General features: G+C 36.8%; 3 protein-coding genes across 3 annotated transcripts; all 3 read left to right on the forward strand.

The window, feature by feature from the left end:
- Nucleotides 1–13,908: 13,908 nt before the first annotated feature.
- On the forward strand, nucleotides 13,909–52,768 carry LOC138709934 (fatty acid synthase-like). The gene is made up of 13 exons (XM_069840624.1): nucleotides 13,909–14,197; nucleotides 18,953–19,084; nucleotides 23,021–23,251; nucleotides 26,627–26,816; nucleotides 29,409–29,603; nucleotides 32,241–32,598; nucleotides 33,507–33,648; nucleotides 36,935–37,051; nucleotides 39,893–40,001; nucleotides 42,382–42,627; nucleotides 48,937–49,104; nucleotides 50,044–50,361; nucleotides 52,743–52,768. Exons 1-13 carry the CDS (start codon nucleotides 13,991–13,993, stop codon nucleotides 52,766–52,768), a joined length of 2,439 nt encoding a protein of 812 aa, XP_069696725.1. The 5' UTR covers nucleotides 13,909–13,990.
- A 57-nt stretch (nucleotides 52,769–52,825) lies between these two features.
- Nucleotides 52,826–60,793, forward strand: LOC138710014 (fatty acid synthase-like). Its single transcript, XM_069840681.1, has 4 exons — nucleotides 52,826–53,030; nucleotides 56,947–57,116; nucleotides 58,356–58,595; nucleotides 60,668–60,793. Exons 1-4 carry the CDS (start codon nucleotides 52,848–52,850, stop codon nucleotides 60,756–60,758), a joined length of 684 nt encoding a protein of 227 aa, XP_069696782.1. The 5' UTR covers nucleotides 52,826–52,847; the 3' UTR covers nucleotides 60,759–60,793.
- A 2,112-nt stretch (nucleotides 60,794–62,905) lies between these two features.
- On the forward strand, nucleotides 62,906–100,075 carry LOC138709936 (fatty acid synthase-like). Its single transcript, XM_069840625.1, has 9 exons — nucleotides 62,906–63,007; nucleotides 66,030–66,206; nucleotides 70,783–70,962; nucleotides 83,001–83,199; nucleotides 86,448–86,625; nucleotides 87,991–88,136; nucleotides 89,609–89,853; nucleotides 96,782–96,928; nucleotides 99,937–100,075. The coding sequence occupies exons 1-9, from the start codon at nucleotides 62,906–62,908 to the stop codon at nucleotides 99,949–99,951; spliced, it is 1,389 nt and encodes a 462-aa protein (XP_069696726.1). The 3' UTR covers nucleotides 99,952–100,075.
- Nucleotides 100,076–144,179: the final 44,104 nt, after the last annotated feature.

A 144,179-nucleotide genomic window follows, 5' to 3' on the forward strand; every position in this document is an offset into this window, starting at 1 on the left:
ATATTAATAATAATAATAATAATAATAATAATAGTAATGATTATAATAATATTTTCTGAGAACGGTCTGTGAAAGTGTTGAATATTGTCAGAGAAAGTTGGGTGTAGAATGTGTTAATTCTGTGGATACTCTGTATTATTGTAAATCGTAATATTCTTCACAGTCCGTCATAAGTAGTTGCTGTTATCGGAAATTATTCATACTAATTCCCTAATACTCGTCATTCGTAATTACCCGTCACCCATTGGAATTACGAATTATTCGTATTCTTTTACTTATCGTTGTCATTCTCTATTACTCGTCATCATAGGTGATCATTAGAAATCAGAATTACTCGTCACCATAGGTTTTATGGCTTATCATATGCGGTGTATGGCTTATTATATATGCTTTGTGTGCCTTATTATATATGTTGTGTGTGGCTTATTATTTATGCTGTGTATGGCTTATTATATACGCGATGTATGGCTTATTATTTACGCGATGTGTGGCTTATTATATATGCGGTGTGTGGCTTATTATATGCGTTGTATGGTTTATTATATGCTATGTATGGCTTATTACATATGCCGTGTATGGCTTATTATGTGCTGTGTATGGCTTATTACATATGCTGTGTATGGCTTATTATATACGCTGTTTATGGCTTATTATATATGCTGTGTATGGCTTATTATATATGCGGTGTATGGCTTATTATATGCGGTGTATGGCTTATAATATATGCGGTATATGGCTTATTACATATGCTGTGTATGGCTTATTTTATATGCGGTGTGTGGCTTATTATTTATACTGTGTATGGCTTTTTATATATGCGGTGTGTGTCTTATTATATCTGCGGTGTATGTCTTATTATTTATGCTGTGTATGGCTTATTGTATATGCTCCGTATGGCTTATTATATATGCGGTGTATGGCTTATTATTTCTGCGGTGTGTAGCTTAATATATATGCTGTATATGCTTATTATATGTGCGGTGTATGGCTTATTATTTATCCTGTGTATGGCTTTTTATACATGCGGTGTGTGGCTTATTATATATGCGGTGTGTGTCTTATTATATATGCGGTGTGTGTCGTATTATATATGCGGTGTGTGTCTTATTATATGTGGGGTGTGTGTCTTATTATATATGCTGTGTGTGTCTTTTATATATGCCGTGTATGGCTTATTATATATGCGGTGTGTGGCTTATTATATATGCTGTGTGTGTCTTATTATATGCGGTGTGTGTATTATTATATATGCTGTGTATGGCTTATTACATATGCAGTGTAAGGCTTATTACATATGCTGTCTATGGCTTATTATATATGCTATGTATGACTTATTATTTATGCGGTGTATGGCTTATTACATATGCAGTGTAAGGCTTATTACATATGCTGTGTATGACTTATTATTTATGCGGTGTATGGCTTATTATATATGCTGTGTGTGTCTTATATATGCAGTGTGTGTCTTATTATATAAGCTCTATATGGCTTGTTATATGTGCGGTGTGTGTCTTATTATATAAGGGGTGTTTTTCTTATTATATGTGGGGTGTGTGTCTTATTATATAAGGGGTGTTTTTCTTATTATATGTGAGGTGTGTGTCTTATTATATAAGGGGTGTTTTTCTTATTATATGTGGGGTGTGTGTCTTATTATATATGCGGTGTGTGTCTTATTATATATGCTGTGAGTGTCTTATTATATATGCTTAGCGTACAGGGTATTGATTTTTATGCCAATTTTACGCTACGAGTATTCTTAGCGTGCAGAATATCGTATTTACTTCATTTTTACGCTTAGTTTACGCTTAACGTACAGGACGTCGTTTTTGCACCAATTTTACGCTTCGTGTACGCTTAGCGTTGAGAATATCGTATTTAAGCTTAGTGTACGTTTAGCGTACAGAATATCGTTTTTACGCCATTTTACGCTTACTGTACACTTAGCATACATAATTACGTTGTACGCCAATTTTACGCTTCGTGTACCCTTAGCGTAATGCATGTCATTTTTGCACCAATTTTACGCTTCGTGTACGCTTAGCATACAGAATGTCGCTTTTAACCAATTATACTCTTCCTGTACGCCTAGCGTACAGAATGACGTTTGTGCCAAAAATCTTACGCGTCGTGTACGCTTAGCGTACAGAATGACTTTTGTACGCCAATTTTACACTTCGTGTACGCTTAGCGTACAGAATTACGTTCGTACAACAAATTTACGCTTCGTGTAGGCTTAGCGTACTGAATGTCGTTTTTACAGCAATTTTACGCTTCGTGTACGCTAAGCGTACAGAATGACGTTTCTTCGCCATTTTTACTCTTCGTGTACGGTTACCGTACTGATTGTCGATTTTACACAAATTTTGCGCTTCGCCTTCGCTTAACGTACAGAATGACATTTGTACACCAATTTTACGCTTCGTGTACGCTTGGCGTACTGAATGTCCATTTTACAACAATTTTACGCTTCGTGTAAGCTTAGCGTACAGAATATCGTTTTTACACCAATTTTACGCTTCTATTTCGCTTAGCGTACAGCACTTCTTCTTACGCCAATTTTTCGCATTCTGTAAGCTTAGCGTATAGTATGACGTTTGTACGCCAATTTACGCATACTGTAAGCTTAGCGTATAGAATGACGTTTGTACGCCAATTTTACGCTTCTTGTACGCTTGGCGTACTGAATGTCGTTTTATCCACAAATTTTACGCATCGTGTACCCTTAGCGTACTGATTTACATTTACACGAATTTTACGCTTCGTGTACGCTTAGCGTACTTAATATCGTTTATACACTAATTTTACGCTTCGTGTACGCTTAGCGTACTGAATGTAGTTTTAATACCAATTTTACGCTTCGTGTACGTTTAGCGTACAGAATGACGATTTTACATTAATTTTACGCTTTGTGAACGCTTGCCGTACTCAATGACATATTTACACCAATTTTACGCTTCTTCTTCGCTTAGCGTACAGAACTTTGTTTTACACCAATTTTATTCTTAGCGTACTGATTGTAGGCTTTACACCAATTTTACGCTTTGTCTACGCTTAGCGTATTGAATGTCGATTGCAATCCAATTTTACGTTTCGTGTACGCTTAGCGTACAGAATGTAGTTTTACACCAGTTTTACGCTTCATGTACTCTTAGCGTACTGAATGTCGTTTTTACACCAATTGTACGCTTCCTGTACGCCTAGCGTATAGAATGTCGCATCTACACCAATTTTACGATTAGTGTACGCTTACATACGGTATGTTGTTTTTACGCCAATTTTGCGCTTCCTGTACGCTTACAGTACATAATGACGTTCCTACGCCAATTTTACCCTTCGTGTACGCTTAGCGTAACGAATGTCGTTTTACACCAATATTACGCTTCCTGTACGGTTATCATACAGAATGACGTTTGTACGCCAATGTTACGCTTCGTGTACTCTCAGTGTAGTAAATATCGTTTTTACACCAATTTTACGATTCGTGTACATTTAGCGTCCCGAATGTTGTTTATATACCAATTTTACGCTTCGTGTACGCTTTGCGTACAGAATGATTTTGTTACACCAATTTTACGATTGGTGTACGCTTTCGTACTGAATGTTGTAACGTCAATTTTACGTTTCGTGTTTCCTTAGCGTACAGAATGACGTTTGTATGCCAATTTTACGCTTCGTGTACCCTTAGCGTACAGAATATCGTTTTTACACCAATTATACGCTTCGTGTTCACTTAGCGTATTGAATGTCGTTTTTACACCAATTTTGCGCTTCGTGTACGCTTAGCGTACAGAATGACGTTTGTAAGCCAGGTTTACGCTTCCTGTACGCTTAGCGACAAAATATCGTTTTGAAACCAATTTTACGCTTAGTGTACGCTTAGCGTACTGACTGTTGTTTTTACCCCACTGTTACGCTACGTGTACGCTTAGCGTACTGAATGTTGTTTTACATCTATTTACGCTTTGTGTACGCTTAGCATACTGAATGTCGTTTTTACACCAATTTTACGCTCCGTATACGCTTAGGGTTAGAATGTCCCTTTTACAACAATTTTGCGCTTCGTGTACGCTTAACGTACTGAATGTCGTTTTTACAGCATTTATACGCTTTGATTACCCTTAGAGTGCATAAAATCGATTTTACACCAATTTTACGCTTCTGGTACGCTTAGCGTATTGTATGTTATTTTTAGGCCAATTTTTACGCATAGTGTACGCTTAGCGTACTGAATGTAGTTTTTACACCAATTTTACGCTTCGTGTGCCTTTAGCGTACAGAATGTCGTTTTTACACCAATTTGATGTTTCGTGTACGTCTTGACAACTATTATACGCTTCGTGTACGCTTAGCGTACCAATATGTCGTTTTTACATCGATTTTACGCTTCTTCTACGCTTAGCGTACAGAATGTCGTCTTTACACAAATGTTACGCTTCGTGCACGTTTAGCGTACTGAATGTCGTTTTTACACAGATTTTACACTTCGTCTACGCTTAGCGTACAGAATGACATTTTTACACGAATTTTACACTTCGTGTACGCTTAGCGTACTGAATGTTGTTTTTACACCAATTTTGCGCTTCGTGTACGCTTAGCGTATTGAATGTCGAATGCACTCCAATTTTACGTTTCGTGTACGCTTAGCGTACAGAATGTCGTTTTTACATCAGTTTACGCTTCGTGTACTCTTAGCGTACTGAATGTCGCTTCTACACCAATTTTACGATTCATGTACGCTTACATACGGAATGTCGTTTTTACGCCAATTTTGCCCTTCCTGTACGCTTACAGTACACAATGACGTTTCTATGCCAATTTTACCCTTCGTGTACGCTTAGGGTAACGAATGTCGTTTTTACACCAATTTTAAGCTTCCTGTACGTTTAGCGTACAGAATGACGTTTGTACGCCAATGTTACGCTTCGTGTACTCTCAGCGTACTAAATGTCGTCTTTACACCAATTTTACGCTTCGTGTACATTTAGCGTACTGAATGTCGTTTATATACCAATTTTACGCTTCGTGTACGCTTTGCGTACAGAATGTTTCTTTTACACCAATTTTACGATTGGTGTACGCTTACGTACTGAATGTCGTTGTTACGTCAATTTAACGTTTCGTGCTTGCATAGAGTACAGAATGACTTTTGTATGCCAATTTTACGCTTCGTGTACCCTTAGCGTACAGAATATCGTTTTTACACCAATTATACGCTTCGTGTACACTTTGTGTATTGAATGTCGTTTTTACACCAATTTTGCGCTTCGTGTACGATTAGCGTACAGAATGACGTTTGTTTGCCAGTTTTACGCTTCCTGTACGCTTAGCGTACAAAATATCGTTTTTAAACCAATTTTACGCTTAGTTACGCTTAGCATACTGAGTGTTGTTGTTACCCCACTGTTACGCTACGTGTACGCTTAGCGTACTGTATGTTGTTTTTACATCTATTTATGCTTTGTGTACGCTTAGCGTACAGAATGTCGTTTATACGCCAATTTTAGCTTCGTGTACGCTTAGCGTACTGAATGTCGTTTTACACCAATTTTACGCTTCGTGACTTTTGTACGCCGATTTTACGTTTCGTGTACGCTTAGCGTACTGAATGTCGTTTTTACGCCAATTTTACGCTTCGTGTACGCTTAGCGTATAGAATTACGTTTTTACGCCAATTTAACGCTTCGTGTACGCTTCGCGTACTGAATGTACTTTTTACACCAATTTTACGCTTCGCCTACGCTTAGCGTGCAGAATATCGTTTTTACACCAATTTTACGCTTCGTGTACTCTTCCGTACAGAATGACGTTTTTACACCAATTTTACGCTTCGTGTACGCTTACGTACTGAATATGGTTTTTGCACCAATTTTACGCCTGTGTACGCTTAGCGTACTTAATGTCGTTTTTACACTAATTTTACGCTACGTGTACGCTAAGCGTACAGAATTATGTTTGTACGTCAAATTAACGCATTGTGTTCGCTTGCCGTATTGAATGTCGTTTTTACACTAATTTTACGCTTCGTGTACTCTTACCTTACAGAATATCGTTTTTACACCAATTTTACGCCTCGTGTTCGCTTAGCGTACTAAATGGCGTTTCTAGACCAATTTCACGCTCCGAGTATGCTTACGTACTGAATACTGTTTTTACGCCAATTTTACGCTTCGTGTACGGTTAGCGTACTGAATGTCGTTTTTACACCAATTTTACGCTTCGTGTACACTTAGCGTACTGAATGTCGTTTTTACACCAATTTTACGCTTCGTGTGCGCTTCGCGTCGAGAATGTCATTTTTACACCAATTTTACTGTTCGTGTTCGCTTAGCGTACTGAATGTCGTTTTTACAACCATTTTACACTTCCTGTACGCTTAGCGTGCACAATGACGTTTTTACACCAATTTTACGCTTCGTGTACGCTTACGTACTGCATATGGTTTTAACTCCAATTTTTTGCTTCGTGTACGCTTAGCGTAAAGAGTGACGTTTGTACGCCAATTTTGCGCTTGGTGTACGCTTAGCGTACAGAATATCGTTTTTAAACCAAAATTACGCTTCGTGTACGCTTAGCGTACAGAATGTCCTTTTTACACTAATTTTACGCTTCTTATACTTTTAACGTACAGAATGTTCATTTTACACCAATTTTACGCTTCGTGTACGCTTAGCGTACAGATTGACGTTTGTACGCCAGTTTTACGCGTCGTGTACGCTTAGCGCTCTAAATGTCGTTTTTAAACCAATTTTACGCTTCGTATACACTTAGCGTGCTGAATGTCATTTTTACACCAATTTTACGCTTCGTGTACGCTTAGTGTACTTTATATCGTTTTACACCAATTTTACGTTTACTGTCTGCTTAGCGTACAGAATGACGTTTGTACGCCAATTTTACGCTTCGTGTACGGTTAGCGTGCAGAATGACCTTTTAACACCAATGTTACGCTTCGTGTACGCTTAGCGTTCAGAATGTCATTTTACACCAATTTTACTGTTCGTGTACGCTTAGCGTACTGAATGTCGTTTTTACATCCATTTCACACTTCGAGTACGCTTAGCGTACAGAATGTCGTTTTTACACCAATTTTACGCTTCGTGTACACTTAGCGTACTGAATGTTGTTTTTACGCCAATTTTACGCTTCGTGTACGATTAGCGTGCAGAATGACATTTGTGCACCAATTTTACGCTTCGTGTATGCTTAGCGTACAGAATGGCGTTTTTACACCAATTTTACGCTTCGTGTACGGTTAGCGTACAGAATGTCGTTTTTACGCCAATTTTAGACTTTAATATTTTTAACATAAGACAAATATTTTATATTGTATTAATAGGAGTCATACATAAAAATCGGAATAATTTTCGCTAATATTTCAATATACTTCCTTCATATTTCGAAGTTCTTTCCTGAAACTCTGAAAATTCTTCGTGATATTTTAATTCGCCATATTCTGATATTTCAAATTGTTCTAGTGATATCCGTAAGAGCCTTTTCACACTAGGACACCGGTGACGGTCACAAGTGAGGTCACCGGTTTCCTAGTGTGAAAAGGCTCTTAGGGACGGTCTCTGACGGAGATACATTAGTTGGAATTGGAGCGTTCATACCGGGACAATGCAGTGTCTCACCCAGTCACAGTGTCCCAGCAGTGTCTCGCCCTCTACACATGTGTCGGATAGGGCCACTGTGTCCAGACCAGTCATTGCCCGACATACATTGCTTTGAATTAGTGTTTTCACACTGGGACACAAATCACAGGACACAGCTTGCAGATTGCCAACAGAACATTCACTGAGCACAGTGAAACTAGTCTATCCAGCCATGAGTTCAGATTTGATTAACACGGAAGGTTTTATAAGTGAAATAGAAAGTCGACCTGCTGTTTGGGATATCAAAAGCATAACTATAGCAATAAAGAGGCGAAAACGAATGCTTGGCAAGAAATTAGGCTCTTAGGGATATCATTAGAACAAGTTTGTGTCTGATTTCAATGAGAAAAGTATGAATGAAAGAAGCAAAATTTGTACCTGAGTTGCATATTTTCTTTTTCACCGTAAAAAATTATAAATTACATTTCATATGATGCTAAGTAACCATATATGGCAATATGGTTTGTAATTTGTTACCATATTAATTTACAATGGAAAGTTATATTTAACAATACGTAACATTTAGCATTGAAGTACAACTATACACATCACAACTACAATGATAGAAAAAATAAACTTAAATGAAATGTTAACAAACATTAAGAATATAAGCATTCGATATATATATGTATATATATATATATATATATATATATAACCATATAATAATTTTGAATTGTACTCTCATAGTTATGAAACAAAAGGTATGAATTCTTTAAGATTGTTTGAACCAAAATGCAACACTGCTACAGTATTTAATCATAGTAGTAATTTAGGCCTAAGAATATATAACAAATTCATATTTAAATATCCAAATCTTGTCAATTCTAATAGTTCTAGTATTAAATTAAAAAAGTTATGTATGGATTTTATAAAAATTGAAAAATTGTAAATTTAAATTTATATATTCTAATTGCATAGTAGACATAAGACAAATTGTATTATATACTTCATATTTCTATTCAGGAATCCGTCCCTGAGTACGAGTTCTACTCCTTCAGGGATGAGCTAAAGTTTTTCTGTGTATATTACATATATCTTACAATTATTAGCATGAATGATACCCGGCCCCGGAACAATTTTTCCCTTGAAATTATTCAAATCTGCTTTACAGGGAGCTTCACCTGAAAGACTAGATTTGCATAATATATACGTTACTGTGTACGTTAACAGGAAACCACAATTCCAAGTCACACAGAGATTGTGTGCACTCGTTGTGGGTCTCTGGCGTTTCGTCAGCCCACGCGAGTTGTGTGGATATAAAGGGAAAAATTGAGACGGTGTCGGGTGGAGTTCCCGGGTAGCTCAGTGGTAGAGCGCTAGTACGTTAAGAATGGATATCAGGCAAAGGTAAACGTGATCAAGGATGAGAATGGTGACTTGCTTGCAGACATTCATTCAATTCTGAACAGATGTAAAAACTGTTTTGGGCAACTACTAAATTTAAATAGGCCAAATAGAAATGATCGGGACGAAATTCAAAACAAACTGCTGAGCCATTTATACCCTAACCCACACTTTCTGAAGTCGGAATTGCGATAGAAAATCTGAAAAAGTACGTCTCCAGGTATCGATCAAATTCCAGTAGAATTAATACAAGAGGGTGGAAGTGCATTATCTAGCGAAATTTATAAACTTGTACTTGCAATTTGGGAAAAGGAAATTGTACCAGAACAATGGAAGGAGTCCATAATCGTACCTATCTTTAAGAAGGGGAACAAGACTAACTGTAGTAAATTCCGAGGAATGTCACTTTTGTTGACGTACAAAATTTTGTCCAATATTCTTTTGAGAACATTAACTCCATATGTAGATGAAATTATTGGGGATCATCAGTGCAGTTTCAGGCGTAATAGATCGACTATTGATAAGATTGTTTTGTATTCTGCAGATATTGGAGAAAAAAATGGGATTATAAGGGTACAGTACATCAGTTATTCATAGATTTCAAAAAGGCATATGACTCGGTTAAGAGGAAAGTATATGATATTCTTATTGAATTTGGTATTCCCAAGAAACTAGTTCGATTAATTAAAATGCGTATCGGTGAAACTTACAGCAGAGTCAGTATAGGCCAGTTTCTATCTGAAGCATTTCCAATTCACTGCGGACTAAAGCAAGGAGATGCACTATCACCTTTACTTTTTAACTTTGCTTTAGAATCGCCATTAGGAAAGTTCAGGATAACACAGAGGGTTTGTAATTGAACGGGTTACATCAGCTTCTTGTCTATGCGGATGACGTATATATGTTAGGAGAAAAATCCACAGACGATTAGGGAAAACACGAAAATTTTACTTAAAGCAAGTAAAGCGATAAGTTTGGAAGTAAATCCCGAAAAGACAGAGTATATGATTATGTTTCGTGACCAGAATATTGTACGAAATGGAAATATAAAAATTGGAAATTTATCCTTCGAAGAGGGGGGCTGAAATTCAGATATTTAGAGCAACAGTAACAAATATAAATGACACTCGGGAGGAAATTAAACGCAGAATAAATATGGGAAATACCTGTTATTATTCGGTTGAGAAGCTTTGTCATCTAGTCTGCTGTCAAAGAGTCTGAAAGTTAGAATTTATAAAACAGTTATACTACCGGTTGTTCTGTATGGTTGTGAAACTTAGACTCTGACTTTGAGAGAGGAACAGAGATTAAGGGTGTTTGAGAATAAGGTGCTTAGGAACATATTTGGGGCTAAGAGGGATGAAGTTACAGGAGAATGGAGAAAGTTACACAACGCAGAACGGCATGCATTGTATTCTTCACCTGACATAATTAGGAACATTAAATCCAGACGTTTGAGATGGGCAGGGCATGTAGCACGTATGGGCGAATCCAGAATTCCATATAGAGTGTTAGTTGGGAGGCCAGAGGGAAAAAGATCTTTGGGGAGGCCGAGACGTAGATGAGAGGATAATATTAAAATGGATTTGAGGGAGGTGGGATATGGTGATAGGGACTGGATTAATCTTGCACAGGATAGGGACCAATGGCGAGCTTATGTGAATGGCAATGAACCTCCGGGTTCCTTAAATGCCATTTGTAAGTACCTAAGTAAGTATTGACATGTAGCAACCACAAATGTTGACATAACATTTCTAGTAATCTTTGTTATACTTTCCAACAGCTCATGAAGAGCAACGATGAACTTACCAGTGACAGTTTTATAATATTTTAAAATATATAATATATTACTACCAGTTAAAATCTGTCAAATATGCTCAAAATAAAATAAAATAAAACAACAGTAAAGTAAGAGAAAGTTTTTCATCTGATGAGATAGCTTTTCCTTAGTATTGTGTCCATTCCTGTGATTTCCAGCAGTGAATATCTGTGTAATGAACGGTTTTTCTTCATCCTCCTCCTGTTCTATAGCAGTAACGACAACACATCCTAACTCGAATCCATTTTACTAATTAATCACAAATTGTTTTATCAGAAGCTACAACTAATCAGTTGGCAATACTAGCTGTGTTCGACACCAGTGACCCACGAGTGTTCGTTGCAAATACCGGTGACCGTCACCGGTGTCCCAGTGTGAAAAGGGTCTAAGTTCTCATTGAAAGAGAACAACTATATCTCTCCATATTCCTTCACTCGTAGTTTTTTGTCTAAGGGGAGGTCTTTCATTGCAAACCCAGCATTCTCCAATATTTCTTATTTTCTTCCTTCTGTTAGTCTCCTCATATGATCCATATATCTTAAAGTCGTCTACCATCTGATATCTTCTTCTGCCCCGAACTCTTCCGTTCACCATTCCTTCCAGTGCATCCTTCAGTAGGCAGTTTCTTCTCAGCCAGTGACCCAACCAATTCCTTTTCCTCTTCCTGATCAGTTTCAGCATCATTCTTTCTTCACCCACTCTTTCCAACACAGCTTCATTTCTTATTCTGTCTGTCCATTTCACACGCTCCATTCTTCTCCATATCCACATTTCAAATGCTTCTAGTCGCTTCTCTTCACTTCGTTGTAATGTCCATGTTTCTGCCCCATACAATGCCACACTCCACACAAAGCACTTCACTAGTCTCTTCCTTAGTTCTTTCTCCAGAGGTCCGCAGAAGATGCTCCTTTTTCTATTAAAAGCTTCCTTGGCCATTGCTATCCTCCTTTTGACTTCCTGGCAGCAGCTCATGTTACTGCTTATAGTACAGCCCAAGTATTTGAAGCTGTCCACTTGCTCTACTGCCTCATTTAGAATTCGCAAGTTTATCTTCTTTATTTTTCTTCCTATAACCATGGTCTTCGTCTTGTTTGCATTTATCTTCACCCCATACTGCTCACAGCTGTCATTTAGCTCCAGTAGCATATCTCTTAGTATCGTCTCCTCTTCTGCCAACAACGCCATATTATCAGCAAATCTTATTAACTTTATTCTTCTTCCTCCTACTATCACTCCTCCCATGTTCTGAAAACACTTCTTCACTAAATCCTGCAAGTAAATGTTTCAGAGTAGGTGATAAAGGGCATCCTTGTCGTACTCCTCTCCCTAGTTTTCTTCCGTCAGGCATTTGTGCTCCTATTCTCTACTTTGACTCGTTGTTTCATATAAATATTACTGAACAACGTCCTCTCTTTCCAGCCCACACCTATTTTCTTCAGGATCGCCGTCAGTTTATTCCAATCCACTCTGTCAAACGCCTTTTCTAAGTCCACAAATACTACATACACTTCTTTATTCTTCTCTAGGTATCTTTCGCCGATTGTCCGTAGCTGTCCAATTGCATCTCTCGTACCTTTTTTTCTTCCTGAAGCCAAACTGCTCTTCTTCCAACTCTCCTTCCATCCTAGAATATGAAAATGACGATTCAGTATTCGGTGCAGAATCTTCGCTGAGTGTGATTTCAGGCTGATAGTCCCGAAATCGTTACATTTTTTTGGCATTATTTTCCTTCGTATTGACAGCAACTCTGTCTTCATAAAATCTGCAGGCCATTTGCCTTTCTCATCTATGTGTTGCATAATTATATGTCCTTCTTGTCTTCATTGATATGCTACTGGTATCTATTTTTTGCCAAACTTCGGTTCCGCTACGCATCGCCTATTCCTCTAAAGCTGACTTGAGTAGGCTAATTTCAAGGCAAAAATTGTTCCTGGGCGGGACATCGAACCCGGTACATTGGATGAGCGGAATAATTGATCCGAGATCTGGTAGAGTTCCTGGGTAGCTCAGTCCGTAGAGCGTTGGCGCGCTCAGCCAAAGGTCTCGGGTTCGATGCTCGGCCCCCGGAACAGTTTTTTTCTTGAAATTATTCAAGTCAGCTTCACAGGTAGCTATTCTTGAAAAGTCAGATTTGTATAATATACGTCACTGTTCGTTAACAGAAAACGGCAATTTATGTCACACAGAAAAAGTGTGCACTCAATGCTGGGTTTTTGACGTCTTGTCAACCCATTTGAGGTGTGTGGTTATAAAAGGGAATAGTTGATTAGACGTTCCTGGATAGCTAAGTCGGTAGAGTGTTGGCATTGTCAGGCAAAAGTCCTGGGTTGGACGCCAGGCTCCAGAACAGTTTTTTCCCTTGAAATTATGCACTTCTACAATCATTGCATTTCGGACATAGGTATATCAGGTTAAGTTGTGGAGATTAACTCAAACTACATTATCCTGAAGTATTTTACATTCCTCTTGAGACATTTTGTATAAATGAAATGTCACGTGATGTAAAAAAAAAAGAAAATTGTTTTTCCCTCGAAAAATGGCCGAAATTTCACCCATCTCCTCCATTAATAGAAAGTGTGTAATATAGTGACAGTTATACTGGCAGGTTACTGTTGCTTGAAGACACATGTACAGTAGTGGCAAAAAAACCGGACCGACTCTTGTAGCTGATTTCAGAGCCTTGTTCACTCCAGAGCACGATAGACTGGTAACTAAGACTTTCGTGGTTCGAATCCTGCCTGGGAAGGAAACTTTTTTTGTTCCTTATTCAAATTTATTCCCAAAACTTTTCGATTGCAGCGATATTTCACTACTTAATTAATTCACTACTTATTCCCAGAACATGAATTTTACCAGCAATCGAAAAGTATTGGGAATAAATTTGAATAAGGAACAAAAAAAAGTTTTCTTTGCAGGCAGGATTCGAACCACGAAAGTCTTAGTGACCAGTCTATCGTGCTCTGAGTGAACAAGGCTCTGAAATCAGCTACAAGGGTCGGTCCGGTTTTTTTTTTTGCCACTACTCTACAACACTATGTAGGCGATGGGAAGGAAGAAGAAACTTCCCTACATATTCTGCTCCAGTGTGCTGAACTGGAGTTGAGAACCAACTAGCTTATATCCGTCTTTGTGTTATCTGTTGAGTCACTGAGGATAATTCTAAGCTCTCATGTTGCAGGTGGTCACAGAGAAGTGTGCCTTCAATGGAGGTCTGGTCGCGGTCAATTCTTTCTCCCTTGCTGGCTCAGGCGTCCATTTGCTCCTCAGGTGGAACGACAAGGTTAAAGTGAACAACGGCGCCCCTACCGACAGAATCCCGAGGCTCATGATCGCATCCGGGCGCACAGAGGAAGCCGTCGACTATATCTTGAAGGAGGTGAGTGTCACATGTGTGAAGGGACCCGTACTTATTATAATACTAACACTTACTTTCCTATCTATAGGGTGTCCCATAAGTCTGGAACCATAGGCCAAATCTCTGAAATACTGTTTCTTCTTCTTTGTAAGTACTTCTGAAGCCAGAGTTAAGTAAAGCGGAATGACATTCCAGTGTAATCGACGTTTGTTCTGGGTACAACCAATTAACTTCCAGGGCCAAATTCCCTGTGACTGCAGCTACCAACAAACAAGATCACTTGAATGCGTCCATCTTTACCAAACAACATCACTCAGGCTTCAAAAGTACCTGAAAACAAGAAGAAACAGCATTTCAAAGATTTGGCCCATGGTTCCAGACTTATGAGACACTCTGTACATTAATCATGTAAGCTTAAAAAACATTGTGCACCAAATTACTACATTAACTACATAATTTTATAGTAGCTACAGTTTCATTATACCCGCCTGGCAGGACTTTGACACATGTTTTATACCGGGTGAACCATAAGAAATGCCATTAATTTCAAGAGGTAATTTTTTTAGATATTTCAAACAAAACAGTTTAACACAATTTTGCTCGTTTTTGCTTCCTTTTCGAGATAAAAGTTGTTTTATATGAAACATTTCACAGCGTGTTTTGGAAAGCCATTAATTTAATTCCCAATATGCTCAGTCAATTTAAGAGAGCAGAGTATTATGATAATAAATGATTAAAAGAATTTTAGTTTTGTGCTTTAAATGTGCAGAAATTTGATCCGAAGAAATGTAACATTTTAAAATTCCTTTGCAGAACGAAAAGTTACATTTGTTCGGATCAAATTTCTCCACATTTAAAGGACAAAACTAAAATTCTTTCAATCATTTATCATCATAATACTCTGCTCTCTTAAATTGATTGAGCGTATTGGGAATTAAATCAATGGCTTTCCCAAAACACACTATGAAATATTTCATATAAAACAATTTTTATCTCGAAAAGGGAGAAAAAACGAACAAACTTGAATTACATTGTTTTGTTTGAAATATATCAAAGAATAATATCTGAAATTAATGACATTAGTACGATTCACCCTGTATATTATCTTTGTGTTCTGCAAACACATTCCCCAAGCAGATGACGTTAGAAACCTCTTCTGTTATCCTTCCATCTATTTCAATTTTTGTTGGTATGTTTTTCCTCACATTGTCACTGCTTTAGTTTTTGAGGTACAGATCTACCCTACAATGCTTTTTGTATTATTATTATTATTATTATTATTATTATTATTATTATTATTATTATTATTATTACTTACAAATGGCTTTTAACGAACCCGGAGGTTAAATACTTAGAAGGTCGAAATACAACAGTGCTCATAAGTTAAGATTAAAGATAATGTAGATAATCTTTAATAATTAGGTTAAGGGTGTAATAATTACCTACATTATCTTTCATTTTAATTTTAATTTTAATTTTAACCCGGAGGTTTATTGCCGCCCTCACATAAGCCCGCCATTGGTCCCTATCCTGAGCAAGATTAATCCAGTCTCTATCATCATATCCCACCTCCCTCAAATACATTTTAATATTATCTTCCAATCTACGTCTCGGCCTCCCTAAAGGTCTTTTTCCCTCCGGCCTCCCAACTAACACTCTATATGCATTTCTAGATTCGCCCATACGTGCTACATGCCCTGCCCATCTCAAACGTCTGGATTTAATGTTCCTAATTATGTCAGGTGAAGAATACAATGCGTGCAGTTCTGCGTTGTGTAACTTTCTCCATTCTCCTGTAACTTCATCCCTCTTAGCCCCAAATATGTTTCTAAGCACCTTATTCTCAAACACACTTAATCTCTGTTCCTCTCTCAAAGTGAGAGTCCAAGTTTCACAGCCATACAGAACAACCGGTAATATAACTGTTTTATAAATTCTAACTTCCAGATTTTTGGACAGCAGACTGGATGATAAGAGCTTCTCAACCGAATAATAACAGGCATTTCCCATATTTATTCTGTGTTTAATTTCCTCCCGAGTGTCATTTATATCTGTTACTGTTGCTCCAAGATATTTGAATTTTTCCACCTCTTCAAAGGATAAATTTCCAGTTTTTATAGTTCCATTTCGTACAATATTCTGGTCACGAGACATAATCATATACTTTGTTTTTTTTTCGGGATTTACTTCCAATCCTATCTCTGTACTTGCTTCCAGTAAAATTCCCGTATTTTCCTTAATCGTTTGTGGATTTTCTCCTAACATTATTATTATTATTATTATTATTATTATTATTATTGTTATTATCATTACCTATCTGTTATACTGTGTGTCTATAACTCCCTCATAAACCACTCATTGATAATGAATATGAATGAAATGCATCCTCTTTCTCCCCCCCCCCCATGTTTATCTCTCCTCTCCACTCCTCTTCTCCCTTCCCCTCTTCTTTCGTCCCCTTTCTCCTCTCGTCACTTCTTCTTTTCACTCCTGTCCTGTACCCTGTCCTTTCTTGTCTTCTTGCTGCTCATTGCTAGTTTATGTTTGGTATTATACCTTTCCTTTCTGCCTATCAGATGGCAATTCTGTTTCTAGTTTTTGAAGGTTGGTTCCACTCTCGATTGTGGAAATTTGCAATGTGTTCACGCCGATTTTCTATTTTCTTGTCCACTTTTTTCCTACCTGTCTTTACTTTCTTTTTCATTTCCACCATTTCATTGCCTACCGCTCTTTCTGGTTATGTTTGTCACATTTCTATTTTAACCTCACACTCTTTCTTTTTTAGAATTCTTACACTTTTTCTTATTATGCTGGTTCTGATCAATCTTTACGTGCATCTTTTTGCCGTTTCTTTCCTGTCTTCCTGTTTCTAGTTCTTGTGCACATTATTTAACGACGTAATAAAATATATCAAGTTTTTCCACAATGCATGTCGTATTTCATGTCGTTTTTATTCCTACTTCACACATCTTAAAACTGAATATTAGTGCCGCAACATAGGCCGTGTAATAACGTGTAATCAGCGAATAGGGATTATAAAGAATGGACACTGAGCGAATTTGCCTGTGTTTTGTTTCTCTGTGCGCCAGCGTATAGTTCCACTTTCAAGTGCTAGAGGTTAGTGTAATCGAGCATACGCTAAGATAATAATTGAGAATAGAGTTGAGACACAGGATCCAAACATCGCCTACCTTATTGCATAATCCAGTAACGCTTTGCTTCAAATAAATTGAAGTTAAGAGCTTTTCCTTATTTCTCAGTGACAAACTAGTTGTAATAATAATATTTTATATTTCAGATATCATAAATTATTTTATAAAATAATATAATACATTATAAAATTAAGTATAGAATTCGTTTAATATTTGTATATAATATAATATAGATATATGGTTTTACTTCTCGTAAGAGTTTTGTTTTTCCATTTTCATTGCTATCAAATCATTACCGGTACATATTTTAATTGTTGTTGGGGTCAACGTCTCAACTCTCATTATAAAGGAACTCTCGAGTCTAGACATTACAGTTAATGACGGATTTATTATTTTATGGATCCAATTTATTTTATTTGAGTACATAATGTACCTAGATATATTAATTATATGTGTTATATTTCCGCTGTGTCGACTGCTAGCTGGTGTGATGTCAGCGCCAACTCTAAGGAGAAAGCAGAATCTCACGCTTTAGCTGGCTTGAAGGTCATTGAAATCAGTCCGGCTGCATCAAAGGTACCGACGCGAAGTATCTATTCTTTATAATCTTTATAAATTTAAATTGGGAATGCCAAATAAAGGAAATATCCAAGAGACTGTGCTATACCATGCATTCTCTTAACCCATTCAGAAACTTCCTCCCGCCAGAATTAAAACAGACTTTAGTGCAAACCTTCGTACTACCACTGTTTGACTATTGTGACGTAATACTTACAGACTTGACAACTGACCTTTCGAACAAGCTGCAGCGTGTGCACAATATGTGTGTCAGATTCATCAGTAATGCTCACAAATTTGACCACATTACACTCTCGTTCAAATCTTTATCCTGGCTGCAACTTAATAACCGTAGAACACTTCATTCGCTCTCTCTTCTGTTTCGAGTTCTCCACACTTCTACTCCAAATTATCTTCGTTCCCGGTTTAACTACTTATCCTCCAGTCACAATTTAAACACCAGGTCACAGGAGAGCCAAATCCTAGCAATTCCTGCCCATAGAACATCCCACGATTCATCCTCTTTTACTGTCTCAGTTCGCCGTGAATGGAATTCTCTACCTCAGAAGATTAGGGGCTGCCAGACAATAACCACTTTCAAGAAACGATTTCTTACAGGCGCAGTCAAATTGAAATTAAACTTGTGATCGAGCTTAATAATTTAATTTAATTTAGATATGACTACCATTACTATTATTATTATTATTATTATTATTATTATTATTATTATTATTATTATTATTACATAATTATTTTATTGGTGTTGTGAAGACGAAAAGAATTGTCATTGTATTATATTAATTATGTATTATATTGTCTTGTATTTGTAGTATTGTATTGCTTTGAATTGTATTGTATTGTATTGTATTGATTATGTTATATTCATAGCACTGTAGTAATTTTTATCATACTCGTTGAGTGGAAGAGAAGGCCGAATGGCCTTAACTCTGCCAGTTAAAATAAACCATTATTATTATTATTATTATTATTATTATTATTATTATTATTATTATTATTATTATTCGCTGGTGTAATCTTAGGAGATTTGTTTGTTGCTTGCTCGTAGCTGGAGTCCAAACCTCTGGATGCAGAGTTTGTGCAGCTTATTCAAGACCTGCATTCCACAGACATTCCCGGACACACGTACCGTGGGTACTCCGTCATCACACAGGATGACAAGCGCCTCAGGAGTGTCAAGGCAAGTGCTCCATGTCTTAGGTTAGCATTACGATTAACGTTCGTTTGCGTTACGTTACGTTGCGTTCATCCGTAGGTTGAACTTCTAACGAACGTTCGTGACAACTATCACACTCTGCCGGCCATAATGAGTACTGAAATGCACACGCCTGAGAGTCAGCTGAAGACACAGAATGATTCATTGTAGGGTTGAAATTCTCTCTACGGATTGCACCTATCCACTTTTGGTTAAGGGAACATTTTACTCAGAGGAAACCTGAAGCATAAACAGTCGCATGGTAAGTGCAATAGTTTGTCTTCTGTACCATAATAGGATAATACGCAGAAAAATCGTCGTAGAAATTAAGGATTAACTAACCAGGGAAATGTAACATTCCTTCCGTCCTTTATCTTTACATCCGTATGCATTAAGGCCCATTCACAATGAAAATTAAACATAAACATAACGTAAGCATAAAACCTTGTGTCCATGTTATGTAATGAAAGCATTCACAATGAATTACATAAGCATAAACTTAATCTTAATCATAAGACGTTAACATGAAAGTTTGCAAACTCCAAACTTTCATGCTTATGTTTATGCGATTTGGAAACAGTACACAAGCGGAAAGCGTGTTTTCACTTTTTGTTTAACATCTCATGGGCTTTGCCTACAGGCAATATTTTGATCTATTGGCCGTGATGATAGCTAGGCGCGCAACATGGAATCATATGACGAAAAGTTGATTATTTTACATCTCCCTTTCTTTGATTTCAAGTATTGAAAGCCATATACTGATGTCATTGTAGTTATTAGAAACATAAATTGAATAGCTACATCGTCAGTCATTGTGCAATTCTCCATTTTTATGTCATAGATTCTGTAGTTTTGTTGATTCGGTATGTTTGTTTCCACACACGTGTTATGTTTACGTTATGTTTAATTTTCATTGTGAATGGGCCTTGGCTACTTAAGTTTGTGGCATATGTTTATGTGCTTATGTTAATGTTTACGTTATGTTTAATTTTCATTGTGAATGAGCCTTTACTGCAATTAAAAGCGAACCACACTTATTCAGTTCTACCAAACAAATGGCCGCCAGTTGGCTGTTCAATTTGAGTGCATAACAGAACGGCAATGAGCGGTCTAGCGGTTATTTAGTGAGTCTGTGTGTAAAACATGCTTTGCGGTCGTGATTTATTTCCCGTATAGATAGTCAACTGAAAATGGCAGCTCCATTCAAACGTTTTGGTGAAGCAAACATTAGTTAAATACAATTTTAGTAAGTCAATTAATACCTATTTTCTTCTGTTTTTATCATCTCCCTACCATTTGTTTCTTTGTTTGCCAACATTTGAAACTGAAAATTCTTTACGATACTATGAAACATGCTTTGCGTTCGTCAGTTGTTTACTGGATAGATATCAACCGAATATGGAGGCTCCATTCAAACGTTTTGGTGAAGCTAACATTAATGAAATAGAATTTTTGTAAGTCAGTTAATATTTTATTGTATTAGAGTGATTTATTACTTCTAATCTTTATATACTTTCTTCTAATCGTGTAATAGTCGATAAAATTCCACTCGAGTGTTGATTTTCTCTAGATAAATCAAAACCTCTAGTGAGATTACTGTTGACAAACTAGCTGTAATGTTAATTTTTATAGTTTATATATAATAAATTATATTTTAAAATAATATAATACTATATGTATAAAATTCGTTTAATATTGTATATAATATATAGGCGTGAAGTTTTACTTCTCATAGGAGTTTTGTTTTTCCATTGTCAAATCATCACATATTTTAATTTTTGATGGGTTCACGTCTCATTTCTCATTATAAAGGAACTCTAGAGTCTAGACATTACAGTTAATGGCGGATTTATGATTTCGTAGATCCAATTTATTTTATTTGAGTACATAATGTACCTAGATGTATTAATTGCATGTTATATTTCCTCTGTGTCGACTACCAGCTGATGTGATGTCCGCGCCAACTCTAGGGGAAAAAAACGGGATATCACGCTCACGCTGGTTTGAAGGTCAATGAAATCAGTCACTGCTACATCAAAGGTACCGATGCGAAGTGTCCATACTTATAATTCCCTATACATTGGTGATTTTTTTTTAGATAACATAAATAAAGTACCGGTATTAGAAAAATATGTTACCACAGAATAATATCGATGATAAAGCAATAATAATAATAATAATAATAATAATAATAATAATGATAATAATACTTACTTACTGGCTTTTAAGGAACCCGGAAGTTCATTGCCGCCCTCACATAAGTCCGCCATCGGTCCCTATCCTGAGCAAGATTAATCCAGTCTCTACCATCATATCCCACCTCCCTCAAATACATTTTAATATTATCCTCCCATCTACGTCTCGGCCTCCCCAAAGGTCTTTTTCCCTCCGGCCTCCCAACTAACACTCTATATAAATTTCTGGATTCGCCCATACGTGCTACATGCCCTGCCCATCTCAAACGTCTGGATTTTATGTTCCTAATTACGTCAGGTGAAGAATACAATGCGTGCAGCTCTGCGTTGTGTAACTTTCTCCATTCTCCTGTAACTTCATCCCTCTTAGCCCCAAATATTTTCCTAAGCACCTTATTCTTAAAAACCCTTAACCTCTGTTTCTCTCTCAAAGTGAGAGTCCAAGTTTCACATCCATACAGAACAACCGGTAATATAACTGTTTTATAAATTCCAACTTTCAGATTTTTTGACAGTAGACTGGATGATAAAAGCTTCTCAACAGAATAATAACACGCATTTCCCATATTTATTCTGTGTTTAATTTCCTCCCGAGTGTCATTTATATTTGTTACTGTTGTTCCCAGGTATTTGAATTTGTTCACCTCTTCAAAGGATAAATCTTCAATTTTTATATTTCCATTTCGTACAATATTCTGGTCACGAGACATAATCATATACTTTGTCTTTTTGGGATTTACTTCCAAACCTATCTCTTTACTTGCTTCCAGTAAAATCCCCGTGTTTTCCCTAATCGTTTGTGGATTTTCTCCTAACATATTCACGTCATCCGCATAGACAAGCAGCTGACGTAACCCGTTCAATTCCAAACCCTCTCTGTTATCCTGGACTTTCCTAATGGCATACTCTAGAGCAAAGTTAAAAAGTAAAGGTGATAGTGCATCTCCTTGCTTTAGCCATTCATGCGACCTTCATATTCAATCAAACGATGGTTCCTCATAAATTAAAATCAATTTATTTAATATTTCAGCAGCAATATGGCCATATTCACAACGAAAGAAGAAGTAAAAATAAAAGAAGTGCGTCGCCTCGCTTCTGATTCGTGATTGGGTGATGTTCCACTTATGTTTCTTCGCGTTTGTGAAAGGTAGATCTTGGCAATGTTGAATCAGCTCCGTCTTGCATTCGTTCATTCTAACGTTGATCGTAATCAAAAACATGGAGCTTGTATTTGTCGAACTTCAACGAACTTCACTGTAACGAAAAGTAACTCAACGCAAACGAACGTTGAACGTAATCCCTGCCACAACCTGTAGCAAACTGTGCACTCGCAGCGGGATTCGAACCCATAGCATGGTGGAGAACATTTCAAAAAGATTTCTTCATTTTGTACCAAATTCATGGTCATATCACAGTCTAGTATATACAGTCACGAAGCTCAATACGTAGTAAATATGCATACATTAGATAGTTGCTCACCACTAGGATCGCTAATATCGCCTCATTATAGACAATGCAGAATAGTACCGGCAAAGTCTTTTGTTTCTAGCACCCTCACAACTCAAGCTTCGTGACTGTATATAGTAGACTGTGGCCATAGTCCCATCATCACCAATCTGTTCAGTGTGACAATGGTTGCATGTAATTATTGTGTCATGTGATCGGCCAGGTTTCTGAGGTCTATAAGAGAAACAGCAAGTTCATGACGTCATTTCTATGTCCACAGCACTACCAAGGCAGCAAGCGTCCGGTCTGGTACGTGTTCACTGGCATGGGTTCGCAGTGGACAGGCATGGGCAAGGCCTTCCTCAGCATTCCCATCTTCGCAGCTGCCATCGACAAGTGCCAGAGGGCTCTGCAGCCCTACGGGGTGGACGTGCACCACATCATCACCACTGACGACCCCACAGTCTTCGACAACATCCTCAACTGCTTCGTGGGCATCGCAGCCTGCCAGGTACCGTGACTGGGTTGCAAACTCGGTTACATTCACGATGGGAACATAAACATAACAGCAAACATACTTGGTAACCATGGAAACATAACAACGACGCCATTTCCTCATATTCTGTCGTATACTTCAGCGCTCCACGATTGTGTTCTGTTTGCTAATCACGTAAGCATAAGCATGAAAGTTTGGAGTTTGCAAACTTTCAAGTTAACGTCTTACGGTAATGTTTATGTGAATGCTTATGTGAATCATTGTGAATGATCCCATTTGGTAGCCTGGCCGCAAACTTGTGTGTTCATGTTACGGTTATGTTTAATTTTCATTGTGAATGGGCCTTAAATACCGAACCTGTAAACACACAATAACATGAAATGTTATCTGTACAGGGAATTACGAGTGAAGATAGAGAAATGAAATGGTAAAACATAATTTATTAGTAAACAAAATATGTGATAGGGTAAAAGAATATAATTATGGCTGAATCATGTATGCAGAGAGTCATTGAAAATATGCACGGGATTTTCTTCTGTTCGTTTCAATAACAATGTTTAAAAAATGTTGCTTTATATTACATTTTAATGTTCTTTAGGGTGCGAAATACGCGCGAAATTGCTCGATTTTTACGAAATATTCACCGAAATTAAACCATTTTAATCACGAAATCAAGGTAAAATAATCACCATAAAATCATGCCCCTATTGTATTGTATTGTATTTATTTACATGGTATTCGTAAATTGCTTCACAGCTAGAGTATGGAGCAAGTCAAACAAAAAAAAATCTTAATAGTAGGCCTACTATAGTAATATAAAGTCTTAATTCTGTGGCCGGGAGGAAAAAGGTCTTAAGTAAAAATTTTATACTTTTCAGGAGAGCAGTAGAAAGATTAAAATTGGTGTCAGTTATAGAGTTTTTTAATTAAGAGATTTTTTTCTGGATATTATTTGTTTATATTTCTTCTAAACGTGCTCATGTAACAATTTTCTTGATTATTTCCAAAAATAGCCGCACCTTTAAGACTAGAACCCAAACTGAGTGGAAGGGACTATGTAAACATAAGACATTTCTCGTGTCAAAATAAATGAGAAATGTAAATTATTAGGAATGCAAAATGGGTCTTAAACAATTATAGGACTGTTTGCCCTGGTGCTTAAAGTTTTGAAAGGAAAGAGCATCAGTATGTGATAAAATGGCTAAAATACAAGTTAGATCTTTTTAATAGGGAAGCATGGAAAGTAAACATGTGATGGTTTGTAAGGAATAAAGTATTAAATATTCTTAAGTCCTTTATTCTGTGTGTGCTCGATTCAAAAAGTACTTAGGACATTTGGTAACGCTCTATAAATCCAGTCAGGAGTCTTATTTAACTTTAACCGTTTTACCAGATTGTAGAGAATCGTTTCCGCTTTCAGAATATATAAAAATCTCGTTTTCACAAAAAATTGACTTAAGACCTTTTTCCTCCCAGCCACAGAATATTATAGTCACGGTCTAGATGAAATATATACAGAAGAGTTTTACAATATAGTCACTAGTACAACACAAAGTTTTACTATCAATACCCAATATAACACAAATATTCATACAGCGTTGTTGAATGCCATAAATTCACCTACAGAATAGAAGGCGTGAGAAATTAGGTACTTCTTTAATTTGGTTCTAAATAATCTTATGTTTTGAGTTTCATTTTTTATATCGAAAGGGAGGCTATTAGAAATTTTTACTGCCACATAACGCACTCCTTTTTGATAGCACGATAGACTTGCCGATGGAGTACGAAAGTCATTTTTTGACGTGTACTTACTCGTATGCTGTAAACTGTTGAATTACTTACAAAGTTTTCACGATTACATACGAGGAAGTTTATTAATGAATAAAATATACTGACAAGCCATGGGCATTATTTGTAGTTTTTTTTAAATAGTCCTACACGATTCCCTAGATTTAACATGACACACAACAATAGAAACAGGAACTCAACAATAGTAACATCGGCCTACTGATATTACGCAAAGATCGTACATGCGATATGACCACAGATGTTAAAGCATGTATAAATAAACTTAACAAATTAAATTACAAAAAAACAACCTCCGGAATTTACATGCTGCCATTGAAGAAAAGTTGAAAAGATTAATGGCTGCATTCAGCCAGGACAGTGTTGATTTATTTTATTTTATTGGGTTATTTTACGACGCTATATCAACATCTAGGTTATTTAGCATCTGAATGAAATGAAGGTGATAATGACGGTGGAATGAGTCCGGGGTCCAGCACCGAAAGTTACCCAGCATTTGCTCGTATTGGGTTGAGGGAAAACCCCGGAAAAACCTCAACCAGGCAACTTGCCCCGACCGGGATTCGAACCCGGGCCACCTAGTTTCGCGGCCAGACGCGCTGACCGTTACTCCACAGGTGTGGACGACAGTGTTGAGGTAGCACTCAAATAGGGACCGCATTGAACACCTTGCTGATCGACAGCACTGAAATAGCGGTAACCATTTCTCATAGCAAATTTCTTTTCGCCTCAACTTTCCGTGCGTTTTCTCTTTCTAAAGAGCTTCAGTAAATCGCTTCATGCCTTTGCTGCAGCAAAATGAGGGTCGAAAAAAAAAACGCAATTAGGTCACGTGACTGCAAAATGGTGGACAATTAATAATGGCTTCTATTACTGCAGTAATCAATTTAACCTTAAAAGAACCGAACATGTTAAATAGTTTGGACTTCCATGATAATGACATAGAATTATTATTACTAGACGATTTTAACAATAATAAACGTTGCAAAAGACCAAAACACGCACTCCGCCATGATAGATCGTGCAGCAAACTCGTAAAGCGAAGCTTTGATTTGCTGCACGGTTGCTGCAGCGACGATGAAGCAAATGTAATAAAAGAACGGTCTTGCTGCAGCGGTTTACGTCTTGCTTTAAAAAAAAAACGCACGGTTTGCTTGAAGCCAGAGAGAGTGGAGGGGGTAGGCAACAACCAATGGTGTCTTATATTCCGGAGTAGACAGAAAAATGGTGTGTTTCTTTGTAAACACAGCGGTCATTTTGGAACTTGGTCGTCCAGACACTCACAGCTGCTGTAACTCAGCAAAAATGAGTAGCTGAATCTGCGCTGTCCTGGCTGAACGCTGGCAATGATATCTATAAAAGGAAGGAAAAGGACAGCATAATTAAATCTGTAAAGGAGATTGATGTTGTACAGTTCTCACATTCTTTCTCTAGTACTGGTATTCAATTAAATTTTTAAGTCTTAAACTTGGCGAGGGGATAACAATTTCCCCCACAAATGACGCCTCTAAACCAAACATTTTATTACTACAAGATAAGCAGCTCACGTGTTGTATTCAATGTGCACCGTGTTCTGTTTTACAGATAGGGCTGGTAGACATAATGAACGCCGTGGGAATTGAAGCTGACGGCATCGTGGGCCACTCGGTGGGCGAGCTGGGTTGCAGCTATATGGACGGCTGCTTCACGGCCGAGCAGATGGTGCTGGCCGCGTACTTCCGCGGGAGGGCCTCTATTGAGACAGAGCTGATCGACGGCCTGATGGCTGCAGTGGGTGAGCACCATTATCTGGCCTTTATATGGACCGACATAAAGTCTTCATGAATTTGTTTGTTTATTTCTTTATTTACTTATTTATCCATTTATTTATTTATATATTTGTTTATTTCTTTATTTACTTATTTATACATTTATTTATTTGTTTATTTATTTCTTTATCTACTTATATATCCATTTATTTATTAATATATCTGTTTTATTTCTTTATTTACTTATTTAATTATACATTTATTTATTTGTTTGATTATTTCTTTATTTACTTATTTATTTATTTTTATTTACTTATTTATTTATACATTTATTTATTTGTTTATTTGTTTCTTTATCTACTTATATATCCATTTATTTATTTTTATATCTGTTTTATTTCTTTATTTACTTATTTCTTTATACATTTATTTATTTGTTTAATTATTTCTTTATTTACTTATTTATTTATTTTTATTTACTTATTTATTTATACATTTATTTATTTGTTTATTTATTTCTTTATCTACTTATATATCCATTTATTTATTTATATATCTGTTTTATTTCTTTATTTACTTATTTATTTATTTATTTATACATTTATTTATTTATATATTTATTTATTTACTTATTTATTTATAACTTACTTACTTACTTACAAATGGATTTTAAGGAACCCGCAGGTTCATTGCCGCCCTCACATAAGCCCGCCATCGGTCCCTATCCTGAGCAAGATTAATCCAGTCCCTATCATCATATCCCACCTCCCTCAAATCCATTTTAATATTATCCTCCCATCTACGTCTCGGCCTCCCCAAAGGTCTTTTTCCCTCCAGTCTCCCAACTAACACTCTGTATGCATTCCTGGATTCGCCCATACGTGCTACATGTCCTGCCCATCTCAAACGTCTGGATTTAATGTTCCTAATTATGTCAGGTGAAGAATACAATGCGTGCAGTTCTGCGTTGTGTAACTTTCTCCATTCTCCTGTAACTTCATCCCTCTTAGCCCCAAATATTTTCCTAAACACCTTATTCTCAAACACCCTTAATCTCTATTCCTCTCTCAAAGTGAGAGTCCAAGTTTCACAACCATACAGAACAACCGGTAATATAACTGTTTTGCCGTGGTGATAGGGACCCACAATACATGGACTTATTTATTTATACATTTATTTATTTATTTACTTATTTATCCATTTATTTATTTATATATTTGTTTTTTATTTCTTTATTTACTTATTTATTTATATATTTGTTTTTTATTTCTTTATTTACTTATTTACTTATACATTTATTTATTTGTTTATCTCCACACCTGTGGAGTAACGGTCAGCGCGTCTGGCCGCGAAACCAGGTGGCCCGGGTTCGAATCCCGGTCGGGGCAAGTTACCTGGTTGAGGTTTTTTCCGGGGTTTTCCCTCAACCCAATACGAGCAAATGCTGGGTAACTTTCGGTGCTTGACCCCGGACTCATTTCACCGGCATTATCACCTTCATTTCATTCAGACGCTAAATAACCTAGATGTTGATAAAGCGTCCTAAAATAACCCAATAAAATAAAAAAATTAAATAAGTATTTGTTTATTTATTTCTTTATTTACTTATATATCCATTTATTCATTCATTTATTTATTTATTTATTTGCTTTTATTTCTTCATTTACTTATTTATACATTTATTTATTTACTTATTTATTTATACATTTATTTATTTATATACTTATTTATCCATTTATTTATTTATACATTTGTTCTATTTCTTTATTTACTTATTTATTTATACGTTTTTTATTTATATATTTGTTTATTTATTTATTTACAAATTTATTTCTTTACTTATTTATTTATATATTATATATTTATCTTCTTCTTCTTCTTCTTCTTCTTCATCTTCTTCCGATTTCATGACTGCTGATGCCGTCTTCCAGAAACCAAACGCCAAACCTTCCTATCCATCCACTTTTCTGGTGTCAAATTCCTTGAAGTCATGGCAGTCTGTACCCCTTCTATCCACGTCTTTGCTGGACGACCTCATTTCCTTCTTTCTGATGGTATCCATTCCATAATTTGTCGTGGTAGTCGTTCTCTTCACATGTCCATACCATTGTAGTCTTTTCTTCTCTATAACGTGAATAATGTCTGGTTCTTTCTCTACTTTTATAATTCTTTTATCTGTCTATTTTTTACTCTTTCTTTTTTTTTTTTTGTGTGTGTGAAAATTGTAGAGGCATATCGTCACCAGTACATTTAGCAGACTTTATGGCCGTATATTAACAAAATATATTCATTTACTTATTTATTTATTTATTTATTTACCGGTGCTTTTTATATATTTACTTATGTATTCATTCATTCATTCATTCATTCCTTGTACAGATTATAGGTTCGTCATTAGGTACTTACACAAACATACATCATACATGTAAACATAAAAATGTAACTCAATACAGGACATACCATTAAAATCCAGAAAAATCCAGGACGTCTAGCAACCCTGGTCATTAGTGAAAAAAATCTCCTTCTAGTTCTAGGATGTTGCAGTACCTTCAGTTTTGATTTAATAATAAAGTTTGGTGAAGAAGACGTAAGCCTAAGATTTTCCTTTGTACTTACAGGTCTTGGGGCAAAGGAGATGAAGAAATTATGTCCACCTGACATCGAGGTGGCGTGTCACAATGGACCAGCCTTCTGCACGCTTTCTGGCCCGACAGAATCAATGAAGACATTTGTGAAGAGTCTGCAGCAGCGGGGGGTGTTCGCAAAAGAGGTCAACTGCGCCAACATCGCTTATCACAGCAAGTACATCGCCAGTGCTGGACCTGCCTTGCTCAAATACCTCAAGCAGGTGACAGCTTAAGTCTGATCTAATCCATCAAGCTAATTCAAATTTAACCCAATTGATAACTTATCTTGAAAATATGGAATTAATTTGACAGATTTTTTTGCCTTTATCTTCAAGGCATCTTCAGGTCAAAATGTTTAGTGTTAAAATTTTCTAAATCTTATTTACACTTTATAATCGAAATCAATAACACAGATTCAATGTTTTCATATTCGCAGAAAACACTTAAAATTGATCTATGAAAATATGCTGTTCTGAAAACCTTGACACCAGTTGCACATAAATGGATTTTATTTTTTAATTGAACCAGTAATCAATAATAAGCTAGGTTTTTCGACTTATTTACTTCAGGCCTCTTTATAACCTCCTTTTTACAGGAAGTATTTTAAATGTCATATAGCCTAAAATCTGAGTGGGAACGAACTTATTTTACATACCTACTAATTTTCATAGAAATCAATTCAGCCATTATCGAGTGAAAAGGTAACAAACACACAGACATACAAACAAAAATACAAAACTGCGATTTTCGGCCTCAGGATAGTTAATTATAATCTTAACATCAATTATTTTTGTAAAAGCGAAAATTACCAGAAAAATTTCAGTTACAGATTTATTATTAGTATAGATTTTAATAGATTTAGATGTGTTATTCGTGAGTGGCTAATAAAAAACCCTGGTTTTTTTAGGAAAGGAACCAGTCCCTACCAAAATTTGCATCAATAATATCATCCATTAAATCCACACGTTTGAGATGAGCAGGGCATGTAGCACGTATGCGCGAATCCAGAAATGCATATAGAGTGTTAGTAGGGACGCCAGAGGGGAAAAGACCTTTGGGGAGGCCGAGACGTAGATGGTGAGATAATATTAAAATGGATTTGAGGGAGGTGGGATATGATGGTAGAGACTGGATTAATCTTGCTCAGGATAGGGACGAATGGCGGGCTTATGTGAGGGCGGCAATGAACCTCCGGGTTCCTTAAAAGCCAGTAAGTAAGTAATAAGATCATCGAACAAGTTAAAAATTTTAGTTATCTCGGTTACCAAATTTCATATGAAGAAGAAAAAGATTTGAATGAGAAAATTATTTAATTCAACAGAGCAATGGGGATAATTAATCATATATTCAAACCAACCTTAGTACAAAAACACACGCGCACCAGAATTTATAAAACATTGGCCAGACCTATATCTGTCTTGGTAGTGAAGCTTGGACGATTCGTAATATTGATTCACAAAGATTAACGGTGTCAGAAATGAGATTTATGAGTCATAGAGCGGGATACACGAGAATGGATCACATTAGAAATTTTGACATTATGAAAGAATTGCAGATTGAACCGATTACGGAATACCTACAGAAATACAGACAAAACTGGAGATCACATGTCATCAGAATGCCTCGTTCTAGAATTCCACGCCAGATTTTAAATTACCATCCTGTGGGAAAGAGATCCTTGGGCAGACCGTTCAAGCGTTGGCAAGAGACCGTAACGGGCCATTAGGCCCAATACATGCAAGGATGATGATGGTGATGATGATGATGATGATGATGATGATGATGATGATGATGATGAATTTATGGAAACTAGTGTTGATATAATATTTTAGTTAGTTTGTTTTTTTCTTTTGACTTTGTCTATGTACATGTGGTACCACAATTGTTTTTTTATCAATAAATCAATATAAGATGCTACTGCAGAAGTCAATGTTGAGGCTTCTGGCAGTTGTCTTTATATATCCTGAGGGAGCGAATTTAATCATCAGGGCATATTTAAATGTAGGTCATGTCTGTTGGGTATTGTTCTTTTGTTTTGTCAACAAATGAATGCAACCATATATCATAGTCTAGTATTTACAGTCACGAAGCTTGAGTTATTGAGAGTATTAGGAACAATTGACTGTGCTGGTACTATTTCGCATTGTCTGTGATGAGGCGATATTAGCGATCCTAGTGGTTAGCAACTATCTATGGATGCATAATCCCTACGTACTGAGCTTCGTGACTGTATATACTAGACTGTGCGTACATTAAAAACGAAAAATAAATATCATCCATGTTATTACTACAACCAAATTTCATTTAATTTTGTTTAATATTTTCTTAAGAGCGAAATGAGTCTTACAACAGAGCATTACAAATATGTTCTTGAAACTTAGTTCCGCACAAGAATTTCGGTGAGCAGTATCGTTATGATGTTGATCATTGTGTAAATGAATTTCTGGCCAATTGGCTACATTCCGTCGACGAAACCTTCTCAGAATTGTTAACAGATGAATTCAGTATTTTCTTGTTCACATGACAAGAAAAAAACCTACATATTTTGAAAGCAGATGTAATTAAAAAAAATTAAAATATTAAGTGTGAAATTTAGACATTCCATTAAATCAGTAACATTACCTGTCATTGGTTAGTCTCGGCAAAGAAACCTATCACATTTTGAACCTAAAATGAGTGCCGGAAGTGCCCATTCAAAATTAAACATGGGGTAGAATAAATACCAGTACTGCAATATTAGGACATAATAATTTCAATGTTTACGGATGCCAAATTGTCGACATATTGTATTTCAATTGTCTAGTTAGGACAGAAATGGTTAAGCTGCTCTTCATTCACTTAAACAACACAGACGCAAGCTTCTGTTCTCTGCACAGGTCATTCCCAATCCAAAGCCCAGGTCGCCCCTGTGGGTAAGTTCCTCGGTGCCAGAAAGTGAATGGGACACTCCACTGGCGAAGCTCTCTTCAGCCGAGTACCACACCAACAATCTGCTGGGCTCCGTGCTATTTGAGGACGCCTGCAAGCACATCCCAAACAATGCCATCACCATAGAGATCGCTCCTCATGGCCTTCTGCAAGCCATCCTCAAGCGCTCCCTGGACAAGAATATCATCAACATTGCAGTCACCCAGCGGGGCCATCCCAATGGAACTGAAGTGCTGTTCTCAGCTCTGGGAAGGTGAGAAGCATCGGGGAAGTATGGGAGTGAAGCTTCTTTGTTTGGCAAATATTGCAAATTTGAGGGAAAGGTTGATTAATTATTATACATCTTGATTACACAACTTTTAACACTCTATCACTTCGGAATATGTATTATAAGACTTTCTTGTGTTAAATGTTGACGTACCTTGTTAACATATTTCGACCTATTTTGGGTCATCTTCAGATCTGGTCATTGTTGGTCTTGGCGCCTCTTGTTTTGTTTCCTGTGAGGGCGTGTTCGTGTGGTGTAAAGTGGAGTCAAAGAGTGTGTGTGTGTGTTCTGAAATTGAGTTGTGTGTTGAGAATTTCATTGGGATGTGTTTTTGCGTGTCTGTATATTTCATATTGTTCTAGTGTGTTTAGTTTCTGACTTTTTGGTTGGATGTGCAGTATTTCCATGTCTGTGTTGATGTCTCTGTAGGTCTGTCCAAACACGTTACAAAGAACACATCACAAATGCTAACCACGCCTACAGAGTCATCAACACAGACATGGAAATACTGCACATCCAACCAAAAAGCCAGAAACTCAACACACTAGAACAATATGAAATATACAGACACACGAAAACACACCCCAACGAAATTCTCAACACACAACTCAATTTCAGAACACACACACTATTTGACACAACTCTTCATCACATGAACGCACCCACACAACAGGCAGCGAAGTTGAGATAGCGCCGAGATCTAGTAGGCTCTGAGGATGGTGTCAAGTAGCACTGAAACAGCTGTAAGCCGAACATGCTTACATAATTAACATGAGTAAGATCGCCTTTTGATCAATTATTTTTATCCAGACATGTAGTTCTCATGTGGACATTGTGCTGTAACGAATCCTTCTTTCTTCCATAATTATTTTTGTCTTTGTTGTTTGTTGCAGGCTGTATGAGCTTGGCTTGCAGCCCCAGCTGACTCGTCTGTACCCCCAGATTGAGTACCCTGTGAGTAGAGGCACGCCCATGCTCTCTCCCCTCGTGCAGTGGGAGCACTCTGAAGACTTCTTCGTCATGATTTATAAGCAGGTAAGCTAGTTGAAACGAAAACAAGCCTAGGTTCAGTGGTCGTTGTTCACTCATTGTGCTTGGCAGAACCATCTGTCATACCTCATCCCTTGCTATTCGATATTATGTTCAAAATACTTACTTACTTACTTTACTTACTTACTTACTTACTTACTTTTAAGGAACCCGGAGGTTCATTGCCGCCCTCACATAAGCCCACCATCGGTCCCTATCCTGAGCAAGATTAATCCAGTCTCTACCATCATATCCCACCTCCCTCAAATACATTTTAATATTATCCTCCCATCTAGTCTCGGCCTCCCTAAAGGTCTTTTTCACTCTGGCCTCCCAACTAACACTCTATATGCATTTCTGGATTCGCCCATACGTGCTACATGCCCTGCCCATCTCAAACGTCTGGATTTAATGTTCCTAATTATGTCAGGTGAAGAATACAATGCGTGCAGTTCTGCGTTGTGTAACTTTCTCCATTCTCCTGTAACTTCATCCCTCTTAGCGCCAAATATTTTCCTAAGAACCTTATTCTCAAACACCCTTAACCTATGTTCCTCTCTCAAAGTGAGAGACCAAGTTTCACAACCATAAAGAACAACCAGTAATATAACTGTTTTATAAATTCTAACTTTCAGATTTTTTGACAGCAGACTGGATGATAAAAGCTTCTCAACTGAATAATAACAGGCATTTCCCATATTTATTCTGCGTTTAATTTCCTCCCGAGTGTCATTTATATTTGTAACTGTTGCTCCCAGGTATTTGAATTTTTCCACCTCTTCAAAGGATAAATTTCCAATTTTTATACTTCCATTTCGTACAATATTCTCGTCACGAGACATAATCATATACTTTGTCTTTTCGGGATTTACTTCCAAACCTATCTCTTTACTTGCTTCCAGTAAAATTCTCGTGTTTTCCCTAATCGTTTGTGGATTTTCTCCTAACATATTCACGTCATCCGCATAGACAAGCAGCTGATGTAACCCGTTCAATTCCAAACCCTCTCTGTTATCCTGTACTTTCCTAATGGCATACTCTAGACCGAAGTTAAAAAGTAAAGGTGATAGTGCATCTCCCTGCTTTAGCCCGCAGTGAATTGGAAAAGCAACAGATAGAAACTGGCCTATACAAACTCTTCTGTACGTTTCACTGAGACATTATTATTATTATTATTATTATTATTATTATTATTATTATTATTTTATTCTTATTATTAGGATTTTTCTACAATACAGTAGTTATCTTTCACCCAAAGAAATTTCGTTCATACACAGATCTCCATCCTCAGCATTTTCTTCAGTAAGATCTCGCCTAGCCATACCCCTTCTGACGCCATCCATCCATCGTTCTCTTGGTTTTCCTCTTCTTCTCCTTCCCTCCGCAGTCCACTCGAACATCATCTTCGGTATTCTTCCTTTTTCACCCTCTTCACGTGTCCAAACCATTTTAATCTGCTTTCTTCAATTACTTCATTAATGTCCGTTTCCACCTCCATAATTTCTCTAATTCTTTGATTTCTAATTGTTTATCATTATTATTATTATTATTATTATTATTATTATTATTATTATTAATAATAATAATATTATTATTATTATTATTATTATTATTATTATTATTATTAAATCCCCATTGTCACCAGGGTATCTTTCGACATTTCTGATCCTCTCTCCTGCTGGTGGCTTAGCCTACGCGTAACCCACTTCTAAGGTTGGAGCACCTGGAAGGCAGAGTTACATTACCCCGATGATATGATAGAATGATCATGATTATATGGTGCCAGGAGAACGTAAGCTAAGTTCCAGACCATAGATGAACACAGAATAATCGCCTTTTAAGGAAAACTTCCTATGATGTTCTAACCAGGAATCGAACTGTAGCCAGAAGCTCTGACCACTAGATCATGAGGCTGGTCGTATTATTATTATTATTATTATTATTATTATTATTATTATTATTATTATTGTTGTTGTTATTATTATTATTATTATTATTATTATTATTATTATTATTATTATTATTATTATTATTATTATTATTATTATTATTACATTTTCATAATCATGTCCAACATATTTATAATCATTATATTTGAATGCTCGGACTTATAAGGTCTGTAACTTATTCTTTCTCTACCCCAGCTACTCTTGTAATTCTATACTATACATTAATCAGATCTAAACTAGAATATGCATCTGTCGCCTGGAACTCTATTACTTCTACTGATTCGGCTAAATTGGAAATCATCTAAAGAAAATTTATGTCCCTATGTGCTTTTAGGTTTTTGCCAAATTCATCTGTTTTCAGTTATGAGCGTACTTGTAAATATTTTAACTTCTTTAGCCTTTATGCTAGACGTCTTGAGCTTGACTACTTATTCTTTTGTAAAGGGTGATATTGATTGTGAATCCTTCATAAGCAATATCTACCTTCGGGCCTCTTCGAAAGGTTAAGATTTCAAAAACTTTTTTATACCTATAAGCCTAAATCTCTCTCTCCAGTTGTCAGATGCATGAAAGCTGCCAATTTACATTATATTAGTTCAGATCCGTTTATTGTATGGTTTGTTGTTTGGCTATTCTTATATTAAGCATATTCATTTTTAACTTCGTTTGTGTTGTTTTTAGCTTTTCTGTATCATGTATTTTTGTAATTATCCATTTTGTCATTATTGTTTATTTGTATTTGTCTCTAATTTTAATATATTTGTATGCTCTGTGTCTTATATTATTCCAGTCTTCATTTATATGATTTCATTAATTCATTTGTAATTCATTTCATTTAATTGCCACTATTTTAATTATCTCACTGAACTAATTTTAATAATTATTTGTGCTATTTACTTTGTTGCATTTGGTCAATGATTAATGTAGACTATTTTATTGTTTGTATTTTCATCTCATTGCCATTTTCTATCATTCATTCTCATCATCATTTGTTGTTTTGTTTGTATCTTGTGCTAAACTGTAATTGGCCTTGTGCTGTTGTTTTGCACGTTAATATTCTAAAAAATAAATAAATAAAAAAAATAAAAATTATTATTATTATTATTATTATTATTATTATTATTATTATTATTATTCACGGTATTCTCTTCAAGGGCAGGTCTTTCACTACAAACCCAGCATTCTCCAATCTTTACTATTTTCCACATTATTATCATTAATATTATTATTATTATTATTATTATTATTATTATTATATTATTGTTGTTGTAATAATGATTGTAGCAATGTTTGTTCCAAGTCATTTGTTATAGTTGTACCTAATGTTTCGTGTTGGTTCGCAGGCTAAAGGCAAGGCTAGTGAGCGCCACCTGACTGTCTCCTGGGAGGACAAGTCCAAGCAGTTTCTCTCCGGCAGCGTTATAGATGGCAGGAATGTCTTCCCCGCGATGGGCTTCATCGTAAGTTGAACCTACTGCAATGCTTCGTATGACATTAAGGCAGAAATAGGAAAGATTGTGATGCTGCAGAAAATGAATTTATTAATACTACCATCCCATGATAGCGAGAAAAAAATTGTTTTAGGCATTGTATCTGTCTGTGTACAGTGACTTTTTTCTAGACTAGAGGTTCTCAATCTTTTTCAACGACGTACCACTATTTTTAATTTAGGACATTAGCTGTACCACTAACCAAATTTGTTATGGGAAAAGTCATATGTCGTTCCCAGGGTTATAATGAATGTTTCTGTGCTGAAATATCAGTAACTTATAGTTTATTTAATTGTGAGTAATTAGGGACTCGAACCCAGACCACCTGCATGACAGGCTGAAGGTCTAACCACTGAGCCACCACAGGGGACGTCATTGTAGATGATTATTTACTTTAGCCTTGTAAATAGCTCTACAAATACACTTCAATCTGCCCTAACAGTCAGTAAGGACAGGAATGGTGTAATATGCTATCAGCTTAGCCAGCTGGTGTCACTACAACTTCCTCAGTTTTATAGCTATGTTAACAAAATTTTGGTGAAGTATGCTCCACACAGTGTAGAATCGTTTTAAATGATTGATGGAAAAACGACACGAGTGAACCGAGTTTGTTTTTCCAGCAAGCTCCTCAATTGACTAATAATTAAAAACATTCAAACATATTATTGAAATCATTTTATATTCAAACACATTATTGAAATTATTTTACTTACTTTTCCATTGTATAAAACTTTGAAAACAGCTATATATTTTTATATTTTACGATAATTTATATTTTTATTTCACACTTAAAGTACCACCAAACACTGGCTCACGTATCATCAGTAGTACGCATACCATAGGTTGAGAACCGCTGTCCTAAACTGTAGGTTGGAATTTATTCATATCCAGTACGTCACGAATAAATTTATCCTGAATAATTTCAAGGGAAAAATTGTTCTGGTGCCGGGTATTGATCCCAGGACCTCTGGTTGAACGTACCAGCGCTGTGCTAACTGAGCTACCCGGGAACTCCACCCAACACCGTCTCAACTTTTCCCTTTATATCCACACAACTTGTGTGGGCTGACGAAACGCCAGAGACCCACATCGAGTGCACACAATCTCTGTGTGACTTGGAATTGTGGTTTTCTGTTAACGTACACAATGACGTATATATTATGCAAATCTAGTCTTTCAGGTAAAGCTCCCTGTAAAGCAGATTTGAATAATTTCAAGGGAAAAATTGTTCCGGGGCTGGGTATCGATCCCGGGACCTCTGGTTGAACGTACCAGCGCTCAGAGCTTTACAGGGAGCTTTACCTGAAAGACTAGATTTGCAAATTTATCCTGGGATGAAGTACATGTAGTAACTAATAATATGAGAAACATAATCGTTATGGATAATATAAAGTGTCTAATGAAAAAGTAGGTATAATATGTGTCATATTGTTTATTCTTTATACAGTGAAACTTTGTTTATATTATGTTTCACACTGCTGAAGTTTCGGAAAAATCCATGAACTCTCCATATTAATTTATTATTTCTGTTATACGTTTCTCGTATATTCGTTTTTTATAGTTACACAATCGCATTTTAAACCAGAGATACGAAACTTCATTTATAGCCTATGTTCTAAATCAGTTTTGTCGAAATGTGTTTGCTGTGAAAATTAAGAACGCGAAAAAACAGCACGTTATCATTGTTAAGTTGCGACCCACTTTGAAATTCGTGGAAATTCGTAGCTGCCCATGCTTGCCCCCAACAACCTTGTGTCCTTTAATGACGCTGTTACTGCATTAGAAACAGTGAAACATTTTGTAATACCTACGTCATGATGTAACTGAACAATTTACGGAACAGTTATCACAATTTATTCCTCACCAGCAAACAGTTCAAAATAACTGACGTTTTGTAAAATAGTCCCATGTTATTAATTGAAGATCGCATTGGAAGAACGATGTATGTCATGTCGTAAATGTTTTTGCATTGGAGTTTGAAATGAAATATATGACACAGCTTTGGCTATAAGCAGCTAAATCAATCTTCTTAATGTATCCAGCTGTTTGCCGACAACATAAAGTCCACTATAGTCCACTGTAGTCTATTCAGTTGTTGTTTTTCATGAGAAATGAGGGGTATTTTGATCAGTGTTCATTATAGATGCTGTTGCTAGTAGCCAGAGGTGGGGTGTAGTCAATATATACTGCAGGGCTGTGTCTTCTGCAACTAGTACTGATGATTTTAATTTACTTCTTTTGTGGTTTATGGATGCACAGTATAGAAAAATGTGTTCATCATGATTATTACACCACAGACAAGTAGGATTATCAGAAATGTGAAATCGGTGTAGGTACAATTGAGTGACAATGTGACCTGTTCTGGCTCTTGTTAAAAATGTCTGAACATGTCTGGGCAAGTTTTTATACATTTCCAGGTCATTTGGTTTCTTTTGTACAGACTGTAAAATTTTTCCTTTGTCAGAAGAGAGCCAATTGTAGATTCATATGTTTGTAAAATGAGACTTCACTGAAGCAAAAGCACTGGATAGAAATAAGCAGCTAAGATTTCCTAGAAATAATTTTACATTGTTTAAGAATATGTGTTATAAATTTCAGTACTGCATTAGACTTAAAGATGGCTTACCCGTGAAGTTATAAATTTCTCTTGTGAAAATGTTATTAAATAGACTCAGCTTGTTCTCCTGATATAGTCTTCAAATATTATATCAGATGCTATTTTTTTTAGACTTCCATAAAAACGTATAAATGAAGTTTTACTGTACATTTTAAGTGCTACATATTACAGAACTTGATTGTGCTTTCCAACAGGAAATCGTGTGGGAGACATTTGCACTAGTGACTGATCAAGTGTATACAGACTTCCCGGTTGTTTTCGAAAATGTGCGTTTCCACAGACCCGTGGACATCCCTAAACAAGGTAAGTGAGTCTAAGGGAGGGTAAATTAGTGTGTAGGTATTCTTAAAAACATCGTCATGGTTATTTTTGTCTAAATAGTATCTCTATTTTAAGAGGAATACCGGTATTGAATAAAAATTACAATTACAATTACCATCTTCTCGTCTATGAATAGCCTAAAATGTGTGGTAAAGAATTACATTTATTTTATCGTTTATCAAAGGCGTCATTTGGACGGGATAGGACAATTGCCCCCCTTCCATCAGTATAAGATTCATTTAAAAAGAACTACGTAAAGGTTAATTTTTGGTTTTACAGAATTTATCAGAAATGGTACTGTAACAATTGTTATTAGAGTATAAAAATTCACTCCAGCTCCAAGGATGGAACCTGGGTACTTAGTTCTGCGACCAAACACTCTATAGGTCTCGCAAGTACGGATTACCGACGGAAGGAATGTGAATCAAACACTGCGATAAGGAAGAGCGGGCGACAGGAAAGGTCACGAGATAACTTGAATGATATTCAGGAGTACAGTCAGAAGAGAAATGACATCGATAGAATCAGTCTTGCGTTGTGATAGTTACATTACGACTTTAGTTTGTTCCATTGCATGTGAATACGGCATTATTATTTCGTTCGTAAACATATGTTGCGTGTTTAATTAGCTTCGAATTTTTCTCTTGCTACGTTCTTTATTTCCACAGCGATGTCCTCATTTGTTCATCTTCTTGGAAGAGACAGTACTTCCATGGCCCACACCTCTCCCTCCTCTGCGTGCCAACATACACACGTCAAAACAGACAGCAACGCCATCATTGCTTTTCGGTAATCGTTCCTTGCACGAGCTATACCACTGAGCTACGTCGAAGTTCAATCCACAGCAGCGGATCGAATCCATCTCCTTTAGTGTTTTTCCCTTTGTAGTCTTACTCCATGTTCGACATATACAGAGTTAGTTAAAAGTCCCGCACCACCCAAAAAGCTATTGAAGCATACGGTTCAGTGACATGAAACTTGGTATGTGAGGATAACCATATACTAAGAACTCAATAATGGTATTACAGAGTTTTTTCTACTTCCGGTTTAACCGGAAGTAACTCCAAATCTCTTACTTTTAAATGGAACATCCTATATATTATTTTATTTTTGAATAGTGCTCATTAAGAGCTTTTCAAAAAGTACCCACACTTGATACTTCTATACAAATTTAGTGTTGCTAAGTCAAGAAAACAGAAAAGTGTATCGAATATTAAAATAATAAAATACTCCTTTCCTAACAAAAACAAAACAAAGCTAGCTCACCTTCTAAATTATGTGTTCAAATTGGTAGCCCTCAGCTGCTTTACAATGTGTCACTCGATCATAGAAACCATTTAAGGAACGATTTAACCAGGCTTTAGGAATATCTTGCACCACTTCCATTTTTATTTAGCAACACTGAATTTGTACAGAAGTATCAAGTGTGGGTACTTTTTGAAAACCTCTTAATGAGCTTTATTCAAAAATAAAAAAATATATATTAGGTGTTCTATTTAAAATAAGAGAGTTGGAGTTACTTCCGGTTAAACCGGAAGTAGAAAAAACTCGGTAATACTATTATTGAGTCCTTAGTATATGGTTATCCTCACATACCAAGTTTCATGTCACTGAACCGTATGCTTCAAAAGTTATTTAGGTGGTGCGGGACTTTTAACTAATCCTGTATGTTGACATTATATTAAATCAACTGCCATTATACAAGGAGTGCAGTGGCGCCTACTTATATGGGCCCATGGGGCCCAAATCCACCCAATAATTCGTCGTGTTATTATTATTATTATTATTATTATTATTATTATTATTATTATTATTATTATTGCTATTTATGAGATTATTTATTTTAACGTATATCTCAACTGTTTGAGCCCACCCAATGTTTTCCAAAAGTTGATGCCACCGAAGGGGCGCACTCAATTGAGTGACTTGATGGCTGAGATTCCACAGTATATACACTGTTGGGCGAAGAATTTACGTAAAGGTTAATTTTTGGTTCTACAGAATATATCTGTTATGGTAACAATTTATTATTAGAGGAGAAAAACATTAGAGGAGATGGATTCGGTCCGCTGCTGTGGATGAACTTCGACGTAGCTCAGTGGTTGGAGTGCTTGGTACGTAGAACCAAGGACCCAGGTTCGATCCCGGCGCCGGAGCGAATTTTTCTCCTCTAATAACAATTAAAAAAAAAAGTTAATAACTGAGTACTGGTAGTAGGCCTACTGCTACAGAAAAAATTGTGTGAACTGTGTCTTTAATATTACGATATTCATATAATTACGGTTGTTATCATCTTTTATTTTGTGATTACCGGTTGTTAAATACAGACTCACAATTTTATATTGTCGTACTTCCCTCACAGGGGACCTGGAGTTGGGTGTAATGGTTCAGAAAGGCAGTGGACGGTTTGAGGTGACACATAGTGGGTCTCTCGTGGTGAGTGGTGTGGTGCTCACTTCTGACAAGATCTCGCAACAGCTGGCTGTTCTGCAGCCACTCAACCAAGATGGCAGCGAGCTGTCATCCCAGGACGTGTACAGGGAACTGAGTCTGCGAGGCTACAACTACGAGAGCCAGTTCCAGAGCATCGCGTCTCTGCATGCCAGAGGTGAGCACCACAAACTAGAAATATTAGCTTGATGCTTAAGATCATTGCGTTTTTGTTCGTCATGACAACACTGCGTTGCTAAGAGATTGTTTATCGTTTGTCACTTGTCATTTGTTATTTGTGAGTGTTGTGCTTGTAATTGCGGGTTTGAAGATAGTTTGTGCTATTTCTGGGCTAAAGAAGATGAACTGTCGAGTGGAAAAAAAGAAAAATACGAATACTTGCGACATATTCCTCTGCTTGAGCTTAATAAAAGAGTATGATATGATATGATATATATTATTTATTCCACCAGCTTACATCGGTCGTGATGGCCCTTCACATTTCTATATACAGTGCCGTCACTCCCTTGGATACATAACATTCTGCTTACGCTTTTTCTAAACCTCCGGCTATCACATATAAATGACCCTGATCACTTTTCCATCACGTCTCTCACCTCTGTTTCCCTCCCTTCTTATACAGGGTGTTTAAAAAATACGGGGCATAATTTCAGGTATGTATTTCCCACATGTAGACATCAAAATAGTTCATTACAACATGTGTCCGGAAATGCTTTATTTCCGAGTTATGGCCTTCACAACATTGAAATTCACCGGAACGTTTTTCTTTCCGCAGGTCGTTGCCGTCAAAGGAGACATTAAGAGGGCACTCTGACAGTTCATTCCGAGGCGAAGGTTACATTCAGTGTTGTGTAGGCGTTAGACTGTGCGACATGTATTCAAATCAAGAGCTGGCAGAGATACACTTCATGTACGGTAAGGCGGACGGCAATGCTGCGCTGGCTCGTCGTTTGTACCAGGAGAGGTACCCACAGCGACAATGTCCAGATCGGAAGACATTTGTACGTCTCCATTACCGTCTGTGCGAGTATGGAAAATTTAACTCTCCTGGTTTGGGAAGGGGACGACCAAGATCTACAACTCCAGAAGTACAGGAGGAGATTCTGGAGACTGTGAACATGACTCCTTCTATCAGCACACGAAGGGTAGCATTGCAAGTCAATGTTCCTCATACGACTGTCTGGAGACTGTTGAAAGAGTACCAATTGTATCCTTATCATTTGCAACGTGTACAGGCCCTGTCACCAGCAGATTACCCTGCATGAGTTAGGTTCTGTCAGTGGTTCTTGCAGCAGTGTGGTGTAAATCCGAACTTTCCTGCCTTAGTATTATTTACAGATGAAGCACAGTTCACAACAAATTTCCACAATCAGCATGTATGGGCGTATGAAAACCCACGTGCAACTGTTCCATCTCATCACCAGGTGCGGTTCTCCCTCAACATATGGGCTGGTATCATTGGTGATTGATTAGTTGGACCCCATGTACATGTAAACAGACTTACGGGGCAGGCGTACACAAACTTCCTGGAAAACACCATACCTCATGTTTTAGAAGACACTCCACTGATCAATCGTCAACACATTCACTTCTTGCATGATGGAGCTCCTGCACACTTCAGTCGTACGGCTCGCTGGTACTTGGATCGAAGGTTTCCTGATTGATGGATAGGTAGAGGTGGCCCAATTGCTTGGCCTCCACGCTCACCTGATCTGAACCCTCTCGATTTCTACTTGTGGGGCCATTAACTATCATTGGTTTATTCGTCTCCGGTGCCTGATTTGGAATCCCTTCGGAATCGAATTGTGGCATGTTCTGAGGACATATGCAATACTCCTGGAGTTTGGGATCGTGTTCGCAGGTCAATGAGACATCGATGTGAGGTCTGTATTGAAGGAGGAGGTGGACATTTTGAACATCTTCTGTAATGACAATGACGTGTGGAAAGAAAAACGTTCCGGTGAATTTCAATGTTGTGAAGGCCATAACTCGGAAATGAAGCATTTCCGGACACATGTTGTAATGAACTATTTTGATTGTCTACATGTGGGAAATACATACCTGAAATTATGCCCCGTATTTTTTAAACACCCTGTATTTACCCTTCCCTTTCCCAGTTATCTATCTGATTCTAACTAATCTCATTTAACTAAACAATCACTTCTCTCAATCTCTTATTAATTGTTCCGAACATTGTTTACATTAGTTGAACTCTTCCATAGTTGTTAACTTATTTATTCACTTGAATCACTACCATTCACTGACCACTTATTCCCATTAATCTAATCTGTATATTTTCAGACGAAGTAGTTTCTTCAGTTTCATTACCTTTCCATTCCCACTTTCGTTATTATATTTGTATCACTACTTACTTATTATCACTCTCTGGTTATTACTTGTACCTTACCCTTTTTCACTATTATTCCTTTGCCTTGCCGTCTTTTCTGTCACTATCACACACGCATACTATTTTCACTTTATCACTTTCCTATGTCTTGTCACTCAAGCACCAACCTCTTAAGTTATAACTTTTCTGTCCCTTACTTCTTCCCACTGACGTACCTCTATTCGGTGTCCCTAATGTTACTTTATCCCTTCCAGTTCTTACAGAATCTTGTCTTCTTATCTTGGTATCTTCTTCATCTCTCGATCCCTTCTGTAATTGCTGACCCATATTCGTTCTTCCAGCTGGATTCACTGAACTCTTTTTGCTGTTCTCAGCTCCTGTATGCCGTCCTTCTGTTCTTCCCTGTCTACCTGATGTCGTCATCATAATTTTAGTGCAAGTGTCTTGTTTCTTCTTCAATTGCTTGTTGACATCCTCGTCCGCTGCTGTTGCTGAGCTATGCATTCCTCTGGTCACTGGCCTCTCTTCCTGGTTCATGTTACTCGTTGACTGGTTCATTCTATTGCTTGCTATTCTTTCCTGTGTGATGACCTCTCCACCTTTTAATTTTTCAAATAGTTCTTCCATCGTGTTTAATATAAAAGAGTAAAGGCAGCAGAGGCGACTTGAAAAATTTGTGCCGTGTATTGGGAAAATGCCATCAGGAAAAGCACTGCAAGAAAATGATTCTTTCATTTCAACACACAACACCCCATACAAAAGTTAGTGTCCGTCCACAGAACATGGCTTCCCAGGAATGTAACCATAACTGCTGGCATTTATTGCCGACAACTTAGAAGCCTTGCGCCCGCAATTGAAGGAAAACACCGGGAAGACTGCATCAAGTGCAGCTGCAACACAATAATGCATGCTCGCACTCCACTAGCATGACCAAAATAGTTATCCAGGAGTTTGGTTGACAGGTGAATCGACATTCTCCATATGTTGTTATTGTTTTCTAATGCCAGGCGTTCGACAATAAAGTCATTTGACCTCTTGCACTCCAATATTTTTCAAAGATATTATCATGACCAGCCAATGAAGCACGGATTTTGAGATGTTCCCAACCCATTCCTTGGTTTGAGTTGCACAATGGACAGTTAGGGGACTGATATATTCCAATTCTATGCAGGTGTTTGGCCAAACAATCATGGCCTGTTGCCAATCTAAATGCAGCTACAGACGATTTGCGTGGTAAATCGGGAATTAACTGTGGATTTTGATGCAGAGAGTTCCATTTTTTCCCTTGGGATTGTGTTATCAAATTTTGTTTGTTGAAGTCTAAGTATGTAGATTTAATAAATCTCTTCACAGAGTAATACGTAGATTTAGTAACAGGTCTGTAAGTAGCAGTGCTGCCCTTCTTTGCTAAAGCATCCGCATTCTCGTTTCCCAGGATTCCACAATGGGATGGTATCCATTGGAATACAATTCTTTTATTGAGTGATATTAATTGAGAGAGCATTTTAGTTATTTCTGCTGTTTGAGATGAAGGTGTGTGTTTAGAGACTATTGATAGAATAGCTGCTTTGGAGTCTGACAATATAACTGCATTCCTAAATTTATTGTTGTGGCTCCTGAGACTTTCACTTATTGCAATCATTTCACCATCAAAACTTGTTGTTCCATACCCAAGAGATCTATAAAGTGAGAAGAGACAGCACGTAACACCTGCACCGGCACCTTGTTCTCTGGAGATCAAGGATCCGTCAGTGTATAAATGAAGCCAGTTTTGTGGAGGGTATCTAATATTAATTGTCTCTAAAGACAATTGTTTTAGTATTTCAGTGTTTACTTCTGATTTCAGTATTTCTTCTGTTAAATTTAGATTATATTCCATATTTAATAGAGTTAAAGGGTTTGGTTTAATTTGTAGGTTTTCTTTTAAATTCGGGATATACATTCTCCATATTCCGCCGATCTTGCGCCTTCAGATTTCGACCCTTTTTCTTTCTATATCCAACAATCTTCAATGGAACTGCTTTGGTAACGAAGATGCTTTACAAACTTGGCTTGACAACTTCTTTAACTCCAAATCAACAGATTTTTTCAGTCGCAGAATCGAAAACTATTCCAGCGTTGGCAGAGAGTCGTAGATAATGTAGGAGACTAATTTAATTTCTGTCTTCTATTCATCTCAAAATAAAAAAAACTTTTGTCGCAGTGGAAAAATGCTACCTTCTCTTACATCAACCCAATGCATTCCAGTGGTGTGGTTTAATTCTGATACCATACTTTGCTTTTGATTGTGTTACTTTGGTTCATTTGTTTTGGAAATTTTTGGATTGAGGCGAGTTCAGATTTTTCTCTTGGATTATATATTCTGTGGTTAGGATTGATCTGGGTTGCAATGGTTGGTTTAAGTTTACTGTAAGTGAACCAATACCAGTACGTTAAAATTAACCAAAAAATCGTTTTTCTGATCTTCATAAAATGAGGTTCGACATTACACAATTATGAATGTTTTTATATGTGGTTTGTATATGTTCAGTCATATTTAAATTTCCCAGGTTGTCTTTAAGGATAACCCAGTCTTACTAATCTTAACCTATGCTAATAATGGTTTTTAATGCAGTTTTTCTTAGAAAGCATTGAGGGTACAGCAATCATCATCATCATCACCATCATCTTCCTAACCAGTATTAGGGCAAGTGGGCTGTTACGGTCTCAAACTAGAATTTTCAGTCCATCTCTTCTTTGGACGGCCTAGAGATCTTTTGCCATATGGGTGGTAATGAAACAGTGCTTTTGGAATTCTGCATCGATCCATTCGTTTGAGATGACCCTTCCACTGAAGTTGATATTTGCTGATGAACTGTATAATGGGTTCTATTTGAAGTTCTTGCAAGGTAGTGATGTGCATTCAATCTACAACCTCTCCTACCCAAATCCCATCCTCACCTTCCCGTGGTGCAACCCGCTTTGAACGAACGAGGCTCTGGGGACCGAGTATCAGCGGTATAACCGAAATGTCATATGCAGAGGAAATGCTGTATAGGTGGGAACCCCACCAATTGCACCTCTCTGGGCTAGCAACCCATTGAGCGTCATTTTCACATTGCTTTCAAGTCTCAACAGAAGCCTCGGGTACAGTAATAATAATAATAATAATAATAATAATAATAATAATAATAATAATAATAATAATTTGTCAGAAACCAGTATATAAAGCCTGGATATGACATCGTCAGGTTAGATGGAATATAATTTTTACAGTTTATTCCTGGCGATTTTAGCTTTAATTTAACAGGGGTTTTCGAAAAATAGGGTTCCATCTGCAATTTTTTTTATATAATGCAAATTTGAGTTTGTATTTTTTGCTATGTTGCTTAGGTTAATATTTTGCGAATTTGAATTTCATAAAAACGCCTGTGCTAAGTCAACAGTAAACTATAATGAATGGTCTCTGAAAGAGAGAGTGAGGGAGTGAGAGTGAGCCAGACAGAAAGAAAGAGAGTTGTGTGTGCGTGCGTACGTACCTGGGTCTCTTGCAAGGTCCCTGAAAGTTTTTAAAGTAATTTTGATGAATAGAAACTAATCAAATGTATATTGATTTTATAGTATTTTTTTTAATTTCATCAGTAGTTTTATTGTTATTGTTACGGTATTATTGTTGTTGTTATTATTATTATTATTATTATTATTATTATTATTATTATTATTATTATTATTTGAAAAATATACTATGTAGTACATCCTACATTAAATATTTTAGAGTAGGCATATATTGTTCACATCAGAGAACTATACATGCATACAAAATTTAATTGAAGTAGCTTAAGTCCTTTTTGAATATCATGTAAACGTTGTCTCACTGAACAAAATTCTCTAACAGTTTTCTTAATTAAAATTATTAACTATTAGGTTTTCAAAAACATTAAAATTGCTTAGGGATGTACAGATAGTATATACTAATTATTTCCAAAGGTCCTATAGATTCTGAAGTGAAAATAATTTGAAATATAGTAAATTTACACAAGCGAAGGTTATACCTCCCCCTCTTAAATTCCAACATCCTCAGTTGTTTGATTATATCTAAGAAATACTGCAGAATAAACTATGATTTTGTATATTGCACAGGTCAAAGTGGTAAAGTCCACTGGAAGAACAATTGGACAACTTTCCTGGACAGTTTGCTGCAGATACACTTTCTTCAGGACAACAGGAGGAACCTGAGAGTGCCATTGTCCATCCAGAGACTGACGATAGATGCCAAGCAACAGACTTCTCCTGACTACAAGAAAATGGGCAAGTCTTAAATTAGGAGCCTGATCAGAATAGCTGTCGTTGCGAATACAATATTGAAGACCTCCCTGGAATAAAGATGTAACCAACAAAACTGTAGTTCATGTTTCAGGAGAAAGGAAGATAATTTCAGGGGCATATTTCAATAGGCCTATATTTACTATCACAACCATAGACTAAACAATAACCGATAAAAGTTTATTCAGCCACTGAATGCAATAATTCATTGTTGTAAATAAAGCTTTAAAGTTGCTTTTTTTTTACCTACATCCCATATTTCAAGAATCTGATGTTACATCTTTTTCCGGGGACGTCTTCAGTTATTGTTATCTTGCATTTGTCTCGTCGAATGTGACGTAGAAAGATACAAAAAAAAAATGGTCAAGCAACAATTTCATAAAAAAAAAACTAATGAAACGCACAAAGGACAAATCATGGAAGAACATAGCTGACAAATCCTCAACGAATCCAAGACGCATAGCAGTTCCACATATCCGATTGGTTACAGGGCATGACTTCTTATTTACAAAAAATTGGAATTCTGGACAGCCCTCTTTGCAATATGCAAGAAGACATGGACAGTTCTCATCTTCAACACTGCCCTTCAGTTTACTCCACAAAGATCTGTGACCAATATTGGGAAGCACGTGCAAAACTCTCTTCCTAATACTTTTTCTTTTTTATTACTTATTACTGTTATTATTTCAAACCTTTGTTCGTGTACACATTCTATGTATTGTATGTTTTAAGAAAATGGCCATTGGTCAAGTTCTAAGATGCATTAGATATAAAAAATATATTAAAAGTGATTTCATTTAGGTACCTGTGTCTTTTGAATTATAGTTCAAGAAAATAATCTATAGAGGGTAAAATAACCTGCAGCATGATAAAGAAATGGCACTATTGCAAAAGCCATCAAATGACACCACATTCTGTCTTCAGACGAGGTGGTCGAGGTGAGCATGTACAGCGAGCTGGGCATCATCAGGGCGGGCTTGGTGGAAGTGAGGGGCCTCAAGTCGGTTTGGATCAATCGGCACCCTCCTACAGGGCAGATTGTGCTGGAAGAGCGCGTCTTCGTGCCCTACGAGGAGTATGCCAGCCTGGATTACTGGACTGCCTCGCGAGCTTGTCTGCACATCGTGCTGGAGAACCAGCAGGGAAGTGTGGTCAAGGTTGTGGAGCTCAACCAAAATGGACTCAAACCCATCTCTCCACAGGTGGAGCTCCTGCTGAGAGACGTGCCAAACACTGAGGCAAGTCTGTCATGCCTGTTACTGCTTATGTCCCAGGACTGTAATGATAATGATAAACAAAAATAATCGTTTTGTTATTATATGACTTGAACAGAAATAAGTAGTAGTTGTAGTGATAGTAGTAGTAGTAGTAGTAGTAGTAGTAGTAGTAGTAGTAGTAGTAGTAACAACTGTGGAAATGAGATTCCTAAGGAGGACTGCTGGCTACAGCTTGCTTGACCACAAAAGGAATGAACTAATTACAAAAGAATTGAAAATACACCTATTTATGAACATCTCAACCACTATAGACAAAAATGGCTTAACCATGTCAATAGGATGGACCGTTCCAGACTCTCAAGACAAATTCTCCGCTATATACCACATGGAAGATGATCTTTGGGACGCCCCTTGAAAAGATGGACGGAGAACGTAACAGGCTACTAGGCCTAATACCTGCTAGGACGATGATGATGATGATGATGATGATGATAGTAAGACTAATAACAATAATAATAATAATAATAATAATAATAATAATAATAATAATAATAACGATGGTAGTAAAAAAATTGGAAATTTATCATTTGAAGACGTGGAAAAATTCAAATACCTGGGAGCAACAGTAACAGATATAAATGATACTCAGGAGGAAATTAAACACAGAATAAATATGGGAAATGCCTGTTATTATTCGGTTGACAAGCTTTTATCATTCAATCTGCTGTCAAAAAATGTGAAAGTTGCAATTTATAAAACAGTTATATTACCAGTTGTTCTTTATGGTTGTGAAACTTGGACTCTCACTTTGAGAGAGGCATATAGGTTAAGGGTGTTTGAGAATAAGGTGCTTCGGAAAATATTTGGGACTAAGAGGGATGAAGTTACAGGAGAATGGAGAAAGTTACACAACACAGAACTGCACGTATTGTATTCTTCACCTGACATAATTAGGAACATTAAATCCAGACGTTTGAGATGGGCAGGGCATGTAGCATGTATGGGCGAATTTAGAGACCGGAGGGGAAAAAGACCTTTGGGGAGGCCGAGATGTAGATGGGAAGATAATATTAAAATGGATTTGAGGGAGGTGAGATATGATGATAGAGAATGGATTAATCTTGCTCAGGATAGGGACCAATGGCGGGTTTATGTGAGGGCGGCAATGAACCTCTGGGTTCCTTAAAAGCCAGTAAGTAAGTAAGTAGTAATGGCATAAAATGGCATGGAATTTCAGGACCTTGGAAAGAATAAGTAGATTTTTTGAGTAAGCCGCTTTTTTACTAATGAGCCATTACAATCTTCAAGAAATCGATTTATTACACTGTAAAAACAGTTTTTAATTAAAACTTTATAAAGAACTTTCTCAAAATGTTTGATGTGCAGATATTTCTTTGGTATAATTTGGTACGTTTTTGTACATGTTTAGTTGTAGAGCGGTATCATTATGATGTTTATAACTTCGTGAATGAATTTCTGGCCAATTCGCCACAATTCCAGGAACTTCTTGATGGAACCATCTCAGAATTGTTAACAGTCGAAATAAAAATAATAGACGTTTTTATAATGGACATAATTATTTTTATGTTAATTTTATTTGTGAAATAACCATCAGATTCTTTATTGCCAATTTTTATTTTCTATTTACATCCATCACATAAATTTTGTATGGCTTGATTGAGTACTTCTTAGATTCACATGTTTCTTAAAGCTGTCCATAATTTGGATATAGGGACATTATCATATTCTTTTGCAGGGTCTGCAAATAGTAATAATAACAATAATAATAATAATAATAATAATAATAATAATAATAATAATAATAAACAAAAATCGTTGAATAATTTCGAAGGAGAAATTGTTCCGGGGCCGGGTATCGAACCCGGGACATTTGGTTAAACGTACCAACGCTCTACCAACTGAGCTACCCGGGAACTCTACCCAACACCGATCCAATTTTTCCCTCTATATCTACAGACCTCAAAGTGGGCTGACAACCGTCAAGCAACCAACATTGAGTGCACACTAACTCTGTGTGACTTAAATTGTGGTTTTCTGTTACGTACAGTGACGTGTATTATGCAAATCAAACTTTCAAGTATAACTCCCTGTAAAGTTGATTTTAATAATTTCGAAGGAAAAATTGTTCCGGGGCCAGGTATCGGTGTCGGGTAGAGTTCCCGGGTAGCTCAGTTGCTGGGCATTGGTACGTTTAACCAAAGGTCCCGGCTTCGATACCCGGCCCCTGAACAATTTTTCCTTCGAAATTATTCAAATCAACTTTACAGGGAGTGATACTTGAAAGTTTGATTTGAACAAAAATAGTTGTTTGTGTTATTATAAGGCTTACTCAGAAACAAGAGTAGCAATCAAGGCAATATGCTGATAAGCTGGATGTGGTTGCAGGTGGACCTGACTCTGCTGGGTTCTGAGAACTGCCTTCTAGACCGTGGGTCGTCAGTGAAGGTGAAGGACCACCAGCTGACGGCAGAGAAGTACTGCACACTGATCATGTCGTCTAGCATCCTGCAGCATGCTGATCTGCTGCGAACAGCTGTGGACGTTCTGTCAGATGGGGCCTATATCCTGGCACGGGAGAAGCCAGACAGCAAGAGTCCTGGGTTCAATGACACACGGTTAGAGGTAGTGATGGAGAAAACTTGCGAGCACGAGAAGCTTGTGTTGCTCAAAAAGGTAATGATCTATGAAGGACCATACTCTAATGCAGAGGCTGTGCAAACTACGGCCCGTGGACCAAATACGGTCCTCTTATGTGTTCAATCTGTCCCATGGGATAAATAACTTTGTTGTTATTATTATTATTATTATTATTATTATTATTACTTATTATTATTATTATTATTACTTATTATTATTACTGTTATTACTATTATTACTATTATTATTATTATTATTATTATTATTATTATTATTATTGTTATTACTATTATTATTGTTATTATTACAATTACTATTATTATTATTATTATTACTGTTATTATTATTATTATTATTATTATTATTATTACTATCATTATTATTATTATTACTGTTATATTATTATTATTATTATTATTATTATTATTATTATTATTATTATTATTATTACTATTATTATTATTATTATTATTATTATTACTATTATTGTCATTATTATTATTATTATTATTATTATTATTATTATTATTATTATTACTGTTATTATTATTATTATTATTACTGTTATATTATTATTATTATTATTATTATTATTATTATTATTATTATTATTATTGTTATTATGTCATAATTACTAGGAAAGATTGGTGTCTTACTTGATTCTAAATTATATTTCCATGAGCATGTGCAATATGAAGGGTACACAGGAAAAATGAACAATGTCACAATTCCTGTAAGGGTGATGTCGTTATCTAATTCATAGTACTACTACAAAGTTTACTGTTATTTTTACCAAAAGTGGTGAAGGAGAATTAAAGCCACGGGTACAACTCATCATTTCCTTCATTTCAAGTAGAAACACCAATAAATGTTGCAGTAATATACTGAAATAGATTATTATCTCACCCTTAATGGAAATGCGACATTGTTCGTTTTTTCCATGTAGCCTACCCTTCATATATTTATACCCATTCATTAAGAATGCTCGGCCTAATTAGATCTATAACTTATTCTTTTTCTACTCCTATGTGTCTATTAATTTTATACTATACATTGGTCAGATCCAAGGTTGAATATGCATCTGTAGTATGGAACTCTATTACTTCCACTGACTCGGCTAAACTGGAGAATATTCAAAGAAAATGTATTTCCTTGTGTTCTTATAGATTTTTACCAAATTCCGATTATAACTATGAGACTAATTGCAAATATTTTAATTGCTGTAGTTTGTCAGATGTCAAGATCTTGATTATTTATTTTTTTGTAAAGTCATTAAGGGTGATACTGATTGTGAATCATTCATAAGCAATATCAGTCTTCGTATTCCTGCTAAGGGTTTAAGGTTTTATAAAATTTTTTACAATAGAAATTCTAAATCTCTCTCTCCGGTCTGCAGATGTATTAAATATGCTAATCTGCATGGATATACTTCATAAATACTTTTATTTCACAACATTAATAAAAATGCTACACGAAAATAGTGAAACTGCAGCTTATATGGTATTCCACAGCCTTTCTTATTATCCATGGATGCTGTCGTCATTGTTACAGTCGATATATATGGCCAGTTACGTTTCATATTGTATTAACAAAAAAAAAAGTATCAATTTTATTTTAAATAGAGATACAGAACCGAAACTTTAATCTAATTGAAACATTTAACTATACATTTTTCCTTTGCATGGAATAAAAAACTCTTTAGAAAATTCAGGCCAGTTCAGAGTTTTAATATGCAAAGCCTCCTGTATATCTCTATTTCTATTGTTTCCTAAGCAAAGTCCTTGTAACACGATAATATTTCAAATCCATAGTGACTTCGATTCGGCATTTCTTTTGCAGCCCAGTGTACATACTACCAAACATAAAAAATTAGAGATCATGATTGATAAAGGAAAATACGAGAGGATTAAGTTAGGGTATCAATACGGAAGCCGGGAGGATCCAAAAAATGTAGCTCAAATACAGCGGAGTTTCCACAAAATACGGGAGAGTTGGTCAGTCTGTTATAGTCCCTGGCATGAAAGATATCTTCACTAAATCTTTAGATATGTATGATTCTTTTGCATTATTCAGAAAATGTGTTAACTTTAATTTATTCATGAGTTCATTACAATTTATTACATTCATTTTCACATTATGAAAAATTAATATTGAAAAAGCCTTCAGCTGGAGAAAAAGTTGTTTTATCCCTGACCACAACGAAAAACATGCCTTTACTAAATACTTTTGCGTTTGTAAAGTAGGCTTTTATTCAACATTACTTTATTCCACTAGTGAGATAAAGACTTTACCTCACAGTTTGAACTTTATCTCACAGTTCATTAGTATTTTCCTAGTACCCGGGCACACACATATACTTTTCCATTCAAGAAGTTAATATATTAGTTACTAGATGTCACTACCTCTACTTCTTTATTACCATTTCTTAAATATACATACACTCAATCTCCTTCTCTTTTCTCTATCTGCTATGTCGTAATTTGTACATTACATCCATATCTAATATGCATCTTTTTAAAATTTTGTAATAATTTACCTTTTGGGATGCAAGGAGACTTGAACCTACGAAGTTGGGTTTATACGATTTTAAAACAACACGTGTTAGCCAACTCAGCTAAACAGACACGATGATTAATTAAGTTTTAATATTCCTCTTAAGTTTACAGAAGTAAAATGTGAAATTATTTTAATCACATTAGTTCCGTGAACACTTCTAAATAATCCCTGAAACTTCAAAAAGACGAAAATACACGTTTAAAGTGAAAAAATATGTATTAAAATTATATAATTAATTATAATTTGTTATTTATCCAACGCCTTAGATACCACTCTTTACTAATCATGGCCTCCTACATCATGACCTACCTAGTAACGTATCGATTCTAAAATCCATGCCATGGTATGTGATACCATTCTTCACTGATCATGGCCTCTTACATCATGTCCTAGCTAATACACATATCGGTTCTAAAATCCATGCCATGATATCTGATTATATGAGGACTTATTTTCAACATATTTTCTTTTATAAAACATAATTTTTCGTTATGGTCATGGATAAAATTGCGTATGGTACTTGTGAGCGTGATCTTTATCGCACTCGGCTGACGCCTCATGCTTAAATCTTTCCATTGGCGTAATAAAGATGCACTTACCTCACAAGTACCAGAAATAACTATTTTTGTGCGAGATCGTACGTATTTGCTTGGTTTCCTTACAAAACCAATCCACGGAAAGTCTAAAATTCCACATTCAGTATTCCCAACCTAACACACATAACAATTTCCCTCTTCTTACCGCTTAAGTGACATATTGATTTTACTGCTTTAGGCTTTTAACATATTACTTTTAGAGACGTTCAATATAGTAATAATTATAAATTGGAAACTTACCGCTGCAATTTCACCTAAATTGCACTGTTAATTATTGTTTTTAAATATTTGCAAAAATTAAGTAAACTCTACAACTCCACTTAAGTTACTGCATTCGTGATGCAAGTTACATTAAGGAAGCCGTGAAAAAATCAACAATATTCCAGACTCATCATAGACTGGGGGAAAAAAAGACAGACGTATATCACGGCCTGCTGGAGTATAGTAAACACAGAAAACATTTTAAAGCAACAATGTTGAAGATAGATATTTTTGTTTTGCAAATTTTCCGTCATTGAACAGAAACCAAGATGGATATTTCATTGCAACTAATTAGAAATTCGTCTTTCAGGTATGTAATAAACGATCTTCGCACAAAATAATATACGATACACGAGCGGTATGTTTTCTTTCAATTCTCGGAAATTAAAAAAGGTCAACTACTTTTCGCTTTTTCAAACTTTTCCTCGAACATGAAAACTTCAACATACCGCTCTTGTAACGTATATTACTATTATTTGGTCCTTGTGTAAATAAGTTTGCTCGTCCCTGCCCTAATGCATCATGACTGTTCACTGCAGGCTCCAGCACTGCCCGCTGTGGACATGGTCTTGGTGTCGGCACAGAACAGCAACTGGCTGGCCCGCATCACTCCACACCGCATCGTGCTGGTGGCTCAGCGTGAGGCGCTCAGCGGCATTGTCGGCCTCGTCGAACACATCCGCAGACAGCCCGGGAGCAGCTTTGTCAGGTGTGTTACTCTGTGCACTATGGTTTTCCCCTACACCGGTGCTTCCCAAAGTGGGAGTCGTGTAAAGAGCTGAGGGGGATCGCGAAATGATTTACAAATAAAACAAAACGCCTTATTAGAGGTAAAGGTATCCCCGTCACATGCCATGAAGGCACTTGGGGGGGGGGGGGCATGGAGGTAGAGCCCCAGGCTTTCCATGACCTCGGCACTAGAATGAGGTGGTGTGGTCGGCACCACGCTCTGACCGCCTTTTACCCCCGGGAAAGACCCGGTACTCAATTTTATAGGAGGCTGAGTGAACTTTGGGGCCGTTCTGGAAGTTTTGCAACGAGAAAAAATCCTGTCACCACCTGGGATCGAACCCCGGACCTTCCAGTCCATAGCCAGCTGCTCTACCAACTGAGCTACCTGGCTGCCAAACGCCTTATTAACATACATTTAATTTGCATTTAGAAACATGACGTTGAAGATAAAAATAAAAAATCTTCCAGTAGTTATAAAGTAAAAAATAATTAATGTCGTAAATGTGCCTGTTTTTCAGAACACAGCCTCTTAAATCTGGACTAAGTATTTGATACAGGCACAGTTATATCATTTTCAAATTTGAGATTTCTTGCTTTTGATTTGATGACAATCATAGACAAGAAATCCATGTTGAATCTTTCGTACACTACTTTCAACACTTGAATATAAATAATTGATTAAATGGCAATCTTACTCTTGTTAATTATGTAATAGTAATAGTTGCGACAAGTTCTACATAGGACAGACAGGCAGATCATTCCAAACTCGCTACAAAGAACACATTAAAGCTATAACCAGAGGACACAACACATCTACATACGCCGATCACATAACAAATGCCAACCATACATACAATAACATAAATACGGACATGGAAATCCTACACACACAACCCAAGAACCAAAAACTCAACACATTAGAACAATACGAAATATACAAACACACTAAAACACACCCTGATCAAATCTTCAACACACAGATCAATTTCAGTACACACACACTATTCGACTCCACAATCCAACACATTCCAACAATAAAACACACCCTCCTAACAGGCAGAGAAGTTCGAGATGACGCCGCGATCTAGTAGGCTCTGATGATGGTGCGTGATGCACTGAAACAGCTGTAAGCCGAACGAATATTACATATTTAACACGAGTAAGTCCACTAGTTCATCAATTAAAAAAACATTGTTGTGACTTCTTCATGTTGCAGGTGTTTCTTCATTCTGGATACACTGGCGCCCCTGTTTGACATTAATTTGCCGTTTTATCGAAAACAACTGAACAAGGACTTGGTCATGAACGTGTACAACAATGGAAAGTGGGGATCGTACCGACACATGCCAATGTCGAGCCCTCCGATCATCCCTGTGCCTCACGCCTACGTGAGTGTGAGGACAAGGGGAGACCTGTCCAGCCTGGAGTGGGTGGAAGGCAGACTGCATCCAGTGGCGTATGTACCAACTTAATTTTTCTACCTAGCTTAGGTGCTGAAAGGAAAAACAAATTTGTGTCACATTTTCTAACCTCAATGCATTATTGTTGATTGTAGATCCCATATTGCGTAACCTTTAACTAACGTGGTGCCATAATTGAGACACCAATAACGTGGTGAGGTCCAAAAGACCAGTGATGGTTAAGTTGTAATCATATTAATATTTTTTTTTTTTAATAATTTTCAGTATTGGGTGCATTAGAAGAGTCTATGTGAAGCTGAAAATGTAAATTGGCAGGAATTAACGTTTGTTATTCAATGCAAAATTATATTTAAAAATCACCTACAAAAACTTTGGTGTTAAATTTTTATACAAACATACATAAGTATCAGTGGCGTATACTGGTTAAAGGGTTTGGGCTACCACTGACCCTATTATTACACAAAATATATTTTAAAATCCCTATAATAAAATTCCTTACATATTTATGTGAATTCCAGACGTCTTGATTGGGACGTATGTTGATTGTTATGTACGACGGTTAAAAGGCACTTTTAATAAACCTTCTATTACACAGTCATTTTCAACACAAACCTCTCCAGAAACTTGTTCTGCCATATTTTTCACAATATCACTTAATTGGGAAATTAAAAACTTAATAATTCACAATTAATATAACTCTTAGACACTCGAACAAATCACAGATTTAAAATAATGCACTGCAAGAACACAATCACATTCATGAGCTAGCGTACTAAGCTATTGCTGCTTCGCGCCTGCGAAGAAACCGATCATGAGAGTGGGAACTCGCCCGGCCTACATTGCACGATGGAAACAGAAGGGAGAGGGGGGGACGGGCAGTTGTGCGACAGGACAGCGTGTGCGGTACGGTCACAGGCTACCTCACGTAGCAAGCGGTTTCTCCAGCGATGCCGCCTTGACAACTTGTTTCTTTTCAAGAGCAGAGAGCGCATATAAATCTAACAATTACTTTAATTTTAATTACTGTGGTAAAACTAATATGGTAATACAAAATTATGACATTATGTTATATTATAAACTTTTTCTTTTGTAATTTCCTTGGGCTACTGCCGGTAGCCCCGGTAGTCCGCAAAATACGCCCCTGATAAGTATATGTTGTTGTTGTTTTCTAATGCCAGGCGTTTGACAATAAAGTCATTTGACCTCTTGCACTCCAATATTTTTCAAAGATATTGTCATGGCCAGCCACTGAAGCACAGATTTTGAGGTGTTCCGAATCCATTTCTTGGTTTGAGTTGCACAATGGGCAGTTAGGGGACTGATATATTCCAATTCTATGCAGGTGTTTGGCCAAACAATCATGGCCTGTTGCCAATCTAAATGCAGCTACAGACGATTTTCGTGGTAAATCGGGAATTAACTGTGGATTATGATGCAGAGAGTTCCATTTTTTCCCTTGGGATTGTGTTATCAAATTTTGTTTGTTGAAGTCTAAGTATGTAGATTTAATAAATCTCTTCACAGAGTAATATGTAGATTTAGTAACAGGTCTGTAAGTAGCAGTGCTGCCCTTCTTTGCTAAAGCATCCGCATTCTCGTTTCCCAGGATTCCACAGTGGGATGGTATCCATTGGAATACAATTCTTTTATTGAATGATAATCATTGAGAGAGCATTTTAGTTATTTCTGCTCTTTGAGATGAAGGTGTGTGTTTAGAGACTATTGATAGAATAGCTGCTTTGGAGTCTGACAATATAACTGCATTCTTAAATTGATTGATGTGGCGTAGAAGATTCCTGAGACTTCCACTTATTGCAACGATTTCTCCATCAAAACTTGATTTTTCTCTCTCACACTTCGAACATAGACGTTTCATGTAAAAATGCAAATATGTGCCTCGTAATGCGAAATAATAATTGGTTATGAATATTTTATTTCATTTAATTTTTGGAAACTAGAAAAAACAAAAAATCATGAAATACAAACAACTTAAAATCTGTTATCATAATAATTGTCATATCGTGGGCCTGTGAATGCTTCAGGCAGTCATATTATTGTTTGTTTTAACTAAGTGATATGTACTAAGATAGAAATGGTTGTGTTACAGTGTTGTAGCCAAGCCTGCAGAGGAGCTGGTGCACGTCTATAATTCTGGACTCAACTTCCGCGATGTACTGACTGCAACCAAAAAAACTTGACATAGAAACTGCTACTGGTCAGCCACTTCAGGTGACAGTATGTTCTCATTCGTTCTTGTTTAATTCAGGTGAATTCACACTAAATTTAATGAAGTTGTCCGTCACGTGTCTGCTATTATATCAGAAGTGTGTCATTTTTATTTACGAGATCTGAAATAATTTATAAAGATATTACGTCAAAATAGGTAGCCTACCAGTACGAACTTATATTCATTGTAATGTCTTCACACTTGTTGCCATTCAAATATCTTCAAACTTAATAATTATTCGCGTTAAAATCTCTATAAACTTATTCCAGTCAAATTATCTTCATAATTTTTCATGTTAAAATCTCTACTCTTGGACAATACCTTCACATATATTCCCATTGAACTGTTTACAAAAGTATTCCAATTAAATAATATTCGTAAAAATCGTTCTTGTATACAGTAGAACCCCTCATTTTGCACTTTTCAAGTGATTCTGAAAGAATGCTGTAATTGAGAGAAAATGTAAACTATGAGATATGGTTTACGCATAACAAGAACATTAAGATACAATGTTCAGTACATAGAATGATTTGAATTCAATGCCTTGAACTTCTGTAACACACAGGATTCTACTAAATATTATTTACTTATTTACTTACTGGCTTTTAAGGAACCCGGAGGTTCATTGCCGCTCTCACATAAGCCTGCCATCGGTCCCTATCCTGAGCAAGATTAATCCAGTCTGTATCATCATTATCCCACCTCCCTGAGATCCATTTTAATATTATCTTCCCATCTACGTCTCGGCCTCCTTAAAGGTCTTTTTCCCTCCGGCCTCCCAACTAACACTCTATATGCATTTCTGGATTTGCCCATACGTGCTACATGCCCTGCCCATCTCAAACGTCTGGATTTAATGTTCCTAATTATGTCAGGTGAAGAATACAATGCGTGCAGTTCTGCGTTGTGTAACTTTCTCCATTCTCCTGTAACTTCATCCCTCTTAGCCCCAAATATTTTCGTAACAACCTTATTCTCAAACACCCTTAATCTCTGTTCCTCTCTCAAAGTGAGAGTCCAAGTTTTACAACCATAAAGAACAACCGGTAATATAACTGTTTTATAAATTCTAACTTTCAGATTTTTTGACAAAAGCTTCTCAACCGAATAATGAATGAAATGAAATGCGCACAATGTGCATAGGATTTGTAGCTTAGTCTTTGCAGAAGTTTGTGAACGAGGTTTTCCTTTCACGGCAGTTTTCAACGTGATATTGTCCACACGGCTTCTGACACAATTCACACACACATTCGTCGTTGGGTTTGTGGTATCTCTTGGTGGCACAGATCTTATGGTGAAAATCATGTACTGCGTAATGGGTCACTGTGTGTCTCAGTTCGTAGTTTGTGTTTGCCCAGCCTCTGGTTGTCATGGCGTCTGTTATGTAGAACTCACTCCAGATGGCGTTCTTCTTTCCTCTGAGTACTTCCAGGGCTTTCTCGTATGCTGGGGTCTTCAGCATGCAGAGTTGTGTTCTAATATCTTCGATGAAGAAGCGTTCCTTCATTAGTTCGTATGTTAGTCTCGAGAGAGTTGTTCTTCCTACTCCTAGTACTCTTTTCATGAAGGATGATTTGACTCGTTCTCAACTGAATAATAACACGCATTTACCATATTTATTCTGCGTTTAATTTCCTCCCAAGTGTGGGAATTAAATAATTGGCTTTCCCAAAACACGATATTAAATGTTTGATATAAAACAATTTTTGTCTCGGAAAGGAGGCAAAAACGAGCAAAATAATTGTTTTAAACTTTTTGTTTGAAATTTCTTATAGAATAACCCTTTGAAATTAATGACAGTACTTACAGTTCACCTGTATGTAATATATATTACTTGTATTATACAGGGTGTTTCTAAATTAGACTGGCAAACTTTTCAGTTGGATTGATAACCTTCTTTCAATAGACTGGCAAACTTTTCAGTTGGATTGATAACCTTCTTTCAAACATTTTTCATTAAGGAACCCATGGGCTAGGACGCTTCGTTTCAGTGCAAGTGGGGTTTAATGCTACCACCCAGTTTGTTTACTCCATCAGTGGAGTATCATTCTTTGACCCGGTTTGTTTATTCCCTCAGCTCGGTATCATGCATTAAACCAATTTGATTACCTGTGGTTTATGAAACCCCTGTTGACTCTGAAGAAGACCTTGCAACACTCACTGTCTGCACAGCAGCTGAAATCAGGGAAATGCCTCGCGTCTCTGAAAGGGTATGACAAAGTATGGCACTAATTTCATTTACTCTTTCATCGTATGATGACGCAGAATATCTGCATGGAAATATCATATGTACTTCGGTACATTATAATAATATATGCTATGCGTAAATCACTTTGTGATTTAAGACAGCGCTTATTCCGTCGGATCCCGGCCAACTAGTCACTCATAACGAGTGCACCTCAGCACATGTGTGGTCTTCGGTCCTAGGTTCATAGATATCTATGACGTAGTGCAGAGGGCGGCCACTAGAGGGAACCCAAGAGTTGGAGCTTAAAACTGAGACGATTCTTCCGAAGCCGGGATGGAATCGGTGTGGCTTAGTGGATGAAGCGTCAGCACATAGAGCTGAAAACCCGGGTTCAAATCCCGGCGCCGGAGAGAATTTTTCTTCGTTCCATTACTCTTTCATCGTAAAAAAGTATGGCACATCGATGCAATGCTTGTCTGGAAGTCAATGGACGTGTGTTCCAGCACTTGTTGTAGTGATGAGACAATAAAGCATTGGGTCCATACTGCTAATTTAACAATGAAGTGTCCACACCTGTGGAGTAGCGGTTAGTGTGTCTGGCCGGGAAACCAGGTGGCCCGGGTTCGAATCCCGGTTGGGACAAGTTACCTGGTTGAAGTTTTTTCTAGAGTTTTCCCTCAACCCAATACGAGCAAATGCTGGGTAACTATCAGTGCTGGACCCCGGACTCATTTCACCGGCATTATCACCTTCATCTCATTCAGACGCTAGATAACCTGAGATGTTGATACAGCGTCATAAAATAACTTACTAAAAAAAGACACTGAAGTGAGTGTTTTTCCTTTTCATACGGTTTGTTTTGTTTGTTTTTTTTTTTTTTTTTTTTTGTTCGGATCAGTAAATTGTGCCTGTAACATCAATGATTTGTTTATTCACTTTTCACGTAACTATTTACTTCAATCCCTTCCTGTAAGATTTAGCCATGTAATGACATAAGCCCTGCTTGCTCTGAAAGGAAGTGTAGCAGCCCATGGGTTTCTTAACAAAAACTGTTTGAAAGAAAGTTATCTATCTGATCCCAAAGTTTGTCAGTCTAATTTAGAAACACACTGTATATTTTCACACAATTATTATTGTTAATATATTTTAAAGCTTAAAGTGTTTAGTGCAGCCAATGAGAGTAGGTAAGCTTATAATAGTTTTTTAACTTGGTTATTTAATGACGCTCTATCAACTACTGGGTTATTTAGCGTCAATGAAATTGGCGGTAGCGAGATGAGGCCGAGGATTGGCCACAGATTATCTGACATTCGCCTTACAGTTGGGGAAACTTCGGAAAAACCCAACCAGATAATCAGTCTGAGCGGGAATCGAACTCACGCCCGAGTGCAACTCTGGATCACCAGGCAAAAGCTCTACTAGTATCTGGTCTTGGGAGGACAAAGCTGTAGTTAAAATTGGTACTGAAATATAGGGCTGTAGGGAAAGAATATTGACCTACCTTCTATCTAGCAGGAAGATCCATCTGTTTCTGACGTAATTCAGTAAAACAGTCAAGCCCTTTTCAACTGTAGAGACGTTACTAAAAGTCATACTTGATGGATTCTAGCACAAAAGTGTGCAGCATATATTTGTCTATGCAGTGCATACTAAATGTCGATTTTGAAAAAAAAATTGGACTTGACCAGTTTTTGCACCGAGGTATTCAATTGAGGCTATGACTGGAAAAAAAGGGCACATACATGGGAAGCATATTTTGAGATAAACTGCTTTGAAATTTTCTTTCTATTTGAGAAAGTTAATTTGTTTCTTCACTATAATTCTCACATTCTGAATTACTTATAATTTTTCTCATTACATTAATTTTATTCAAAAGTACTGGAGAGCAGAAGGTTGAAGTTCCAGGAGAATGCAGAAAGTTACACAACGCAGAACTGCACGCATTGTATTCTTCACCTGACATAATTAGGAACATTAAATCCAGACGTATGAGATGGGCAGGGCATGTAGCACGTATGAGTGAATGCAGAAATGCATATAGAGTGTTAGTTGGGAGGCCGGAGAGAAAAAGATCTTTGGGGAGGCCGAGACGTAGATGGCAAGATAATATTAAAATGGATTTGAGGGAGGTGGGATATGATGATAGAGACTGGATTAATCTTGCTCAGGATAGGGACCAATGGCGGGCTTATGTGAGGGCGGCAATGAACCTCCGGGTTCCTTAAAAGCCATAAGTAAGTATATAAAACTTTGTGTCATCCTAAATATCGGAACTCATTTCTTGCTCTTCTGAAGCACCTGGGTTTGTATCTTCTCTGTACTGATTTTATCACATATTACAAGTTATAAAAACATGAATTAGTTCTACTGTCATCGTTTTGCAGCAGATATCAGCTGTGCAATGATTCATTCAAACTGCTGCTCTGGCCTTTAAAGTGTTAGACTGAAACAGGAATTGCAGAGGTTATAGAGAAAAGTATGGAAAATAATGTAAGCTGATGGGAAGAAAACAGGAACATAAATCTATTTGCCCTTTTTCTGGCCACCACCTCCATTATCCACCTTTTAAAATATCTAGAAGTTGTTTCAGTTTAGTTTCTTCATTAAAATGTCTAGATACTTGTTTCAGTTGAACTATCTTCATAATTGAGGGCTTTGCCAGAAGAAAGGCGGATAGATCTACATGCCCTTCTTCGGGAAAACGGTTTAAAATGTAATGAATAATTATAGTAGCGAAATTTTGTTTTGATTGTACTGTACATACCTACAGGACAGGGCTACGTGCGTGTATAACATTTTATTCAGGTGCGTTTTAAAATCTTAGATAGCATGTATCTCAATTCGCCATATTGACATATACGCCCTTTTTCCGGCAAACCCCTCAATTATTATTCCCAGTACAGTATCTCTACTCTTGCTCCTCCGAAAACATTCAGTACAAGGCTTTGGATGTTACGTGCTTGTGGGTCCCGTCCTTGTGCTGTATTGACATGGGCAACAAAGTTAAATAAGATCATATATATTTGAAGTTGATGATTGCTTCTGTTGTGACAGGATGGAGTAGAAGGAATGGAGTTCTCTGGCCGTAACACAAGGGGTCATCGTGTGATGGGCATAGTGCCGTCCTGCGCTCTGGGGTCCATGTTTCTGGCCCACAAGGACCTGCTCTGGAATGTGCCCAACAATTGGACACTGGAGGACGCTGCCACAGTGCCCATGGCATATGCAACCGTGAGTTCCTTTCAGTGTTAAAAATAAAATAAGATGCTTATATAATTACAGTAATGAAGTTTTTGGTTGACTATATAATTTTATTAATGATTTATTACATTATTTTCTGTTATATAAATATTTTCGTGAATTATAGTTTCTATGTAGGTACTGTATTATTAGATATTTACGTCTATCTAAAAAGAAAGAACAAAACAACAACACATTCCACACAGTGCAACACTAGCATCTTTCGATATCACTAACTTATACACTAATATACCGATACAAGACACATTACAGATACTAAAACAAATGCTCATAGACAACAACACACCACAAGAACACATCGAAGAAATCATCAAAATCACAGACATCATAACAAAGCAAGACTATTTCACACACAACAAAAAATACTACACACAAACAGAAGGATTGCCAATGGGATTACCCATATCCAGCATACTAGCAGCGATATTTTTACACAACATAGAACAAACATACATACTCAACAATGAACACAACAAATATGCAGACAACATAATATACTGGCACAGATACGTAGATGACATACTCATACTATACAAAGGAAACAAACGACAAATACACAAACTACACACATAACGAGAAGTTTCATTAGTTCAGATCAAATTTCTGCACATTTAAAGGACAAAACTAAAATTCTTTCAATCATTTATTATCATAATACACTACTCTCTTAAATTGACTGAGCATGTTGGGAATTAAATGAACGGCTTTCCAAAACACGCTGTGAAATGTTTCATATAAAACAATTTTTATCTCGAAAATGAAGCAAAAATAAGATAGATTATATTAAAGTTTTTTGTTTGAAGTATCCCAAAGAATAACCCCCTGTAATTAATGACATTACTTACGGGTCACTCTGTATAAGATATGACACACTACTACAGGAATGTCTAAGAGAAGGTACAGTGTGACGACTCTATTGGTTAGCATAATTGATTGTAAACTAAATGACAGTCAGTTTTAAATTTATATTACCAGCAGGGGCGGCTTTCGAAGAGGGGCTGCGGAGCTGCAGCACCCCCAGACATTTGTGGCTCTTGTCTCGTTTTATGTTGTGAAAAACATTTATTATACAGTCTCTATCTAGCGGCTCGATTTTTTTTTTAATTTCGCTCTCAATGACATGCACGCAATCGTTAGTGAAGTCACTTCCTCCCCTGGTGCTGCCAGAGCGAAACCAGAGACAAGGACGGATTGGTGAAGCCACTTCCTCCCCTGGAGCTGCCAGTCTCGTCTCGGATGCTTTGCGCGTTAGTTTTACCCCTCCCCCTGCTGCCCCTCGCCGCGAATCCAGAGTTTCCAGGCGCTGCAAAATCTGCAGCAGTTTGTCAGTAGCGCACAGTTTTAAATACATTTTCTTTAATGTTGTGAGTATAACAAGTGCGACAATGTTTAATTCTGTTCAATATTTACAGTCTATTCAGTTCAGTACCTTAACAGTTCAGGAGAAATGTGAAATTAAGTGCCCATCAGTTGAATCTCATAATGGAAAGAGCCACGAAACAAAATACAAAGGCTTGCATATTTTTTTATCCAGTATCCCTGCTTTCTTCTTTCGATCTGTATTAGATTAATGTGTTTCAAAGACAATTCCATCAGCTGGGACAACAAGGTGGATTTAAAATAAGAACAGTAAATGTTGTTCATGAAAAGAAGGAGCCATTGCTAGAATGTTTTCAAACCATAATGGAATATGAAACATCTAACAACATCACAATAAATGAGGCAAGCGCCCTGGTGCGTACTCTTGAATATCCTGAATTCAATTTCTGGCTCAGTTATTTTTTTCATTTATTGATGTATCATGTAGATATATTATACAACCAACTACAACATCGCCAGTTAGATATTTCTAAGGTTAAAATCTGCATATAAAAAATTAAATTATGGTTTATTTAATGACACTCGCAACAGCAAGGGTTATATCAGCGTCGCCGGTGTGCCGGAATTTTTCCGCAGGATTCTTTTAAATGCCAGTAGATCTACTAACATGAGCCTGTCTCATTTAAACACAACTTACAAGATAAGGCGCATGGAACTAATCTTTAAATAAAGTAAGTTGCTTGGTTTATTTTTGTATGCAGCCCCCCTTAATTCAATACCCACGAGCCGCCACTGATTACCAGTATGGTTTTTGGTATCTTATTTTACTTCCAGTATACCATACCGACTCATACTGGCCCTATTCGACCAATGATATTTGAAACGTAAATGTATTTCGAGTATTTTGAATGTAAATGTATTTTGGTGATTTTTAGAAGAGTTTTGTATTTGTATTTAAAGTACTGAGGTATCAGCATTTTGCTCACCCCTGTGTAGAAAGCAATACATGTGAGACTTGATAGAACCGTGTGATTAACAATAGTGTGTTTGTACACTTCTATCTCAATCGTAAATGATTAAAAAGGAATAATTGTTGGTATTTTACGTGATCATCGAGGTAAATAATTCTAGTGAAGAGGGCTAGATGTAACTTCTGCTTCATAACTGCAACCGTATTCAGCTATGGCAGCCATACTGATAAACATGTCAAAATATTTTACATTCGTCCATGTGAATGCTTTCATGTCTTCAAATCGACTTTTCAGAGTCTGAAATACCATTGGCATTGGTAAGAACACCCAAGAATAAAATATTCCTCCACTAACGACATGGAATCTTTAGTTGATGACGAAAATTAAACTTGAGATGTTCAAAATTGTGTTTACAAACACACATTATTATCCTAATATGTCATAGAAAGTAAAACATTTACCATAAGTTATGTAAATAAAACGCCAAATTTTTAAAACTATACAGATAATATAGTAAATCAATTTATTGTGATGTATATTATTATTTAATATCGGTTATTATAGTTCACAAAACAGTAATGCAGTAGCATCATATGTCAGTATTTGTTCGAATCAGTACTAACAGCCAGGTAACTACAGGCCGAAGCATAGTTGGGTGAATATTCTGAAATGGGCAAATATGAATAACAAAACTGTAAAAAATATATTATATTAAATTGTGCACTTTTTTCTCACATTGGTTACATTTGCTCCTATTATTGAAGATCCTGGTATCAGTTGAGCTTAAAAAATTTTTTTGTGAGATTTTCTAATTTAAAAAAAAAGCCAAGGGATTGTTGTTATCTTTCCCTTACAGCCCATTGTTTAAGCTATCTTCTAAACTTCTGTACTTCAGATTTCACTTGTCTTCGAACATTTCTTTTTTTCACGATCAGTCATATCTGCTATTTTATTTCTTTTTTTTATATTCTTTGCCATAGTCCCTTTTTTTCTACAACTCCTCTTCAGTCATATTTGCCCTCTGCCTACGTATCTTCTCCCTTTCATATTTCCTACTTTCGTCATCAGACTTTTTTTCTTTCCTATATACAATCACATGAAATAATATTCGAAGTTACTTTATACACCAGTATTTAATAATTTTATGTTAAATGAATTCTCATCCCACAATAAAGGGACCAACGTTACAGGGACCATTGTGTTACAAATTAGTATAATTTCCGCAATCGCAATAGTTCTGACAAAATAAATCTTTAAAAATGTCATGGAGGTTAGATTTTTTAGTCGACAAACATTGTAATGTTTTGCACATACTACGAAAGTTTTGTATATACAAACTATATTTAATGCCACCAGGGACTGGTGTTACCAATAACAAACATAACATTCAGTCATCAGTGATGATTTTTGTATTTTCCAATAAAATAAATTACGATAATGGACGAAAAGTTTTTCAACTGGCGCCAAGTTGACCTCTCATCACTACCAACCGTTAAAATTTACCACATGAAACAAAATTGTCTTTTGTGTAGCTCTTTTATTTCGAGGGACTGACGTTACGAAAGTTTTGGGGACAAACTTTACGTTAAAGTTGTATCCTTTCAGAATTAAACAAACAACAATTCCTGTCTTTCATAAGTATTTTAACTATTTATTTTTATAATCTTGGCCGAGGAAATAAAATCAAATCGAAACATTCCGAGAAAAACTTAGTAAAACAGAGTAAAATGTAGTTGGGGACATAGGGACCGTAGTTACATTTTGACATTTGGAAGTTATTTTTTAATTATAAATTTTTTAATTAATCCTTTTATACTTTGTTTCCAACTAAAACATGTGAGAGTTAGTTAATTAAACGCAAAAGTAATCAGTTAACATTTTCAAAAAACTCCTTAAATCAGCCGGGACATACAGTTTACCCATTTCAGAATATTCACCCAGTTACCAGTTGAAGCACAGATAACTGTAAAGATAACGATAACCGTTGTTTCGGAAACTCATTTTAAGCACGTTAAAACATAGATAACTCTGTATGTACAGGTAACTGTCTTTCAGAAACTGGGCATCAGAGAGGCGAACTTGAAGATAATCTATCACAGTTCTTTAAGTTTATCCACATCTTAGTAGTTCGCAGTCAGCTGATATCCTAACTGTGTTACATGCTTGTTTGTGTGTGGAGGAATCTGTTGATCACACTGGAAGCCAACTGAAGGTTGATGTTTCGCATGACTGACTGTTTGTATTGTTATGAGCAGGCATACTACGCGCTGGTGCTGATAGGGAAGATGAAGAAGGGCGAGTCGTTGCTGGTCCACTCAGGCAGCGGGGCCGTGGGGCAGGCGGCCATCAGACTGGCTCTGCACACGGGCTGCACCGTGTACACCACTGTCAGCTCGCTGCAAAAGCGAGAATACGTCAAACAACTTTTCCCACAGGTAAGAAACAATTGCTACCAGGGTGATAAAATAAAATTAACTGAGACCATTAATGACATTACTTCATGTAATTAATTCATTAGTCCACCATTGTGGAGTAATGGTAAGCGCGTATGGCCGTGAAACGAGCGGGCCCAGGTTCGAATCCTGGTTAGGACAAGTTACCTGGTTTGGGTTTTTCTGGGGTTTTCCCTCAATGAATCGAAGCAGAATTGCTGGGTAACTTTCGGCGTTGGACCTCGGATTCATTTCGCCATCTTAATTCACATAACTTACCATAGCCCAGGTTAGGTTCACAGTGTGGCATGCTGTACTTGTTCAAGAGCACGGCCATTTCGCTACCCAATCATTCACAAAATAGGAATGGTAAGAACAATAAGCCTCAAGCTGCAGTGTAAACCTTCAGGTCCCTCTTCCATACAAGAGAGAGAGATGAATTCATTAGCTTATTATCTTAAGCAGAGGGGAAGGTAAAATTTACTTTCTTCTATAATTGATGCACAATGTCCATTTTTTGTATATAGAACAATCATCGCTTCAGCAATTCAAATTCGATATTACTTTTTGAAAAAAAAAAATGGGGCCCTAATTTTAGGAAAACAACAAACAGGATACGGAATTCACTAAAATGAATATGTAATAATAAAGAAAAACTTACTGGCTTTTAAGGAACCCGCAGGTTCATTGCCGCCCTCACATAAGCCCGCCATTGGTCCCTATCCTGATCAAGATTAAGCCAGTCTCTACCATCATATTCCAACTCCTCAAATCCATTTTAATATTATCCTCCCATCTACGTCTCGGCCTTCCCAAAGGTCTTTTTCCCTCCGGCCTCCCAACTAACACTCTTTATGCATTTCTGGATTCTCCCATACGTGCTACATGCCCTGCCCATCTCAAACGACTGGCTTTAATGTTCCTAATTATGTCAGGTGAAGAATACAATGCATGCAGTTCTGTGTTGTGTAACTTTCTCCATTCTCCTGTAACTTCATCCCTCTTAGCCCCAAATATTTTCCTAAGAAGCTTATTCTCAAACACCCTTAATCTCTGTTCCTCTCTCAAAGTGAGAGTCCAAGTTTCAGAACCATACAGAACAACTGGTAATATAACTGTTTTATAAATTCTGACTTTCAGATTTTTTGACAGCAGACTAGATGACAAAAGCTTCTCAACTGAATAATAATAGCCATATCCTATATTTATTCTGCGTTTAATTTCCTCCCGAGTGTCATTTATATTTGTTACTGTTGCTCCAAGATATTTGAACTTCTCCACCTCTTCGAAGGATAAATCTCCAATTTTTATAGATCCATTTCGTACAATATTCTGGTCACGAGATATAATCATATACTTAGTCTTTTCGGGATTTACTTCGAACTCTATCGTTTTAGTTGTAATAATAATAATAATAATAATAGTAGTAGTAGTAGTAGTAGTAGTAATGTATAAAGCGTCCAATGGGCAGAAGTCCATTCGACTCTAGTCTGTACAAAGTTGAGTCAGCAATACTGATCTCTTGTTACATTCCAATGCATGATAAGTGTCACACTGTTCACTACACTGTACTTTGTAATAAATTGAATATATCTGATGCATTTTTAAAGATCAAAATTTCTATGACATTTTACTTCTAGAAACACGTTCTTTAATACTTCCGCAACATAGTTTTGATATTGGCTTTCAAAAATTTTAAGGTGAAAATTTTAACTTTTAAGAATGAATTTTGAAAGTAAGTCTGTAGAAATATGGAAACATATTTTTCAAATACGACAAAATAACAGAGTTATTTTCCAGAAAAAAGTTTCCTAATAGCGTAAATAATGTGTACACCAAATATCATGCATATAGTATTAATAGTTGCGAAAATATATAACTTTTTGTACAGAATAAAACAAAAAATTAAAGTTAGACGAAATTGCAATCATAGTTTAGTGTCATTTAAAAACACTGTGCACCTGAGCTTTAAAAATGACGTCACAGCAGCTGACAAAGCCATAAATACGTAGTATGAAATTTTGTGTAATGTAGTTTTTAGATAATTTATCAGAGACCATTTTAAAGGATTTATATTTTATTAATTTAGAAATCTTCTCACTATTCGTGAGCTGCCACAAGGGACAAAGAGTACTTAACCATATAAATGTTTACAAGTTCAGTGAACCATTAATTTTGTTTTGACAATGAAACTCCTACAAGTACATAGCTGCAAATACATTTTGTGATTGGTGGGAATATACCTAGTTTTAGAGAGGCAAGTGTTACAAAAAAGTAAAGAATGCTAATGAACTTGGTTTCATTTCGAATATAGGTGATGCTTCAGGAGAGCAATTGATCCTTTCAATGCAGCTAAAGTTACAATCGGAATAATACTTTTTTTCACTATATTACCCAATTCCGCCCCTTAATTATTTGCTTACCTGTACTTAGTCTTCCCCCCCCCCCCGCCCACGAACTTTGATTTCATGGGTTTTAATAGTCCAACGTGAAGTTCATTTCATTATATTTATTATGTCTCCATGCTGCTATGATACCCAAGTTGTTTTACACATTGTGCACAGAACACTACCTACACAGATTCAAATTTCCATTAACACTAATATGTACTGATGTGATAAGAAAAATTTTCCACTATGTTTTTTTTCGGAAAATTTTCCGTTTGATCAAATTGTTGCTTTTTTCGCCCCCTCTCTTACGGCCTCAAGAATTGGACTCTTATCACTCACTCAGTGTTCTCATTGGGCTAGGGTTACCATACGTCAGCGTTTATGCGGACAAGTCCGCTTTATGATAATAAAAACAGTCGTGTGTTTACATTTTTGGAAAGCCTCTAATTTGTCCGCATTTTCTCATGTTGAAGTATTATTTATTCATTTTTGTTTCGCTTAGTCTGATGTTGCTGTGAGCTGTGAGAAATGTATTGCAGTGTATATAATTGTTAAACGTGTAGGGTAAGTGCTGTCCAGAAATGCATATAGAGTGTTAGTTGGGAGACCGGAGGAAAAAAGACCTTTAGGGAGGCCGAGACGTAGATGGGAGGATAATATTAAAATGGATTTGAGGGAGGTGGGGTATGATGATAGAGACTGGATTAATCTTGCACAGGATAGGGACCGATGGCGGGCTTATGTGAGGACGGTAATGAACCTCCGGGTTCCTTAAGAGCCATTTGTAAGTAAGTATGTAGGGTAAGTGCTGTTCATCCAGATACATCCTTCATTTCGTTCACTGTAAATAGCAGTGGACTTATCAAGTACTGGTAAGTTATTAAATTTCATGGATGTGTCTTACCATACATTCTGTGAAAAGACTTGTTTTATGGAAATTTAACTTAAGACATTTTACATGCAGCGTATGTTTGTCTATTTCTACAGTAACAAGGAATTGTTAAAGAGAATTAGATCTAGATACAGAAGTTGCGAAAGGGATATAAATAACGAAATTGGTACAAGGAGTTCGTTGGTGAAAGGAATGTATCAGCATTTTCACATTTCAGAATATGGTAACCCTACATTAGACACCATCTTATCAAACGAAAGTCGTACCAGTACCTAATTCTTCTAACCTTTAATGGCTGTATCAATACAGACTGAATTTGTTATTCCCAAGAAACTAGTTTGATTAATTAATATGTGTCTCAGTGAAACGTACAGCAGAGTTCGTATAGGTCAGTTTCTGTCAGATGCTTTTCCAATTCACTGCGGGCTAAAGAAAAGGAGATGCACTATCACCTTTACTTTTTAACTTTGCTCTAGAGTATGCCATTAGGAAAGTACAGGATAAGAGAGAGGGCTTGGAATTGAACGGGTTACATCAGCTGCTTGTCTATGTGGATGACGTGAATATGTTAGGAGAAAATACACAAACGATTAGGGAAAACACGGGAATTTTACTGGAAGCAAGTAAAGAGATAGGTTTGGAAGAAAATCCCGAAAAGACAAAGTATATGATTATGTCTCGTGACGAGAATATTGTACGAAATGGAAATATAAAAATTAGAAATTTATCTTTTGAAGAGGTGGAGAAGTTCAAATATATTGGAGCAACAGTAACAAATATAAATGGCACTCAGGAGGAAATTAAACGCAGAATAAATATGGGAAATGTCTGTTATTATTCGGTTGAGAAACTTTTATCACCCAGTCTGCTGTCAAAAAATGTGAAAGTTAGAATTTATAAAACAGTTATATTACCGGTTGTTCTATATGGTTGTGAAACTTGGACTCTTACTTTGAGAGAGGAACATAGGTTAAGGGTGTTTGAGACTAAGGTGCTTAGGAAAATATTTGGGGCTAAGAGGGATGAAGTTACAGGAGAATGGAGAAAGTTACACAACACAGAACTGCACGCATTGTATTCTTCACCTGACATAATTAGGAACATTAAATCCAGACGTTTGAGATGGGCAGGGCATGTAGCACGTATGGGCGAATCCAGAAATGCATATAGAGTGTTAGTTGGGAGGCCAGAGGGAAAAAGACCTTTAGGGAGGCCGAGACGTAGATGGGAAGATAATATTAAAATGTATTTGAGGGAGGTGGGATATGATGGTAGAGACTGGATTAATCTTGCTCAGGATAGGGACCAATGGCGGGCTCATGTGAGGGCGGCAATGAACGTCCAGGTTCCTTAAAAGCCAGTAAGTAAGTATCAATTCTGTTTCCAAAACAGTGCTATTGTTACGTTGTTTTGCCACAATATTGATACTGATTAAGGAACAAACATTTTCTGAGAACTTTAGTGAACTAATCTAAGATTGGGTGAGAAAACTGTTTCGTGTAGCCAATTTCTAGGTAACATTTATTTAATTAAATACCTTTATTTTGTGGTATTATGCAATGCAAAAAGAATATGTAGCCTATTATGTAAATTGTGGTTATTTGAATAGCAGTTAATTCATCCACCGAGTAGAAGAAGAGGTGGGTATGATAAATTATAAAACTTAGCAATGCTAAATTGTATAAAACTCCCTGACTAAAGATCAATTTTGATCGAAGATTGGATTTAACCGAAGATCGAAAAGTAAATGGAGTTCAGACACTTCTTCTATTGTATAAAACTTTTCTGCGATCAAATTACCTTGGTTCAAATGCAATCTAAGTTCACGTGAAAAGGATTTGGCAACATCGCATAAACATGTGAAATACGTGATGCGCGGACCATGTTATACAGGTTTGTTCAGTGTTGCCAATCTAGCGATTTTAACTCTTTTTCAACAACAATTTCTTTTAACTTTTAAATTGCTTAAATAGGGATTTAGTGACCCTTTTAGCACCCCATAGTGACAAAATTTAATCTTTCTTTGTTGATAATGAGAAATCTAGCGACTTTACAACTACTTTTTCGCGACTTTCCGTATTACACTCTGTTGGAGACACTGGTTTTTTTTTTTTTTTTTTTTTGCAATGTAAATAATGGCGGACAATAAGAAGAAGGTTGACTGTTCTCCAAGTTATCATGTTATGGTGTTTGATACTGCTAAACATAATAAAGCTTTATAAAATGACAATTTTCGTTTAGTAATACAGTTAATTGAACATTTATGAATGTACCTGTCATATCCATTAATAATTAATGGTTGTTATAAACATAATATAATTATAGGTTATGTTATTTGATACTGCTGAACACGATAGAGCCTTATAAAATATAAGAATGTTTGTGTATTAAGGCAAGAAATTGAAAGAAATATATATAAATGTACCTAACATATCTATTAATATTAATAATAATGGATATTTTATTTGCACAATCTGTCACTCGTATATTTCAAACAGGAAAGAAATAACTGAACTTGGATCATCTAACTTAATCGGAGAAATTTCTTCAGTCAAAGTTGACTAGTTTGAGACAAATTAATCTCAGATTAGACTTTATACAACACAAAATTCCAAGTTCAGCTGAAACAAGGATCAATTTAACCTCTGATCTAAGATTAAATGGTTTATACAATCGGGCCCTAGTAATTTATGAGGGGCAGTGAAATGAAAATGGGTCATCATGTGTATATATCTCACGGCAGGCAAGTGGAATTTGATTGCTGACCTGACATCTGGTGTCGACTTGCAAAAGCACAGTTACAACCTCTGTTTACACACTGGAAATCTTATCTTTTTTAAGTGAATAACAGGCACTTTTCCACAACCTCCGACTTCTTAACATCTACATTAATGTCTCCATGCCCAATTGTTTTGACAGCTGGACATGAACAATACTTGTGCATTATTATTTGAATTTACACTAAATATTTTTTTTTAATCCAATGCCACCAGGTTGTCTTTTCGACATTTCTGGTCTTCTCTCCTGGCCGTGGCTTAGTTGTAACCCACTTCTGAGGTTGGAGCGCCTGGAAGGCGGAGTTACATTACCCCGATGATGTGATAGGATGATTATGATAATGTGGTGCCAGGAGAGGTCTTAAATCTAAACTTAATGTAAATTCCAGACCATGGACGAACACAGGAATAATCCCCTTTAAGGAAAAATTCCTGTGCTCTAACCGGGAAAAGGGAGAAAACATATTTGTTTTGGTACTTCATCAATAAATTGCTGAATGTAGAAAAAAAAAACACACACACTGGAAGTGAGGTTAGAGATACGTGTGTTCGTCCAACATCACTGGAGGCAGGTAAAGAAGAAGAGCGAGGTATAGTGCGATTTTTGACTGCTGAAGGAGTAGAAAGACGAGATATCCATTGTTACAGCAAATACAACATTTCATGTTTGCTTGTACTGGAATGTCAAGAGATTCCAAGAGGGACACGTGCCGATGCTCGTCCAGGACAGGCTCATCCTACTGTTATTGCTGAGGTTGATAGTCTTATATGGGGAAATCGATGAATCACTGTGGAAGGACTTCGTCGTTTGGTGGGAATAAGTCACTGTTCCATACACATCATTGCTACGAAGCACTTGCAGTACCAGGAAATCTGCGCACAATGAGTTCCACATCAGTTAACGGATGAACAAAAAAACAAACAGAATGGCTGCTTCACTGGGTCACTTGCAACGATACCACAAGGAAGAGTGTGCATTTCTGTCCCGTATTATCACTGGGAATGAATCGTGGTGTCACCATTTTGAACTGAAGAGCAAATGGCAGAGCCGACAATGGAAACACATGGATTCTCCCCACCGAAAAAGTCCAAAGCAATACACACAAGTTCCGGCAATGTCATGTTGATATAATAAGAAAGAAGTGCGCACAAACGTGCAATTTAGTTTCGTATGAGTTAATTCTCTTTACTATATTCCACCAGTGACTTCGTTCTATTCACATATTTACTAAAATGATATTTTGGACACACTTCGTTGCACAGTTTGCACACGCATTCGGGGGAAGGTTCGTGGTACTCTGATCTTCTGCACAGTTTGTGTGAACTGCTAGCCTTGTTATGGCGCTTCGTAACTTGTTGTTCGGCCCTGTCCAGTTGTGGTTGATCATCGCTTCCGTTCCATAGAATTCACTTTCTATTTCCGCCTTCTTCTCTTGCATGACCGTAAGTAGTCGAAGTTCTGCTGCGGTAGATGGCAGCATGAGTCTGCTTCGTAGTTCCTCTATCAGGAAGGGTTCTCGCGCGAGTTCGTACGCCATTCTGGTGGTGCATATTTTGAGATTCCCAATGCTGCTTTTAAGAACCTTGCTTTGACGTTCTCCATGGTCTTGAGGTCACTGTAGTTTAGCCGGGTCCATGTGATGTCCAGTCCATATGACAGTATAGGGAGTATCTTGGCATAGAAAAGCTGCATGGCTGTTGAGAGTGCTAGTTGGGTAATGTCTGTTACTTCGTGGATAGCTATTACTGCGGCCGTTGCTCGTTCTTGAGTGTGGATTCTGAAGGATTTTGCTGTCGTCTGTATCGTTACACCAAGGTATTTAAATGCCTTTGTAATTTGCAGGGGTCGATTTTGTATCCAGATTGTGTCACTTTTTGCTATTCTTCCTCCCTTTCTGAACACCATTTGTACAGTTTTTGACTGGTTTATGAGCAGACCGTTTTCGTCAGCCCAAGCTGAAAGGTTGTTCAAAAGTCATGTTGATATTCTTCTTCAATTCTAGGAATTCTTTGCTTGTTGAATTTCTCGAGCATGGGGCCACAATCAGTGCACAGCATTATGAAGAAACTTTATAAAAGCTGAGACGCGTCATAAGGTCAAAATGCCCTGGAATGCTATTGAACGGCGTTATCCTTCTTCATGATAATGCCAACCCACACACTGCCAACTCCGTGAGGAATACGATTCAGAGATTTGGTTGGGAAACGCTTTAACACCCCCCTACAGTCCAGATCTCTCCTCATGCGATTTTCACATTTTTGGAGAGCTGAAGAAAGACATTCTTGGACTCCGTTTTGCATCGGATGAAGACTTGTGTGACTGGGTAAAGAACTAGTTCAGTAGATAGCATACAGGCTTTTTCAAGAATGGGATTGATCATCTTGTCTCGCAGTGGCATAAATGTATAAACAGTTTTGGAGATTACTTTTGAGGTAGGGTAATAAATGTTCTATTATAGCCTATGTTTTGGCATCTGACTCGTTTTCATTTGACTGCCCTTCTTAAATAAAAATAGCTTACTAAGAGAAAACTTTTCAGGAAAAATTAATAATATCAGTACAATAATAATAAAATTTAAAAAAACGTAAGTAAAATAAAGTTTATATTATTTTAATGTACCGAAGTACATATGATATTTCCATGCAGATATTCTGCGTCATCATACGATGAAAGAGTAATGGAACGGAGAAAAATTCTCTCCGGCGCCGGGATTTGAACCCGGGTTTTCAGCTCCATGTGCTGATGCTTTATCCACTAAGCCACACAGGATACCACCCTGGCGTCGGACAGAATTGTCTCTGATTAAGTTCCAACTCTTGGGTTCCCTCTAGTGGCCTCCCTCTGCACTACGTCATAGATGTCTATGAACGTAGGACCGAAGTCCACACATGTGCTGAGGTGTCAGGGTGGTATCCGGTGTGGCTTAGTGGATAAAGCATCAGCACATAGAGCTGAAAACCTGGGCTCAAATCCCGGCGCCGGAGGGAATTTTTCTCCGTTCCATTACTCTTTCATCGTATGATGACGCAGAATATCTGCATGGAAATATCATATGTACTTCGGTACATTAAAATAATATATATGATATGCGTAAATCACTTCGTGATTTAAGACGGCGCTTATTCCGTTGGATCCCAGCCAACTAGTCACTCATAACGAGTGCACCTCAGCACATGTGTGGACTTCGGTCCTACGTTCATAGACATCTATGACGTAGTGCAGAGGGCAGCCACTAGAGGGAACCCAAGAGTTGGAACTTAATCAGAGACAATTCTGTCCGACACCGGGGTGGTATCCGGTGTGGCTAAGTGGATAAAGCATCAGCACGTAGAGCTGAAAACCCAGGTTCAAATCCCGGCGCCGGAGAGAATTTTTCTCTGTTCCATTACTCTTTCATCGTAAAATAAAATTGCTTAATAATGGAATAATTTCAGGGAAATTTATAAGTACTGTGTATCACTACAATTATAAAACTTTGCAAAATCAATAAACTGAGACAATTGGTAGGTAAGGGGGAAGTTTTCAGGAAAATTTAGTCTAAACCAGAGCTGAGTTATTTCCTGGTACTTCACTTACACACATTCAAGTGTTTAGAGCTCTCCCCTCAGTCACACCAACATAACTTTGGTGACATTACGAAAGTTTCAAGCTAGTGTGCGCTCACTCTATGTCTTGCATCTGTAACATGTTAGGTTAGTTAGGCTTTTTATGTCTTCCATATACAAATCTATGACAGGTTAGGTTAGTTTAGGATTTTATTATGCCTTGCACATACACTGGCTAAATGCTGGTAATTTTTTGTTTTGTGAGATTGTCAGCAGTAAGACAGTGTAATGGCAGATTTTCATTTCCGAAATCACAAGAAGTAACTCACCGATAGTTTCGCCAAAATTTATGTTCATATTAGTACATTATAACTTAGAAAATCTAAGGTAAAAAATTGCTTAATAGGAGAACAATTTTCAGAAAATATATAATTAGGTCCTATAATATATCAATAGACCTACATTATAAAACTTCTAAATTTCAGTAAGCTGAAAAATTTTCTTGCTAAGGGGAAATTTTCAAGAAAATTTATAATTATATCAGTACAATTATAAAACTTAGAAAAAATTAAGCTAAAAGAAATGCTTAATTAGGGGAACATTTTCAGGAAAATTTATAATTAGGGTATCATTAAAATTACAAAACCTGTCGAAATCAATCAGCTGAATAATTTGCTGAATAAGAAGAAAATGTTATGGAAATTTTGCAATTATATTACTTCAGTTATAATACTAGCAAAATCAGTAAGCTAAAAAAAAAAAGTGCTTATTAAGGGAAATTTTTCATCACTACCAATATGGTCAGATGTCACAAAAGAAACAAAACAATTGAAGAAATTCTACGGAAATCTACAGCACTTGGAAAAGCAAGAAAACGTATTTTAAAAAACCTGCTTGAGTCCTCAATACCAGTAAACTGGTAGTCCTCTTGAACTGTAAGTAGTACAATCTTCACATTTGCCTATCCCCTGCCTCTAAACTTGTCTATATTATTGTATTTTGGACATTGTTTATATTCTAAATGAAATGCCTATGTTTTATTAATTTAATTTATTAAACATGTCGTATTATACTAACCAGTGCGGGAGTTAGCCACAAGAAAGTGTGCTATGTGAGTATATTTACATGATTTAATTTTTCTTTGCTGACATAAAATTTGGAATATTTACTTCATATGTTTATCAAGTGACTGCCACCATTACCTACTATAATTCCATTCATTGTAGGTAACATGGCCTGATATATAAATCTGTAAAGGTGTAGTATTTACCCTTATTTCGTTTGTTATAACAAGTGACTATCACCATTAGCTACTATAATTTCATTCATTGTAGCTAACATGGCCTGCTATATAAATATGTAGGCCTAAAGCTATAGTATTTACTTCGTTTGTTATAACAAATGACTGTCACCATTACCTACTAGAATTTAATTAATTGTAGAGAACATGGCCTGCTATATAAATCTGTAAAGCTATTTTATTTACTTTGTTTGTTATAACAGGTGACTGTCACCATTACCTACTGTAATTTCATTCATTATTAGTATGTCTAGTAGGTATTCTTTGTTTTATAGGCAAGATTATAAAATTAAATTACCGTAACTTGTATGTTTAACAAAAACTATCTCCATTACCTACTGTAAGTCATTCATTGTAGATAAGTTGGCATACCGGTACTAAATGAATTTATAAAGGTGTAGTATTTACTTCATTTGTCATAACAAGTGACTATCACAAATACATATTATAGTTTCGAACAATAGGTAGGTAACGTGGCGTACTGAATATTTGATCTATAAAGCTGTAGTATTTACGAATGATGGCAATATCAATAAGATGTTGTTCCTTCAATGTAAGCACAGATATATTTAGCCGTTCTCTGTGGGATTTCAAGTGTTAGTTGCTTTAATATAAATAGGTAGGCCTATTTTGCGAACAAGAAATGCGTTTGTGCTAATGTCTCTAAACAATGGGCGATACTTCCAATGGTCCATGGAGTGGTGTTTCATTGCACAAAGTCCTGGCTTCTTATCATATCAACTTAAGTCTTTATTGCAGTGGAAATTTATCAAATAGCATTACAGTTTGCGTGTTTGTGTATTGCTGTGATTCCGAAAATAGGTACAGTACTTATATTCGTTTATTGCGTAAAAGTTAAAGGAATCAAACACATGATAAACAATTTCATGAGAAAAGTAGTGATCATGTATTTTAGCAATATCTGTCTGAGGAAAAATTTTAAATAAAATGTGATGAAAATGGAATAGGTAAATCACAAAATCTCAATGAAACATTGGCTTAAAATGAGACCTCTTGATAATGTTTCATGCAAGGTTATGCAAGTGCAAATAGCAGGTCTGATTGTAATAATTGTTGGATTGTTGCCTATCTCAGTATTTTTGCTGTAATAATTGTTGTATTATTGTCTGTCCCAGTTGGAGGACAGTAACATCGGCAGCTCACAAGACATCTCCTTCGAGGAGCTCGTGATGTCACGGACAGAGGGTGCTGGTGTGGATCTGGTACTGAACTCTCTGGCTGAGGACAAGCTGCAGGCCTCCCTGAGGTGTGTCGCTCAGCGTGGTCGCTTCCTGGAGCTGGGCAAAGCAGATTTCTTCAGCAACAAAGTGCTAGGTGGGTTTCTTCACTGACACTACAGTAATAATAAAAAATTAATGTCACGAAGATAAGCTAAGGTTAGGAAGTTAATGCATTTGCATGTTTCTTCCAAAGACTGCTGTTGATATACTGATCAATTATCTTTGCAAATCAGATATTTATTATCTAATGCTTCAGAGTAACTTTATTATGCAAATAAATGCATATTTTTATAGTATTTTTAAATATATATTGTATGGTGTACAACACATTTTAATAAAGGTATGTGTATTACGGTATATTAAAATGTTTTCAATGGTGTCAACTCGCACAGAAATGGCAGCAAAAATAGTTTGTTACCATAAAAATATTTCTTTCTACATAAAAGGTTTGACATGTCTGAGCTTTTTGCCCAAAATCCCGTCACACAACTTTAATTGCAGTTATGCATTACTTATGAAAAACTCGGCATCATACTTAATATTTGCGGAAGTAAGTGCAAATATTTCAGTTTTAGAGAATAATGATAGGAACAAAATGTCTATTATACATTTTGGTATATCTCCTTCCATGTTTTTATTTTAAATTATGGAGTATGTTGACCTCCCAGATAATGATGATGATCATTCATTCATTTATTTGTCAGAAATCAGTACTGGTATACAAAGTCTGGATATGACAACATCAGGTTAGATAATATACGCACACACTCATATAATGATTCAAACATGCACAAACAAATTAATAAACAAAGACAAATGAACAGATAGGTTATAAGCAAATAAACAAATACTGACAAACAGAGTATGATGGAAATTAACACATTTATACAAAACAAAAAGAAAAATTAAAATATAAAGAGAAAAACCAAAATATAAAGGGTTACATTTCTAAAATACAAATTTGCATCACACATCATGAATTCTTTCATTCTATTCAGTAACCATCTGTGCACACAGGACTTAAACCTATTTATTGGTACCTTTCTCGCCTCCAATGGTAACTTATTAAATACTGTATGTTGATGCCATTAAAGCAATTATTTGAGCTCACACTCGATCTGAACCTTGTGTAATCCAATTGTTCTTTATTTCTAATGTTAAAGGAATGTATATGATGTAGGTTGATAAAGATCTATATTAGATTTAAGGAAGATCAAAGTTCTGTAAATAATAGACTGTAGGCCTAAACTGACATTACCTTTAACTCTGTAAACAGTTCCTACATGATTCCTTGCTATTTTTGTTGAATGTTATCCTCAGTGCACTTCTTTGTAGTAATAAGATGCTATTGCTTCCTGTTGCAATTCCCCATAAATGAATTTCATAGTTAATATGAGATTCAAATGGTGCAAAGTATGGCCCTACCTGTCTGAGAGTTTCTGTTGAGACCAATGGCCTTACCTTCCTAAAAACAAAAATTACACTTGGCAATTTAGTACCTATACTTTCCTTGTGTTTGTACCATCCTAAAGAAATTGAGAGGGACTGATTGATTGAAGTTCTTCAGAAGGCAAAGTCTATTATTCCTTGCTGCAGATGTTTACTTCTGTACTCGTTTCAAAAGCACGCTAGTTCGATATTCTGCAAATTACCGGTACTGGACAGACTGTTAGAGTAAGGAAAACATTGTAGAGTAGTTTTAAATTACTAACGATTTTCTCTCTTATCTCTTAATTTGTTTAATTTATTTTCATAACACTTCGTATTTACTACCCTTTTCCATGAAAAAAAAAATGTTAGTGCAAACACTCGTGATGCCCCACTTCGATTACTGTGATATTCTACTTACTGACCTAAGCGTTACTTCGGCGCAGAGACTGCAACGTGTTCATAATATGTGCGTCCGTTTCGTCTGCAATATTCGCCGGGCTGATCACGTAACACCATCCCTCGAAATGTTGTCCTGGCTCCGTCTAGAAGATCGTAGGAAAATCCACTGCCTTTCCCTTCTCTTTCACATATTGCATTTCTCCACTCCTGTCTATCATGCATCTCGTTTTCAAAATTTATCCACCCTTCATAACCTAGACACACGATCACAACACTCCTCAATATTATCCATTCCCTCCCACCGAACATCCTCATATTCATCTTCTTTCACTGTGGCTGTTCTCGGCTTTGGAATTCCCTACCGAGTAATGTCAGGGACTGTCAGACATCCAACCAATTTAAACAATAGGCTAACGAAATATTTTTCTAACAATTCTTGCTGACAATAATAGCTGTTTCAGGTTTCTCAATGTTTAATGATTATATAATTATATCACAGATAAACATCTAAATTATCTCATTATTATTATTATTATTATTATTATTATTATTATTATTATTATTATAACTATTTCTTACCAATGTTTACTATTGTCACACTAACATTACTTATCCAACTTTCATTATTCACTTTCATGTTGTTTTATGGTCTAGATATTAATGTAATAACTATGTAAGCAATTGTATTCAATTAGGATTAGAGTCTGGCTGGGCGGAAGAGAAGGCCTACTGGCCTTAGCTCTGCCAGATTAAATAAATAAATTATTGTTATTATTATTATTATTATTATTATTATTATTATTATTATTATTATTATTATATTGCATGCATTTCATTATTTTGTTTGTTGTTACACCTGTTAGAGTATTTGTTGTTTTCTATAGATTAATATTTATGTTGTGTCACTCATCTTTTTATATATTTTATTGTTGACCAGTCTTTTATTCCAAATATTCATATTTTTTCACTTTTCAAGTATTGATATTAATCCATGTTGAATCTTTCGTACACTACTTTTAACACTTGAATATAAATAATTGATTAAATGGCGATCTCACCCGTGTTAATTGTGTAAGCATGTGCAGCTTACAGCTGTTTCGGTGCTTCTTCACACCATCCTCAGAGTAGGCTCAGATGGTGTGAGGAAGCACCGAAACAGCTGTAAGCCGCACATGCTTACACAATTAACACGAGTAAGATCGCCATTTAATCAATTATTTATATTGATGTTAAATCACACCATTTGTGTTAATATTACTGGTATTTAATCGAGTACAGTATTTATTCTTTTGAATAATTTTAAGCGAGTAAAAAGAAAAATGATTAATTCGTATTAAATTGAGCTCACAAGCCAGAACCGTAGTGATGTGTGTGACTCCTAATAGCAACATTGCTTCCCGGCCGGCCACTTGAACTGCAATACCCTACTCTTAAGTTTCTGATTCACAGACAGACACTGGCTAGAGAGCTGTAAGCAAAAGACTGATGTATCCATTCTGTTGTGTTCTGTAGGCATGGACGTGTTCTTGAAGGAAGTGAACTTCTGTGGCGTGTCACTGATCAATGTATTTTCATCCAGTGAGTGGAGACATAAAATCCAAGAAGCATTGAATGAAGGCATACTTAATGGCATGGTACAACCGCTGCCCAGAACTGTATTCACTGATAGCGAAGTTCAGAAAGCATTCAGGTACAGCCACTTGAAATATACTACCCTTACATACGTCAGTGTGCTCCAATTTCTATTCAGTTTTGTTTATATTAGTTCAGCTGAAACATATTGCCCTGATGTGTCTCTTTGTGTTTCAAATTTAAAGTGAGTTTTGTTTAAATTTATTTAGTACTAGCCGTACCAGTGCACTCCGCTGCACCTATTAGAAATAAATATAAAGTAATTAGATAATTAAAATAGGACATTTGATCCAGGGAACATTCGTGTTTGATAGAAGGATAAATCGTTTAATATGTTACTTAATTTAAATTGTATTTAAATAATTAAAATGCAGTCATTTTGGTCCAGAGACACTCATTTGGTGCAATGACAATTCCTTTAACATGTTTCTTATTTGTTATTACATGCAACCATAGTTTAATGAAGATTGACATATCATTTAGATGTAATGTGTATACTTTATATTACTTGCTATATGTTTCAGAAGTTACCATAATAACATTGTAGAATTATGTCCATCTAGAGAAACTACACTTTCCAATGGTGAAATAATAATTAAACAATTAATTAGCTTCCGATATTACTTCACACAAACACAGAAACATTCTCTTAGGCTATGTTTCGATTGTTGTTGTCCAAGGACCTTATAGACGAAGTCATTTGTTTTTATTTCAGTACAGCGCCTTAGATGGCATTGTTAATGTAATTTTAAAACTCATTTATCTCATTAAATATCAGTCCTATCAAAATTTTGTATAGAATAAAACTTATCGAAAATTATTTTTAAAGAAACTTTTGTTATGTAATATTTTTCATGAAAATCAATAATAAGCGATATATTTCGATTTATTTAATTCAGGCCCTCTTATAACCCCCCCCCCCTTTTAAATAAAGTTTTCTGAATTCCATATAGCCTAAAATCTAAGTTACAACGAACTTAATTTATATTCCAATTTTCATATAAATCGGTTCAGCCATTATCGCGTGAAAAGGTAACAAACATACAGACAGACATACAAACAAAAATTTCAAAAAAGCGATTTTCGGTTTCAGGATGGTTAATTATACATGTTAACACCAATTATTTTTGGAAAATCGAAAATTACCAGAAAAATTTTGGCTACAGATTTATTATTAGTATAGATAAACACACTGCCCTTTTATGTATCATCTGTGTATCCCAAGTTGACGGTGTCCTGTATGTGTACTTTCCAAGCTTTAAAAAAATTAGTGTGTTCATATCAATTCATATCAAGTACAGTACCTACTGGATTGCAGGCTTATTTTAGTTGCCAATATTTCTTTTGAAGGTACATATTTATTTGGGAATAAATTCTTGAAGACGATGTACTTGAAATGTTAAGACTCGTGCTATCTTTTCAGATATTTGGCATCCCCGAAGCACATGGGCAAAGTGTTGATTCGTATTAGACCTGAGGAAAACAAGAAACAAGTTCTGCCTCTTCCAAAGATGATTCCAGCTCGTCCGCGATTTTACTGCAATCCTGAGAACAGCTACGTCATTTCCGGTACAGTCAATATTAGGGTGTTGTTCAACGAGTTAGAATTTCATTTTAGACTAATTTAATTTAGTATGTTACCATTTTTAAATATGTACATTCATTAACGTTTTATCTCACATTTTATATTTTATATTTAATACAATATGGTTAATGTAACCCATTGCACATCATATAACAGTGCAATAGAGGTAACAGTGATCTGAAGATGGTTTACAAAACGGAAAACGTTCATCAAGTAGAATGAAATAAAAATATCACATTATTATATAAGATAAATTTATGACGGACTTAGAGAAAATAAAGAAAATATAATCTTCATCTTACGATGTTGGATGACGTATATACGTCCGTTGATGTGACATATTAATGAATTTAAATACTTTATTGTCACAATCATGCCATGGTATGAAAGATTGTGACAATAAAGTATTTAAATTCATTAATATGTCACATCAACGGATGTATATACGTCATCCAACATCGTAAGATGAAGATTACATTTGTAAAGTTTCTTTCCACCCATAAGCAGAGCTGACTAGATCAGACGCTATGGACAGTACTCTATAACAGAGTCGCCAGTATGAAAGGATGATTCTGAGCCTTTAGCATGAGACGAACTCGATAGCTCAGTGGTACAGGAAGTCGCAGGTTCGAATCCCGCTCAAGGTTGTGAAATTTTTCTTTCATACCATGGCATGATTGTGACAATAAAGTATTTAAATTCACAAAGAAAATATTGTTAAATTAATAAAACTTATCGGAACAAAAATGGATATTAAAAATATATATATATTTGGGGCTAAAAGAGATGAAGTTATAGGAGAATGTAGAAAGTTACATAACTCAGAACTGCACGCATTGTATTCTTCACCTGACATAATTAGGAACGTTAAATCCAGACGTTTAGATGGGCAGGGCATGTAGCACGTATGGGCGAATCCAGAAATGCATATAGAGTGTTAGTTGGAAGACCTGAGGGGAAAAGATCTTTGGGGAGGCCGAGACGTAGATGGGAGGATAATATTAAAATGTATTTGAGGGAGGTGGGATATGATGGTAGAGACTGGATTAATCTTGCTCAGGATAGGGACCAATGGCGGGCTTATGTGAGGGCGGCAATGAACCTCTGGGTTCCTTAAAAGTCATTTGTAAATAAGTAAATATTATTTGTAAAATTGCAAAAGAAACATTAAATTGGTTTGAACGTTTATTAAGACTACAGTAAAGCATATGGCCACAATCCATTATTAATGAAAGTCATGAGGGAAATGGAAAAAATAGAAAAGCAAAGAATACATTGGCAGCATATGCATTGGAAGAGAACTCTGAGCTGTATAACTTGAGTTGTGAAGTTTCTTGTCTGTTTCATGTGTGCTGTGTTTATGTTTATTTCATATTCCTTGTCTGTTATTATAAATGTGCATGTATAGATTAGGTTTGTCTGCACAGTCAAGTTTTAATGCCACACATGGTTGCAGGCGGTATTGGAGTTTTCGGAGTGGAGCTGGCAGACTGGCTCGTGCAGCAAGGAGCTCGAAAGCTGGTGCTGACATCTGACTTGGAGCTGACTAGTTACCACAATTGGCGCATTGGAATCTGGCGCAGCCAGGGCGCCTCTGTTGTCAGCTGCACAGCAGACACTACGTCCAAGAGTGCCGTTATGGCTGTGCTGTCCAAGGCGAATGATCTGGGCCCTGTGGACGCCATATTCTGCCTGCCAAAAGTGAGTGCAACTGAACACGTGCCAGTGGCCGCAAGACATTCTTCTCAAGCAGAAGTAGTGCACCTGGTCCTGTCACTTTGCTGTGGCCTCACCTAACCCACTCTTATCTTTTATTTATTACTAACGGAGAAAAATTCGCTCCAGTGCTGGGGATAGAACCGAGGATCCCCAATGTATACGTGCTACATGCCATGCCAATAATAATACTGTAATAATAATAATAATAATAATAATAATAATAATGATAATTGTTGTTATTTATGTTCATATACAAATTTATTAGTAGCTGTTCAAACTAACTGGGGGTGCTGGGTTCGATCCCCAGTCCCGGAGCAAATTTTTCTCCGTTGTTAATAAATAATAACCACAACAGAGAATCCTGTGTGATCAAAAATTAATAATAGCATCACATAATGTTTGCTGTCAAACTTGGAAACTCTCACTTTGAGAGAGGAAGAGATTAAGGGTATTTGAGAATAAGGCTCTTAGGAAAATATTTGGGGGCTAAGAGGGATGAAGTTACAGGAGAATGGAGAAAGTTACACAACGCAGAACTGCACGCATTGTATTCTTCACCTGACATAATTAGGAACATTAAATCCATACATTTGAGATAGGCAGGGCATGTAGCACGTATGGGCGAATCCAGAAATGCATATAGAGTGTTAGTTGGGAGGCCAGAGGAAAAAAGACTTTGGGAAGGCCGAGACTAGATGGGAGGATAATATTAAAATGTATTTGAGGGAGGTGGGATATGATGGTAGAGACTGGATTAATCTTGCTCAGGATAGGGACCGATGGCGGGCTTATGTGAGGGCGGCAATGAACCTTCGGGTTCCTTAAAAGCCAGTAAGTAAGTAAGTAATAATAATAATAATAATAATGTTGATGATAATTTTAGTTATTTATGTTCATATACACATATATTAGTAGCTGTTCAAACTAACTGAGGGTCTTGGGTTCGATTCCCAGTCCCGGAGCAAATTTTTCTCCATTGTTAATAAATAATAACCACAACAGAGAATTTTGTTTGATCAAAAATTAATAATAGCATCACATAATTTTAATTGTCTAACAGTAGGCTACATAATCATTAAGTCTCTCATATGAGGGCGCTTCTATGTGATGACAATATGTCAAACAAAGAGAAAAACCCTTGTTATTCATTTCATATATTTTTGCTATTATATTAAATCTATATGTTATAATTTTTAAATATAGGTATTATATCCCGAAATTAATAGGTTAATACTGGTTCCTATCCAATGTCTTCATATAATTCTTACGGAAAAGTAGACTCATCTGGAACTTTGCAACCACTGATTTATTGAAAGAAATTGTAGAAAACGTGTCCTTCAGCATATTCCACGACATATTTGCTGGTACAAATACCTCACACCTACACATATTAAAAATATCCACTGTAGAACTGTTAGAAATTATAATATATTTGCGACTTCATTTTTGTGCGTGGCAGACTTGTGTTCCTAAAAATGTGACTTTTTGTCACAACTGAATTGTTTTTTACAAACTTGATGAATGGCTACTTCACTTATCATCTGTTGAAAATTGGGGATTGTTAATCCATTGTCAAAAATATGTTTATGAGATATTAATTTTATGCATATTGCAGCAAGAAAAACTTGGAAACATCCTCTGTATATAGATATATAATAATTGTTTTCTTTCCATAAGTCTACACGTCTCTGTACATTGTATTGTATTGTATTGAATTGTATTTATTTATTCCCTGTACAATCTATTACAGATTATAGGTTCGTCATTAGATACAAACATAAAATACAAACGCAAAAAACACACACACACACACACAGACAGACACCACGATAAGATTTCTAGTATGAATTTAATTTTAACACTCTTTAGTTTTCCAAAGAATAGTACCGTAAAACTACCAAAAGACACAATAAATAACAAGATATATAATACATTTTCAGTTTACAAGACATTAAATAAATAGATTAACATAGATTAGGTAAAAACAAGAGATTACATTAAACATGTTTTATCATCTGAGGGGATTTATTTGGAGAGCGATTGAACCTTTACGAGCCAAGAGACTTCATGTTAGTTCTGTACATTTATTATTAATATTGTTTGGAGAAAAATTATGTGCAATAGTAATGAAGATAGGTATTTTACTTTATTGCTTTAATGTAAGAAATCATTAATTGTGAATGGCATCGACTGGAGTAAAATAGTTTTGACCCTGGTTTTGAAACCTTCATCATTTAGATGTTTAATATCCCCAGGTATCCTGTAATATAATGAGATACCTGTATGATACATGTCACAATCTGTCTGTCCTTCCTTATTTCTCATTTCTTTTTTCGTTGTTTGTTTTTTTGTTTTTATTGCCATCTCGTTTTTAGTTATTTCTATTCCTTTTTATCGGTATTTTTCTTTTTGTCCACTTCGTATTTGCTTAAGTATGTATTTATTTATCCTTTCAGATATATTATCTGTTGCTTATCCTTTATTTATTGTTTCACTTTCACTTATTCTCTCTGTTTTGATTTATTTACTGTCTATTTCCTCTCTTTCTATTTCTTCCTATCTTTCTTTCTTCATTTCTTTCTTGTTTCCATTTCACTTATTTAGTTTGTTTTGATTTATTTACTATCTGATATCTTCCTTTCTTTGCTTCTGTACTTTCTTTATTTCTCTCTAAGTTCTCTCTTTTTATTTCTTTCTATGTTCTCCTCCTCTTTTTCTTTCCCTCTATGTTCTCCTCCTCTTTTTCTTTCCCTCTATGTTTTCCTCCTCTTTTTCTTCCTCTCTATGTTCTCCTTCTCTTTTTCTTTCTCTCTATGTTCTCCTCCTCTTTTTCTTTCTCTCTATGTTCTCCTCCTCTTTTTCATTCCCTCTGTTCTCCTCCTCTTTTTCTTTCCCTCTATGTTCTCCTCCTCTTTTTCTTTCTCTCTATGTTCTCCTCCTCTTTTTCTTTCCCTCTATGTTCTCCTCCTCTTTTTCTTTCCCTCTATGTTCTCCTCCTCTTTTTCTTTCTCTCTATGTTCTCCTCCTCTTCTTCTTTCCCTCTATGTTCTCCTCCTCTTTTTCTTTCTCTCTATGTTCTCCTCCTCTTTTTCTTTCCCTCTATGTTCTCCTCCTCTTTTTCTTCCCCTCTATGTTCTCCTCCTCTTTTTCTTTCTTTCTATGTTCTCCTCCTCTTTTTCTTTCCCTCTATGTTCTCCTAATTTTCTTTCTCTCTATGTTCTCCTCCTCTTTTTCTTTCCCTCTATGTTTTCCTCCTCTTTTTCTTTCTCTCTATGTTCTCCTCCTCTTTTTCTTTCCCTCTATGTTCTCCTCCTCTTTTTCTTTCTCTCTATGTTCTCCTTCTCTTTTTCTTTCCCTCTATGTTCTCCTCCTCTTTTTCTTTCCCTCTATGTTCTCCTCCTCTTTTTCTTTCTTTCTATGTTCTCCTCTTATTCTTTCTTTCTATGTTCTCCTCCTCTTTTTCTTTCCCTCTATGTTCTCCTAATTTTCTTGCCCTCTATGTTCTCCTCCTCTTCTTCTTTCCCTCTATGTTCTCCTCTTTTTCTTTCTCTCTATGTTCTCCTCCTCTTTTTCATTCCCTCTGTTCTCCTCCTCTTTTTCTTTCCCTCTATGTTCTCCTCCTCTTTTTCTTCCTCTCTATGTTCTCCTTCTCTTTTTCTTTCTCTCTATGTTCTCCTCCTCTTTTTCTTTCTCTCTATGTTCTCCTCCTCTTTTTCATTCCCTCTGTTCTCCTCCTCTTTTTCTTTCCCTCTATGTTCTCCTCCTCTTTTTCTTCCTCTCTATGTTCTCCTTCTCTTTTTCTTTCTCTCTATGTTCTCCTCCTCTTTTTCTTTCTCTCTATGTTCTCCTCCTCTTTTTCATTTCCTCTGTTCTCCTCTTTTTCTTTCCCTCTATGTTCTCCTCCTCTTTTTCTTTCCCTCTATGTTCTCCTCCTCTTTTTCTTTCTCTCTATGTTCTCCTCCTCTTCTTCTTTCCCTCTATGTTCGCCTCCTGTTTTTCTTTCTCTCTATGTTCTCCTCCTCTTTTTCTTTCCCTCTATGTTCTCCTCTTTTTCTTTCCCTCTATGTTCTCCTCCTATTTTTCTTTCTTTCTATGTTCTCCTCTTTTTCTTTCTTTCTATGTTCTCCTCCTCTTTTTCTTTCCCTCTATGTTCTCCTAATTTTCTTTCTCTCTATGTTCTCCTCCTCTTTTTCTTTCCCTCTATATTTTCCTCCTCTTTTTCTTTCTCTCTATGTTCTCCTCCTCCTTTTTCTTTCCCTTTATGTTCTCCTCCTCTTTTTCTTTCCCTCTATGTTCTCCTCCTCTTTTTCTTTCTCTCTATGTTCTCCTCCTCTTCTTCTTTCCCTCTATGTTCTCCTCCTCTTTTTCTTTCCCTCTATGTTCTCCTAATTTTCTTTCTCTCTATGTTCTCCTCCTCTTTTTCTTTCCCTCTATGTTTTCCACCTCTTTTTCTTTCTCTCTATGTTCTCCTCCTCTTTTTCTTTCCCTCTATGTTCTCCTTCTCTTTTTCTTTCTCTCTATGTTCTCCTCTTTTTCTTTCCCTCTATGTTCTCCTCCTCTTTTTCTTTCCCTCTATGTTCTCCTTCTCTTTTTCTTTCTGTCTATGTTCTCCTCTTTTTCTTTCCCTCTATGTTCTCCTCTTTTTCTTTCCCTCTATGTTCTCCTTCTCTTTTTCTTTCTCTCTATGTTCTCCTCCTATTTTTCTTTCCCTCTATGTTCTTCTCCTCTTTTTCTATCCCTCTATGTTCTCCTTCTCTTTTTCTTTCTCTGTATGTTCTCCTCCTCTTTTTCTTTCTCTCTATGTTCCCCATCTCTCTTTTTTCTCTATGTTCCCCATCTCTCTTTTTTCTCTCTTTGTCCGCCCTCTCTCTCTCCTTCTCCTCTTCTTTCTCTGTCTCTACGTGTCACTCACCCTCCCCGTGCTTGCAGCTCATCTCCCTGGACCTGCACACACAGTCGTCCCCCGCTCTCATCCTGGACGTGTGTTCCCGTCACATGTGTCCTCACCTGCGTCACTTCGTTGCTTTCTGCAGACGGAGCGCAGCTGATGGCTGGAGTCACTCCGTCATGGAGCGGGTGTGCGAGGCCAGGGACAGGGACGGCTTCCCAGCACTTGCTGTGCAGTGGGGCGCCCTGGAGCTGGAACACGACGACCTCACCGGTATGCTGCCTGCCTGTTTGCTTGCTTTCTTCATTCTTCTTTTTTTATTATTCTCCTCTCTCCTTGCCTCCTCTCCTCTTTTTCTACTCTTCTTTCGACTCTTCCTCTCATCTCGTTTTCCTTTCTTCTATCACTTCCTTTCCCCCTTTGTGTCCTTCCATCCATATTTCCTATTCTCTTTCCTATGTTCCTTACTGTCTCTATTCTCCTCGTTCTCTGCCCTGTTTCTTCTAATATTTCTTTCTTCCTTCCTACTTTTCTACAATTGTTTTCCTACTTTTTCTTCCGTTTCTTTTAATTGATCTCTCCGGTGTATATTTATATATTAGTCCATGCATCTATTCATCCATTGATTTTTGTATATATTCATTCATTTATCTGTCTATACATTTTTTTGTTTATTCATCCATTTATTTGTCGGCCTGGGTGGCACAGTCCAGTAGAATGTTAGCCTTCTACGCCCGAGGTTGCAGGTTCGATCCTGATCCAGATCGATGGCATTTAAGTGTGCTGAAATGAGAAAGGCTCATGTCAATAGATTTATTGGCATGTAAAAATAAATCCTGTGGGACAGAATTCCGGCACACCAGCGACGTTGATATAACGTTGGAAGTTGCAAGCATTGTTAAATAAAACATAATTTATCATTAATTTATTAATTCATCTATGCATCCTTTTATTGATTTATCCATCCATGCATCCATACATCCACTTATTTATTTATTTATTTATTATTCTTTATTTATTTATTCATCTATGCATCCATTTATTAATTCATCTCATCTGTCTATGCATTCATACATCCATTTATTTATTTATTTATTTATTTATTTGTTTGTTTATTTATTTATTTATTCATCTATGCATCCATTTATTAATTCATCTATCCATGCATTCATACATCCATTTATTTATTTATTTATTTGTCTATTTATTTATTTATTCATTCATCTATGCATCCATTTATTCATCTATCTATCCATGCATGCAGACATCCACTTATTTATTTATTTAATTATTTATTTATTTATTCATCCATTTATTAATTCATTTATCTATTTATTTATCTCTGCATCCATTCATACTTTTATTTATTTATCCATTCTTTCATTCATGCATCTGCTCACCCATCCATTCATCATTTATTGGTGCATTTATTTATTTATTTATTTATTTACTTATTATAGCAAACGTTTGATTGCTGTAGATATCTGTGAAGGAACAAGATGGTGATATTGAAGGTGGTGGTGGCGGTAGTGGTGATGATATTATAGCGTTAAAATCATCTTCAACATCATCATCTTCATCATATAATGTTGATGATACTGTTGTATTACGATCATCTTCAACATCAACTTCATCATATAATGTTAATGATACTATTGTATTACAATCATCATCATCACGATAATGTTTGTGATCGCTGTACATAATCATAATCCTTTCCTGATCCATAATGTATGGTACCGGTATTGACAAAATACTTCATGTCTTGTCTTCTTGCAGTATTTTTTTTTTTTCAAAGATATGAAATTATTTAATTTTTATTCTGAAATGTAGCTTTCATTTTCTCTGCGTTCGAATATTTCTGTATTTATTTTTTATGTTATCTTTTCTTGTTATTCATACTGCAAATTATATAAAAGAGAATAATTTTATTGTTTCAGTTTCTCCTTCGTGTTCCTTTACTTGAGAGACAGAGACTTACAAACAATCTGCTTACTGTCACCACTTAATCTTATGTCGCAGAGGGCGTGCTCCTCCAGAGTATGTCGTCTTGTTTCGAGATTCTGGGCAGATTCATGTGGCAGTCACAAGTCGTCATGTCCAGCATTGTTGTGGCGCAGAAGGAGTCGAGGGCTGTGGACATCGTGGAGTGCATCAGAAGGTTTCTGGGTACGTAAACTGCGCGCTCCGCACATGTTATACACAGATGATGAATGCATCATTATTGCTTACATAGATTTCTGTGACTCCAACTGTTACTTTAATGGAGGCCAGTATCATTGGAAGTGTAGATGTTTACCATACTCACGCTGTTATACAGAATGTCATTAATTTCAGGGGGTTATTCCTTGAGATATTTCAATCAAAGAAGTTAAATACAATTTTACTCGTTTTTACTTCCTTTTCAAGATCAAAATTGTATTATACGAAACATTTCATAGCGTGTTGTAGGAAAGCCATTGATTGAATTCCCAATATGCTCAGTCAATTTAAGAGAGCAGTTTATTGTGATAATAAATGATTGAAAGAATTTTAGTTTTGTCCTTTAAATGTGCAGAAATTTGATCTGAACAAATATAACTTTTCGTTTGCAATTATTCAAAGGAATTTTACAATGGTCCGTTTGTTGGGAAATATAAAAGGAAAAAAAAGTCGACATATTTCGTTATTGGTGAATAGCTCGTTAAAAATTATCTTCTGGATCTGCAATTAAAATCTGAGCACCAAACAGCATTGCGAAAATCGTTAAAATAAATCTTGCAATGTAGAGCAGTGTTGGGTGCCTGTGATTTGAGTATAGCAGAGGGGAGGGGAAGGTAAGGGATGGAACAATGACGTAATGTGACCTTCAAATAATATTTATTACAATTTATTTCTGATATCACAAGATGCATATTTCCGTTTAAAATTGCGACCAATAAGCCACAAGTGCATCACCTCATTCCCTTCCTACCCGGAGACGAATGCTAGGAGTTGTTTCTGTTTACGTCTTCTATGAGTCTACATCATGTTGAACTACTAACTCGGGCCCACCACAGTGCAGGCTGCGCTTGCTAGAGTTATTGCAGTAGACGTGGTGTTGCCAAATGTTTCATAGAAACAACGATTTCATCTAAAATGGTGAATGTTAAAAAAAACTTATTTAGATTTTATAAATCTCTACTTATGATCTACTACCAGTTTCATTTTGGTGCAGTGGTAGGGTTGCCAACCCTCCTGTATTTCCCCAGGATCTCCCGTATTTGCCTGTAATTTTTAACAGACTCCCGGCTCCCATATTATTCTTCTCTTCGAGCATTTTTCTCCCTTAGATTTTGCATACTGGTAATATAATTTTTTCTTATTCTAAACATTTGATTTTGCCATGAATGATGATAATTTATTTGATAAATTTTGTTGTTCAAGACAGACATTAAAATGTGCAGCATTTTTAGAAGATAATGCTTGCCAAAAATTTGTTTTAGTGCTTATCCCCAGAGTTCCTATAGGTCAGTTTCTGTCAGATGCGTTTCCAATTCACTGTGGGCTAAAGCAAGGAGATGCACTATCACCGTTACTTTTTAACTTTGCTCTAGAATATGCCATTAGGAAAGTCCAGGATAACAGAGAGGGTTTGGAATTGAATGGGTTACATCAGCTGCTTGTCTATGCGGATGACGTGAATATGTTAGGAGAAAATACACGAACGATTAGGGAAAACACGGGAATTTTACTGGAAGCAAGTGAAGAGATAGGTTTGGAAGTAAATCCCGAAAAGAAAAAGTATATGATTATGTCTCGTGACCAGAATATTGTACGAAATGGAAATATAAAAATTGGAAATTTATCTTTTGAAGAAGTGGAGAAGTTCAAATATCTTGGAGCAACAGTAACAAATATAAATGACACTCGGGAGGAAATTAAACGCAGAATAAATATGGGAAATGCCTGTTATTATTCGGTTGAGAAGCTTTTATCATCCAGTCTGCTGTCAAAAAATCTGAAAGTTAGAATTTATAAAACAGTTATATTACCGGTTGTTCTGTATGGTTGTGAAACTTGGACTCTCACTTTGAGAGAGGAACATAGGTTAAGGGTGTTTGAGAGTAAGGTGCTTAGGAAAATATTTGGGGCTAAGAGGGATGAAGTTACAGGAGAATGGAGAAAGTTACACAACGCAGAACTGCACACATTGTATTCTTCACCTGACATAATTAGGAACATTAAATCCAGACGTTTGAGATGGGCAGGGCATGTAGCACGTATGGACGAATCCAGAAATGCGTATAGAGTGTTAGTTGGGAGGCCAGAGGGGAAAAGACCTTTAGGGAGGCCGAGACGTAGATGGGAAGATAATATTAAAATGTATTTGAGGGAGGTGGGATAGATGATAGAGACTGGATTAATCTTGCTCAGGATAGGGACCGATGGCGGGCTTATGTGAGGGCGGCAATGAACCTCCGGGTTCCTTAAAAGCCAGTAAGTAAGTACCGGTAAGTAAGTGCTTATCCCCATAAAATCAAACCTTGTTAATGTTATACATTTGGAAAAACTGGTTAGTTTTGTTCTAAGAGTACCAAGTAGTAATGCTCGTACAAAGAGGATATTTTATCTCATGAACAATAATTGGGTAGATTTTCGAAACAGGGGCAGGACATATCAGAGCTGCAAACTGCAACTACTACGCGAGACAAAATCTGTCTCAAAATATTCTTAATATAAGCTCAGCTGCCGAAGTGTAGAATAAAGTTGTTCTTTAGTAAGTGAACCAAATAATTTGTCCACTTTCTATGTGAAATTTTATCGATTCCTTAATCTCCCGTATTTTCTTAAAAAAAAAATTGGCATGTCTATGTAGTGGTAACCTTCCACTCTGTATTTATTTCCACTTTCTATTTTCTGTGTGATAAGTAAGATGTAAACCAACCTAAAGTCTTATCTGTGCTATTATAAAACTTAAATTTCTTTATTAATATGATGGTCAGTTGTCTGTGTAAATACTTTAAAAATGTATGTTGAAACCACTCTACACTGTCATCATACTGTAAGTCTCGAACTGTCATTTTTGCGAAAACAAGCTTTCAGTTAAAGACAAGAAAGAATAAGGCACGTGGAAATACTGTAAGTAATATGTGGTTGCTATGGCAACGCAAACAGAAGCAGTTGCACACTTGAATAGTAATTTGTTGCTGTTGTAGGCATTGGAGACCTAGAAGCTGTGGACTTGAATGCCACACTGGCAGAGCTAGGCATAGACTCGCTGATGATAGAGGAGATGAAGCAGTTCCTGGACAGGGAGCACAACACGTACGTGACGACAAAGGGGCTGGCCTCCATGTCCATCAGCCAGCTGCAGGAGCTGGTCAGCACGCGGGATGGCAGGGACGACTCTACTGGCAACGTAACTGAAGGTACGACTAGCCATATGTTGAGCAGTAGATGATGATGTCATTCGCCCTCTTGCATTCCAATATCTAATAAATCAATCCACCGCTGTGGTGTAATGGTTAGTATGCCTGACCTTGAAGTGAGCAGGCTCGGGTTCAAATCCTGGGTGGGACAAATTACATGGTTCAGGTTTTTTCCGGGGGTTTCTGCAGTTCATTAAGAACTAATAATAATAATAATAATAATAATAATAATAATAATAATAATACTATTCAGAAGAAAGATACATAGCTTTTTTATATAGGAACACTCTAGCACACCCAGAAAGAATAAGTTAGATACTCGTGCTCAGGGGCCAAAAAATGCTGGGTAATTTTCGGCACTGGACTCTGCGACCATTTCGCTGGCATTATCACCTTCATCTCACTCAGACACTAGATGACCATAGCAGTTGATAAAGCGTCGTAAAAAAAAAGATGAAAGATGAATTTACAATTCAAACAAAACAGTTTATACATCGGGCTTTTATTTCAAAGCTTCCCAGTCTAAATAACTATTTATTTCAATAAATGTAGGCTGTAATGGAAAATTAATTTCACTTATTAATTACGTTATTTTAATATTATTATTTTCTTTTTAGTGGGTTATTTTACGACGCTGTACCAACATCTCAGGTTATTTAGCATCTGAATGAAATGAAGGTGATAATGCCGGTGAAATGAGTCCGGGGTCCATCACCGAAAGTTACCCAGCATTTGCTCATATTGCGTTGAGGGAAAACCCCGGAAAAAACCTCAACCAGGTAACTTGCTTCGACATGGATTCGAACCTGGGCCACCTGGCGTTGCAGTCAGACGTGCTGACCATTACTCCACAGGTGTGGACTCTATTATTATTAATTGTAATTAAGTTACCACTGCCACCGGTGTTTGCCCACTTTCAGTGTAAATAAATAAATATACATTATAATGAAATTTAATTCAAACATAAAACACATCAATTTAAATATTGAGGGGGGGAGGGGAGTTTAAAACCAGTGTTAATTGCATTTTAGATTTCACCCCCGCAACTCCCTTTTTGAAATTTTGAATGGTACCCTTACACATTATGATACTTAAATTTGAAAGAGTATTCAATTATTTATACAACTCATTCATTTGTTTCACATCTTTTGTTTTCTCTCGTCGCCTGAAAATCTCGATTGTTGTTATTGTTGATTAGAGATGAGAGAATAAAACTACAGACTGTTGATTACAGCTTTTCAAGCAGTAACACAAACTACATTAATGTTGTGTAATTTAAACCTATTCCTTGAAAATTTAGTGCAGTATTGATAGGAGACACAAAAGCTGAAGATTGGATTGGTTTTGATACTCATCAGTGCTATGTAGTGGAGTTCAAAATAGGCTGCATTACTGTACAGCGAACAGTGAAGCACATTTTGAACAGTTTAGTAAATTTAATTAATCAAATTTAGTAAATTACCCAAATAAGCTGTGTTCTCATCCTACAACCAACTGAGGCAGTGAAACTTGAAATGCAATTATTAATCAGTTATTCTTTCTGAGCCTTTGTTTATTCGCTTCCTTCTCTCCAACCAGGTAACTCGAGTGACAGTCCCCCGCTCGACAATGTGCAGCTGCTTCTGAATGCGTTCGGACCTGTTTCCCAACCCGTGGTGCGCATGCCCTCGGCGACAGGCAGTGGACCAGACGTGGAGAGTGTGCTGGAGGCAGGCCCCATGCTCTTCATGCTGCCCGGCCTCGACGGCTTGGCCCGCCCACTGGAGCCCCTCGCCCTTAACCTCAAGTTCCAGACCGTCTGTCTCCAGCTCGACCAGGATGACGAACTGCTCACAGTGGAGGACATGGCGGACCACCTGCTGCCAGTACGTACCAGACTAGTGGCTACCTGGGACTCGAACCCAGGAGTGTTAGGAACTGTAAAGACCCCTGAAGGGAGGTAAAACTGGAGCTCGCGATGCACTTGAAAGTACTCCATTCCTGAGTGAGAGGCCCCAGGCGAACTTCACTGTTCATTTAAATTCTGTTAGGAAGACTATGTTTTTGCATTTGTGTACCCCAACAAATATTTTGAAATGATGTGTAAATGGCTTCAACTCCACCATCAAAATTTGTTGTGTATCTGCCAACATTTTAATAGAAAGAAAAATACAGACAAGTAGCTCCTGCATCTTGATCCATAAGAGAACCAACTGTATAAACGTACAGCCAATCTTTATGTGAATATCTTCTGTTAGAGCAATGACCTTTCCTTCTTCAGGATTTGTATCTCTCTTGTTGCATTACTTGTCATTACGTAATTTTGTTTATCAATCTTCTTAATGTATCCAGCTGTTTGCTGACAACATAAAGTCCATTGTAGTCTATTCAGTTGTTGTTTTTCACGAGAAATGAGGGGTATTTTGATCGGTGTTCATTATAGATGCTGTTGCTAGTAGCCAGAGGTGGGGTGTAGTCAATATATACTGCAGGGCTGTGTCTTCTGCAACTGGTACTGATGATTTTAATTTACTTCTTTTGTGGTTTATGGATGGACAGTATAGAAGAATGTGTTCATCATGATTATTACACCACAGACAAGTAGGATTATCAGAAATGTGAAATCGGTGTAGGTACAATTGAGTGACAATGTGACCTGTTCTGGCTCTTGTTAAAAATGTTTGAACATGTCTGGGCAAGTTTTTGTACATTTCCAGGTCATTTGGTTTCTTTTGTACGGACTGTAAAATGAGACTTTACTAAAGCAAAAGCACTGGATAGAGATATCACTTGAAGAGGTCTTGGTTGCAAATATGTTGCCTGTTTTGCAATATTATCGACTTTCTTGTTTCCAGGTATACCACAATGACTAGGTATCCATTGAAATGTTATTTTCTTTTGGAGTTCTTTTAGTTTACTTAGTTGTTTCTGAATTGGAATAATTCTATGTGCGTATAGGTTTGGTACATATTTAATTATATTAAATATGGCCCCCTTGGAGTCGGTAAGTATGCAAATAGATTTTTCAGGAATTTGAGTAACACACTGAAGAGCAGCATCAATAGCTAGCAATTCAGTGTCAAGACTGGAGGAGGATGAACAGGGTATGAAATAACTTTCTTGATATTTTGGAATATAATACTCTGCTCCTGATGTCCCAATATTAGGATTTAGAGATCCATCTGTATAAATTTGAAGGTGATCCTCATATGAGCTGCAGAGTAGTTCCATGGCATCTAACTTAAGAATGTATGGAGGATCATTTTTGGAATGATTTCCTGGAATTTGTATGCTGTGTTCTGGAATCACCCATTTCCATGGAGGAATTTCGTTCACAACTGGAGTTTTAGCAATGAGTGTGTCTGTGATATACACTGGTATTTCTTCTTTTTTTATTTTATAGATATTACACAGGATATCAGTAATTTTGTTCATGATTTGAAATAAAATTACTTTCACAATTCCTTCTTTCTCATATTCTCTTCTTTCTTTTATTAGCAGCTCTCTTCCTCTTTTTCTCTCACTCTCTTCTTGTCTGTCCGCAGTTCATTCAGACCAGGCTCCCGCCCGGCACGCCGTTCACTCTGCTGGGCTACTCATTCGGCGGGTTGCTGGCCTTGGAGCTCGTCCGCCGGCTGGAGGCAGAGGGTCGAACTGGCTGTCTGTACCTGCTGAACAGCTCGCTGGGCTGGCTGCGGGGCCTGCTGGCAGACAGGGACTGCGACACCAAGATCCTGTGCAGACTGTTCGCCTGCTGGCGCCCCACCTCGCCACCAGTGCAGTGCTCAGCAAGGTAAGAAGTTCAGAAGGGTTGAGAACCAACTGATGTGTTCTTGTTGTTATTATTATTATTATTATTATTATTATTAGTAGTAGTAGTAGTAGTAGTAGTAGTAGTAGTAGTAGTAGTAGTAGTAGTAGTAGTAGTAGTAGTAGTAGTAGTAGTAGTAGTAGATTCGGGTCGAGAAAATTTTGGGTGAAAGTATAGCCATGGATGAATATATAATAGGATGCGAAACTTACTGAGTTTCCCGTAACACATACTAGAGGCGCTGTTGTAGAAATTGACCTTGCTGCCACCTGTTGGGGGAGGGGCGTTATTACATCTAGCAGCGCACCAAGTAGCGAAAAGAGTAATTACTCCATGCATTTAGCAGCGCAGCTGGTGACGAAAATGTTAAACTGTGCAGAAAGTATTCCCTCCCACCCTCATCGATATTCAAAACTAACCCAATTTAAAATAAAACATTTACAGTTTTATTCCTCACAGCACCTTCTACTGAAAATTCTTACCGGAGCCAACAGGAAGATAAAAGAGACGATCTATTTTACACTACCCAATTAACATATAACCAGACAGAGACAAAAAATAAAGCAAAAGGTTAGATAATTGGGATTGTATTCTTTGGGTATTTATTGTACAGCGCAACGGAAAAGTCTGCAAGAACTACTTAGATAATTCAATTTATTATATTGCTATTACTTTGCAATACATTCAACAACACTATTTTTACAACGTCCATAAACATCACTGTTTAACATACACTGCTTATACACACGTAGTATCACTTTATGTTCACTTATTAGCAAGTTTCTGTCTGCCATCTCGCCCCTCGAGCAATATCTCGAACGGATAAATAGAGAACTCTGGGTAATGTACCCAACACATAGTTCTAATGTTCACCACCTACGACATTGGGCGCTGATCATCTTATTTCAGCCCCCTGCTGCCAGATGGTGCTGACTGCAGTTTCGCATCCTATTATATATTCATCCATGGTATAGCCAAATCTATAAGACACGTGTCTTGGCTTTTTTCCATATGGGCCTGGGTTCAAGAGGAAAGAAAATGGAAAATTACGAGTCAAACAACTGTAGCGTAACTATTCATTGCTGCAACAAGAAATGATGTGGCAGCGTGACTCGGGCGGTAGTGGTCTGGACGCGAGTTAGGCAGTGCATGAAGTTCGGGTTCGAATCCCTATTTGTAATTTTTTTTATGTTTTGATTTTAATACACATATTCGTAACTTAGGTTATATCATTTTGCAGTGCGTGCAAAAATTAATGGTTTGAAGAATAAATTTCCATCTTAAATTGCGTCTTATTACTTTACATTGACACAAAGTATTCCTCCACATGATTTATTCTAACATAGTGTATTGGCACATTGTATCCGGTGTGCTATGTTTACAATAATCACTGATATGTAGTACAGTAATGTGAATCATCTGAAGAAGTACTTTGTGTCACTGCAATGTAATACAATGCAATATAAGAAGGAAATTTATTCTCCAAACGTGTATTAAAATAAAAACATAAAAAAATGACGAATAGGGATTCGAATCCGACCTTCATGCACTGCTTACACTCGTGTCCAACGCACTACCACCTGAGCCACGCCGCCACATCATTTCTTGCCGCAACAATAAGCCGTTACGTTACAGTCGTTTGACTCGTAATTTTCCAATTTGTCTTGAGCCCAAGCCTATATGGAAAAAAGCCGAGACACGTGTCTTATGGATTTGGTCATGCTTCTACCCAAAAGTTTCCCGTCCCAAATCTTGACATCAAAGTGGGGTAGTCTTCTTGTCATTGCCACAGCTAAGGTGTAAATACTGGGTAGGATGAAAAAATCTGCTCACCTTGTATCTTTTTGTAGAGGACATGTTTGTTTTGTGACCAGACTCCACAAGATGATGACCACTCATTTTCACCCTCAAACAGAATACAGACATGACAATATAACTTATTACTGTTACAGACCTATTACTAAATCTACGTATTACTCTGTGAAGAGATTTATTAAATCTACATACTTAGACTTCAACAAACAAAATCTGATAACTCAATCTCAAGGGAAAAAATGGAACTCTGCATCATAATCCACAGTTAATTCCCGATTTACCACGAAAATCGTCTGTAGCTGCATTTAGATTGGCAACAGGCCATGACTGTTTGGCCAAACACCTGCATAGAATTGGAATATATCAGTCCCCTAACTGCCCATTGTGCAACTCAAACCAAGAAATGGATTCGGAACACCTCAAAATCTGTGCTTCAGTGGCTGGCCATGACAATATCTTTGAAAAATATTGGAGTGCAAGGGGTCAAATGACTTTATTGTCAAACGCCTGGCATTAGAAAACAACAACATATAACTTATTTGTTTCAGAGCATCTTGTTAGTCAAGGATATTTCTTATATCATGACCATTGAAAATTTCTATTTTGTCTTCCTCCATCCGCTATTTTAGTATGTAAATGTGATGTCGATTTCCTGCCTTTGTAAGCACATTTTGTTTCATACACCCAATCACATCAATGTTCTCTCAGTATGAGTCATTTTACAAAAAAATAATATTTGAATTGCTTCATAAAAAAGGGCATCAGTCACATTTTTTTTCGAAATTGAGTCAACATTGAATTTCCCATCTTGAATGTTCAACACATCGTTTTATCAAGAAAGGAAGCCAGTTCAACGTTTCCTTCATTGTTATATTGTGATCAGAATGTGAGCGTTTTGTAAAGGAAGGGCATCGGTCCGGACAGTTTTTCTTCATTTCCCACAACTTAACTAAAATGGACTGATGCCCTTTCTTTATGAAGCACACACACACACGCGCATGCACTTTAGGTTAGGCTGAACTCAACAATGCAGTGCAATCACAGAACACAAATATAGTGCAACGTATTATTGTGAAAGTTAGGCTAGCCGCATTTCTTACTGATGTAGTGAATCGATACCCCCTCCCCATCCCCCCTGAACCTTGCGAGTCAAGTCACAGCCATGCCTTTAGAAGCTTATGCCACAAGCCTCTCACACTGCTTTCTCCTTCCTGGAATGACTGCCAACAATGAACTTTATACATGGAAGGATTGGGGTGAAACCAACTGTTACGATACATCGTTATTATGAAGTTAGCCCTGCTGTTACTAGGTATAACTCAAATTTTTTGAATAGGCTAGGCCTCAGAAGCCTCTTAAGAGCTTCGCCACTGGTATTAATATTATTAGTAGCTTGCGAAATGAGATTTATGACAAGGACTGCACTTTACACCAAGGTTGATTACAGGAGAAATGAGGACAATGATAGAAAAGTTACTTCTGTTGTATTGTAACCAGTGTTGCCTTCAGTGTAAAAAAAATAGAGCTACACACTTCTTGCATTCAGAAGGCTTATTTTGTAAATAATTGTATAAAATCCTGCTACAAATGGTTTATGAACGAAAATATTTCAATGTAGAAATATTTATTTTCTGTTTTCATATTTTGCCAAAATAACTTCCAGATTTTGGAAAAAATTCATTCGTATTGTGCTGGTCTCTACTCATTTTTATTGTGGCTGTAATGATGACAGAACTGGTATGGTGATTATGAAATTTGTTATGATAATAATGTATTTGCAGTTGACTGAGGAATTGGCAGCGCAGAAGACCTGGAGCAGGAAGCTGGGCGCACTGCTGAAGATGGTGCCTGACAGCAAGCAGGACGTGGATTTGTTCAGCTCAGCCATCCACAGGCGCTTGAAGGCCATCGACAAGTATGAGTGGACAAGCAAGGAGGTCGTCCGGTCGCCCACGATTTTGCTGAGAACATCAAACGTTGATGAAGACTTTGCACTGTCCAAGGTGAGAACAGGAACAGTCTGCTCTCCAGGCTCCATAGAACTCAGACATTTTCCATTGGGAGGAGGGATGGGGAGGTTCATTTACTTGGGATTATAGAAGCTAGTGGAAAATAAAGTAATGAGCTCAAATATGTGCATGCAAGGACCCATTTGGACACTAAATTTAACAGTGCTCTGCACAAGCTTGATTCTCTTAGCTTCAACTAATTATGTTACGTCATTAGCTCTTCAACTGTGTATATGACACAAAATGATCTCAGCAGTTTTCTTAGTGTTAAAAACAAAATGCTACCTGTACCGGTGCTAAAAGTCCAGGATAACAGAGAGGGTTTGGAATTGAATGGGTTACATCAGCTGCTTGTCTAAGCGGATGACTTGAATATGTTAGGAGAAGATCCACAAACGGTTAGGGAAAACACGGGAAATTTACTGGAAGCAAGTAAAGCGATCGGTTTGGAAGTAAATCCCGAAAAGACAAAGTATATGATTATGTCTCGTGACCAGAATATTGTACGAAATGGAAATATAAAAATTGGAGATTTATCCTTCGAAGAGGTGGAAAAATTAAAATATCTTGGAGCAACAGTAACAAATATAAATGATACTCGGGAGGAAATTAAACGCAGAATAAATATGGGAAATGAGTGTTATTATTCAGTTGAGAAGCTCTTATCATCCAGTCTGCTGTCCAAAAGTCTGAAAGTTAGAATTTATAAAACAGTTATATTACCGGTTGTTCTGTATGGTTGTGAGACTTGGACTGTTACTTTGAGAGAGGAACAGAGATTAAAGGTGTTTGAGAATAAGGTGCTTAGGAAAATATTTGGGGCTAAGAGGGATGAAGTTACAGGAGAATGGAGAAAGTTACACAACGCAGAACTGCACGCATTGTATTCTTCACCTGACATAATTAGGAACATTAAATCCAGACGTTTGAGATGGGCAGGGCATGTAGCACGTATGGGGGAATCCAGAAATGCATATAGAGTGTTAGTTGGGAGGCTGGAGGGAAGAAGACCTTTGGGGAGGTCGAGACGTAGATGGGAGGATAATATTAAAATGGATTTGAGGGAGGTGGAATATGATGGTAGAGACTGGATTAATCTTGCTCAGGATAGGGACCAATGGCGGGCTTATGTGAGGGCGGCAAAGAACCTCCGGGTTCCCTAAAAGCCAGTAAGTAAGTAAGTAATTCGTTCATTTCATTCATTTATTATATTCAATAGATCTTACATGAGCAATGAAGCTTTAAGATGTGGAACAAGTCAAAATTTTACAATATTACAATTACAATTTTTACAAATTTTTACAATATTTTACAATTATTACAGTTTTACAATTTAGTAATTTTCTACAATTTTTTACAACATTTTGGCGAGATGTAGTGAGATGAAGTGAGGTCCGAGGATTCGCCAAAAGATTACCTGGCATTTGCCCCTTGGTTGGGGAAAACCTCGGGAAAAACCCAACTAGGTAATCAAATCAAAGGCGTGAAATGAAGTGATGCCGAGGACTCGACTAATTGTAGTCTGTGTTTGAAATATGACGAGTAGCTGTGAGTGACTGGTTCTGTTGCAGTGCTGTGAGGAGGTGAAGGTCCACTGTGTGGCAGGAACTCACGCGGCGCTGCTGGAGAGCAAAGAAGTGGCGGCCATTATCAACAGGCAGGTGACGAACATTGAAGACATCAAGTTCAAGAGCAGCTTCGAGGACCAGCACTTCGTATACTGACGGGTGAGTATGGCGGATCTGTAATGCTGCATTACATTCCCTGTAACGTTTATAAAATCCAAGGTGATATACAGGGCATATCAAAAGTCCAGTAACACTTTCAATATTTTATTACACAAAAACTACTAATGATAGCACTTTCAAACACACGTCAGTTTAAAGTCAAACTCTCAAAGTTCTGTTTACACCTTACAGAGATTCAATGTGAACCACGAGTGACTCGGCAGATGTCCAAACGACAATCAAACTCTTCCCATACCCTTTTCAACATATCCTCTGTGACCATGGCGGCAGCTTCTCGAATTCTGGTTTTTAGTTCCACTAAATCACGTGGCAAAAGTGGTACAAACACACGGTCCTTCAGATACCCCCATAGAAAAAAGTCACATGCAATCATATCGGGTGACCTTGGTGGCCATGTCGTGAAACATCTGTCCCTTACTGCAGCACGTCCTATCCAACGATCAGACATCTCCATATTCAGGTAAGCACAAACTGCACTGTGGAAATGTGGCGGAGCCCCATCTTGCTGAAAGATGAAATCCTCATCGAGATCTTGTCTAAGTTGAGGCACCAACCATTGCTCCAACATGTCCAGATATGAATGTCCAGTCACAGTAGCCTCAATGAAGAAGAAAGGTCCGTACAGTTTTCGTTGTGACAACGCGCAGAAAACATTCACCTTCGGTGAATCACGCTCATGTTCAATGGTTCTGTGAGGTTTCTGTGTACCCCAAACACGACAGTTGTGCTTGTTAATTTTCCCACTCGTATGGAATGGCGCTTCGTCGCTGAAAATTAAGCGGCTGAATAACTTTGAGAGTTTGACTTTAAACTGACGTGTGTTTGAAAGTGCTATCATTAGTAGTTTTTGTGTAATAAAATATGGAAAGTGTTACCGGACTTTTGATATGCCCTGTATTCTTCTCAACTATGTGGGTTGTTTGAAAAGTTCACAGGCTGACAGAAATTAAACTAGGACTATTCTGAAACAATCTTTATTTCTCAATATAATCACACACTTGGTCCACCGGTGTTGCATGCTACACCTTTCTTGTACACAGATTTGTGAGGTCTGCAAAAAAAGCCTTCTGCTGCTCCGATAACCTCTTCATTTAATGAAAATTTCTTCCCAGCCAAGTGTGTTTTGAGTTTCGGGAAAGGAAGGAAGTCTGGTGAGTAGTGGAGGGTGCGAAAACACTTCGAACCGTAGTTCGTGTAGTTTAGCAGCAGTGATTGCAGACATGTGAGCAGGTGCATTGTCGTGATGAAACAACACTTTCTTCTTGGTCATACCCGGCCTCTTCTCGCGAACTTTCCCTTTCAGTTGCTGCAGGAGATTTGAATAATATTCTTTGGTTATTGTTCTCCCCTTTGCTAGATAGTCCATCATGATTATCCCCTTGTAATCCCAGAACACTGACGCCATGACTTTTCCAGCTTATTGAACAGCTTTTGCTTTCTTTGAATGCTGAGAATCACAGTGCTTCTTTTGTTTCCACTGATGTTTTGTGTCTGGTATGTAGTAGTGAATCCAGGTTTCATCAATGGTTGCAAACCACTTCAAAAATTGGGCATATTTTCCTCGAAGGATCCCACTTTCCTATCTACAGTTTTATAGAAGATATCGTAGCAATGGAGTCGTGCACATTAGGCTTACTGGACTGCAGAAAGTCCCCATTGGAACGAGAAACCAATCATCAACAAGTGTGGGCCACTAATGTGAGGTGTGGGATTTAGGATGGACGCTAATTAGATCCATACTTTAATCAAGGAACTAAAACAGCCGCCATTATACAGGGCTTTCATTTCAAAACTTTCCAGTCTTTCTTACTTACTGGCTGTCATTGCCGCCCTCACATAAGCCCGCCATTGGTCCCTATCCTGAGCAAGATTAATCCAGTCTCTACCATCATACCCCACCTCCCTCAAATCCATTTTAATATTATCTTCCCATCTATGTCTTGGCCTCCCTAAAGGCCTTTTTCTCTCCGGCCTCCCAACTAACACTCTATATGCATTTCTGGATTGGCTCATACGTGCTACATGCCCTGCCCATCTCAAACATCTGGATTTAATGTTCCTAATTATGTCAGGTGAAGAATACAATGCGTGCAGTTCTGTGTTGTGTAACTTTCTCCATTCTCCTGTAACTTCATCCCTCTTAGCCCCAAATATTTTCCTAAGCACCTTATTCTCAAACACCCTTAACCTATGTTCCTCTCTTAGAGTGAGAGTCCAAGTTTCACAACCATACAGAACAACCGGTAATATAACTGTTCTATAAATTCTAACTTTCAGATTTTTTGACAGCAGACTGGATGATAAAAGCTTCTCAACCGAATAATAACAGGCATTTCCCATATTTATTCTGCGTTTAATTTCCTCCCGAGTGTCATTTATATTTCTTACTGTTGCTCCAAGATATTTGAACTTCTCCACCTCTTCAAAAGATAAATTTCCAATTTTTATATTTCCATTTCGTACAATATTCTGGTCACGAGACATAATCATATACTTTGTCTTTTCGGGATTTACTTTCAAACCCAGCTCTTTACTTGCTTCCAGTAAAATTCCCGTGTTTTCCCTAATCGTTTGTGGATTTTCTCCTAACATATTCACGTCATCCGCATAGACAAGCAGCTGATGTAACCCGTTCAATTCCAAACCCTCTCTGTTATCCTGGACTTTCCTAATGGCATACTCTAGAGTGAAGTTAAAAAGTAAAGGTAATAGTGCATCTCCTTGCTTTAGCCCGCAGTGAATTGGAAACGCATCTGATAGAAACTGACCTATACAGACTCTGCTGTACGTTTCACTGAGACACATTTTAAGTAATCGAACTAGTTTCCTGGGAATACCAAATTCAATAAGAATATCATATAAAACGCTCAAACATGTCTATCGCTATCAACTACTGTCTTCCATATTATTAATTATTCACCATTTATTTACGCTGTTACTCAGGCCGTGGTATATCTGGCTGAATCTTGTTTCAGATGGACATTCCGAACAAGGCGATCCAGTTCTGTAGACAGCTTCATCTCTGTATTTTCCGGAGGGTCCATAATCACAGACAAGTCGTAACTATCTTCCCCTTGAATTGTTCCTGGAAGATGACTCTGCTGCAATGAAGCAAGCAGGTCTCGCTGAAGATGAAGTGTGTGTAGTGTCTGATTTTCAGTTTTGGGTCTGGATGCACATGCAACACCTGCGTGCATCCTTCGTGTGTGTTTCAATATTCATCATTTTTAATTCAATGCTATATATAAGTAATGAAAACTAATTTTGAAAAGAGGATCGCGAACCACTGGTTGAGAACCAATGGTCTAATGGGTAATACAATGAAGAATTTTTGTTTTTTGTGACTTACTTAAGTCAATGTTACTTGCTTACAAATGGCTTTTAAGGAACCCGGAGGTTCATTGCCACCCTCACATAAGCCCGCCATCGGTCCCTATCCTGAGCAAGATTAATCCAGTCTCTACCATCATATCCCACCTCCCTCAAATCCATTTTAATATTATCTTCCCATCTACGTCTCGGCCTCCCTAAACGTCTTTTCCCGCCCTGTCTCCCAACTAACACTCTATATGCATTTCTGGATTCGCCCATACGTGCTACATGCCCTGCCCATCTCAGACGTCTGGATTTAATGTTCCTAATTATGTCAGGTGAAGAATACAATGCGTGCAGTTCTGCGTTGTGTAACTTTCTCCATTCTCCTGTAACTTCATCCCTCTTAGCCCCAAATATTTTCCTAAGCACCTTATTCTCAAACATCCTTAACCTATCTTCCTCTCTCAAAGTGAGAGTCCAAGTTTCACAACCGTACAGAACAACCGGTAATATAACTGTTTTATAAATTCTAACTTTCAGATTTTTTGACAGCAGACTGGATGATAAAAGCTTCTCAACCGAATAATAACAGGCATTTCCCATATTTATTCTGCGTTTAATTTCTTCCCGAGTATCAATTATATTTGTTACTGTTGCTCCCAGGTATTTGAAAGTTAATGATATACTGAGGTGAAATTGTGTCAATTTTCGTGAAAAAAATTCGATTTTTTTTTCGTTTACAGCATTAAAAATTTGTACAGTATATTGTTCAGAGAACCCTCCACAAATATTCATGCAGGTAAGTCTGTTCAGTCAGCTGTTTCGGGCCGCCATTTTTAGAAGGTTGCACGCTCCAGATGGCCAGTTAAATGCGCACTCCTCTCTAAATGCTGCCATCCATATTTTCTATGCATTGCTTTACAAAAAATACTATTACTATAGATTTTGCGCTATGTGCATAAATTTTGTTGTAGGTCTTTTTATTGATATGTATGGTTATGAACTTTGGACTCTCACTTTGAAAGAGGAACAGAGGTTAAGGGTATTCTAGAATAAAGTGCTTAGGAAAATATTTGGGGCTAAGAGGGATGAAGTTACAGGAGAATGGAGAAAGTTACACAACACAGAACTGCACGCATTGTATTCTTCACCTGACATAATTAGGAACATTAAATCCAGACGTTTGAGATGGGCAGGACATGTAGCACGTATGGGCGAATCCAGAAATGCGTATAGAGTGTTAATTGGGAGGCCGGAGGGGAAAATACCTTTGGGGAGGCCGAGACGTAGATGGGAGGATACTATTAAAATGTATTTGAGGGAGGTGGGAAATGATGATAGAGACTGGATTAATCTTGCTCAGGATAGGGACCGATGGCGGGCTTATGTGAGGGCGGCAATGAACCTCCGGGTTCCTTAAAAGCCATTTATAAGCAAGTAAGTACCGGTAATGTCTTTGTAAGTGTATTTAACAAAACTTGATATCGAGATTTTCTTTTAACCTCAAGATTTTTGGGGGAAGCATATTTTTTTGTGTGCTAGATATCACAGCCATTAACTGTTTCTATATTTGATTATATAAAATAATTTTTTCTTAGTTGTTGAATAATTTGAAAAGAGTAAATAGCAAGTTATGTGAAAGAAATTTCAGACAAATATTTTTAATTAGTAGTGGTATTTGAAATTATAATTTAAATTTACAAGAACTTAGCAACTCATATAATTTTCTACGAAATGAGATAAAACTTTGTACAAAGGATGTTTATATGCAGCATGATATCTGTAAAAATTTTCGAAGATATAGCGCAACAGGTAAGGAAATGAACATTTCACCTCAATGTACCCTTAAAGTATCTACAGATGGTATAAGAGATGCAACTGGGATCAGAGCAGTGTACCTACATACATAGCATATATTTGTTAGAGAGTTTTGGAATGGAAGAAATGACCATGCCAGAAGATTCTCCTGTCTCCAAATTGTAGTAGAAGGAAGACACAGTCTTAGGGTCGAATTTATAGTCGTCACTTATAAAATGAGGAAACACTTAAGTAATGAGCGTTTCCTTAGCACTTATTTCAGATCGTACGCTACTCTTTCATTTGCACTGAGCATTCCTTCGACATCGAAAGAAATATGGCATCATGGTTAGACGTGAGCGCTTTCGCACATTCAGTTGTTTTCCAGCGCCTTCAAAATTGTTAAATCGGCATTATTATCGTACACAATTACACACGGCCGTGACAAACACAGAAGTAAATATTATAGAGCTATACAAAATGTCGAGAAAGTATTTTACAGAAGAATAAAGAAGTGAGCTAAGAGAACTAGTTATGAAATATAGAGATATCGTCGAAAGTAAAATTCTGATAGGTATAATTGCTCTCTCCAAAGAAGAAATTGACGTGGTATAAAATTGCAGTTGAGTTTAATGCAAACTCAGGAAATATTCTCGTAAGTGAATCATTGTAATTTATTTTTCACTTATTTTTATGGTAAAGTAGAAATGGTATAATTTCTCAAATTTTAACAGCTTATTCCATGGGATGAATACAAACACAAATGCACATAACACTGTTGCGACGAATACTTTTCGAAAAAAAAAAAAAACACTTAAAACTACCTGAAATGCAGCTGTAGTATAGAATCTCAAAGCAACCAGTATTTTCAACAGTGGTGAAATCGATAAGCTTCATCGTTGTATTGTGAATTTCAATTAGAGATACCGGAATATTCACAACAGTGTTCTTGTCGATACGGTATCTCCTCCTAAATTGTTGGTCATTATGTAATACATCCATATCTCTGATATATCTTTTGTTTTGCCGAAACACATTTTAATTTTCGTTATAGAACTCAATAAATTCATCAAAATCATAATCATCATCCATTGTATACCGAGTCAGCTGATTGCAATGCATATGAGGAACAAGCTACCTTATTTGAATAAGCATTCACTTCAGTGGGGTTTATGAATTGGAAATTATTATAAGCAACTGCTTGAGGGTTTCCTTACGGTAAGTGTTGACTATGTATTCGGCCCTTAGGAATGTTTGATGCATAACAGGTAAGTTGTACTGATTGTCGTTCAGAATTATTAGGTTATGATATGGTTCATTCTCACACTAATTTCTCTGGTCCTGCTGATCCTTCACATTTCTGTATTAGGGACAGCAATCCCGTTCTTACACTGTTTACAACTTTTACACTTCCAGACTTTCAAGACCGACGCATATTCTTCACTATATTCGTTCATACACTATGTCCTCATCTCCATTCACTACAATTATTGTTACTTACTATATTTCTACGTTTATTATCTAACCCTTCTTACATTCTAATCTTGCCTTATTGTATTTCCTATTCATAATAATTTCCTTTACTATTCCTACAGTCCCTATTTGTTATATGATTACATTAGGATTCTGTTCCTCTTGTACAGAGTGATTTATATAGAACTAACACATTTCTTTCTTTCTTTATTTCAAAACGAGTGATTCTAGCCACAACTTGTTATACCTCAAATGTAGAGTATCTTTGGGAGATTACTAATCTCTATAGCAAATATTGAAAATTATTTATTTATTCGGCTGGAAATTCACTTCGTGACCAGTTTTTAACTTCAAATTAAGCAGGAGTTTTGATTCCTTCATTATTCTTTATTCATTATTGTTGGCAGCTGTTTTCGACATTTTGTTTTAGTCACTGAAAATGCAGTACACATTAAATCAACGACTCTTCCTTGTGAAGCAATACTGGATTACGAATTCAATTACAGCCACTCAAAGGGCATACCAGAGAGAATTTGGTGTTCGTAATCCCCCCAAAGAAACAGAATACTGGAACTGGTAAACGAATTGGAAACAACTGGATCTCAAAAAGACTACGACAATAAATATACAGAATAAAGAAAAGTTGTGAAAAAGTTTCAACACTTAGGTGTGATAAAAATTAAGACTGGTGTGAAAAAATTTTCACACCTAGGTGTGAAAAAATTTTAAGATTTGGTGAAAAAAATTAACACCTAGGTGTGAAAAAATTTAAGATGTGGTGAAAAATTTTCACACCTAAGTGTGAAAAAATTTTAAGATTCTGTGAAAAAATTAACACCTAAGTCTGAAAAAATTTTCACACCTAGGTGTGAAAAAAATTTTAAGATTCGGTGGAAAAATTTTCACACCTAGGTGTGAAAAAAATTTTAAGATTCTGTGAAAAAAATTAACACCTAAGTGTGAAAAAATTTTAAGATTCGGTGGAAAAATTTCACACCTAGGTGTGAAAAAACGTTTTCAAATAAAAAATTAACACCTAGGTGTGAAAAAAACGATCAGAAAAAATTGACACCTAGGTGTGAAAAAATTTTAAGACATAGGTGAGAAAAATTGTCCCCCCCCCCCCCCGCCCCTGAAAAAATAACACCTAGGTGTGAAAAGATTAAGGAAACTCCAAGAGAAAAAATTTTTGTAGTAGTATTTACTATTCATTTATTGAACCTGGTAGACAGGGAATTACAACTACAATATGAACAATACAATTACAATTAATATTAAATTTACAATTACAATAAAAAAGTACTTAAGTGATTAATAAAATCTAGACAATTTATTGTAGAAGTTAAAAGCAAGAAAAAACAATTTTTTTCTGCAGTACAAATTAAACCTCGAATATTGTAGGACTTCAGGCTTTCCCTGTTATTTGGATATGAATTCTCAGGTTCTCAGCCAGGGAACCTTTGATGACTAGCTAGGGATTGAAGTGCCGTGGAACCATGTCTAGTCGTTATGTAAACAGTCAGTAGGGCTTCTCGCTGTAGGCCAATCAGGAGCCAGTCCCGACCACCTGCCGTGTTCTGGTTGGTCGAAGCGTGTTGATTGCAGGTTTCAATGCTGTACTCAGCTGTAGGCCCCAGTCTCTGCTGAAATCATTGCCATCTAGATGTGAATTACACCAAAGCCTGGAATAAATTCCATATATGAATATTAGTTTCAGGAGTAGAACTAGTGAATATTTATTACACTAATTTGTTCTGAGTTTAATATATTTCTGGTTTCTGAGAAAAAATATTTCAGTTTGTTCTTATTTATAGTGTTCAAAGGTGGACGTAGCCCCTTAAAAATTTTCATTTCAGCTCTCTGTATACAGAGACAGTTTGCTTTGTTAGTCTTTGGTTCATAACCATAAGAGTACCAGTACTGCAATTGAAACACAGACATGTTGTCCACTTGGTAATGTCGATAAATTACACATCCACTGTTATATGTCCACGAAATGAGGTCCATCAATCAATCTTCTTACTGTATCCAGCTGTTTGCTGACAACATGAAGTCCACTATAGTCTATTCAGTTGTTGTTTTTCACGAGAAATGAGGGGTATTTTGATCCATGTTCATTATAGATGCCTGTTGCTAGTAGCCAGAGGTGGGGTGTAGTCAATATATACTGCAGGGCTGTGTCTTCTGCAACTGGTACTGATGATTTTAATTTACTTCTTTTGTGGTTTATGGATGGACAGTATAGAAGAATGTGTTCCAGATCTTCATCATGATTATTACACCACAGAAAGTAGGATTATCAGAAATGTGAAATCGGTGTAGGTACAATTGTGTGACAATGTGACCTGTTCTGGCTCTTGTTAAAAATGTCTGAACATGTCTGGGCAAGTTTTTGTACATTTCCACGTCATTTGGTTTTTTTTTTGTACAGACTGTAAAATTTTTCCTTTGTCAGAAGAGAGCCAATTGTTGATCCACAGGTTTGTAAAATGAGACTTTACTGAATAAAAGCACTGGCTAGAGATATCACTTGAAGAGGTCTTGGTTGCAAATATGTTGCCTGTTTTGCAATATTATCGACTTTCTCGTTTCCAGGTATACCACAATGACTAGGTATCCATTGAAATGTTGTTTTCTTTTGGAGTTCTTTTAGTTTACTTAGTTGTTTCTGAATTGGAATAATTCTATGTGCATGTATAGGTCTGGTACATATTTGATTATATTAAATATAGCCCTCTTGGTGTCGGTAAGTATGCAAATAGATTTTTCAGAAATTTGAGTAACACACTGAAGAGCAGCATCAATAGCTAGCAATTCAGTGTCAAGACTGGAGGAGGATGAACATGGTATGAAATAACTATCTTGATATTTTGGAATATAATACCCTGCTCCTGATGTCCCATTATTAGGATTTAGAGATCCATCTGTATAAATTTGAAGGTGATCCTTACATGTGCTGCAGAGTAGTTCCATGGCATCTAACTTAAGAATGTATGGAGAATCATTTTTGGAATGATTTCCTGGAATTTGTATGCTATGTTCTGGAATCACCCATTTCCATGGAGGAATTTCGTTCACAACTGGAGTTCTAGCAATGAGTGTGTCTGTGATATAGGTTGGTATTTCTTCTTTTTTTATTTTATGGAAATCTCACAGGATATCATCTGACAGTTTGAAGAGCATCTGAGATCTGGATGAGGCTTGCAATTTTAAATGTATTTTAGAGCCTTTTGTAATATATAGTGTCTGATTGGTTGAATATTACATTCAACTTCTAGGGCAACAGTTGACGTGGTTTTTGGTACTCCTAGGCATAATCTTAAGGCTGAGTTTTGAAGAACAGAAATTTTTTGTAGATGAGTTGCTGATGCACCTCCCTATATTTTACATCCATAGGTCAATTTTGATCGTATATAAGCATTATAAAACAGACGCATTGTCGTGATATCTGATCCCCATTTCCTATTAGGTATGATCTTCAAGAGATTTAATCGTGGTCCCTCAATTGGATCTCCGGGTAGGGACTGCACTGAGAGATGCCCAGAATCGTACTAAAGTACTTATTTGGAACAACAAAAGTCACACCGAGCAGTCAATCAGAGCCAAGTTTAATATTGAAAAGAACCATATGAGACAAAGAGGCAAATGTAATACCAAAAGGATTGAAGTATGGTGTCAGTCCAATGCAGAAGCATAATTCGTTCTCTGTAATATAAAAAATGAGGCTAAAAAGAATAAATTCCATGTCTCATTGGGTAGTACGTTTAAAGGCCGAGAATTAAAACGAAAAGGCAACATTAACGAAAAAGATATAGACACTCTAAAAATTTTACAATGGAACTCTAGGTCTTTAAGAAACAAAATGGATTTATAAAGCAAGAAGTTCAGGACAAAAAGCCTTCTATAATATGCATACAAGAATCTTTTCAGATTGCTGATATTTTAAAATTTTACAAATTTGCTGACTACAAAATTGTTAATCTGTTTCGTGAAGATAGAAGGGTTGGAGGTGTTACCATGATCCACAACTCCATTCATGTAATTGAATCTAAACACCAATTTAAAGGCCAAATTGAATACATTAGGACAACATATATATTTTCTGAATTATAGACATCAGCTCAAAGAATTTGAGTGACCACAAGGGTCCTGAATACAATAAACATGTACAATAATGTGATGTGATACATTAAACAAAAAAGAAAGTTAATTGTTGAAGGCAAATATAAGTTGATTAATTGAAATAGAGATGATGATGTAATATTTGAAGAGAATCCTTGATAATATTTATAAGGACAGACATTACATAATCAAAAGGAATGTGAAGTTCCTTAAGATAATTCCATGTGAATTTTGTGATTGAACCTCTACTGCCAAACAGCAAACCAATGACGGACCATTGTTTAAGAGGGACGTTGTACTTTTGAGAAAGATAAGGCAGACAAGGTTCATATATGGACTTCTTCTCAATATCAACTTCGGTGGCCTGATTTAGGTTTCTTTCGAAACGGGTAGTAGGGTCAAGAACAAGAGCCCGTTTTAAGCATCCGTTGATAGCAATAATGTCTGCCCGTCTGAAAGAACGATCTGATGATACACAATGTACTTCCTCGTGAATCTCCCAATTTAAAGTTTTTAACAATGTCGCCAAAGCATGTCGTACACGATGATGTCTAGCATTGATCAGCAGCTCGCCTTTAGGGCATTGTCCAAGTAAAGTATGTAAGTAAATCATTAGACGTAGGTATGTTTAGAATCAATTACTGCTGAATTTACATCACATTAAAATACGTTACTTTATGGGCACTCTAAACATTGAAATTCTTTACTAGTAGACCTTTCAAGATTTATTGTTAGCAGAGTGCTAACTCTTTTACTGGAAGGCGGTTTCTAATTCCAGTTTTTACAAGATTCATGCAACTAAATCCTCGCTCACAATTTACAGTATGCGATGGAATTATATAAATCAATTAGAAGAAACTGTTCACTTAACTTACATGAATTGCACCAACTCTTTGAAATAAATTCCTGAACATCTATTGCTCAATATATTTTTGAACGTTGCCCATGCCATTAGCATTTCATTTAAATTCAGATTAGTTCAAACACATCTCTGATGTCATTTTCTCCAATACCATCTTCGTTTCTGAAGTCCAATGTGGTTGCCGCATTTTTGCACATTTACATTCAAAGTTTGTTGCATTTTATAAGTCCAGTTGCAAAATGCGACTGTAGCTTAGACCCTGCTTTTAATGGGATGTCTAACATTTCATAGAAATTTCGTTTTTGTTTTGGTCTTTACTAATAGACTTCATAAATTTCCAAATTGACGCATTACGTGTAAAAATTTGACACATTAATCTATTTGTAATGCACTGTTGATCTGTCAAAACTTGATAATAATCCTGTACAAATATCGCATTTCTATACCTAGAGGTAACGGGTCATTAATATAGCTGTTTAACATTAGTGAGATAGAGTTTGACGACTACCCTTAAAAAGCTGTTGTCATACAGTTTACCACTTTCAAAATATCTGCTATCTGAAAAACATTGATCTCTTTATAGCAGTCTGTTATGCTTAAGATACAAGAAAAGTAATTAAGGGTTTGAGACATTGCAGAAGAGTTCTCAATAATTATTTCTAAGGATGTTCAGAATTTCTGTGAAAATCGTGAAACACCTGTAAGAGTATGGAGAACTGTAGGCCTTCGAACCTTTCACATTAACATCAAGTATGACAATTATTGCCTTTCCACCTTTCTAGATCACTTCCTGATACAGTTTTAAGGAAGATTTGTAAAGCACAAGAACATATTGCTGCCTTCCAAATCCTATTACTAAGCAAAGCAGCGAATACTCTGATGACATGATGAAATATGAGGAATTACAAGATAAAATAAAAATGTGGCATGCTAAACTGGACTGTACGCCCTGGAAGCCTTGCAAGAATGTGGTGAATTAATATAGTACCTTGTAGTAGGAAAGCTATGGTTATGAAACTTGAACTCTCACTATGAGAGAGGAACAGAGGCTAAAGGTGTTTGAGAATAAGGTGCTTAGAAAAATATTTGGGGTTAAGAGGGATGAGGTTATGAGAGAATGGAGAAAGTTACACAACACAGAACTGCACGCATTGTATTCTTCACCTGACATAATTAGGAACATTAAATCCAGACGTTTGAGATGGGCAGGGCATGTAGCACGTATGGGCGAATCCAGAAATGCATATAGAGTGTTAGCTGGGAGGTCAGAGGGAAAAAGATCTTTGGGGAGACCGAGACGTAGATGGGAAGATAATATTAAAATGGATTTGAGGGAGGAGGGATATGATGGTAGGGACTGGATTAATCTTGCTCAGGATAGGGACCGATGGCGGGCTTATGTGAGGGCGGCAATGAACTTCCGGGTTCCTTAAAAGCCAGTAAGTAAGTGTGAAACTTTACTTTTATGCTTCAATAATTATATGTATGCTTGTATCACGAATAATGTTTTTATCGTGATTCAACACACATGAGTCATTATTCTCACCCTTCTCCCTGCCAACTTTCAGTAACTTTTCGTGACATTACTATGGTAGCTATTGCATTCTGAATACCTAAAAGTCGATAGCAAGCTATAATAAGGTGTATCTGAAGGAACTTACTTAGTTCTGAAAGACATGCACCACGTTGGGTCGAAGTGCTTGATCCTGTTGAACCAGTCCATGTGCTAGCTGTCTGTCCAACGGGGACCTTCCTGGAAGCACAAAGTAAGACTAGATTTCACAGCTGCTGTTATTTTGCTGTCTTCTAGTGTCATAAATTACAATAGGTACCGGTAACAATTTTCATGGTTATACAGTGTCTCCAACCTTTGGGGTCAAAATTATACAGATGATAGAAGACTCTAAACTGAGCATTTTGACGTAAGGAACCAGTGGTCGGAAATGCATTATTTCAGAGGCTATAAGCTCTTGGACAAGTAATATGTTTAAAGAACATTTTCGCAAGGTGCTTTAATTTTTTACCTGCAACAGGAACACCTATTTGATTTCTGTTCATAATGAACGATTTAAATATTATAGTTTGATGCACTACAGAAGATTAGAAACATTCACAGCTGCACTGTCTGAAAGTCCCTTCACTACTGAACAGAATACCACACCGCGAAACATTTCGTGCACGCATACACAATGATCAAACTTGTTTTCTTTGTTACTATACCATATTTTGGAACAGAGGGAGTATATTTAATTATGATTGACATTATTACTATTATTATGATTGTTATTGTTATTATTAAATTATTTATAATTTATGTTTTGTTTGGAATTCATTTTATAAAATTTTTCAATATTCATTTGAAGAGTCCACTGCAAGAATGATGGATGTCATTTGCAATACATTTTGCAGGAGAAGCAATTGAAAGTTTGAAATGCTTAGCGCTCGAAGCTTAACTGTGATTTTCCGATCATTACTGGACAATGACTATCAGTGTTAATGCCATATAACTCTCTAGGCTATGTACATTCTATATGTCTTAAGCTATGCATTGACGGTCTTGGTTCATTTTCGACAAGAAAGTGACATCCATCATTCTTGCAGTGGACTCTTCATTTATATTACTCATGTATTATTAATGTTTTAATATTTTACATCTTGATTTCACAACTTTTAACACTGTATCACTTCGGAATATGTATGATAAGACTTTCTTGTGTTAAATTTTAACGTACCTTGTTAACATGTTTCGACCTACGTATGGGTCATCTTCAGAACTGGTCGTTGTTGGTCTTGGCGTCTCTTGTTGTTTCCTGTGTGGGTGCGTTCGTAGTGTAGAGTCAAAGAGTGTATGTGTTTTGAAACTGAGTTGTGTGTTGAGAATATCGTTGGGGTGTGTTTTCGTGTGTCTGTATATTTCATATTGTTCTAGTGTGTTGAGTTTCTGGCTTTTTAATATTTATTTTACTGAATTATTCTTATTATGTATTTTAAAGTCATCCATTTATTCTGTCCATTCATTGTCATCAATTGTATTTATGTGTAATAAATATTTTTATGCAATTTTATTATAATTTTGTCATATTGTAATTATGCTTTGTGCTGAACTGTTATTGGCCTCTGACTATTGTACAGTACAATAAATAATAGTAAATAAATAAATAAATTATTATTAAACCTCCCTCTCTTGAAGGTTACATCATAGACCCTACTGTGAGATTCGAATCGCACGAACACCAGCCAGAAGAAGTACACGAGGAAAAAAGGAATATATATGAACCTTCCATCAGTTTCATAAGGACAAATGCCATCTGGAATCCATCGTCATTACGGGACTAATGATAGGAGCCCGTGGGACCATATCCCGGTTCCTAGTCGACTTCTGTAAATCTTTTGGCCTGCATAAAAATATTTTAAGATATCTAACAATTGCAGCACTCAAAGGCTCAATAGCTATTTTCAGGCATCATACATATGGACCATGACTAATTCGCATCTCCTTGACGTTACTTCGTTTAACATCATGTGTTTCAATATAATTCAAATTGTTTATTTTTCACTCTAACAACAATGTATCACTAAGCCTCAAGGCTTTTACTCTATTGTATCATGGTACTCTTTGTCGATAGCAACCTGTAGTGGTTACAGGAAGAAATTAAATTAATAATATGTCACTGAACAAATAAGTTGATATCCAGAGAGTTTGTTACAGTAACTGTTTAATTTTTATAAAGCAGTGCATATTATGCTCAGCTGAAGAAGCATGCGTGAAATATTTTTCCGATCACAAAGCTGTCAGTAGGCTAGATTGTTCTCTCTCTCTCTTTCTCTCCCTCTCTCTCTCTCTCTCTCTCTCTCTCTCTTTTGACAGCAACAAGCACGACCAAAGACCAATTTATGTTTTCACACCAGGATGCATTGAAAGCAAAAGGACTATATATATTAAGTGCTTTTGATTGAAAGCTCGCGTTTTAAGATTATCTTCCTGAAAAATTAGCAGTGATAGCGCAGCTTTGTCTTAATTTAAAACTTCCCTCCTTTCAATATTATTTCCTGTCGAAATTGATACTCTAATAAAGAATTTATTACAATTATCATTATTTTTTCTCGCATCTCTTTTGATTTCTATTTTCCCAGAACTCATAACCACAGTGGACCAAACGAAAATTCACCACTGTTTTTTCACACCATCGCACCCTAGGAACTGGCAATGACAAAAGACCGGGTTCTGAATGGGAGAAGTGAAGGCTAACACCTGCTAGGCCACGAGGCCATAAGAAATGTGTCTCAGTGTAACCTCAAAACCCATGGAAACGTGAAATGCAGAAGCCAGACCTGGCCGGACTGGCCTCAGGAACAAGTTTTACTGCAAGACAGATCTATATACAACACAAAGTTCTCTAATACTTCTACAAGGCTTATGCTTCATTCAAATAACTAATATCATTATGTTATATACGACTAAAAAACACAAAAGTTTGAGTTTAAGGACGCCAAGGCTGGTCTCACTTGCCTCAGCCAATCAGCCGCCACTGAGCATAGCACAACAAATAACACAGTGTTTTCATTTACATTAATGCGTTGCGTGCCAGTCATACTTATAAGCTTGGGAATTTTTTTAATAGAGCATCTTTATTCATGAGGCAATTATAAAATGCAACACTCGTCATGTCTTTAAAATTAGATTCCGGTACCGTATATTATAACACACAGGGTACTTCGAGTCTTTTCCTTTCATCAGCTCATTGGCTATTCATTTCAAGGAAAAAATCCTTTCTACACAGGCATTATGCCCAGGTACACAAAAACTGAGACAGTGTTCGTAATTCTGAATATTGCTCAGGATTGTAACAGGCTTTAAGACATTTGACCCACTTCTTCAGAGGCTGAGGCTCCAGCTCTTGGGAGACAAATTTGCTTAATAACAGAATGCCATAGAGTCATCCACTCCACAGAAAATACTTCACTCCTACTTTGGTGTCACTTGGCAGAGAGTTAATAAATATGATGGATTTGAACGTTACTTAACCAAAAGAAAATTGGATCTGTAGGCGTTTACAGAAAGAAAACACAATTTTCATGGAAACATTTATTGGAACAGATACAGCAATTGAGTTATTTTTCAGCATATTCCCCACCAGTATTAAGACATTTGTCAAACTGTGGGATCAACTTTTGTATGTATCCCTGTGCCATAGCAGTCTGCCACCTGGGATCAGAAGCAGTGTGTGAGTGCCGTCTGCACCTCTCTCTGTTGATCCTATGGCATGATAAATGTTTCAATTCTGTTGAATATGTTGAAGAATAGCTCAACAATTGCTGCATATGTTCCAATAAATCTTTCCATGAAACTGTATTTCTGTTTCTGTAAAAGGGACCAAAGGAAACTTACTTTTTGAACGGCTTCGTAATTTAATGACGTGTACATCATGTATTTAGTAATGTATTGAATAAACAATCAATCAATCGCTGTCTTTGCTCAATAAAATATGGCACCAGGACAAGCCTCCTCACAGCTTGCAAAATGCAATTATTGTAATACCAATTCAAAAAAGAGTACTTTGAAAGACTGTGAAAATTACAAGGAATAAGCCTTTTGAATTGTGGATATAAAATATTTACTAATGTATTAAAAATTGAATTATATGAGTATTATCCAAACATTCTGGTAGAAGAATAAAATGATTTTGAAGTAGAACTACCGTACATTTTTGTGTTTTATTTCTTATTTATTTATTTATTTAACCTGGTAGAGATAAGGCCATCAGGCCTTCTCTTCCTCTCTACCAGGGGATTACAACTACAATATTAAGAATACAATTACAATTATGATTACAATTAATATTAAATTTACAGGTACAATAAAAATCAAAGTACTAAAAGATTAACTGATTAATAAAAGCTAGACAGTTTATTGTAAAAGTTAAGAAGAGAGAAACATTTCTTTTATTGACGAAGTAAAAATTAAACCTACTCTACGCAGTAAGAAAATGCTTAATAAGCTTGCTTTTGAACGCTACTAAATTCTGACAGTCTCTGATATCACTGGGTACGGTATTCCACAAGCGCGAGAGTGAGATTGTGTATGATGATGAATACGATGAAGTCTTATGTGTTGGTATGGCTAGTATGCGGCTATTTTGCGTGCGTGTGAAGAGATTGTGATATGATGACAGGTAGCTGAAACGGGAGGCAAGGTAGGTAGCTGTAGAGGTGTGAAGGACTTGGAAAAGATAACAAGAGAATGAAAATTTCTACGTTCGTTAAGCCGTAACCAGTTTAGAGTTTGGAAGGATGGGCTGGATGTGTTCAGCACAGCAGGTAGCCAACCACGTGGTAACAATGTCAGAAGAAAATGTTACATTAAAATCACTTACAACATTTGAACAAATTTAGTAAAAATAGCTAAACGAAAAGTATACACCGTGTAAACAAAGGAGTCTCGAAATCATAAACCAGTTGGACACTTTTAAGACCAGCAAGAGGGATGGGGCAAAACATGCCTCGAAAATTGCACTCCGGTGGCAGTTTTATGCTCTTTCATCTCTGTGACATCTGAACCAGACTGGATGTGTGAGATGTTGATTGACAGAGTACAAAGAAATAAAGGCGAAAACAATGAAAACAATTGAAGGGGTTAGTGGAATAAGGGGGTATCCCACATTTTGGTAAAAAATTAACTAAGTCCATATTATGAAAGCTGAGTCCATCTACTGTTAGTTTAATGTGCTATTTAAGTAAGGGATAGTCCCATTTTAAAGTAAATATGAACATATGAAAGGGCTTTGTAAGTTGTATCAAAATTCTGAATGGAATAAGGAGGTATCCCACTGTTCCTTGAAACCTTGGTTCTGATTGGCCAGCTGTTTACCTAACTGACCAATGGGAGAATACTGCTTTGATACAATAAGTTTCCAAGCAACATGGCGGATGTTGTAAGTGACGAAATGGTGAAAATAAGACAAATAATAGCAAAAAGAGGAAAAGAAATCCATAAAATGGAAAGACAACAGCAGACAGAAGGCACGAAACAGTGGACAAGAATATATTACACGCACAGACAAAGTAATGTCTGCTAAAGTGTTCACTAACATACAGGCAAAGAAAAGCCACCAAATACAGGATGTTAAAAGTATCCACTATTTTAGGAGGTGATAGTATGCATCAAAATAAGAAAATAATGTCTAATAAACATGGGTCCTGCAACACACACTTGTTCATAAGAGGTGCTCAATGTGACGTCCATTCATGGCAATGCATTTCTCTGCCCTACAATACAGCAGACTACCAGAAAATCATACCGTAGTTGACACCTTTGGCATGGAATAATGATACGTCGCAAGGAATACTAAAAACAAAAGTCTGGTTGCGGATATGAGCGGGGTTCAGCAGAGATGGTGTTGTGAATTTTCATAATTAGCATGTGTGGGCTGATGAAAATTCCCATGCAGTTGAAGAAACGAGGCATCAGCACCCATTCTCAATCAACGTATGAGCAGGCATTCTTGGTGAAAGATTAATAGGGCCATATGTGCTACCACAGAGACTTTTAGGACTTTCTTATTAACGCATTGCCTGCCTTGCTGGAGAATGTGTCATGTCAGCAGGACTACAGATGTGGTTCATACACATGGCGCACCAGCACATTTTCACCACAATGTGCGTGAACACCTGACGTTGACATTTCAAGACCACTGCAATGGTCGGGGAAGCCCCAGACCTTGGCCTGCTCGTTCCCCAAACCTAAATCCCCTAGACTTTTGGTTACGGGGACACAGGTGTGGTTCATACACGATGACGCACACCACTGCAATGGTCGGGGAAGCCCCACACCTTGGCCTGCTCGTTCCCCAAACCTAAATCTCCTAGACTTTTGTTATGGGGACACATAAAGGAATCAGGTCAATTTCAAAGAGAGCGTGATTCCTTACGCCAAAGGGCAGAGAAATGCATTGTGATGAGTGAACATTAGATTAGGCACCTCCTATGAAGAAGTGTTCAGAAAGTATGTGTTGTAGAACCGATGTTTATTAGACATTATTTTCTTGTTTTGATGCATACTAGCACCTCCTAACATATTGGATATATTTAACACCCTGTATAGCAGGCACAGTTATGAAACCAAAGCACCCCGATGGAATGCTCATCAAAGCTGCTTAACGTCCTGACATACTGTCCATATTAAAGTTCATACGTCCAATTCATCACAACTTTTATTTAAATTTGAAATTAGATAATGGATGTGAAGTAGAAAACAATGATTATAACCCATTACCTCCTGGTCTAGTTGCCTCATAAGTGGTGCCTTGTTGGCATCACTTATAAGGTTCAGACCTGTCTTCGGACAGTTGACTCAACAGACAAACAAATGAATCTTATTTAAGTGTCTTTTGATTAATACCTTTCAAAGTTTGTTTCTTTCTTTGTTGTAAAATATAGTATATCATAAGTGAAATTTTCTTACAATAACAATAATAATAATCAAGATATTATGCTCTACATTTGCAGAAAGTTAGTTCAATACCTACCTAACACATTACCCAAAAGACTTTGTGATACTTATTATTTTCCTTAAGTTACAGAGAATCTAACAAAATGCTAAATATCTCAAAAATATACTTTTGAGGGATACCCCCTTCTTCCACTAAGCCCTTCAATTGTGTATTGTGCTCTTAACAAGAAGAAATGGATATGAATCATTTAACACACTGGAAGCACTTCAACAAAAAAAAAAAAAGTCTTACATCTAAATCCTGGGAAGCAAGAGAGAAAATAACTTACTTACTGGCTTTTAAGGAACCCGGAGGTTCATTGCCGCCCTCACATAAGCCCGCCATCGGTCCCTATTCTGAGCAAGATTAATCCAGTCTCTATCATCATATCCCACCTCCCTCAAATACATGTTAATATTATCTTCCTATCTACGTCTCGGCCTCCCCAAAGGTCTTTTTCCCTCCGGCCTCCCAACTAACACTCTATATGCATTTCTGGATTCACCCATACGTGCTACATGCCCTGCCCATCTCAAACGTCTGGACTTAATGTTCCTAATTATGTCAGGTGAAGAATACAATGCGTGCAATTCTCTGTTGTTAAATCAAAAGCATTAGATACCTACCTATCTACTTACTACCTACAATGATCTGGAGTAAATTGAACTCTCAACTTTCAAAAAGTAGTTGTGCGTGAAACTTTGTGAACTTTCAGAATTCCTCGAACTTGAAATGTTGAGGGAATGCAAAAGTGGAGAAAAGGGTATCCCCAGACAAATCAAAGAACCCAAGACCACAAGAAACGGCAAAGAGAGCACAAGAGAGTGGAGTTGCACGGAAGCTCTGAGGCTGTAGAGACGTGTCTCTGCAGCCATCTACCTCGGCTCTAACGGTGAATTTGGGTCTGTTCTCAGTGTGTGAACCATTCAGTTATTCAGTAAACGGGACAAATTCAAAACATTTATTTCATCAATTTCGCCCAGAACTGCCCTCGCTGACAAACGTAATTCTGTGTTCATGAACTCTCTGGCTCACTTCAACAGCGAGCCACTGCTGACATGCAGAACAGTCCTTTCAATTCAAAATTGTACAGAAGGAATTTAATACGACTACACATATTGCATTCATACATTATACAGGGTTTTGGTATATGTGCAAATATTTTTAGAGGTAATTGGGTATAGTATATTGAACAACATTATGTAAAAAAAGTTTTCTGTATTCAAAATTATTTTTAGACATGAAAAATACCATGTTTTTAGGTTAGTTAATACTTCTAGACGATTTGTAAATGGTAACCAATAGAGCTTCCTTGCCACGATGGCATATTCTCTTGCTGTGCCATACATTAAATGAATATCGGCTAATTCAACATTAGAGAGAATCCTTCCATTACGTCAAGCGAGCTTCCTGCAAGTTTAATGGCCTTCAACTGACTGAGGAAGAGTTCATGCTGGAGAACATATGATTGCGTGTAGTCTAAACTGACAGGCGTTTCATAGTATTATCGCCGCGCTCTCATGGTTAATATTCGGCAGGTCTTTGAAATTTAATTGCATTATTGTTTTCAATTTCTTATGTCGCCGCTCCAATCACTCGCCTCAATTTCAATATTGCAACCAATAAGCTGCTTCCATTATTAAATGACACCTACTTGTCTAATCCACGTGGACTAAAACCGAGGTTGCAATGTCTTGTGCTCAGGACGAACATTAAGGTATGTAATTAAAAATTATTATTAAGAGTTATTATTAAGAGTTAAGAATGTAAACGTACTCGTATATGAAATAATAATAATAATAATAATAATAATAATAATAATAATAATAATAATAATAATAATAATAGCCATTTAACAATATAACAAACTAGTGCTTATTCTCATCCAGGAAGTAGACGTGACAACGTGACGCTTAGAGTGAAACCTACAGAGCAGCAATCGGTCGGCAAAATTATGTTTTAAAAGCACACCGCACGTTATTGTATGATGCTGACATGTTAAGTATGCGGCGACAATACTATCATTCATAAAACATCATATCGTGAATACATAAAAACACATTCAGTGGCGCCAACTTTTGGAAAACATTGGGTGGGCTCAAACACTGGAGTTATAAGTTAAAATAAATAAAGCCCATAAATAATAATGATAATAATAGTTAATAATAACACGACAAATTATTGGGTAGACTGGGGCCCTATGCGCCCATATAAGTTGGCGCCACTCACATTACAGCAAGGGAAACAGTAAATAGAGCGTTGTTTTATAGGAATTTTTCTTAAACAAGTATCAATATAATATTTGCACATATATGGTACCCCTGACACTCTATATAAAGGCATTCAATAAAGTTAACAGAGAAAACCTACTTTCAATTGTACATAATGATGGAATATTGTACAGATAATTAAGAATATATCTAAATTATACAGAAAGAGAATAATTGTCTGTCAGATTGAAAACCTGTTAACCGAGGACTATGACAGGGATGCAGAATGTCCACCCTTCTGTTTATAATCTACACGAACACCATAATAAAATGCAGCAGAGATCAACCAATTACAAATAGACTGGAATTTCGATACTACTATTTCATATGCCAATGTCTGAAGGACGTGAAATACGACAAGGATGCCTTCATCACCTACCCTGTCCAACATCTCCTTGGAGATTTTAGTGAAGAACTGTTTTCACGACATAGGAGGGGTGATAGTAGGAGGAAGAAGAATAAAGTATACATGATTTGCTAATGATATTCCGTTCTTAGCAGATGAGGTGGTAATACTAAGGGATATGCTACTGGAGCTAAATGACAGCTGTGTGCAGTATGGGATGAAGATAAATGCAAACAAGACGAAGACCATGGTTATAGGAACAAAAATAAAGAAGGTAAACGTGCGAATACTAAATGAGGCAGTAGAGCAAGTGGACAGCTTCAAATACTTGGGGTGTACTATAAGCAGTAACATGAGCTGCTGCCAGGAAGTCAAAAGGAGGATAGCAATGGCCAAGGAAGCTTTTAATAGAAAAAGGAGCAACTTCTGCGGACCTCTGGAGAAAGAACTAAGGAAGAGACTAGTGAAGTGCTTTGTATGGAGTGCGGCATTGTATGGGGCAGAAACATGGACATTACGACGAAGTGAAGAGAAGCGAATAGAAGCATTTGAAATGTGGATATGGAGAAGAATGGAGCGTGTGAAATGGACAGACAGAATAAGAAATGAAGCTGTGTTGGAAAGAGTGGGTGAAGAAAGAATGATGCTGAAACTGATCAGGAAGAGGAAAAGGAATTGGCTGGGTCACTGGCTGAGAAGAAACTGCCTACTGAAGGATGCACTGGAAGGAATGGTGAATGGGAGAAGAGTTCGGGCAGAAGAAGATATCAGATGATAGACAACATTAAAATATATGGATCATATGCGGAGATTAAGAGGAAGGCAGAAAATAGGAAAGATTTCAAAATGCTGGATTTGCAGTGAAAGGCCTTACATTTGGCAGAACACTATGTAATTTATATATATTCATATGCCAATGTCCAGGTACAGTAATACTTGCGAAATCTGAACGTGGCCTACAGTTACCATTATAATATAATGCAGATAAGGTAGGTAGTACTCTCATATATGCCATGAGGTAGAGCTCCATGCGTTCTTTGCCTCAGCAGAAGAATGAGGTTGTGTGGTTGGCAGCATGCTGCGACCACTTTTTTTTTTTTTACTCAATTTGATAGCAGGCTGAGTGAACCTCAGGGTCGTTCTGGGAATTTAATGACGAGAAAATCTCGGCACTAACTGGGACCGAAGTCGGATCTTCCAATCCTTAGCCAGCTGTTACCAATTGAGCTACATGGAATGTACTTTGATATGAAAATTTCATTACACAAAACTAAAGTGCTTGCTTTAAAAGGGAGGAAACCAATAACTATAAAAATGTGCCTAGACAACAAATTATTAGAAAGGATGAATACCTTCAATTACTTCAGTTATTCATTATCATCTTGACATCTAAAATAAAAGTAGCTATTGCATTTATAAACAGTAATATAGGTGAACACACGAATCAAAATTTATAAAACTCTTGTCCGATCAGTTCTGTCTTATATGTGTGAGACATGGACGATTAGAATACCAGACTGCCCAAGAATAACTGCTTGAGGGATGAATTGCATGAGGCGTACAGCAAGAATAACATAATGATATCCGTATCATTAGGAGACTGAAGATATACTGAAAAATCCGGTTTTACGATATGTAAAGAACCAAAGACTGGGTAAAACATGTTAAAAGAATGGATAAATTAATATCGCATCCCTAAACAAATTCTGCAGTATGAAAGAGGATCTACTGGTCACATGGCTGAGAGATGGACTGATGAGAGACCATAACAAACCACTTGGTAACTGCCTATTCTTGTTGTTTAGTCAACTGTCCGAAGACAGGTCTGGATCCCACAAGTGTCTCCAATAAGATCACTCATGAGACAACTAAGCCAGGAAATAATGGAGTGTGGTGGCCAGTTCCTTTTCCTCTCCATTGCATACATCGCTGACTAGTATTATCGCCGCGCTCTCATGCTTAACATGCCGGCATCATACAATAACGTGCGCTGTGCTTTCAAAACATAATTTTGCCGACCGATTGTTACTCTGTAGGTTTCACTCTAAGTGTCACGTTGTCACATCTACTTCCTCGATAAGAATAAGCACTAGTTTGTTATATTGTTAAATGGCTGTTATTATTATTATTATTATTATTATTATTATTATTATTATTATTATTTTATATACGAGTATGTTGACATTCTTAACTCTTCATAATAATTTTTAATGGCATAGGGTAGACTGTATAGTGATTGACCACTTAAGCCAATGAATCATAAAATAATGAGATGTTGCAAAACAGTGATAATTTATTGAGGTAATTTTAAAGACATTGGGTCAAGTGAAGATTCAAAAACAAAACAGAATCAATAAATAAAAGAAAAAATATAATTTTAATGCAAACGTAAATTAAATAAACACAAGTCCACTTTTACAGTCATTGACCGTCTACTGCACAGTTATTGACCACACATGTACTAGCGATTGACCGTCTACTGCACGGTTATTGTATACCAGCTTATTAGTGATTGAACAACACATTTTCACAGTTTTCACTTTTTTCTTGTCTGTTTCGTTTCTCTTGTTTTGGTCTTTCTCATTAACAACTCTTCTCGCTCCCTTTCTTTCATCTCTTATTCGCTTCCTTTCTTCTCTTGCCTCTTCTTCCATCTTTCTCTTTTGTGCCTTATCAGAAGCAAGTGCGTGCCATTTCTCCGATGTTATTACAAATGGCGTACGTTCACAGTTTCGTTTTCCCTCTCTCTTTGGGGTACCAGGCCACTGTAAGATTTGTGCAAGTGATGAGTCTTGGCTCTCAGTGTTGCTAGTACTCGGTCTAGATTCTTCAGTACCTATGCAAACATTGGATATAGGATCTGAATGATTCGACAATTGTGCTTCAGCACTAGATTCAGGCCTGAGTTCACAGAAAATAGTGTACAGGAGCTCTGTAGAAGTTGGATCACTGCCTTGTATACAATGTCCTTCAGCTTTCATGGCATGAAATACATCAAGTTTTTCTGAACCGACAATGGCACTGAAACGTTCGAATGTTATGCTTTTTTCTGCTGAATCGTTAGCATGATTAGATGTTTCACATGACTGTGTCTTCTCACAGTCTTTGCCGACACACTTGCTAAAGTCAACAGCATCGGGATTCCATGGAAAAAGTCCTGTAGAACGGAATCCATTTTGGATGGTTTGCTTACTGAGAGAGTTACTAATAGCTTTCTGCAACAGTGGTGCTACCAGCTGTCTTGTAACTGGCTCGTGTTCATGTGTTTGACGCCAACGACGAACTTCTTCTATCCAACCTCGTTTGAGAGGTCAGAACGCAGAGACATCAGCTGGCTGTAATATTCTTGTAGCATTGGGATAAAGAGAAACCAGAATAATTTGCAGTTCTCTACACAATTGACTGACATGAAGAGTAAGATGAGTCTTATGCCCATCTACGAACAAAATTATTGGAAAGGTATTTCATTTGTAACTAAATAAGGACACAAAACATTACCTAAATAGTCATAAAATACCTCTGCAGTCATCCATTTTCACTCCGACCTACTCCCCAGTTCTTAGGTACAGTTCTCACAATATTGGCAAGTATTCTCTGATAAGGGTAAATCAACATTAGTGGAACCATGTCACCCGAGGCAGAAAAATTGAATACGCATGTAATGGCAGATTTAGCTTGTCCAACATCATTTTCATAAACATTTCGAGCGCCCTTTGGTGCAAGAACGATTTTGGAAGATGGACAAAGTAAAAAATTTGTCTCATCTCCATTGAACACACGATGAGGGTCTTTCAGTATATCAAAAACCCCTTCCTCTTTTAGTATGTCACCAACACTCTCAAACCAACCTCTTATGTTGGATTCTGAAACGCAAGAGCTAGCTCCTTTGACAGACTCAGGTGTACGATTTACAATTTCTGGATGACGCTTTAGAAAAGCCCTGTACCAACCATCTCCAGGGCGATTGTTAATAAAAGGTGTTTTTAGACCCTTCTCTTCAACATATTCTTTCACACTGTCAAAGACGTCGTCTTTTCTACGGGGAAATCCCTTCCGGTGACAATCAACTATCCATCGTACCAGAGTATCTTCTTCTTCACCCAGCACTGGGCGAGGACCAAGCGACACTTTTCCTTCAACGGGATATTTTTTTTTAACGCTATGGTTGCTTTCGGGACACCAAACTTCCTAGCAGCTTCATTTAAGCCAATTCCACTGCGGACAGCTTCTACAGAGTTTCGTAAAGCTTCCCCTGTATAATGCACCTTACCTGGCTTACTTACTTACAAATGGCTTTTAAGGAACCCGAAGGTTCATTGCCGCCCTCACATAAGCCCGCCAGCGGTCCCTATCCTGTGCAAGATTAATCCAGTCTCTATTATCATATCCCACCTCCCTCAAATACATTTTAATATTATCTTCCCATCTACGTCTTGGCTTCCTCAAAGGTCTTTTTCCCTCCGGCCTCCCAACTAACACTCTATATGCATTTATAGATTCGCTCATACATGCTACATGCCCTGCCCATCTCAAACGTCTGGATTTAATGTTCCTAATTATGACAGGTGAAGAATACAATGCGTGCAGTTCTGTGTTGTGTAACTTTCTCCATTCTCCTGTAACTTCATCCCGCTTAGCCCCAAATATTTTCCTAAGCACCTTATTCTCAAACACCCTGAACCTATGTTCCTCTCTCAGAGTGAGAGTCCAAGTTTCACAACCATACAGAACAACCGGTAATATAACTGTTTTATAAATTCTAACTTTCAGATTTTTGGACAGCAGACTGGATGATAAGAGCTTCTCAACCGAATAATAACACGCATTTCCAAAATTTATTCTGCGTTTAATTTCCTCCCGAGTGTCATTTATATTTGTTACTGTTGCTCCAAGATATTTGAATTTTTCCACCTCTTCGAAGGATAAATCTCCAATGAACGACCAGTCACTCTAGTTTGCGAACATTCACTTTATAGTGATTGACCACGGGGCATTTTTATATCATATAAAAGCTTTTACAAAATAATATTCTGTGGACGGAAACCTTATACCTTTTCTCACACTATGAGTATAGAGACGAGCACCAGAATTATTGTATCCTTTGCAGAAAAAAGAAATTATAGCACGCATTATTCTTTGCAGTTACTCTAGTTACTTTTGTTTACGTTCAGTTGCACTTCCATTCGATTTCAGTCCTCTCAGACAACAGACACTAACTCAGTGGGGTGAACAGCGACTACTAACCACAAGTAAGGGTTGTTGCTAGAGGTATATGCAGCACAAAGTGAAATCAAGGTCGTTGTTTATTCACAATATGCTTGAAAAAAGGATGCGGTCAATCACTATCTAGTTTACCCTACCTTAATGTTCGTCGTCAGCACAAGACATTGTAACCTCGGTTTTAGTCCACGTGGATTAGACAAGTAGGTGTCATTTAATAATGGAAGCAGCTTATTGGTTGTAATATTGAAATTGAGGCGAGTGATTGGAGCGGCGACATAAGAAATTGAAAACAATAATGCAATTACATTTCAAAGACCTGCCGAATGTTAACCATGAGAGCGCGGCGATAATAACATATTAAACTAGTCACACTTCAGATGTACGTATATAGGCCAATCAATTGTTCTTCCTGTGACACATATCATCAAGGGTCATTCCATGCGAAAATGAATTTTCAGCAAGGGCATGTAATCCACCACCACAGAGGTATTAGGTTTGACACACTCTAGACTGGAAATATCTGACTTCTGAAGTCGTTTGCTGAAGTATGATAGATTCTGGAGGACTTGCATCACCTGCAGTAATTTACAGAACAGCTCATCATATCTTTGCACAGGAATGACTCAGAGCATCTCTTTTTTTTTTTTTAATTGTTCATAATAAAATGGGGGAGTTGAACATAATTACAAATGAATGAAATTTGTACTTGTTGATGATAAAATTGGTAATAATGGTCTAAAAATAGCAATTATAAAATAATTTTTTTCAAGAATTACCATACCCCATATTGAAAATAGGTACCTCATAATTTCTTCATTAGTTCATAAAAGTAAGTACTTTAATTGGAATAAAAATGATTTTGGAGAATTGAAAACCGTTCACATAGTGGCATAGATTATAATGAAGGCAGGAGGTGAGGAGTGCAGAATTCTCATTTTAAAGTTCCCTCCATTATTGCTTTGCAGAGTCCTCTATGCTAAAAACCTTTTTGTGAACTGACATTCTGTTTGTGTTTGTAACTTGAATAATATGTTATCTGCTACAGTTGAGAAGAAGTGAAATTTGATGAACAATATATGACTGTCACAGTGTAATGACACATGGGGTCATTTAATTTAAGGTAAGAACATCTCTCAAGTGTTTTTCACAAAAATAAAAATAACATAACCTCAAATATATGATCAGGAAATATTCAAGTAACTAATCAGAAGTTACATTGGGAATTGAAATATACATTTAACTTAACACTAAAATAGTTTCATGTATGTAGATCAGAATGACTGACATCTTTTTTTATTATTTTATAAATATGACTCGCGTAGGTTAAAGTGGAGTCATGCAGCCAGTGCACAATTGGCCAGTTCACCTCAGAAAACTGCACAGGAAATATTCACGGTATTAATGTTTTATCGAAAGAGCAGCAACAATAAAATTACTGTTATCGAGAACCGGCATCTCTGAGGCAGAAGAGATTTCCCAAGCTGCTATCTGTCTCCATAAGTGAATCCTATAGAGTCAAAATCTCCTACATTCACTTTCACAATTAAGGGATTTCGACAATAACCGATGGCAAATAGAGAGAATTTTCAACCTAACAGTGACTTTTAACAAACATTTTGCTTTAAATTCAGTGGCTTTTTGAATTGAAACTATACATATCATTAGAATTCATTCTTAGCGAACAATGTGTGTCCATAACTCAACTATGAACAAAATGGTCTTTAAGGGGTTTTGAATCTAGGGAATTTAAGTATTCACTACGTGCAAAAAAAAAAAAAATGTTCTAACATTTTTAACTCTCACAAAAAGAGCGTCATAGCTAGATTGAGGGAGATATCCGTAGAAGTGGTCATATCCCTGAAAAACAAAGGTATTCAGGCTATTCCTAGCAAGAAACTGTGTTCCACTTGCAGATAGAAAGCGGAAATTATTATTTCTGAAGCAAGAAGTTCTGATGACATCACCAGCACTGATGATCAAATCTTTGAACAACAAAAGGAAACTGTAAATCAGTGGTCGTCAGCACTCACTGAAAAGGATAAAGGTTAAGCAGAGCAACGTGATATGCCCCATCGTGCAGCAGGAAGCGGTAGAGAGCATACCTGGGAACAGCCATGGATGCACCATGGTGCAGTCTCTCCTCCGTGGGTAAGAGACGCTAGCCCGAGGGTGCAGTGTGCTGATGACCGCTGCTCTAAATGAAAGTCTAGCAATCTTGGGCATTTCTCCAGTTAAAATGCATAGTGTGGCTAAACATAGCACAGCAGTTAGGGGGGAGGACAAGATACTTCTGCTCTGAAAGCCAAAATATGTAAAGTTGTTGTGGAGGCAGTTCATCTATGGATAATTGTGCAGTGCTTGGGAAAAGTGGCATAAGTCAGTTTCCACAAACATTTTTTGATAATTTATTGACAACTTACGGAACATCTGCTCGCTTGGGAAAAGAGACATAAGTATTTCCCCCATTACAATAATTCATACAGAAGAAAATCAAATCGACATAAACCAGTGTGAAAACAGTTTTTTTTCCTTCTCCTGTAAAATTAACATTTTTCACTTGTGCCACTTTTCCCGAGCACTACAGAATTCTGACCAGGAAAGGCTAAAATCAAGTGATTTAGCTGAAAAAGCCCACGCACTAAATGGTTGGTTGAACTGTTGAAAGTGAAACTGGAGATTTTAACATACAGAGAAAAACTACAATTGCTGACACTATTCCCTCACCATGGACAAAACAGAAGATTATAGCTACTTTTGATGTCACTGATCATATGGTGCTACAGAGTTGGATTGGAGTGGAAAACAAGGTGCCGGTGCAGGTGTTACGTGCTGTCTCTTCTCACTTTATAGATCTCTTGGATATGGAACAACAAGTTTTGATGGTGAAATCATTGCAATAAGCGAAAGTCTCAGGAATCTTCTATGCCACATCAATAAATTTAGGAATGCAGTTATATTGTCAGACTCCAAAGCAGCTATTCTATCAATAGTCTCTAAACACACACCTTCATCTCAAACAGCAGAAATAACTAAAATGCTCTCTCAATTAATATCACTCAATAAAAGAATTGTATTCCAATGGATACCATCCCATTGTGGAATCCTGGGAAACGAGAATGCGGATGCATTAGCAAAGAAGGGCAGCACTGCTACTTACAGACCTGTTACTATATCTACGTATTACTCTGTGAAGAGATTTATTAAATCTACATACTTAGACTTCAACAAACAAAATTTGATAACACAATCCCAAGGGAAAGAATGGAACTCTCTGCATCATAATCCACAGTTAATTCCCGATTTACCACGAAAATCGTCTGTAGCTGCATTTAGATTGGCAACAGGCCATGACTGTTTGGCCAAACACCTGCATAGAATTGGAATATATCAGTCCCCTAACTGCCCATTGTGCAACTCAAACCAAGAAATGGATTCGGAACACCTCAAAATCTGTGCTTCAGTGGCTGGCCACGATAATAGCTTTGAAAAATATTGGAGTGCAAGAAGTCAAATGACTTTATTGTCAAACACCTGGCATTAGAAAACAACAGAGTCAGATTGTGTTTAAAGAGAAGGGCATATTAGATCTTCCAGAAATAAGAAGGGGAAATAAGTTACCAGATGACACAATCAAAAAAGTTAACGACTTTTATTTAAATTCTGAATTTAGTCGGAAAAAAGATAAAGTCAGCATTGCAAGAAATGTTTACCAACAAAAGCAGTTAAATAATTGACATAATGGCGATCTTACTCGTGTTAATTGTGTAAGCATGTGCGGCTTACAGCTGTTTCGGTCCTACTTGACACCATCCTCAGAGCCTTCTGTGTCTCGGCGTCATCTCAACTTCGCTGCCAGTTGTGTGGGTGCGTTCGTGTGATGAAGAGTTGTGTCAAATAGATGACGCCGAGACACAGAAGGCTCTGAGGATGGTGTCGAGTAGCACCGAAACAGCTGTAAGCCACACATGCCTACATAATTAACAAGAGTAAGATCGCCATTTAATCAATTATTTATATTCAAGTGTTAAAAGTATTGTACGAAAAATTCAACATGGAAAAGCAGTTAGTTGTTTGTAATTGGAGGAAATTGTACGATGAATTTCGGAAGCAGTGCCCTAATTTGAAAGGGTTTTCAATGTTCTGCAGTCTAAGACCTAAACAGTGCATACTGGCAGGCAGACCAGGAACTCTTTCAGTCTGTGTCTGCACAGTGCATCAGAATGTCTGATCTACAACTGGAAGGAACTTACAGTGAATGACCTTATTAAACTTGTGGTATGTGATGTGGAGGCTGTGTGGAAAATCAGTTCGAGAAGAATCTCTTATAAAAAAGCTTGGTGACTATGATCATATTATAGAGGAGTACCAACAGACAGAATGGATTTGACAACAGTTACCTCTGTCACAACGGAGTTCAATGGAACACTCACAAGCAAACTGGAAAAGTTAATACCTCAGACGTACATTGCAAAATGTCAGTCAAATTACCTAAAACACCGAAAAGAGAGAGGCTATAAATGATGACACTGCGATAATGCTGATGGAAATTACTCTTTTGTCATCCAAGATTTCTCTGGAACATGGTTACTGTAGTCTGCATACTATATTGAAGAAGCTGAGACCGGATCAAACAGTTTCTGATATAATACATTATGTTCCTTTCATATTCAAAACGCAGAAATTAATACTGCCCTAACCAAGGAACATGATACCAAATTTGAAGTACATAGAATATTTTACAGATGGTAGTGCAGCTCAGTATTATGTGCTACCACAGCCATGACTTTCAGGGCCTGGAATGCATGTGGTCATTTTTTGCTTCAAGCCATGGCAAATCACCCTGTGATGGCATACATGGCACATTATAGCGCCTCACTTCAAAAGCAGCCTACAGAGACCCCTCATAGAACAAATCATTTCAGCTGAAGCAATGTATACTTACTTACTGACTGGCTTTTAAGGAACCCGGAGGTTCATTGCCACCCTCACATAAGCCCGCCATCGGTCCGACGCTACATAGAAGTTGTTATAATTTTTTTTTTCTGGCAGAACATTTTGGATCTGTGTTCCAGCACCTTTATTGTTATATTTTTCATCATGGAACCGAAATATGTGTGAATAACTATGTTTTTAATATAATTTTTATTTGAATTCTGCTTAGACCTTGAAAATCTTAGTTGGACGAAAAGGAGGTTAAAAACGAAAAAATTCCTGTGCAGTGAATAATAATCATCTCCCCATCTGGTATAAAATATTCTACACAGAGTTTCACTACCTTTCCTCCAGAAGAAAAGCACTGGTTATTATTATTATTATTATTATTATTATTAAAAAGAAATGCGTGTTATTATTCGGTTGAGAAGCTTTTATCATCCAGTCTGCTGTCCAAAAATCTGAAAGTTAGAATTTATAAAACAGTTATATTACCGGTTGTTCTGTATGGTTGTGAAACTTGGACTCTCACTCTGAGAGAGGAACATAGGTTAAGGGTGTTTGAGAATAAGGTGCTTAGGAAAATATTTCGGGCTAAGCGGGATGAAGTTACAGGAGAATGGAGAAAGTTACACAACGCAGAACTGCATGCATTGTATTCTTCACCTGACATAATTAGGAACATTAAATCCAGACGTTTGAGATGGGCAGGGCATGTAGCACATATGGGCGAATCCAGAAATGCATATAGAGTGTTAGTTGGGAGACCGGAGGGAAAAAGACCTTTGGGGAGGCCGAGACGTAGATGGGAGGATAATATTAAAATGGATTTGAGGGAGGTGGGATATGATGATAGAGACTGGATTAATCTTGCACAGGATAGGGACCGATGGCGGGCTTATGTGAGGGCAGCAATGGACCTTCGGGTTCCTTAAAAGCCATTTGTAAGTAAGTATTATTATTATTATTATTATTATTATTATTATTATTATTATTATTATTATCGTCATTCTATATTATTTTGTCGTAACAGCCTGTATACTGTCGTGATGGTATAGGCGTAGGGAATTGGTGGCCCAACAGTCGTCCGTTAGCAGACCATGAATGCGCCACTACAATAGTGGCCTGGCGGTGGTCCCGTCAGAAACCTACCATTTAATTCTATGTATCGTGACGAGAAGCGCTACTTTTAGTGGCCACCACCCACTCAGTGTGTCTGCAGCACGACTGATTCTGTGGTCATGGCTGTCTCGGAAGGCCTCCATTTAAATACATTATTCACAGCGGCAGTGCGTTAGCAGTGCCCTTGTCTGGAGGGACTCTTAATGAGTAGAGCATGTTCATGGACTAAATTATTAAAAAATGACGTATGAATTTTAAGGGGCCGTGACACTTACAAGGTTGAGAACCACTGAGTTAAACCACTGAACTGCTAGTTCGCCTGACTAGCCTGAAGATCCATAGTCCAAAGAGACTTGAACCTCTATTGTTTGTATACATGTGCCGTATTCAGTGAACCTTGTTTCCAATTTTTCTCTATGGGTCAGGCTGTAATATGACATTAATTTTTCCAGGCTTTATCAATAATTCTCAGGAAGTTTCACAATGTAACAAAATCAAAAGTTTGGGCCCTATATAGAGCCTAATTAGTTGAAATGCATGAAACTAATAAAATGAGTTGTATTGCAAATTGAATTAATTAAGGGTACTGAGACATGACGACTTGTCTAATTAGCAAATGACATACAGGCCCTACTGAAGCATTCCTATGCCACAGGTTTACGAAATTTATACCATGCATTAAACAATGCTTATAGTAGGCTAGCTTCTGATGAAAAA

Source organism: Periplaneta americana, chromosome 12 (genome assembly GCF_040183065.1).
Source record: "Periplaneta americana isolate PAMFEO1 chromosome 12, P.americana_PAMFEO1_priV1, whole genome shotgun sequence".
NCBI classification, from domain to species: Eukaryota; Metazoa; Arthropoda; class Insecta; order Blattodea; family Blattidae; genus Periplaneta; species Periplaneta americana.

Excerpts from the sequence above, each read along its gene's own strand:
- LOC138709936 (XM_069840625.1), top strand. The coding sequence starts at position 62,906 with ATGAAACCCCTGTTGACTCTGAAGAAGACCTTGCAACACTCACTGTCT. Across the intron at positions 86,626-87,990 it reads GAAGTTCAGAAAGCATTCAG|ATATTTGGCATCCCCGAAGC; the intron begins GTACAGCCACTT and ends CTATCTTTTCAG. Across the intron at positions 88,137-89,608 it reads GAACAGCTACGTCATTTCCG|GCGGTATTGGAGTTTTCGGA; the intron begins GTACAGTCAATA and ends ACATGGTTGCAG.
- LOC138710014 (XM_069840681.1), top strand. The coding sequence starts at position 52,848 with ATGTCGTCTAGCATCCTGCAGCATGCTGATCTGCTGCGAACAGCTGTG. Across the intron at positions 53,031-56,946 it reads AGCTTGTGTTGCTCAAAAAG|GCTCCAGCACTGCCCGCTGT; the intron begins GTAATGATCTAT and ends TGTTCACTGCAG. Across the intron at positions 57,117-58,355 it reads CCCGGGAGCAGCTTTGTCAG|GTGTTTCTTCATTCTGGATA; the intron begins GTGTGTTACTCT and ends TTCATGTTGCAG.
- LOC138709934 (XM_069840624.1), top strand. The coding sequence starts at position 13,991 with ATGTTGCAGGTGGTCACAGAGAAGTGTGCCTTCAATGGAGGTCTGGTC. Across the intron at positions 29,604-32,240 it reads TCACAGCAAGTACATCGCCA|CTGCTCTTCATTCACTTAAA; the intron begins GTGCTGGACCTG and ends GAAATGGTTAAG. Across the intron at positions 50,362-52,742 it reads CGTGCCAAACACTGAGGCAA|GTGGACCTGACTCTGCTGGG; the intron begins GTCTGTCATGCC and ends ATGTGGTTGCAG.